Source organism: Oncorhynchus kisutch, linkage group LG4 (assembly GCF_002021735.2).
Source record: "Oncorhynchus kisutch isolate 150728-3 linkage group LG4, Okis_V2, whole genome shotgun sequence".
NCBI lineage: Eukaryota > Metazoa > Chordata > Actinopteri > Salmoniformes > Salmonidae > Oncorhynchus > Oncorhynchus kisutch.
Window position 1 is genome coordinate 80,259,419 of NC_034177.2, and position 142,888 is coordinate 80,402,306.

At 44.3% G+C, this 142,888-nt stretch overlaps 9 protein-coding genes, 1 long non-coding RNA gene and 1 pseudogene across 12 annotated transcripts in view; 3 read left to right on the forward strand and 8 right to left on the reverse strand.

Moving 5' to 3' along the window:
* The first annotated feature begins 15,811 nt into the window (after nt 1-15,811).
* LOC109890052 (cysteine-rich protein 2-like) lies at nt 15,812-38,440 on the forward strand. Its single transcript, XM_020482018.2, has 7 exons — nt 15,812-15,963; nt 22,034-22,128; nt 28,167-28,224; nt 33,176-33,301; nt 34,553-34,627; nt 35,111-35,205; nt 36,386-38,440. Exons 1-7 carry the CDS (start codon nt 15,921-15,923, stop codon nt 36,521-36,523), a joined length of 630 nt encoding a protein of 209 aa, XP_020337607.1. The 5' UTR covers nt 15,812-15,920; the 3' UTR covers nt 36,524-38,440.
* Nucleotides 36,651-46,185, reverse strand: LOC109890053 (solute carrier family 22 member 7). Its single transcript, XM_020482019.2, has 10 exons — nt 45,708-46,185; nt 45,322-45,425; nt 43,212-43,366; nt 42,890-43,058; nt 42,668-42,791; nt 42,249-42,358; nt 41,803-42,017; nt 40,035-40,143; nt 39,535-39,747; nt 36,651-38,788 (listed from the first exon to the last, which is right to left on the reverse strand). Exons 1-10 carry the CDS (start codon nt 46,083-46,085, stop codon nt 38,701-38,703), a joined length of 1,665 nt encoding a protein of 554 aa, XP_020337608.1. The 5' UTR covers nt 46,086-46,185; the 3' UTR covers nt 36,651-38,700.
* Nucleotides 46,186-46,954: 769 nt separating this feature from the next.
* LOC109890055 (solute carrier family 22 member 6-like) lies at nt 46,955-52,519 on the reverse strand (annotated as a pseudogene).
* Nucleotides 52,520-56,195: 3,676 nt separating this feature from the next.
* On the forward strand, nt 56,196-59,151 carry LOC116374036 (uncharacterized). 2 transcript variants are annotated; one of them, XR_004209861.1, is made up of 2 exons: nt 56,196-56,501; nt 56,619-59,151. It is a non-coding gene; the product is annotated as an uncharacterized LOC116374036 (long non-coding RNA). The 2 variants fall into 2 exon arrangements; XR_004209862.1 differs by having other exon boundaries at nt 56,198-56,465.
* A 4,246-nt stretch (nt 59,152-63,397) lies between these two features.
* Nucleotides 63,398-70,490, forward strand: LOC109890054 (voltage-dependent anion-selective channel protein 2-like). Of its 2 annotated transcripts, XM_031823756.1 has the most exons (10): nt 63,398-63,523; nt 63,638-63,759; nt 65,165-65,236; nt 65,532-65,581; nt 65,838-65,990; nt 66,197-66,249; nt 68,180-68,407; nt 68,739-68,889; nt 69,277-69,334; nt 70,140-70,490. In XM_031823756.1, the coding sequence occupies exons 3-10, from the start codon at nt 65,170-65,172 to the stop codon at nt 70,229-70,231; spliced, it is 852 nt and encodes a 283-aa protein (XP_031679616.1). In that variant the 5' UTR covers nt 63,398-63,523; nt 63,638-63,759; nt 65,165-65,169; the 3' UTR covers nt 70,232-70,490. The 2 variants fall into 2 exon arrangements, with proteins under 2 accessions (XP_031679616.1, XP_020337609.1); XM_020482020.2 differs by lacking the exon at nt 63,398-63,523 and having other exon boundaries at nt 63,630-63,759.
* Nucleotides 70,491-73,505: 3,015 nt separating this feature from the next.
* Nucleotides 73,506-77,819, reverse strand: LOC116374034 (proteoglycan 4-like). The gene has a single exon (XM_031823754.1). It carries the CDS (start codon nt 77,675-77,677, stop codon nt 74,378-74,380), a length of 3,300 nt encoding a protein of 1,099 aa, XP_031679614.1. The 5' UTR covers nt 77,678-77,819; the 3' UTR covers nt 73,506-74,377.
* Nucleotides 77,820-78,185: 366 nt separating this feature from the next.
* Nucleotides 78,186-80,458, reverse strand: LOC116374035 (neurofilament medium polypeptide-like). The gene has a single exon (XM_031823755.1). The coding sequence runs from the start codon at nt 79,577-79,579 to the stop codon at nt 78,530-78,532; it is 1,050 nt and encodes a 349-aa protein (XP_031679615.1). The 5' UTR covers nt 79,580-80,458; the 3' UTR covers nt 78,186-78,529.
* Nucleotides 80,459-86,158: 5,700 nt separating this feature from the next.
* LOC109890056 (catechol O-methyltransferase domain-containing protein 1) lies at nt 86,159-93,248 on the reverse strand. The gene is made up of 7 exons (XM_020482021.2): nt 93,118-93,248; nt 90,829-90,950; nt 89,082-89,187; nt 88,800-88,918; nt 88,238-88,292; nt 88,018-88,151; nt 86,159-86,474 (listed from the first exon to the last, which is right to left on the reverse strand). Exons 1-7 carry the CDS (start codon nt 93,170-93,172, stop codon nt 86,322-86,324), a joined length of 744 nt encoding a protein of 247 aa, XP_020337610.2. The 5' UTR covers nt 93,173-93,248; the 3' UTR covers nt 86,159-86,321.
* Nucleotides 93,249-105,115: 11,867 nt separating this feature from the next.
* On the reverse strand, nt 105,116-111,566 carry LOC109888998 (neurofilament heavy polypeptide-like). The gene is made up of 3 exons (XM_031821899.1): nt 110,538-111,566; nt 110,147-110,271; nt 105,116-109,790 (listed from the first exon to the last, which is right to left on the reverse strand). The coding sequence occupies exons 1-3, from the start codon at nt 111,564-111,566 to the stop codon at nt 105,116-105,118; spliced, it is 5,829 nt and encodes a 1,942-aa protein (XP_031677759.1).
* Nucleotides 111,567-126,115: 14,549 nt separating this feature from the next.
* Nucleotides 126,116-136,865, reverse strand: LOC116373221 (neurofilament light polypeptide-like). The gene is made up of 6 exons (XM_031821900.1): nt 135,858-136,865; nt 135,640-135,644; nt 134,044-135,260; nt 131,357-131,616; nt 129,503-129,586; nt 126,116-126,265 (listed from the first exon to the last, which is right to left on the reverse strand). The coding sequence occupies exons 1-6, from the start codon at nt 136,863-136,865 to the stop codon at nt 126,116-126,118; spliced, it is 2,724 nt and encodes a 907-aa protein (XP_031677760.1).
* A 3,984-nt stretch (nt 136,866-140,849) lies between these two features.
* Nucleotides 140,850-142,888, reverse strand: part of LOC109888826 (catechol O-methyltransferase domain-containing protein 1-like) — a 3,510-nt gene continuing 1,471 nt past the window's right edge. The window contains exon 2 of the mRNA XM_031821901.1: nt 140,850-141,096. Coding sequence (XP_031677761.1) covers nt 140,944-141,096 — 153 coding nt within the window. The 3' untranslated portion in view covers nt 140,850-140,943. The remainder of the gene's footprint in view (nt 141,097-142,888) is intronic.

Genomic DNA, 142,888 nt, shown 5'->3' on the forward strand with positions numbered 1-142,888 from the left:
AGCCACAGCCCCCCTTAGTGGCTAAACAACACAGTACCACAGCCCCACTTTTTGGCTAAACAACACAGAGCCACAGCCCCACTTTTTGGCTAAACAACACAGAGCCACAGCCCCACTTAGTGGCTAAACAACACAGAGCCACAGCCCCACTTAGTTTCAAAACCACACAGAGCCACAGCCCCACTTAGTGGCTAAACCACACAGAGCCACAGCCCCACTTAGTGGCTAACCAACGTAGAGCCACAGCCCCACTTAGTGGCTAAACAACGTAGAGCCACAGCCCCACTTAGTGGCTAAACAACACAGGGCCACAGCCCCACTTAGTGGCTAAACAACACAGAGCCACAGCCCGACTTAGTGGCTAAACAACAAAGAGCCACAGCCCCACTTAGTTTCAAAACCACACAGAGCCACAGCCCCACTTAGTGGCTAAACAACACAGAGCCACAGCCCCACTTATTGGCAAAACCACACAGAGCCACAGCCCCCCTTAGTGGCTAAACAACACAGAGCCACAGCCCCACTTTTTGGCTAAACAACACAGAGCCACAGCCCCACTTAGTTTCAAAACCACACAGAGCCATAGCCCCACTTAGTTTCAAAACCACACAGAGCCACAGCCCCACTTAGTGGCTAAACCACACAGAGCCACAGCCCCACTTAGTGGCTAACCAACACAGAGCCACAGCCCCACTTAGTGGCTAACCAACGTAGAGCCACAGCCCCACTTAGTGGCTGACCAACACAGAGCCACAGCCCCACTTAGTGGGTAAACAACACAGAGCCACAGCCCCACTTAGTGGCTAAACCACACAGAGCCACAGCACCACTTAGTGGCTAACCAACACAGAGCCACAGCCCCACTTAGTGGCTAACCAACACAGAGCCACAGCCCCACTTAGTGGCTAAACAACAAAGAGCCACAGCCCCACTTAGTTTCAAAACCACACAGAGCCACAGCCCCACTTAGTGGCTAAACCACACAGAGCCACAGCCCCACTTAGTGGCTAACCAACGTAGAGCCACAGCCCCACTTAGTGGCTAAACAACGTAGAGCCACAGCCCCACTTAGTGGCTAAACAACGTAGAGCCACAGCCCCACTTAGTGGCTAAACAACACAGGGCCACAGCCCCACTTTGTGGCTAAACAACACAGAGCCACAGCCCGACTTAGTGGCTAAACCACAAAGAGCCACAGCCCCACTTATTTTCAAAACCACACAGAGCCACAGCCCCACTTAGTTTCAAAACCACACAGAGCCACAGCCCCACTTAGTGGCTAAACCACACAGAGCCACAGCCCCACTTAGTGGCTAACCAACACAGAGCCACAGCCCCACTTAGTGGCTAACCAACGTAGAGCCACAGCCCCACTTAGTGGCTAAACAACACAGAGCCACAGCCCCACTTAGTGGGTAAACAACACAGAGCCACAGCCCCACTTAGTGGCTAAACCACACAGAGCCACAGCACCACTTAGTGGCTAACCAACACAGAGCCACAGCCCCACTTAGTGGCTAACCAACACAGAGCCACAGCCCCACTTACTGGCAAAACCACACAGAGCCACAGCCCCCCTTAGTGGCTAAACAACACAGTACCACAGCCCCACTTTTTGGCTAAACAACACAGAGCCACAGCCCCACTTTTTGGCTAAACAACACAGAGCCACAGCCCCACTTAGTGGCTAAACAACACAGAGCCACAGCCCCACTTAGTTTCAAAACCACACAGAGCCACAGCCCCACTTAGTTTCAAAACCACACAGAGCCACAGCCCCACTTAGTGGCTAAACCACACAGAGCCACAGCCCCACTTAGTGGCTAACCAACACAGAGCCACAGCCCCACTTAGTGGCTAACCAACGTAGAGCCACAGCCCCACTTAGTGGCTAAACAACACAGGGCCACAGCCCCACTTAGTGGCTAAACAACACAGGGCCACAGCCCCACTTAGTGGCTAAACAACACAGAGCCACAGCCCCACTTAGTGGCTAACCAACACAGAGCCACAGCCCCACTTAGTGGGTAAACAACACAGAGCCACAGCCCCACTTAGTGGCTAAACCACACAGAGCCACAGCACCACTTAGTGGCTAACCAACACAGAGCCACAGCCCCACTTAGTGGCTAACCAACACAGAGCCACAGCCCCACTTAGTGGCTAAACAACAAAGAGCCACAGCCCCACTTAGTTTCAAAACCACACAGAGCCACAGCCCCACTTAGTGGCTAAACCACACAGAGCCACAGCCCCACTTAGTGGCTAACCAACGTAGAGCCACAGCCCCACTTAGTGGCTAAACAACGTAGAGCCACAGCCCCACTTAGTGGCTAAACAACGTAGAGCCACAGCCCCACTTAGTGGCTAAACAACACAGGGCCACAGCCCCACTTTGTGGCTAAACAACACAGAGCCACAGCCCGACTTAGTGGCTAAACAACAAAGAGCCACAGCCCCACTTAGTTTCAAAACCACACAGAGCCACAGCCCCACTTAGTGGCTAAACAACACAGAGCCACAGCCCCACTTACTGGCAAAACCACACAGAGCCACAGCCCCCCTTAGTGGCTAAACAACACAGTACCACAGCCCCACTTTTTGGCTAAACAACACAGAGCCACAGCCCCACTTTTTGGCTAAACAACACAGAGCCACAGCCCCACTTAGTGGCTAAACAACACAGAGCCACAGCCCCACTTACTGGCAAAACCACACAGAGCCACAGCCCCCCTTAGTGGCTAAACAACACAGTACCACAGCCCCACTTTTTGGCTAAACAACACAGAGCCACAGCCCCACTTTTTGGCTAAACAACACAGAGCCACAGCCCCACTTAGTGGCTAAACAACACAGAGCCACAGCCCCACTTAGTTTCAAAACCACACAGAGCCACAGCCCCACTTAGTTTCAAAACCACACAGAGCCACAGCCCCACTTAGTGGCTAAACCACACAGAGCCACAGCCCCACTTAGTGGCTAACCAACACAGAGCCACAGCCCCACTTAGTGGCTAACCAACGTAGAGCCACAGCCCCACTTAGTGGCTAAACAACACAGGGCCACAGCCCCACTTAGTGGCTAAACAACACAGGGCCACAGCCCCACTTAGTGGCTAAACAACACAGAGCCACAGCCCCACTTAGTGGCTAAACAACACAGAGCCACAGCCCCACTTAGTGGCTAAACAACACAGAGCCACAGCCCCACTTAGTGGCTAAACCACACAGAGCCACAGCACCACTTAGTGGCTAACCAACACAGAGCCACAGCCCCACTTAGTGGCTAACCAACACAGAGCCACAGCCCCACTTAGTGGCTAAACAACAAAGAGCCACAGCCCCACTTAGTTTCAAAACCACACAGAGCCACAGCCCCACTTAGTGGCTAAACCACACAGAGCCACAGCCCCACTTAGTGGCTAACCAACGTAGAGCCACAGCCCCACTTAGTGGCTAAACAACGTAGAGCCACAGCCCCACTTAGTGGCTAAACAACACAGGGCCACAGCCCCACTTAGTGGCTAAACAACACAGAGCCACAGCCCGACTTAGTGGCTAAACAACAAAGAGCCACAGCCCCACTTAGTTTCAAAGCCACACAGAGCCACAGCCCCACTTAGTTTCAAAACCACACAGAGCCACAGCCCCACTTAGTGGCTAAACCACACAGAGCCACAGCCCCACTTAGTGGCTAACCAACACAGAGCCACAGCCCCACTTAGTGGCTAACCAACGTAGAGCCACAGCCCCACTTAGTGGCTAAACAACACAGGGCCACAGCCCCACTTAGTGGCTAAACAACACAGGGCCACAGCCCCACTTAGTGGCTAAACAACACAGAGCCACAGCCCCACTTAGTGGCTAAACAACACAGAGCCACAGCCCCACTTAGTGGGTAAACAACACAGAGCCACAGCCCCACTTAGTGGCTAAACCACACAGAGCCACAGCACCACTTAGTGGCTAACCAACACAGAGCCACAGCCCCACTTAGTGGCTAACCAACACAGAGCCACAGCCCCACTTAGTGGCTAAACAACAAAGAGCCACAGCCCCACTTAGTTTCAAAACCACACAGAGCCACAGCCCCACTTAGTGGCTAAACCACACAGAGCCACAGCCCCACTTAGTGGCTAACCAACGTAGAGCCACAGCCCCACTTAGTGGCTAACCAACGTAGAGCCACAGCCCCACTTAGTGGCTAAACAACGTAGAGCCACAGCCCCACTTAGTGGCTAAACAACACAGGGCCACAGCCCCACTTAGTGGCTAAACAACACAGAGCCACAGCCCGACTTAGTGGCTAAACAACACAGAGCCACAGCCCCACTTAGTGGCTAAACAACACAGAGCCACAGCCCCACTTAGTGGCTAAACAACACAGAGCCACAGCCCCACTTAGTGGGTAAACAACACAGAGCCACAGCCCCACTTAGTGGCTAACCAACACAGAGCCACAGCCCCACTTAGTGGCTAACCAACACAGAGCCACAGCCCCACTTAGTGGCTAACCAACACAGAGCCACAGCCCCACTTAGTGGCTAAACAACACAGTACCACAGCCCCACTTTTTGGCTAAACAACACAGAGCCACAGCCCCACTTTTTGGCTAAACAACACAGAGCCACAGCCCCACTTAGTGGCTAAACAACACAGAGCCACAGCCCCACTTAGTTTCAAAACCACACAGAGCCACAGCCCCACTTAGTTTCAAAACCACACAGAGCCACAGCCCCACTTAGTGGCTAAACAACACAGAGCCACAGCCCCACTTAGTGGCTAACCAACACAGAGCCACAGCCCCACTTAGTGGCTAACCAACGTAGAGCCACAGCCCCACTTAGTGGCTAAACAACACAGGGCCACAGCCCCACTTAGTGGCTAAACAACACAGGGCCACAGCCCCACTTAGTGGCTAAACAACACAGAGCCACAGCCCCACTTAGTGGCTAAACAACACAGAGCCACAGCCCCACTTAGTGGCTAAACAACACAGAGCCACAGCCCCACTTAGTGGCTAAACCACACAGAGCCACAGCACCACTTAGTGGCTAACCAACACAGAGCCACAGCCCCACTTAGTGGCTAACCAACACAGAGCCACAGCCCCACTTAGTGGCTAAACAACAAAGAGCCACAGCCCCACTTAGTTTCAAAACCACACAGAGCCACAGCCCCACTTAGTGGCTAAACCACACAGAGCCACAGCCCCACTTAGTGGCTAAACCACACAGAGCCACAGCCCCACTTAGTGGCTAACCAACGTAGAGCCACAGCCCCACTTAGTGGCTAAACAACGTAGAGCCACAGCCCCACTTAGTGGCTAAACAACACAGGGCCACAGCCCCACTTAGTGGCTAAACAACACAGAGCCACAGCCCGACTTAGTGGCTAAACAACAAAGAGCCACAGCCCCACTTAGTTTCAAAGCCACACAGAGCCACAGCCCCACTTAGTTTCAAAACCACACAGAGCCACAGCCCCACTTAGTGGCTAAACCACACAGAGCCACAGCCCCACTTAGTGGCTAACCAACACAGAGCCACAGCCCCACTTAGTGGCTAACCAACGTAGAGCCACAGCCCCACTTAGTGGCTAAACAACACAGGGCCACAGCCCCACTTAGTGGCTAAACAACACAGGGCCACAGCCCCACTTAGTGGCTAAACAACACAGAGCCACAGCCCCACTTAGTGGCTAAACAACACAGAGCCACAGCCCCACTTAGTGGGTAAACAACACAGAGCCACAGCCCCACTTAGTGGCTAAACCACACAGAGCCACAGCACCACTTAGTGGCTAACCAACACAGAGCCACAGCCCCACTTAGTGGCTAACCAACACAGAGCCACAGCCCCACTTAGTGGCTAAACAACAAAGAGCCACAGCCCCACTTAGTTTCAAAACCACACAGAGCCACAGCCCCACTTAGTGGCTAAACCACACAGAGCCACAGCCCCACTTAGTGGCTAACCAACGTAGAGCCACAGCCCCACTTAGTGGCTAACCAACGTAGAGCCACAGCCCCACTTAGTGGCTAAACAACGTAGAGCCACAGCCCCACTTAGTGGCTAAACAACACAGGGCCACAGCCCCACTTAGTGGCTAAACAACACAGAGCCACAGCCCGACTTAGTGGCTAAACAACACAGAGCCACAGCCCCACTTAGTTTCAAAACCACACAGAGCCACAGCCCCACTTAGTGGCTAAACAACACAGAGCCACAGCCCCACTTATTGGCAAAACCACACAGAGCCACAGCTCCACTTATTGGCAAAACCACACAGAGCCACAGCCCCCCTTAGTGGCTAAACAACACAGTACCACAGCCCCACTTTTTGGCTAAACAACACAGAGCCACAGCCCCACTTTTTGGCTAAACAACACAGAGCCACAGCCCCACTTAGTGGCTAAACAACACAGAGCCACAGCCCCACTTAGTGGCTAAACAACACAGGGCCACAGCCCCACTTAGTGGCTAAACAACACAGAGCCACAGCCCCACTTAGTGGCTAAACAACACAGAGCCACAGCCCCACTTAGTGGCTAAACAACACAGAGCCACAGCCCCACTTAGTGGCTAAACAACACAGAGCCACAGCCCCACTTAGTGGGTAAACAACACAGAGCCACAGCCCCACTTAGTGGCTAACCAACACAGAGCCACAGCCCCACTTAGTGGCTAACCAACACAGAGCCACAGCCCCACTTAGTGGCTAACCAACACAGAGCCACAGCCCCACTTAGTGGCTAAACAACAGAGTACCACAGCCCCACTTTTTGGCTAAACAACACAGAGCCACAGCCCCACTTTTTGGCTAAACAACACAGAGCCACAGCCCCACTTAGTGGCTAAACAACACAGAGCCACAGCCCCACTTAGTTTCAAAACCACACAGAGCCACAGCCCCACTTAGTTTCAAAACCACACAGAGCCACAGCCCCACTTAGTGGCTAAACCACACAGAGCCACAGCCCCACTTAGTGGCTAACCAACACAGAGCCACAGCCCCACTTAGTGGCTAACCAACGTAGAGCCACAGCCCCACTTAGTGGCTAAACAACACAGGGCCACAGCCCCACTTAGTGGCTAAACAACACAGGGCCACAGCCCCACTTAGTGGCTAAACAACACAGAGCCACAGCCCCACTTAGTGGCTAAACAACACAGAGCCACAGCCCCACTTAGTGGCTAAACAACACAGAGCCACAGCCCCACTTAGTGGCTAAACCACACAGAGCCACAGCACCACTTAGTGGCTAACCAACACAGAGCCACAGCCCCACTTAGTGGCTAACCAACACAGAGCCACAGCCCCACTTAGTGGCTAAACAACAAAGAGCCACAGCCCCACTTAGTTTCAAAACCACACAGAGCCACAGCCCCACTTAGTGGCTAAACCACACAGAGCCACAGCCCCACTTAGTGGCTAACCAACGTAGAGCCACAGCCCCACTTAGTGGCTAAACAACGTAGAGCCACAGCCCCACTTAGTGGCTAAACAACACAGGGCCACAGCCCCACTTAGTGGCTAAACAACACAGAGCCACAGCCCGACTTAGTGGCTAAACAACAAAGAGCCACAGCCCCACTTAGTTTCAAAGCCACACAGAGCCACAGCCCCACTTAGTTTCAAAACCACACAGAGCCACAGCCCCACTTAGTGGCTAAACAACACAGAGCCACAGCCCCACTTAGTGGCTAAACCACACAGAGCCACAGCACCACTTAGTGGCTAACCAACGTAGAGCCACAGCCCCACTTAGTGGCTAAACAACACAGAGCCACAGCCCCACTTAGTGGCTAAACAACACAGAGCCACAGCCCCACTTAGTGGCTAAACAACACAGAGCCACAGCCCCACTTAGTGGCTAAACCACACAGAGCCACAGCACCACTTAGTGGCTAACCAACACAGAGCCACAGCCCCACTTAGTGGCTAACCAACACAGAGCCACAGCCCCACTTAGTGGCTAAACAACAAAGAGCCACAGCCCCACTTAGTTTCAAAACCACACAGAGCCACAGCCCCACTTAGTGGCTAAACCACACAGAGCCACAGCCCCACTTAGTGGCTAACCAACGTAGAGCCACAGCCCCACTTAGTGGCTAAACAACGTAGAGCCACAGCCCCACTTAGTGGCTAAACAACACAGGGCCACAGCCCCACTTAGTGGCTAAACAACACAGAGCCACAGCCCGACTTAGTGGCTAAACAACAAAGAGCCACAGCCCCACTTAGTTTCAAAGCCACACAGAGCCACAGCCCCACTTAGTTTCAAAACCACACAGAGCCACAGCCCCACTTAGTGGCTAAACCACACAGAGCCACAGCCCCACTTAGTGGCTAACCAACACAGAGCCACAGCCCCACTTAGTGGCTAACCAACGTAGAGCCACAGCCCCACTTAGTGGCTAAACAACACAGGGCCACAGCCCCACTTAGTGGCTAAACAACACAGAGCCACAGCCCCACTTAGTGGCTAAACAACACAGAGCCACAGCCCCACTTAGTGGGTAAACAACACAGAGCCACAGCCCCACTTAGTGGCTAAACCACACAGAGCCACAGCACCACTTAGTGGCTAACCAACACAGAGCCACAGCCCCACTTAGTGGCTAACCAACACAGAGCCACAGCCCCACTTAGTGGCTAAACAACAAAGAGCCACAGCCCCACTTAGTTTCAAAACCACACAGAGCCACAGCCCCACTTAGTGGCTAAACCACACAGAGCCACAGCCCCACTTAGTGGCTAACCAACGTAGAGCCACAGCCCCACTTAGTGGCTAACCAACGTAGAGCCACAGCCCCACTTAGTGGCTAAACAACGTAGAGCCACAGCCCCACTTAGTGGCTAAACAACACAGGGCCACAGCCCCACTTAGTGGCTAAACAACACAGAGCCACAGCCCGACTTAGTGGCTAAACAACACAGAGCCACAGCCCCACTTAGTTTCAAAACCACACAGAGCCACAGCCCCACTTAGTGGCTAAACAACACAGAGCCACAGCCCCACTTATTGGCAAAACCACACAGAGCCACAGCTCCACTTATTGGCAAAACCACACAGAGCCACAGCCCCCCTTAGTGGCTAAACAACACAGTACCACAGCCCCACTTTTTGGCTAAACAACACAGAGCCACAGCCCCACTTTTTGGCTAAACAACACAGAGCCACAGCCCCACTTAGTGGCTAAACAACACAGAGCCACAGCCCCACTTAGTGGCTAAACAACACAGGGCCACAGCCCCACTTAGTGGCTAAACAACACAGAGCCACAGCCCCACTTAGTGGCTAAACAACACAGAGCCACAGCCCCACTTAGTGGCTAAACAACACAGAGCCACAGCCCCACTTAGTTGCTAAACAACACAGAGCCACAGCCCCACTTAGTGGCTAAACAACACAGAGCCACAGCCCCACTTAGTGGGTAAACAACACAGAGCCACAGCCCCACTTAGTGGCTAACCAACACAGAGCCACAGCCCCACTTAGTGGCTAACCAACACAGAGCCACAGCCCCACTTAGTGGCTAACCAACACAGAGCCACAGCCCCACTTAGTTTCAAAACAACACAGAGCCACAGCCCCACTTAGTTTTAAAACAACACAGAGCCACAGCCCCACTTAGTGGCTAAACAACACAGAGCCACAGCCCCACTTAGTGGCTAAACAACACAGAGCCACAGCCCCACTTAGTGGCTAAACAACACAGAGCCACAGCCCCACTGAGTGGCTAACCAACACAGAGCCACAGCCCCACTTAGTGGCTAACCAACACAGAGCCACAGCCCCACTTAGTTTCAAAACAACACAGAGCCACAGCCCCACTTAGTTTTAAAACAACACAGAGCCACAGCCCCACTTAGTGGCTAACCAACGTAGAGCCACAGCCCCACTTAGTGGCTAAACAACGTAGAGCCACAGCCCCACTTAGTGGCTAAACAACACAGGGCCACAGCCCCACTTAGTGGCTAAACAACACAGAGCCACAGCCCGACTTAGTGGCTAAACAACACAGAGCCACAGCCCCACTTAGTTTCAAAACCACACAGAGCCACAGCCCCACTTAGTGGCTAAACAACACAGAGCCACAGCCCCACTTATTGGCAAAACCACACAGAGCCACAGCTCCACTTATTGGCAAAACCACACAGAGCCACAGCCCCCCTTAGTGGCTAAACAACACAGTACCACAGCCCCACTTTTTGGCTAAACAACACAGAGCCACAGCCCCACTTTTTGGCTAAACAACACAGAGCCACAGCCCCACTTAGTGGCTAAACAACACAGAGCCACAGCCCCACTTAGTGGCTAAACAACACAGGGCCACAGCCCCACTTAGTGGCTAAACAACACAGAGCCACAGCCCCACTTAGTGGCTAAACAACACAGAGCCACAGCCCCACTTAGTGGCTAAACAACACAGAGCCACAGCCCCACTTAGTTGCTAAACAACACAGAGCCACAGCCCCACTTAGTGGCTAAACAACACAGAGCCACAGCCCCACTTAGTGGGTAAACAACACAGAGCCACAGCCCCACTTAGTGGCTAACCAACACAGAGCCACAGCCCCACTTAGTGGCTAACCAACACAGAGCCACAGCCCCACTTAGTGGCTAACCAACACAGAGCCACAGCCCCACTTAGTTTCAAAACAACACAGAGCCACAGCCCCACTTAGTTTTAAAACAACACAGAGCCACAGCCCCACTTAGTGGCTAAACAACACAGAGCCACAGCCCCACTTAGTGGCTAAACAACACAGAGCCACAGCCCCACTTAGTGGCTAAACCACACAGAGCCACAGCCCCACTTAGTGGCTAAACAACACAGAGCCACAGCCCCACTTAGTGGCTAAACAACACAGAGCCACAGCCCCACTTAGTGGCTAAACAACACAGAGCCACAGCCCCACTTAGTGGCTAAACAACACAGAGCCACAGCCCCACTTAGTGGCTAAACAACACAGAGCCACAGCCCCACTGAGTGGCTAAACAACACAGAGCCACAGCCCCACTTAGTGGCTAAACAACACAGAGCCACAGCCCCACTTAGTGGCTAAACAACACAGAGCCACAGCCCCACTTAGTGGCTAAACAACACAGAGCCACAGCCCCACTTAGTGGCTAAACAACACAGAGCCACAGCCCCACTTAGTGGCTAAACAACACAGAGCCACAGCCCCACTTAGTGGCTAAACAACACAGAGCCACAGCCCCACTGAGTGGCTAAACAACACAGAGCCACAGCCCCACTTAGTGGCTAAACAACACAGAGCCACAGCACTACTTAGTGGCTAAACAACACAGAGCCACAGCCCCACTTAGTGGCTAAACAACACAGTGCCACAGCCCCACTTAGGGGCAAAACTTCACCTCACAGCTGAGGCCTCCACTTAGTAATACAGGGCTAATTTGCCCTGTAAGTCTGCTGTAAGCAAGATACCTACCTGACTTACCAGACTTTGCAAATTAGTATGAAAATGTTTTAACAATGACTCAACTGATAGACTTTTTTTTACCAAAGAGACTGTCTTAAGACAGGTCGGTCAATGTACTATTAGAGAATATGTGCAGTTGATAGAAGGAGTAGATGTGAGAGCCAAGAGAGAGAACCCAGTCTGCACAGATCTCAGCAACACAGCAAAGGTTGAGCTCTGTTTGGCCATCAGTACCAAGACTGGAGCGACCCTGGTGAAGAGTGAGAAACATTAGATGTTTCAGCCATATTATAGGCCCACACATCTGTTCCTCACAAACTACAAATAGAGGACCATTCTGATTCCATGAGAGCAACATTACATTCCCTACTTTTCTCTCCAACATGTTTTGAAGTTACAGGATACGGGTAGCCTATTTCTTAAATTAAGTTGATGCATCATTTTTTACAGTCTCCTATGAGAACAACAACATAAACAATAGTGTAGACTATTTATATGACCTGGTTATAAGGTTATGGCTATTTAAGTCATTTGTATGTATGTCAGTTGTATTTAGGTTTTGTCATATTTTTCAGGTGGTAGGCCTATATACAGTTGAAGTTGGAAATTTACATACACTTAGGTTGGAGTCATTAAAACTAGTTTTTCAACCACTCCACAAATTTCTTGTTAACGAACTATAGTTTTGGCAAGTTGGTTAGGACATCTACTTTGTGAATGACACAAGTCATTTTTCCAACAATTGTTTACAGACAGATTATTTCACTTCAAATTCACTGTATCACAATTCCAGTGGGTCAGAAGTTTACATACACTAAGTTGACTGTGCCTTTAAACAGCTTGGAAAATTCCAGAAAATGGTGTCATGGCTTTAGAAGTGTCTGATAGGCTAATTTACATAATTTTAGTCAATTGGAGGTGTACCTGTGGATGTATTTCAAGGCCTACCTTCAAACTCAGTGCCTCTATGCTTGACATAATGGGAAAATCAAAAGAAATCAGCCAAGACCTCAGAAAATAATTGTAGACCTCCACAAGTCTGGTTCATCCTTTGGAGCGATTTCCAAATGCCTGAAGGTACCTCGTTCATCTATAGAAACAATAGTACGCAGGTATAAACCCCATGGGACCATGCAGCCGTCATACCGCTCAGGAAGGAGAAGCGTTCAGTCTCCATGAGATGAACGTACTTTGGTGCGAAAAGTGCAAATCAATCCCAGAACAACAGTAAAGGACCTTGTGAAGATGCTGGAGGAAACAGGTACAAAAGTATCTATATCCACAGTAAAACGAGTACTAAATCGACATAACCTGAATGGCCGCTCAGCAAGGAAGAAGCCACTGCTCCAAAACCGCCATAAAAAAAGCCAGACTACGGTTTGCAACTGCACATGGGGTCAAAGATCGTACTTTTTGGAGAAATGTCCTCTGGTCTGATGAAACAAAAATAGAACTGTTTGGCCATAATGACCATCATTATGTTTGGAGGAAAAAGGAGGATGCTTGTGTAACCGATGTGAAATGGCAAGCTAGTTAGCGGTGGTGCACGCTAATAGTGTTTCAATCGGTGAGGTCACTCACTCTGAGACCTGAAGTAGTTGTTCCCCTTGCTCTGCAAGGGCCGTGGCTTTTGTGGAGAGATGGGTAAGGATGCTTTATGGGTGTCAGTTGTCTGTGTGTGCAGAGGAGCCCGGGTCGGGGCGAGGGGATGGACTAAAGTTAACCTGTTGCACTTGCAAGCCGAAGAACACCATCCCAACCGTGAAGCACGGGGGTGGTAGCATCATGTTGTGGGTTGTTTTTCTGCAGGAGGGACTGGTGCACTTCACTAAATAGATGGATTCACGAGAGAGGAAAATTGTGGACACATTGAAGCAACATCTCAAGACATCAGTCAGGAAGTTAAAGCTTGGTTGCAAATGGGTCTTCCAAATGGACAATAACCCCAAGCATACTTCCAAAGTTGTGGCAAAATGGCTTAAGGAAAACATAGTCAAGGTATTGGAGTGGCCATCACAAAGCCCTGACCTCAATCCTATAGAACATTTGTAGGCAGAACTGAAAAGCGTGTGCGAGCAAGGAGGCCTACAAACCTGACTCAGTTACACTAGCTCTGTCAGGAGGATTGGGACAAAATTCACCCCACTTATTGTGGGAAGCTTGTGGAAGGCTACTCAAAACATTTGACCCAAGTTAAACAATTTAAAGGCAATGCTACCAAATACCAATTGAGTGTATGTAAACTTCTGACCCACTGGGAATGTGATGCAAGAAATAAAAGCTGAAATAAATCATTATCTCTACTATTATTCTGACATTTCACATTCTTAAAATAAAGTGGTGATCCTAACTGACCTAAGACAGGGAATTTTTACTGAGATTAAATGTCAGGAATTGTGAAAAACTGAGTTTAAATGTATTTGGCTAAAGTGTATGTTAACTTCCAACTTCAACAGTATATTTCATGAATTACTTGAAATTAGTAGACATCTAACAGACTGTGCCTTTAAATAGTCTAGTGAAACATCCAACTGATTTTGTGCCAGATGTGGGATGGGGAATAGTGAGTGAGGACCACGTTTGGAGGAAACAGACTACATATGGTGGCAAAGCCTAGACCCCGCTAGTGACTGATCGTATTTCAGACATTTGGAATAAGATGCGAAAAAGAGCTCTGAAGAAGGCCTTGAGGCAGACCCATAACGCGTATTAAAGAGTAGTGATAGTAGCAAGAGCAGTGTGCGGGTTTCTTATTTTTTTCTCATCTTGTTCAACTGTTGCCATGCACCTACAAAAAGGGATGGCTCAGATGTGGGAGTGCCCTATGAATTTTGAGAAACAGGGAATACAAAGCCCATATCTATGTGTTCACGTGTGCAGTGCATGAAGTTGTATTCCAAATTAACCGATTTCAGAAGTTTAGCCTACTCGTTTGACACTGTTTATACTGTATCAATGCCTCTATGTGCGAGTCCGACGAAGGCACGGATAGTCCTAAAGCTGGTTACTGAGGCCTATTGGTTAAAACTGAGAAACACAACCGTGCTACTCACATGCGTTATACAACAAACAAATACGTTGGGCTACATCTTCTGCCTTGTCTGTACAGCGAACACCGCTACCACAGATAGATGTGTGTTATGTGTTAGGCTAGTAGGTGGTTGTGTTGTACTTACCAGTACCCAGTGTTCGCTGGGTCCGACATGCCAATCAACCTGCTATCTGCCAATCACGGGAATGCCTGGAATGTTCTGATTCCGGGCATCCTGGCGGTTGGCGGAGGGGGGTTGGAGCATTGGAAGTTAAGACCAGGTTTAGCCTTTGTTCTCTCTCTTACATCTGGGCTTCACAAGAGAAGGTCACGATTGGCTTGTGGGTTATCTTTCATTTATTTGGCGTGGGCTACGGCCAAACAGTATCCTGTGTAAAGTTGGTTTAATAAACCGTCGATTCGTAAACTCAACCCTCTGTCTGGACAATTGTTCCTTTATGATCTAGTCAGGTCATTACAATATTATTTTTTTATATTTTTATATCAATATGCCTAGATATTTGTTAATGAGAGGATAACGTAAAACCACAGTCTGTAAGATTAATAGTAATTTCAACAAATAAATGATATACCCCATGAAATTCCATAGGCTTATTATTCTATACCAACGTTAAGCTACCCTTATAAATACGATTTGATGCTCCTATAACTAATTTACAAAGTCTATGATCGTATCAATCCCACACAGCCTGTGTGGTGTGGGGATAGCTTTGTCCACTGAGTGGGGACAGAGAGCCACATACACAGTTCGGAGTGTAGGCTACTTGAAGGAAGATTGGCCTGACAGTAGTATCATCTTGATTTGAGTTCATTTGCGAGAGCTGTTGATGAGGGTAGGACCTCTTTACACTGGGAAAAGTGGACACAGTAAAATATTTTGTTTCACCGATACATGTAGCTTATTCTGGGTTTCTGATTGTTGATGTTAGGGTATGCCTTTACATTTTCCCTGGTGGAAACATGTTTCTCATGTAGGCCTCCAAAATACATGGACACAACAGCTCTGGTGAGTGCTGCCGCGGGCCCAGGTTCATATCAGGGTACCACAGGTTTCCTATGTCCTGTTCTTAATAGAGTGGGTGTGTTCATTCAATAGGATGGTACGGTAGGCTACACCTCCCATTGCTCTGGGGTGACATTTCCCCTATGAAAGCCTACAGATCTTGGATCAGCTTCCTTCCCGGAATCCTAACATCAACAATCAGTGGGGAAAATGCAAAACTGGCCCAAGATCAGCCTCTAGGGTCAACTTCACCCTACTCCACACCTCCCATTCGGAGGCGGAGCCCCGAAGTCTCTTTACTTGAAATTGAACACAGTTGAAGGTACTGCATCATTCTGCCAGCCTCACAGATAGAATTTTAAGGTCTTTCGAGTGGGAGTAGATCGTCAGCTGGACAAAGCTTTTTTGAAGAATGACGTCGAGGTGCCCCAGATGCACAAAAGATGTGTTTTTTGGTAAGGAATCATTTTTGTACATTTATAGCCTGCGCCAATGAAAAATCATCGGAATATTGAAGATGATCAGAGAATTTGGATTGCATATATTTAAGAGTGATGGTAATGATTTACGATAATTAAATGAGAATTTACTGAAAGAAAACATTCAAATGGTTATTGTAGGGATAATTTGTGCAGATACGAACATAATAGAATATAACTGAATCCAAACCCTGTATGTCTTGCAAATGCCTTTGTGAAGAGGAGAAAAATATATGTTATGTGAACTGTTTGGCATTGAGGCGACCCGGAGCGTGTCGGGGGGCTGCTGAGGCATGAATGCCAAGTTGTCCCGGCTGATGACTTTGGGATGCAGAACTGTCAGAATAGGCTAAAAGTGTAGACTTTGTTATCATAAGATAATGTATTATCAAAAGACAATAGAAAAACATAATTAAAGTTACCTTTTCAAAACCAGGCTAAGGGAATGCATGCATACATTCTTAACCAGATATCTCTGAAATGTTGACTGATTATTGCAAGACATTCAACGAGGATGAGTTAATACTTGACATGTTTATTTACTTTAACGTATAGGCAAGGTTACAAGGGTTATATAAGTTAAACCACTGGAAGGAGGCTACAGGCTGCAGCTCTTGGTTGTTCCCACTCTTGTCTCTGAGCTGAAATACACTTTTGTCTATTGATTTATTGTCTGCAAGTTGAAACCTTATTTATGCTGAAGTGTGGTAACCCGTTATAGACAGAAAGGGAGAGGGGTCAAAATGTCCAATAACATTTCAGGGAGAGGGTAGAGTACAAAGTCTGTGTTGGTTATAGCCTACCCTGTGAAACAACATAAAGGAAACCCTATGTATAATGTACCAAATAGAGATATACACTACCATGTCAAACGTTTTAGAACACCAACTCATTCAAGGGTTTTTCTATATTTGTACTATTTTCTACATTGTAGAATAATAGTGAAGACATAAAAATGATGAAATAACACATATGGAATCATGTAGGAACCAAAAAAGTGTTATATTGGAGATTCTTCAAATAGCCACCCTTTGTCTTGATGATAGCTTTGCACACTCTTGGCATTCTCCCAACCAGCTTCATGAGGTAGTCACCTGGAATACATTTCAAGTAACAGGTGTGCCTTCTTAAAAGTTAATTTGGGGAATTTCTTTCCTTCTTAATGTGTTTGAGCCAATCAGTTGTGTTGATATACAGAAGATAGCCCAATTTGGTAAAAGACCAAGTCCATATTATGGTAAGAACAGCTCATATAAGCAAATAGAATTGACAGTCCATTATTACTTTTAGACATGAAGGTCAGTCAATACGGAAAATTTCAAGAACTTTGAAAGTTTCTTCAAGTGTGCAGTTGCAAAAACCATCAAGAGCTATGATGAAACTGTCTCTCATGTAGAAAATAGTACAAATAAAGAGTAACACTGAATAGGTTACTGAATAAGTAGGTGTTCGAAAACTTTTGACCGGTAGATTATACCATAATCGGAATAAATAAACAAATGAATTAATTAATAAATAAATGGATGAATGAATGAATGGAGGGGTTTGTATTTCATAGTATTTTTGTGTAATTATAGGGGATTAGTACAAGCAGGTTGGCTGCTAGGTAAAGGCCTTAACAAAGCCTTCCAAACTGGCAGTGACTACAGGGCAAAACAGACCTAATGGACATGGCAAAATGTTCAACCATTTTTTTATTTTACCTTTATTTAACCAGGTAGGCAAGTTGAGAACAAGTTCTCATTTACAATTGCGACCTGGCAACCATTGAAGGTTTAAAGGTGCTACACATAATATTTATAAAAAATATTTGCATTGTAATTTCTGAACATTTTCATAATATACACTACCGTTCAAAAGTTTGGAGTCACTTAGAAATGTCCTTGTTTTTGAAAGAAAAAATACGTTCTTGTCCATTAACATAACATTGATCTGAAATGCAATGTAGACATTGTTAATGTTGTAAATGACTATTGTAGCTGGAAACGGCAGATTTTTTATGTAATATCTACATAGCCGTACAGAGGCCCATTATCAGCAACCATCACTCCTGTGTTCCAATGGCACGTTGTGTTAGCTAATCCAAGTTTATCATTATAAAAGGCTAATTGATCATTAGAAAACCCTTTCGCAATTATGCTAGCACAGCTGAAAACTGTTGTGTTGATTAAAGAAACAATAAAACTGTCCTTCTTTAGACTAGTTGAGTATCTGGAGCATCAGCGTTTGTGGGTTCGATTATAGGCTCAAAATGGCCAGAAACAAATAACTTTCTTCTGAAACTCATCAGTATATTCTTGTTCTGAGAAATGAAGGCTATTCCATGCGAGAAATTGCCAAGTAACTGAAGATCTCGTACAATGCTGTGTACTGCTACCTTCACAGAACAGAGCAAACTGTCTCGAACCAGAATAGAAAGAGGAGTGGGAGGCCCCGGTGCACAACTGAGCAAGAGGACGGGGTCTAGTTTGAGAAACAGACGCCTGATAAGACCTCAACTGGCAGCTTAAATAAATAGTACCCGCATAACACCAGTCTCAACGTTAACAGAGAGTGGCGACTCCGGGATGCTGGCCTTCTAGGCAGAGTTGCAAAGAAAAAGCCATATCTCAGACTGGTCAATAAAAATAAAAGATTAAGATGGGCAAAAGAACACTGGACAGTGGAAGATTGGACAAAAATGTTGTGGACAGACGAATCTAAGTTTGAGGTGTTCGGATCACAAAGAACATTTGTGAGACGCAGAACAAATGAAAAGATGCCATCTGTCAAGCATGGTGAAGGCAATGTGGTGGTCTGGAGGTGCTTTGGTGGTAGTCAAGTGGGAGATTTGTACAGGTTAAAGGGATCTTGAAGAAGGAAGACTATCACTATATTTTGCAACGCCATGCCCTGTGGACAGCTCTTAATTGGAGCCAATTTCCTCCTACAACAGTACAGTGGTCCAAAGCACAGCTCCAAACTATGCAATAACTATTTAGGGAAGAAGCAGTCAGCTGGTATTCTGTCTATAATGGAGTGGTCAGCACAGTCACCGGATCTCATCCCTATTGAGCCGTTGTGGGAGCAGCTTGACCATATGGTACGTAAGTGTCACTAGCATGTGTCCTTGGTGCGCAGGGTACTTGGGTGACTGTTGGAGCATGACCTGTACGTCAAGGCTGAGAAATGCCTGCTCTTCCAGCAGGCCGTATCCTTCCTAGGGTATCGCATTTCCATATTAGGGGTGGAGATGGAGAGTGACCGCATTTCAGTTGTGTGTAGTTGGCCGACTCCCACCACGGTAAAGGAAGTGCAGCGGTTTCTAGGGTTTGCCAACTACTACCAGAGGTTTATCCGGGGCTTTGGTCAGGTAGAGGCTCCTATTACCTCACTGGTGAAGGGGGACTGGTGCGTTTGCAGTGATCGGCTGAGGTGGACAGGTCTTTTGGTCACCTGAGGGCTCTGTTTACCTCGGCTCCCGTGCTGGCGCATCCGGATCCCTCTATGGCTTTCATAGTGGAGGTGGACGCGTCCGAGGCTGGGATAGGAGCCGTGCTCTCTCAGCGCTCGGGTACGCCACCACAGCTCCGCCCCTATGCCTTCTTTTTGAAGAAAGCTCAGCCTAGCGGAGCGAAACTATGATGTGGGGGACTGGGAGTTGTTGGCTGTCGTCAAGGCGCTGAAGGCGTGGAGACATTGGCTTGAGGGGGATAAACACGCTTTTCTCATCTGGACTGACCACCGCAATCTAGAGTACATCCGGGCGGCGAGGAGACTGAACCCTCGTCAAGCAAGGTGGGCCATGTTCTTTACCCGTTTTGTTTTCACCCTGTCCTACAGACCAGGTTCCCAGAATGCTAAGGCAGACGCACTGTCCCGGATGTATGACACAGAGGAGCGGTCCATGGATCACACTCCCATACTCCCGGCCTCTTGCCTGGTGGCACCGGTAATGTGGGAGCTGGACACGGACTTCAAGCTGGCAATACGTGCAGAGCCCACTCCCCTCCAGTGTCCAGCTGGAAGTCTGTACGTTCCATCTGCTGTCCACAACCGTTGATCTATTGGGCCCACACGTCACCCTCCTCTGGTCATCCGGGCATCGGTCGGACAGTGCGCTGTCTTAGTGGGATGTACTGGTGGCCCATCTTGGCTAAGGACATGAGGGTTTATGTTTCCTCCTGCTCGGTGTGCGCTCAGTTCAAGGCCCCTAGGCACCTGCCCAGAGGGACGTTACAACCCTTACTCGTTCCACAACGGCCGTGGTCGCACCTGTCGGTGGACTTCCTGGCGGATCTTCCTCCCTCACAGGGTAACATCATGATCCTGGTCGTTGTGGATCGGTTTTCTAAGTTTCCTCCCTTTGCCCGGTCTCCCTACGGCCCTACATACTGCAGGGGCTCTGTTCACAGACGTCTTCTGGCACTACGGGGTGCCTGAGGACATAGTATCTGATCGAGGTCCCCAGTTCACGTCAAGGATCTGGAGGGCATTCATGGAACGTCTGGGGGTCTCGATAAGCCTTACCTCAGGTTTTCACCCCAAGAGTAACGGGCAGGTGGAGAGAGTGAACCAGGATGTGGATAGGTTTCTGCGGTCCTATTGCCAGGACCGGCTGGGCGAGTGGGCGGCGTTCATACCCTGGTCAGAGATGGCCCAAAACTCGCTCCGCCACTCCTCCACTAACCTCTCCCCCTTCCAGTGCGTACTGGGGTACCAGCCGGTTCTGGCGCCGTGGCATCAGAGCCAGATCGAGGCTCCTGCAGTGGACGACTGGTTTAGGCGCTCAGAGGAGACATGGGACGCCGCTCATGTGCACCTTCAGCGGGCCGTGAGGCGTCAGAAGGCTGGCTCAGACCACCACTGCAGTGGGTCTGGCTCTCGAAACCTGCCCCTCCGCAAGCTGGGTCCGCGGTTTGTGGGGCCATTCCCGACGAGGAGAAGTCCTGGGGGGGGGGGGGGGGGTACTGTTCCTCTCCTTATTCGGGCTCTCCTTGTTCGCCGGTCTACTAGCCATCGCCGATCCACTTTTCATTTTCCATTTGTTTTGTCTTTGTTTCTACACACCTGTTTTTCATTCCCCTAATTATTGTTCATGTATTTAACCCTCTGTTTCCCCCATGGTGTTGTGCGGGATTGTTTAATGTCATGTTCTATAATGTTGGTGACTGGTTATTTCGACGGGTGCTGTTTCTTGCCCGTGCGTAAACATTGGTGTTCGTGTGTTTGTGTTTGGGCAAGTGTATTGTTTTACCTTGCACCATTCATTATTCTGAGTAAAGTTACGTTGCTCCCAATTCTCTGCTCTCCTGCTCCTGACTGCATACACCAGCTACACCCACCATTCTGACTGTAAGAAGTGCCCATCAAGCCAATCCAACTTGTGGGAGGTGCTTCAGGAAGCATTGGGTGAAATCTCTTCAGATTACCTCAACAAATTGACTAGAATGTCAAAGGTCTGCAAGGCTGTAATTTATGTAATTGATTCTCCTGCCGGAGCGGCATCTGTTGTAAAAATGGGAAAGGTGTTTTTGACTTTGTAGCTATGTTATCTAGTGGACATTGGGTCAAATGGCCATTGTAGAAATTGCTCTGTCATTTCTTGGATTCAAAAATTCTACACCATTTGCTCAATTTCAGTTTGTGTGAGAATACAAGCACGTAGTAGTGTAGGGAATCATTGTACCATCTAAATTGCTGTGAAAGGCTCAACCTCGAGTCAATCACAGGTCTCCGCCATGTTACAGGGAAATGAGATCCGGGGTAGAGGGAGATTGATTTTGAATGCAGCTTAGTGCTGTTGCAATTCACCTTACATCCACATAGAGGAAATTCTAGGAGTAGCACCTTTACGACTTGCTGCCACTCCAATCTGTCCTCTATACATTTTCAATTGATGGGGCACTATAATCACATCAGAGTAATATTGGTACAGCATTCTCACTCACGAGTGCAACAAATATAGCATATTACAAGGTACGCCTCAAATTAATTACTGGAAACAACAAGGCCTACTCCATTGTTTTTACTGTGTTGTAATTTTCTCTCTCTTTCTGTCCTGCAGCTGAGAAAGTGAGCTCGCTGGGGAAGAACTGGCACCGGTTCTGCCTGAAATGCAAACGCTGTAACAAAACCCTGTCGGCTGGCAACCACGCTGAGGTAAAGGGAAGCCCTGTGACTGTAATCAAATCAAATATCCTATCTACAGAGAGGGAGATTTTATTTATTTTTTATACTTTATTTAACCAGACAAGTCAGTGAAGAGCAAAATTCTTATTTACAATGATGGCCTACCCCGGCCAAACCAGACGATACTTGGCCAATTGTGTGCCGCCCTATGGGACGGCCGGTTGTGATACAGCCTTTGACCACTGTGCCACTCGGGACGAGAGAGAGAGAGAGAGAGACAGAGAGAGAGAAAGAGAGGGGTGAGCTATCTTACCCAAGAATAAAGGGAGGGAGGTAGGTAGGGGTGAGACAGAGAGAGATACAGCGAAGGGATGTGCTCTCCTACTCAAGAGAATGGGAGAGAAGGAAGGGGTTGCATGGGGACGGAGGGAGTAGGGCAGGCCACTAACCCCCATACAATGTAAAGCTATTAGAGCATAAACTGTATCACAACTAAGGGGTGTTGTCAGTTAAGTGAGTTGCTTTTAGGCCCATATATAAACTCAAATGAAAAGTTGCTGTGGCGCATCTACATTAGAAGTCAGATAACAGTGGCTATGAAATTCAGTGGCCTAGAAATTCCAATCATCTCAAGAATGAAACTGTTGAGCGGCTATGTTTTTGTGGGTCCCTTTGATTGTAGCTGGTCTGTGAACCAAAGCGTGGGTTTAGAATAATCTGACACTCATCCTTTGTCCACTCCGATCCCTCACCAGGCATCGTGACCCAGATCCTTTCTACTGTGTCTGTGTCCCAAATGGTACCCTATTCCCTACACTGACCAAAAAAATCCTGTTGTTTTTACAATAACTTAGTGTATATAGGGCACTACATAGGGAATATGGTGCCATTTAGAACACAGGCAGTGTCCTGCCACCTTTCATTGTCCCGCTCAAAAGATTTTCTAGCTCACTGAGCTGAATCGCTCAAGTTCAGAATCTAGGGCTTGTATATCTGACTGCACCCCCATCTCACAGACATGGGACACACACACACTGTGTCCTCCCCTGAGCATGGCAGTTAGCCAGCCTAGTAGTGGAATGGAATGTTAGCTCAGGGGATGTCTCTAATTCGAGTTAATGTTTAATGGAACTCTGTCAAGAGGACTTGTCTCTCGTTTCACCAGGGTGCTTCTTCCTCAAGACAAATATGACACTGAGGATGATGGATGGAAATAACGAAGGGTTGGGGAATGCAAGTATTAAGACTTTATTAAGAGTCAGGGCCAGTATTCATAAAGCGTCTTAGAGTAGGAGTGCTGATCTAGGATCAGGATCCCACTGTCCATGTAATCTTCATTAATTAAGATCTAAAATCAAATCCGAGGCTACATCAGCACTCCTAATCTGAGAATCTTTGTGAATATGATCCCAGATATTTGAAACAAAGTAATTCCATTAGTATCTAGAAAGTGTAGGGTTATGTTATTGCTAGTGTAGTATTAACAGTGTAATCCTCTTGTATGATCTCTCAGGACCCCACATTTCTGCCTAGTCATGCACAGTATATCCTGTTAAATGTAAGAAAGGAGCTTTACTGTACAGTCATAGGAACAGCAACTATTCAAGGATGACTCATCCCACAATCAGAAAAATAATAAGCAAATCCCAGAAATATACATATCAAAAGAAGGATAACAGAGATTGAAAAGAAGCTCAAAATGAAGGCCGCACAGGTGGGCCTGGACAATGAAGACTCAGCTTGGTGCACGGATCCCCAGTGAGGGTTTATTGTACTAAAAATAGTCAAAGACAATAAATAAAACAATCAATAAACAATGAATAAAAACTACGCAGTGTCGAGCCAGTGGGGGGGGGGGGCACATATGCCCCCTGGCAGGGGGGGTTTGAGTCCCGACTAGGCCTCTATCTGTGGCTGTCAAAAATTACAGAAGGGGATCAGAATTATTCTAGCCAGTGTCTGGAAAGGCTATATAACACATTCATCTAAATGTGCACTCTAAATTATATTTTTCACTTATCACAGACTCCAAGTAACTGAATTATAGTTAGAGGTCCAATATTCTGGTCAGGTATGGTTGGTCTCCTGACTAGTGTTCTCCAAGTCTCACAGAGTAGGATAAATGTCAAAGGGCTATAGTTGTTTTGGAAGCCTGTTTGATACCCTAACCCAGGGGTAAGTCATCGTCCTGGCCCAAACAAGTCTTTGAGTTGATTGATACTAGGGCTACTGAGGCCACATGTGGCTGGAGGCTCCTTATTTGGGGAGGACAGACTCATAGTAATAGCTGGAATGGAATTAATGGAATGGTATCGAACACAAACATATGGCTTTCATGTGTTTGATACCATTCAATTCACTCCATTATTATTAGCCATCCTCCCCTCAGAAGCCTCCTGTGACTGAGGCTACTCATTCAGGTCATTTCAGACCAGTAAGTGACAAAATCAAGCCTTGATTCAGTGTTTCATTGTACATTAGTTTGGAGACTATGGGGTAGTTGGTTCAGTGGGCCAGGGAACATACAGTTGGTTCAGTTTACCAGGGAACAGACAGTTGGTTCAGTGGGCCAGGGAACATACAGTTGGTTCAGTGGGCCAGGGAACATACAGTTGGTTCAGTTTGCCAGGGAACAGACAGTTGGTTCAGTGGGCCAGGGAACAGACAGTTGGTTCAGTGGACCAGGGAACATACAGTTGGTTCAGTGGGCCAGGGAACATACAGTTGGTTCAGTGGACCAGGGAACAGACAGTTGGTTCAGTTTGCCAGGGAACAGACAGTTGGTTCAGTGGGCCAGGGAACAGACAGTTGGTTCAGTGGGCCAGGGAACAGACAGTTGGTTCAGTGGGCCAGGGAACAGACAGTTGGTTCAGTGGGCCAGGGAACAGACAGTTGGTTCAGTGGGCCAGGGAACAGGCAGTTGGTTCAGTGGGCCAGGGAACAGGCAGTTGGTTCAGTGGGCCAGGGAACAATTATTTATTTATTTTTATGTTCTGATGGTCTTGTATGTCTTTCTGAAACGCAGACTTTTGCTAGAATTTTTTTCTACAGCTTTTTCATATAAAAAAATACTTGCTGATAGAGTTCACAGGGAGCAGCATTCATGGCATGCTGTGGTTGTACTCTCTAGTCTAGTAGTCTTAACCTCCATAGTGTCATTGTCCTTTCATCTGAAGACTAGTTGAATTTTAAAATTGCAATATGTAACCTTTTGGGCGACCTGACCAAACTCACATAGAAATATGAGTTAAGAATATCTGTCATTCTTAAGAAGCAAGTCCAGGAAGCGGTATATCTGTCCTATGTGCGCTATTTCTATGCTTCCTCTTCTTAAGATAAATTTTTGCGTCTTTTACTTTCGGTTTTATACACCAGCTTCAAATAGCCAAAAATACAATATTTCTAGTTATGAAAAAAAAATCACAGCGGTTTAGATGGTACAATGATTATCTACACGATACTTGCTTGTTTTGTCACAAACTAACATTTGATTTCTGCATAGTGCACCTTTAAGGGTTACTTGTGGATGGAAGGGTTCACATGCTTGACTTTTGAGAGGTAATTGTTCTTACACAGGTCCTTCTGGACAGTACATGGAATAATGTACAAGAACTGCTAGTTCACTGTCACAAGCCCATATACTGTCTACTTCAGGGGTGTCGGTCTGCCAAAAGGTCCTCACCGTCAACTTTTTCTATGCTCCCTTACTGTCCAGCTTTCATTGTTTTGTGATTACTAGCGTGCTGGACACGGTCAAGAAACTGTATGAATGTAGGTCCATTGTCATTTATACACAGTTTCCATTTGATTTTAGTCATTTTAAAGTATAACAAATTCTCCCCTTCTCTCTCCCAGGGGTCAAATACAATTTTTCATCAGGGAGGGACAGAGAGGGGAGAATGGCATTTGCATTCCTGACAGGGTTTCTCATTCGGGGAACTCTCAGTACTTCTGGCTGTTGGGATCATTGAAAATACAGACATGCCAAAAGTCATGGGTACCTGATGTTGGCATCTTTAAAGTTAAGTAGATGTTAAAAGACTAAGTATACATTTATAATGACCTTGTCAGAGAGGCTGTAGCCAACAATGTTAACACATTCATCACATTGAAAGATGCCTGCTCCATGACATAACGCCCTCAGTGACAGTGTGACAATGAACGGGCCAAAGTGTGACATCACAACAGACTGTCAGGTCTGTAACGGATACTTGTGGTAACAGAGGTTGAATCCCATTTGGGAAGCACGTTCACTCTCCAGAAAAAAACATGATTTCAAATGATCAGACATGGGACAACCTGAGTCACAGGCTGTCCTAGACACCATGTTCCAGACCTCAGTGTCCGTATATAGAGAGCCTGAAATAGCTATGCAGGAAGTGATGATTTAACTTTGAAGTTATCAGTGTGTATATGTGACACATTCGGTGATTCACTATGAAAATCATGTGCGTATTTAGGAATAATACGCATTTTTTTTTGCGTTCTAAATTTCACGCTACGGTTAGTTTTCGTTGTATTAATGGTGCAAGCAGGACGCTAATCTACGGTATAGCAATGGTATAGCAAGGCCTTATCATTACAACAATTATTATGAGAAAATACATGTACAAATATATATATATATTTTTTTTTTGTCACACAGCAAAATATTTTGTTGCATATGCGACCAAATAGATCACAGTTTATAGCCCTGTATACACATCAATGCAATTGAACCGCAAACAATTGCACACTAAATGCCATTTCTTAATATGTACCTACACGGTGTTACCATTGTTTCTGACAATGTAATAACCTTATGTCATACTGGGATGATCTGAAGCTATTTACGCAGCAAAAGGGTGTTTCATTAGAGACGTCAGTGTTTTTGGAGAATCTTCTTTGGAGTTTTGGTTTGTCTTACTTTGTTGTTCTTGTGGCGTAAGGGAGTTTGTCAAGTAATGAAATATTATTCTGCTTGAGGAAACACATATATCTCACACACACATATCTCACACATACGCTCACAAACACACACACAGATCATTCCTGTGTGTTCAGAGTGAGCTGTGTCCGACAGTGTGTGTGCATTCATTCATATATGTACTGTTAGAGCTGTGTCACACACAATAACCCAGTGTTGGTCCAAAAAGAGGTGTGTCACATTCATTGCGTGTTTCTAAGGTTGAGTCATAAAAGGCATCCTATTCACTAAATAGTGCACTATACTAATCAGGTGCCTTTTGGGACTTACTCTCTATGGTTGGTTTCATATGCAGCCATTTAGATTGAAGAGCTTGAAGAGCCTGGTGAGGTCACAGCATCCTAAATCTCTGCTATCCTCCTCTCAGAAGGGTGTTAGTTGTCTAAATATTGCTTTATTCCCAGGTCATGCCCCGAAATGTGAGGGAGCTAGCTAGAGCATATGGAAGCAGTTTGTTCAAATTAAAGTCTGAATTGGGGAGGTGTTTGACAGGAATTTGAGTTGGAAGGATCTCTCTGCTCTGCTCGGCCCAGTCCATTTTAGGACTGACAGAGAGAGTTCCTCCATAATTAACTTGAAGGGGTCAGGAGGAGAAGGCATTTGTATATATTTGAAAGACAATTGCTGCCCAATGGGCCCAGGTCAAATGCAGTGCACAATAAACAGAATAGGATGCGATTTGTGACAATTCCAGTGACCGGTCAGCGGTCACATTCCTGAAATATAACCTCTGTCTGATTGGTTTAAACCCAATGCTTTACAATGATGCTGACTGGCTGTAAAGTTCAGTTTCAGTGAATTGTGAACCGTTTCAGTAGTTTCAACTTTAGTAAACAGTTTATTTCTGAAATAAGTAGAACTGTTTCAGTAAATAGTAACAGCTTCAGTAAAGAGTTTATTTATGTAATAAGTAGAACTGTTTCAGTAAATAGTAACAGCTTCAGTAAAGAGTTTATTTATGTAATAAGTAGAACTGTTTCAGTAAATAGTTACAGCTGAAGTTGAACTTAAATTGTATATTTGTTTTTATTAATGAACCATATTCAGCTATTTCTTATGATTTTAGATTATTTGTTAATATTAGACATTCTCTGTCTTTCAGCATGATGGACTGCCCTACTGTCACAAACCATGCTACGGAACTCTCTTTGGACCCAAAGGTAAGAGATTACTGTTAAAAAGCCTCATCACAAATATATGACGAGGAAGAATAGCTAATAGCATACATATAGGATAATCTTTGTTGTCTCTGAGGGGGAAATTGTCTTAGATACACAGTGCTGTTGAATAAAAAAAAAAAACTATACCCGTTACACACACACTGTCACACCCTGACCTGAGATATCTGTTTTCTTTATATGTTGGTTAGGTCAGGGTGTGACTAGGGTGGGTATGCTAGTTTTTGGATTGTCTAGGGTTTTTGTAGGTCTAGGTGATTTGTATGTTTATGGTGGCCTGATATGGTTCCCAATCAAAGGCAGCTGTTTATCGTGGTCTCTGATTGGGGATCATATTTAGGTAGCCATTTCCCTTTGGTGTTTGTGGGATCTTGTTTATGTGTAGTTGCCTGTCAGCACTTGTTTGTATAGCGTCACGTTTCATTTTGTTATTTTGGTCAGTGTGATTCTTTAAATAAGAATGAACGCATACCACGCTGCGCCTTGGTCCGATCCTTATAACGAACGTGACAGAATATCCCACCACAAATGGACCAAGCAGCGTGTTCAGGAGGAATGGACCTGGGAGGAGATTTTGGATGGAGCAGGACACTGGACGCAGGCGGGGGAGTATCGCCGTCCGAGGGTAGAAATTGAGGCAGCGAAAGCGGAACAGCGACGTTACGAGGAGTTATACCAACGAGGTAGGCCACAGAAACCCCAATAATTTTGGGGGGGAGGCACACGGAGTGGTCGGCGAAGTTGAGGGGTGAGTCAGAGACCGTCGACAAGTTATTGGACAAATTGGAGGCGAGTGAAGAGAGAGAGCTGTTGGTTTGGCGTAGTATGCATGGCATTCACCCTGAGGAGCGTATTAGCCGTCCGATGCCACCTGAGTCAGTTCCCTGCCCTCGCCCCGAGGTGCATGTCATCAGCCCGGTGCCACCTGTACCGGTCCCACGCACCAGGCCTCCAGTGCACCTCCACAGTCCAGTACGTCCTGTGCCTCCTCTCAGCACTCGCCCTGAGGTGCGTGTCATCAGCCAGGTACCACCAGTACCGGTCCCACGCATCAGGCCTCCAGTGCGCCTTCACAGTCCAGAACTTCCGGCGACAGTTCCCAGTCCGGAGCCTCCGGCGACGGGCCACAGTCCGGAACCTCCGGCGACGGGCCACAGTCCGGAACCTCCGGCGACGGGCCACAGTCCGGAACCTCCGGCGACGGGCCACAGTCCAGAGCCTCCAGCGATGATCCACGGTCCAGTTCTACAAAAGTGGAGAGATCAACGTAAAGGGGGGGGGGGGGGGGGGCGTCCAGAACCAGAGCCGCCCCTGAGGGTAGATGCCCACCCAGGCCCTCCCCTATAGGTTCAGGTTTGCGGCCGGGAGTCCGCACCTTGGGGGGGGGGGGGGGGGGGGGTACTGTCACGCCCTGACCTGGGATATCTCTGTTTTCTTTATATTTTGGTTAGGTCAGGGTGTGACTACGGTGGGTACGCTAGTTTTTTTATTGTCTAGGGGTTTTGTATTGTCTAGGGTTCTATAGGTCTAGGGGATTTGTACAGTGCCTTGCGAAAGTATTCGGCCCCCTTGAACTTTGCGACCTTTTGCCACATTTCAGGCTTCAAACATAAAGATATAAAACTGTATTTTTTTGTGAAGAATCAACAACAAGTGGGACACAATCATGAAGTGGAACGACATTTATTGGATATTTCAAACTTTTTTAACAAATCAAAAACTGAAAAATTGGGCGTGCAAAATTATTCAGCCCCCTTAAGTTAATACTTTGTAGCGCCACCTTTTGCTGCGATTACAGCTGTAAGTCGCTTGGGGTATGTCTCTATCAGTTTTGCACATCGAGAGACTGAACATTTTTCCCATTCCTCCTTGCAAAACAGCTCGAGCTCAGTGAGGTTGGATGGAGAGCATTTGTGAACAGCAGTTTTCAGTTCTTTCCACAGATTCTCGATTGGATTCAGGTCTGGACATTCTAACACCTGGATATGTTTATTTTTGAACCATTCCATTGTAGATTTTGCTTTATGTTTTGGATCATTGTCTTGTTGGAAGACAAATCTCCGTCCCAGTCTCAGGTCTTTTGCAGACTCCATCAGGTTTTCTTCCAGAATGGTCCTGTATTTGGCTCCATCCATCTTCCCATCAATTTTAACCATCTTCCCTGTCCCTGCTGAAGAAAAGCAGGCCCAAACCATGATGCTGCCACCACCATGTTTGACAGTGGGGATGGTATGTTCAGGGTGATGAGTGTTGCTTTTATGCCAAACATAACGTTTTGCATTGTTGCCAAAAAGTTCAATTTTGGTTTCATCTGACCAGAGCACCTTCTTCCACATGCTTGGTGTGTCTCCCAGGTGGCTTGTGGCAAACTTTAAATGACACTTTTTATGGATATCTTTAAGAAATGGCTTTCTTCTTGCCACTCTTCCATAAAGGCCAGATTTGTGCAATATACGACTGATTGTTGTCCTATGGACAGAGTCTCCCACCTCAGCTGTAGATCTCTGCAGTTCATCCAGAGTGATCATGGGCCTCTTGGCTGCATCTCTGATCAGTCTTCTCCTTGTATGAGCTGAAAATTTAGAGGGACGGCCAGGTCTTGGTAAATTTGCAGTGGTCTGATACTCCTTCCTTTTCAATATTATCGCTTGCACAGTGCTCCTTGGGATGTTTAAAGCTTGGGCTTTAAACTTTAAACTTCTTCGCTTTAAACTTCTTCACAACAGTATCTCGGACCTGCCTGGTGTGTTCCTTGTTCTTCATGATGCTCTCTTCGCTTTTAACGGACCTCTGAGACTATCACAGTGCAGGTGCATTTATACGGAGACTTGATTACACACAGGTGGATTGTATTTATCATCATTAGTCATTTATGTCAACATTGGATCATTCAGAGATCCTCACTGAACTTCTGGAGAGAGTTTGCTGCACTGAAAGTAAAGGGGCTGAATAATTTTGCACGCCCAATTTTTCAGTTTTTGATTTGTTAAAAAAGTTTGAAATATCCAATAAATGTCGTTCCACTTCATGATTGTGTCCCACTTGTTGTTGATTCTTCACAAAAAAATACAGTTTTATATCATTATGTTTGAAGCCTGAAATGTGGCAAAAGGTCGCAAAGTTCAAGGGGGCCGAATACTTTCGCAAGGCACTGTATGTTTATGGTGGCCTGATATGGCTCCCAATCAGAGGCAGCTGTTTATCATTGTCTCTGATTGGGGATCATATTTAGGTAGCCATTTCCCTTTGGTGTTTGTGAGATCTTGTCTATGTGTAGTTGCCTGTCAGCACTCGTTTGTATAGCTTCATGTTTTGTTTAGTTATTTTGTTAGTTTGTTCAGTGTTCCTTCTTTAAATAAATAAGAATGTATGTATACCACGCTGCGCCTTGGTCCAATCCTTATAACAAACGTGACACACACACATACACATACACACACACACTTAAACACCACCACACTTCATACAGTATCACAAATGCACTCCTTTCCCCACTCACACAAACAGCCATAAAAGTAGTTGAATGATTAAGAAAACAGTGTTTAAAACATTAGACCATTTTATCACACAGATACTATATGGTTTTTCAAGGCATTTCCAATGCATCAAAGTGCATGACCTCTTCAGTGTGCTGTGTGGAGCCCAGACAGATATTTATATATCTATAATGACCTCCTGCCCTGGTGTAATGCAGCCTGACCAGAGCCTATTCAATTATTACTCCTAACCAGGTGGGCCTAATTTCTTAAAGTTCCTTCAATTTCAATTTGCTTAAACCTTTGACAAAAATTTGAACCACACCAAAATCCTAGGATTTGTATGTGCCATTAAAAAAGTTGATTCATAATTATGGTGTACACATCACACCACACCACATTACATCATGTAGTTCTACGCAATACATACAACTTTGGGTTTATGAAGGTGTGAATGAACTCTGATGTAATCTGAGGTACTTTTTTTTTTTTTTTTAAGTCAAAAGAACCACAAAAGGAGATTTTTATAAGCTCATAACATTTTTGTCTGACTACAGCTGGGGTGTACTCAGAAATATAGGTATTATTCTGGGTAAATATGAGATCCCAATTGGCACCCTATTCCCTATATAGTGCACTACTTTTGCCCAAAGCCTTATGGGCCCTGGTTAAAGGTGGTGCACTATAAATGGAATAGGGTGCCATTTGGACAGAACACAGACATGATTTCACGACTAAGATTTTAATTGGATTATTCCCCAATGTGATGCTTTAATCGTGTAGTAGTGTATGAACACAAGGGCTTATTGAAGAACTGAAAGAAATATACATATCTACACACTGTTGAAAGCTACCACAGTTTGAGTGCAATGTTTCACTCTATTGAAAACCGACTACAGATGCAACCAGCAACCTAATATGACCATGCCTGTATATTACATGATTGTTGTTGTGGGGGTGCCATAACACCTGGAAGAGAAAGTGTAATCGAATTTCCTAGATGGGACCTGGGTTCCAGCAGTTAGGGGCCAATAGGGGAGGTTCATTAGACTGGGGAAGTTAAATGTAAAGAGGGTTACACATCTGACAAACTTGCGCTCATATCAAAGAAAATTATTTTGAGGAGCTTCATAGATTATCCATAAAGAATGAGATCATCCTACATTACAGTTGAGTTGACCCCAGTCCATACATACAGAAACAAGGAATTTGTCTGGAATGTGTGTGTCTCTGGTGGTTTGGGTTGGATGGGGGCGGGGTTTGGTTCTGGATGTTTGGATAAAGGAACCTCAAACCCAACTGAAAAACAACAGGCATTTCCCCTTGGCCTCTTCCTCCTCTGTTTTCAGTCTATCTTCCAAGATGGGAGTTATGCAGTAGGACCTCTACTGGGGCTTAAAACATTTCCTTTTTAAAATAAATCACACTGACAACCAAATTCCTCTCCTCTCCTCCAGGTGTGAACATCGGAGGGGCAGGCTCCTACATCTATGAGACTCCTCAACCCACCTTCGACTGCCCCTCCGAGGGATCCCCCACCACACCATGGACCACCATGCAGGTCACCTGGAACCAACCCAAAGGCAAGGGACAGTAGATCCCAGATCTATTTGTCATGCTAAACAATGTCCACAGGAGCTGAGCAAGACAGCACAAACCGATTTGGGACCAGGCTAAAGCGAGGGGAGTAGTAGTATTATTAATTAAGGGAGCTTAGAGTAGCATATTGTCTTGATGAAAAACAAATACCCTCCTTAGCTCTCGCAACCTCGCGCACACACACTGTTGGTTAAGGGCTTGTAAGTAAGCATTTCACGGTAAGGTCTACACATGTTGTATTCGGCGCATGTACCAATAAAGTTTGATTTGATTTGAACCCGTCCTTTTTATCAGGGCTGCTCAAATAAACTGGCCTTGCCAAGTGCTCCAAGTATGACCGTTAAGGGTTAAATATAGCAACATAAAGGGAATAGAGAGAGGGTTACTCACCACCAAATGGTTGTAACGACTGTCTTGTTTCACACACAAACATACACGCACTTGTAATGACCCTCTGTTTGTCACTGGGGAGGAATGAGGAATTTTCATTGGCCAGCTTTGATTGGCTCACTTCCTGAAATATTTTGCCCTAATGAGGCTTTTCCTACAGACGAGCCAATTGTGTTAGTGACACTTCATGTGACAAGAGACGTAATGTTCCAAGTAAAATTGACACGTTACTTTGAGTTATATAAAAGGATGGCTTGTATCTAAGATACATTTCTAAGATATAAACCCTCTAAATCAGGACCAATGGTTTTGAAGTTATTTGCAGCACAAGAGATATCTATCTCTGACTATGTATTCAAAGAACCATCTCTGATTACAAGATTCAAGATTGACCAACAAATCTTTTTAAAAGATCTTCTACACAATTTGTGCTTAGCATTTCCTTTGAAGATTAAAATGATTTTGACGGAAGGGGTGGGAGAGTTGCTGATTGATGATTTATAATCTGTTGAAGCTTTGCCTTTTGATTTAAAAAAACGTTTTGCTACAGTATGTATCACAATGCGTTACTATTCAATCTGCAAACTGCGTGGTTAACTTAGAATAGATAAGTTGTGTATATTGAATAATTCTGTAAAGTAGGAGATTACATTTATTTTACAGTAGCAGCTGGACTTGGTCACTGGTATGCTGAGTTTGTGTCTGTTCTTATATTTGCTGTCTGGTTGGAGGAATACAATCTGCATGTTTCTGTGGGGTTCATTTCTGAGTTTAAGTGAGGTTAATTTATTAATTGATGTGGGGTGAACTTATGAATAACCTCCAGTCACTGTTGTTTTTCCCAGTTCTTCCCCCTCCAACCAGGACATTTGCTGGAGAGACCTCACTCTGTCCTGGCTGTGAGAAAGTGGTCTATTTCGGTATGTTTTGGTCAGACTGTTATTTTCAACATTTGCTTTCTTATGTTTATTTTCTATGTTAGTTTAGCAGATGTTTATATTTTCAAAGCAACATACAGTACAGTGAGTGCATATATTTTTGGTGGGAATTGAACCCACGACCTTGTGTAACCGTTATTTAACTCGGCAAGTCAGTTAAGAACAAATTCTTATTTACAATGACAGCCTACACTGGCCAAACCCGGATGACGCTGGGCCAATTTTGCACCGCCCTATGATGGTCGGTTGTGATACAGCCTGGATTTGAACCAGGGTGTCTGTAATGACGCCTAAAGCACTGAGATGCAGTGCCTTCGACCGCTGCACCACTCGGGAGACCTTAGCATTGCAATCACCACATTTTTACCAACTGAGCCACACAGAACCATGTGCACTGTTTATTAATGATCCTGACATGCCAGCTGAATGAGGTGGTAGTAGTGACGTGTTTGTCTGTGTGTGCAGCAGAGAAGGTGATGTCCCTGGGTAGGAACTGGCACAGACCGTGCCTGCGCTGTGAGAGGTGTAAGAAGACACTGACCTCTGGTGGACATGCTGAGGTATTATATCCACATTATTACTATAGTGGTTCCCAAACGGTGGGGTTCACCTGAGGGGCAAGCAAAATGTGTACAATTGCAAGAAATTAGCTTTAAAAAGGTAGGTTGACGTTTATTGTCATGAATCTTGCCCTGGTGTCAGAACTGACTGATTTCTGCTAGATGGTGCAAAATTGGCTTTATCCAAAAAATTCATGAAAACAAAAACTTTCTTTTTGGTCTTAATTTAAGGTTGGGGTTAGGCATTAGGGTTAGCAGTGTGGTTAAGTTTAGGAATACTAGATTAAAGGAATACTAGATTTTGGCAAGGAGACCCTTTATCTACTTCCCCAGAGTCAGGGGAACTTGTGGATACCATTTTAATGTCTCTATGTCCAGTATGAAGGAAGTAAGAGGTCATTTTGTGTGACAATGCTAACTAGCATTAGCGCAATGACTGGAAGTCTATGGGTATCTACTAGCATGCTAGCTTGGAAATGACTGGAAGTCTATGGGTATCTACTAGTATGTTAGCAGATACCCATAGACTTCCAGTCATTGCGCTAATGCTAGTTAGCAATTGCCCTAGCTCTAGTTAGCAACTTCCTTTAAATTGCACACTGAGACATAAAAATGATATTCACAAGTTCACCTGACTCCCGGAAGGTAGATAAAGGGCCTCCATGCCAAAATCCCATAGTATCCCTTTAAGGTAAGGATTAGGATTAAGATCAGATTTTGTGACTTTGTGGCTGTCCCAGCTAGTGATCACTGCAGAGCTGTGAGAAGGGGGGCTTAGTGTAAAGGTTTGGAAACCACTGCTGTAGATGACAGAAGCCAGGGGTGCTTTTAAGACTTGCATCAGTATTTTTGTAATGAAATGTGCAAGTAAGGTGATTTTATTAATTTTATTATTAAAGTCTCTTGCATCTTCAGGATGCAAACATGGATTTATAACACAATCTGAAGAGGCATTGATGTTGGTAAATTAAATCAGACTGAATCAAACCAATAGAAGTGTATTCATCCCCTCAGGGAGGGGCAATTAAGAAGAGCTAAATGCCCCTTCATGTATGTCTTATTCTGACATCTGTAGTCTAGGGTCATGAGACAGGCTCATGATAAAGAATGGATGTTGAATAATAATATCTATCAGATTCAAAACTATAATATGACATTGCTGATGTTTCCCTTGCTGCAGCATGAAGGGATACCTTATTGCCACGTCCCTTGCTACGGAATCCTGTATGGACCAAAAGGAGTGAACATCGGCAACGTGGGCTGTTACATCTACGAGAAAGAAGGCATGGCGCAAACTGAAATACCCAGCCAGTCCTAGCCACACACTGAAAGTGAGATGAATGTAAATAGCCAATAGAAAACTCTGGTTAAATGTCCTCGGTTTGCGGTTTCAGTTTGATTTGGGTAATTTCAGTGATTGAAATGACTGAATTGAGTGACTGAAGTTGTTGTGATGGAACCGACCATGCGACCACAGGTCAACATGAGGTCATGTTTCTTTATTTGTTTTCATGATCACAGAAATTATATCACATGGAAGGGACATTTACAAAAAAAATTCTGCATTTTATTCAAATGTATTAACGTAATAATGTTTAGAAATATTTAAATCATGTTTGCAACCTAAAGTTATAAAGCATTATACCGGCACACTTTAAGTGTTTTTACATATATATTTAATATATGCATATACAGTACCAGTCAGAAGTTTGGATACACCTACTCATTCAACATTTTTTCTTAATTTAACATTTTCTACATTGTAGAATAATAGCGAAGACATCAAAACGATGAAATGACACATATGGAATATTAAATATTAAATAATGCATATGGAATCATGTATTAACTACAAAAGTGTTAAACAAATCAAAATATATTTTAGATTTTAGATTCTTCAAAGTAGCCACCCTTTGTCTTGATGACAGCTTTTCACATTCTTGGCATTCTCTCAACCAGCTTCACCTGGAATGCTTTTCCAACACTCTGCGGTGGCTGCTTTTCCTTCACTCTGCGGTCCAACCGATCCCAAACCATCTCAATTGGGTTGAGCTCGGGTGATTGTGGATGCCTGGTTACCTGATGCAGCATTTGATTTGGGCTCATCAAACCAAAGGACAGATTTCCACCGGTGTAATGTCCATTGCTCGTGTTTCTTGGCCCAACCAAGTCTCTTCTTATAATTGGTGTCCTTTAGTAGTGGTTTCTTTGCAGCAATATTACCATAATAATATTACAGATTCACGCAGTCTGTTGAGATGTGTCTGTTACTTGAACTCTGTGAAGCATTTATTTGGGCTGAAATTTCTGAGGCTGTTAACTCTAATGAACTTATCCTCTGCAGCAGAGGTAACTCTGGGTCTTCCTTTCCTGTGGAGGTCCTCATGAGAGCCAGTTTCATCATAGCGCTTGATGGTTTTTGTGACTGCACTTGAAGAAACTTTCAAAGTTCTTGAAATGTTCCGTATTAACTGACCTTCATGTCTTAAAGTAATGATGGACTGTTGTTTCTCTGAGCTGTTCTTGCCATAATATTTGTATTTATTTATTTTACTAGGCAAGTCAGTTAAGAACAAATTCTTATTTTCAATGACGAACAGTGGGTTAACTGCCTGTTCAGGGGCAGAACGACAGATTTTGTACCTTTGTACCTTGTCAGCTCGGGGATTTGAACTTGCAACCTTTCGGTTACTAGTCCAACACTCTAACCACCCTGCCGCCACCAATAATAAGAAGAGACTTGGTCTTTTGCCAAATTGGGCTATCTTCTGTATACCAACCCTACCTTGTCACAACATAACTGATTGGCTCAAACACATTAAGAAGGAAAGAAATTCCTCAATTAACTTTTAACAAGGTACACCTGTTTTGCAGGTACACCATTTGCATTATTTAATAGTTGTGATGTCTTAACTACTATTCTACAATGTAGAAAATAGTATAAATAAAGAAAAACCGTTGAATGAGTAGGTGTCCAAACTTTTGACTGGTACTGTATAAAATCTGTATACAACAATAGGCTCATATTCAATATTAAAGATTGATTGCATGCATTTGCCAATGGTTATGGTGAAGAATAATGCACAAAGAGTTATGATACATTATCAAATATAATCTTGTTCCTCATTGATATGAAACAGAAAAGGAGTCTTTTCTAAATAAGATAATGTAATATTGGAATTAAGTGTAAATTACAATTTGTATGTGACGAATAACACTTGAATTATGCTTCACACTTCAGGCTCTCTTTCTCTTTTGTTCTCTTGTATTTCATTTATCTTTTTTTTATAAGATCATTGAGAGGTTTGAAGGTTGTTTTTGATGTGTAACTAACACACTGAGTGTACAAAACATTAAAGAACCTTCCTAATATTGAGTTACACCCATTTTGCCCTCAGAACAGCCTGAATTCGTCGGGCATAGACTCTACAAGTTGTCAAAAGCATTCCACAGGGTGCACATTTGGGCATATCAAAAATATATACAGGAAGAATCTTAGTATCCATTTTCCACCTCATCATTGTCCTTTGATTTGAGAGGGATATCTGTTGTTTCCACAACTTGGGATCCAGCCAAACCTTTCCTAGAATGGTACATTAAAGAAATAGATATACAAATCATTGATAAAACATTTACTATGACATTCATAATGATCAATAATCATGTTTAGAAAGAAATGAATTCACCATTTTGACTGAAATCTATACTAAGCAACTTTATTGTTACCCTGAAATGATATGGAGATCAAGTCCCTTGTTCTCGGCCTAAGGCTGGGATTCAATCCAAGGTAGGCTATAACGCAACGCATAACAGCCTTTTAAAGGTAATTTACGCTTGAGCCGACATGCGAAGGGTTTCCCATTAATGTGATCTCCCCAAACGTTGGGGAAAATGCCTTTAAAGGTGCAATACACTGTGTGCAACCCAGCCAAATTCACTTAAAAATGTATGTTAAAAACCTGTCATTCTCATTGAAAGCAAGTCTGATAAGTGGTAGATCCATTCTATGTGCCCAATTGTTTATGCTTCCTTTCCTTAGTTTAGTTTTTGCGTCCTTTTACTTTAGATTTTGTACACCAGCTTTAAAAAGGGGAAAATACTATATTTTGGGTTAATACAGTATATTTCACAGCGGTTTAGATGGTACAATGAATCTCTACATTGCTTGTTATGTCACATAAACTGAAATTATAGGACAGTATTTTAGAATTTTAGCAACCACGCAATGGTGGAACGATGGGCACATTGTCAGCGGTCAAGTGCGCCGCTCTATAATGCGCTCTATTGCATCCAACCTTAAGTGTCTGTATCACAGAGGCCATATCGTACCCTGTCTGCCCGTCCTCGACATCCTGGATGGTCTCTGGTAGACAGCGGCCCCGTGTCTCCGGCAGCATCCTGGCCACCAGGCTAGCCAGCAGGGCTATGGAGCAGAGGAGTACCTGTGGAAGGTCCCTCCACACCTCATCCAGCAGCAGGATCAGAGGGGCCAGAGACACTCCCAGACGACCCATGGATGAGTTGTAGCCCATGCCGTTCTGCCTGAGAGACAGAGAGAAAGACACAGAACACATGTTTTGACATGGCTTTAGTTACACTTTAAATCAGAATCCCAATCTCCTGATGTTGATCTCTTTCTGTATTTTTTCCATTCTTAATGACATTTCCACAGGAAAGTTGAAAGTAAAGGGGCATAGATAGGAAAGTGACCAAGGTGGGAACCCCCATCGCCAGGGGCATGTGGTTTTGAGTCCGCAGTGCAACCACTACACTAAATCCCCATCAAATATTCCTTTGTTAAAGAGAGAGTAGAGAGGAGAATCATTTACCTGACCACAGTAGGGAACAGCTCAGAGCTGTACAACACAACGGTTGTGAAGGATGTTGCCGAGCAACCCTTCCCCAGCACCGCCACCACCGTCCTTAAAACAGACATGTCTGAAAGAGAGGATGGGAACAACATGACCTTTAACTCAAAGTTACACACCTCATTTAAATCTTGAGGATGAGTCCATGAATAACTGAAACAGACTGGAACAGATCCCAGCAGTACTAGATACTTTGTACTACTCAGTACTTTGTGGGCCATACTCAGGCTATACTCAGGATGGTAAGTTGGTGGTTGAAGATATCCCTCTAGTGGTGTGGGGGCTGTGCTTTGGCAAAGTGGGTGGGGTTATATCCTTCCTGTTTGGCCCTGTCTGGGGGTGTCCTCGGATGGGGCCACAGTGTCTCCTGACCCCTCCTGTCTCAGCCTCCAGTATTTATGCTGCAGTAGTTTGTGTTGGGGGGGCTAGGGTCAGTTTGTTATATCTGGAGTACTTCTCCTGTCCTATTCGGTGTCCTGTGTGAATTTAAGTGTGCTCTCTCTAATTCTCTCTTTCTCTCTTTCTTTCGGAGGACCTGAGCCCTAGGACCATGCCTCAGGACTACCTGACATGATGACTCCTTGCTGTCCCCAGTCCACCTGGCCGTGCTGCTGCTCCAGTTTCAACTGTTCTGCCTTATTATTATTGGACCATGCTGGTCATTTATGAACATTTGAACATCTTGGCCATGTTCTGTTATAATCTCCACCCAGCACAGCCAGAAGAGGACTGGCCACCCCACATAGCCTGGTTCCTCTCTAGGTTTCTTCCTAGGTTTTGGACTTTCTAGGGAGTTTTTCCTAGCCACCATGCTTCTACACCTGCATTGCTTGCTGTTTGGGGTTTTAGGCTGGGTTTCTGTACAGCACTTTGAGATATCAGCTGATGTACGAAGGGCTATATAAATACATTTGATTTGATTTGATTACTAGATGTGATGACTCCTGTAGAGTCGCGATTACTCCTGTAGAGTCGCAATAACTCCTGTAGAGTTGCGATTACTCCTGTAGAGTAGCGATAACTCCTGTAGAGTCGCGATAACTCCTGTAGAGTCGCGATTACTCCTGTAGAGTCGCGATTACTCCTGTAGAGTCGCGATTACTCCTGTAGAGTCGCGATTACTCCTGTAGAGGCGCGATTACTCCTGTAGAGGCGCGATTACTCCTGTAGAGGCGCGATTACTCCTGTAGAGGCGCGATTACTCCTGTAGAGTCGTAATCTAGTAAGTGCCAGGGTATGTTCCACCCCAGCTACACACCTGATTCAACTAAGCATGGTCTTCAATTGAGCTATTAGTTGAATCAGGTAGTATGTTAGTGCTGCACTGAAACAAAAGCCTGCACACACTGCAGCCCCTGCTGAAAACCCCAGTTTTTTATATGATAACTCCTATATTTAAGCAATAAGGCCCGAGGGGGTGGGGTATATGGCCAACATACCACGGCTAAGGTCTGTTCTGAAGCACGATGCAACGCAGAGATCCTGGATACAACCCTATTGTCCATATACCACAAACACTGAGGTGCTTTATTGCTATTATAAACTGGTTACCAACATAATTAGAGCAGTAAAAATAAATGGTTTTGTCACACCCACAGTATACAGTCTGATATACCACGGCTATCAGCCAATCAGCATTCAGAGCTCAAACCACCCAGTTTATAAAAGATAATACTGCCTTCTGGACCGGAGTTGCTCACCTTTCTAATCAACAAAAAAAAGCACTCACCTCGGGGTATAAAGATGTTGATAGCGAGACAGATTCCAGCTCCTAGTAAAGATCCCACTTCTGTGTTTCTCCTGCCCACCTTATCCAGAAGGTAGTACGCTGATAGTTTGGCTGGCAGCTCTATGGCACCGTACACAAACTGGGTCAGATAGATATTGAGTCCAAATCCAGTGATGTTGAAGCTAATGCCATAAAATGTTGATGCAACACCATACCTTCGGTAGGAGAAATCAGGTTGGCATTGTTGGTGTTGTTAAACTGTGTAGACTGATTTCATGTGTCGTGACAGTTTGAGTTGAGCTAAAAGTTGACATTTCATGATTATTTTCTTGAATTCATCAATAAATTCTTACATTACTCTTACGTTGTTATGTATAACCAGACTTGATGAACATGCATCTACTAAAGCGACTTGTAACAGACATCATGAGAGAGGGGATACTCACCACACTATGCCTGTTAGTAGAGCCAGCCTCCTCATCTTTGGTGTCCTAACCAAGTCCAGGTAGGAGTGACTTCTGTCTTTTCTCTCTGTCACAATGATGCTGGACAGAGTCTGTTGGGAAGAAAAATAGAGGCGGATCAGTTGCTGAATCCCAAATCAACCCCTAATCCTTAGACTCAACCACCTAGGCACTTGTGTACATCTGAAACTATTGGATAAGTTTAAGCAATATGGCAAAAATCACACCCAGACTTTCAGAGGGAAAGTAACCTGGTCCCAGATCTGTTTGTGCTGTCTTGCCAACTCTGACCATAGGAGTTAGCAAGACAGCACAAACAGATATGGGACTAGGCTAGAAGGAAAGGTGAAGGAATTACGATATTGCTTAAACTTCCTGATCCGATCCTGATATTCGCTTACCTCTGGTGTAATTTTGGATCCAAACTCCTCCTTCTGGTTCATCTGGGCACATTGTTGCAAATAAAAGTTAGCTTTCTCAAACTTCCCATTGGCTATGAGCCACCTGGCTGACTCAGGAATCCACCTATTGGAGGAGGTAAAGATGTCATTCACAATTACATAGCAACGGTTAACTGTCCATTCCTTTTTTTGTCAGTCCATCAGTCAGACCCTCCCTCTAACCTCCAGGTGAGTATAGCTAGAGCAAGAGGTGAGGTGACCGCTATGGTTAGCTGTCTCCAGTCGGTCACACAGTAGGCTATGGCTGGAATCATGCAGTAACCAAACGTCCAGGACAGGCTGTCAATCACTCCCACCAGCTTTCTGTGCTCAATGTCCACCCACTCCACACCTGAAGAAATGGGACAACACCACAACACAACCCCAGATGAGGAGAGGGTAGTGTCTGGGGTGCAACGTGGGTTCTGTATTTGTCTAGTGGGTGGGCTTCATATTTGAGTGTGGGTGTGTGTGTGTGTGAGCCTGTGTGCATGTGTATAATCACTGAGTACTGATGAGACGATAACGATGCCGGTGATACCGAACCCAGTGAAGAACCTGAGCACAGCGAACATGATGAAAGAAGTGGAGAAAGCACTGGCAAAACCAAACAGCATGCCAGAGATATAGGACACCAGGAGCATGGGCTTCCTACCAAACCTAGAGAAAAAAAAGACATGTAAAGAGAAGGTGCAATGCAGGAAATGTAAAACATGTAGTATATTTGAGGTATAAAAAGGCTTTTGATATTTGTAATTTCCACTTTCAGACTTGATTTTCCCATACAAAAAAAGGATCAACCCCTACAAAAATGTCCATTAATTCTAATCCACATACTAATTCACATTTCCTGTTGCTGCAGGATTATTTTCTATAGCAAACTGGCTCAAATTAAGATCCTACATCTGTACATTAAATCAAATCAAAATCAAATCAAATTAATTTATATAGCCCTTCTTACATCAGCTGATATCTCAAAGTGCCATACAGAAACCCAGCCTAAAACACCAAACAGCAAGCAATGCAGGTGTAGAAGCATCATTAAGTAGCCTTATCCAAGCCAGAACGGCCCATAGGGCAGGAGCCTATCTCCTGTTTCTGTAGCGTGAGGCAGTTCCCCTTTTTTGATTAGAAAGATAATCTTGTCTTATTATGTAGAGAGAATACAAAAACAAAATGTTGGAGGAAATTATAGTTGAAAAATGGAAAAATGTTATGATCACCTTGTTATGGGCTACATTCACCTGTGTAACTGTTTTAGTTTTAGGGGGCTGTTGTCTAATTCCCTGTGTATGAGGCCTTATTTCCAGGACTCTGGAGAAATCTATGACAATTGATGGTGCGGTATGGGCCGATTCCAGGTTCTGACCCGTGGAGGACTGAATGCATGTCTACAGAACAAGTGGACGAATCTGGATCTTTAATTTGTGGGGGATTTATATTTGATGAGACCATTTTTGATGTTTAGGGAGGCTAGGTTGTATCCCATCTCAATATTAGACTGTTTTTTAATGAAGATTGTAATGAAAATCCTGATAAGAAGAGTTATAATACTGATGTAGGTTTAAAGGTTAGATTAAGGTTAAGGTTAGATTTGATTAATGATGGGTGAAGAGTCGGATAAACATTTATAATAATGTTGGTTATGTGTCCATTCATATGATAATCTGATAAACCTTTATAATAAGGTTAGTTATAAGTTTGTTCATTTTTTTTTTTTTTATGTTTGATAAAACCAGATGTAGATTTGAATGTATAATATTTAATCAAAGGGAGGATTTGTTGGAGGAAATTATAGTTGAAATGATTAATTATGTATACATTTAAATTAGAACCATTTATTTTAATACTATTATGTTATGGTATGAAATGTATGGGTTCTTGGTTAAACTAGGACTGAAAATGTAAGTAAAACGAATTAATCGTCTGTACCTTGCGGGTTTAAGGGAGAGGGATGGCATATCTCTTTAGACAGATTGGAATATTTGTTTTATGAGGGGAGTAGAAGACAATCTCCAGACCTGATGACACTGCGCTATTGTGTGGATCGGAGAGAGTGTGAGAAACTGATGACGTCATTTTATGTTCTCTCCTTAAAATGTAATGTTCTTTGTATTTTGGTTTAGTACTCTTGAATTAAACGCTGTTACCTGACTTTTAAGACCGGGGCTCTGTCCATTCTTATAACAATATTGGGTCTTACAATCCCTTTAGAATGCAGTGACAGCGTATTTAATTCTGATTGGGAAACAATACAGAGGAAGTTAGAATTCCTTTATCACAAAATTCCTCTGAATTGGATTTATTTAAAAATATTAAAGTCCAAATGCAGCAGTTTTTATATGAATATCAAACCATTATTGGGTAACAATTAAGTACCTCAATGCAACAATATTCGATTCAAATGGTCAAAAAGAAACAAGGCTATGGGCCAAAACATACTAACACCTGCAAAATCGCGATTTGTCCAAATGATCAATGACAATCGTAGCATCCCATAGTCTGTTGACAGACACTACCATAGCAGTTCTGATACATGCATCTATTCATAAGAGATTAGGTTAAAGGTGACTCTAAAATCTACTGTCTGAATGAATAAATGACTGTTAACTTACCTGTCACTCAGGCTTCCAAAGGTCATAGCTCCGAACATCACTCCTATGAAGAAGATGGTTGTTGTCGCCTTATTTTGCCCTTTCTGGTCACACACCAAGTCCCACTGATGAGGTGGAATTAAGAATAAACTCCATCAATGTATAAATGAGAACGGCCTCTCTACTTTCCTTTTGTGAAAGACTTTCATTGAGTAGCTAGCAATGCAACAATATTCAAATATGCTTTGAAAGTACAAACAACACTTAAATTATATGCAACATCTGTAGTGGTCAAATAATGACATTCAATGAGTACAACATGACCTTTCATTCAATGAGACTTTCAATGACTACAACATGACCTTTCGACTTCTATAGTCTTGTGACAAAGAGACAGTAAGACTTACCTCTGTAGCCAGAGTGGATTTGAAGGTGCTGTTGTCATATGCCCATCCATTCTGACAGGGGACTGTAACTAGGTCACGGTCATTGGAGTTGGAAAGGAGCTGGAACTGGGGCTCTGGGAACATCTTACAGAAGCTTGGAGTCCCATCTTCCTGTACTGGAACGCTGACAGTCAGTCTCTGCTCCTGGGTCAGATTCTCAAAGAGGCTGCCATCATCCAGAGCACTGAGGTCACAGTGGTGAGAGGGCACGGCTGCTATGAAGTTGTTCAGCAGGAAGTGACACGGCAGGGTGAATCGACCAATAAAGCTGATGATAATGATCATAATCTGGAACCGTCCAAATCCATTGACAACCGAGAGTAGGTGTTCGAACTTCATCTTCCACTTGGTCCCCACAGACTTCTTGTCCACAGACTTCTTGTCCACAGACTCGTAATATCAACAGCAATCCCTCTCTCATTCACCAACGTTGAATCCCAAAAAATATGTCCTAATCTTTCACCAAGTCTAAAGGTTGTCTGTTGGTCCTATATTCTCATTGTTAGGTAAACCATGTGAAATTGATCAATCTTTGACATTGCAAAACCACTTAAACCTCTTTTGTTTGTGGAAGAATGCCTTCATCTACATTAATTGGTGACATATTGACAGAAAGGAGTTGCTTGGGCAACTGAAGAAAATTTCACAATTTCAAACTTTCTAGAAGTTCAAAATGAGAATAGGACGTGATGTTTGTGCTCTTGCCAACTCCATCACTCATTGTCAAGCCAAACATACATTGTACCATGACAATGGGTGGGTGACAAGGACTTGATAGCATGATGGTACCAACAGGCTGGCACTCAGGCTAGTTCCCACACAAGTTTGTAGAAAAAAAAGCGAAAATAGACGAAGGCTAGATATACTGAAACAAGACAAAGGCTAGATATACTGAAACAAGACGAAGGCTAGATATACTGAAACAAGACGAAGGCTAAACGAAACGAAGGCTAGATATACTGAAACAAGATGAAGGCTAGATATACTGAAACAAGACGAAGGCTAAACGAAACGAAGGCTAGATATACTGAAACAAGACGAAGACTAAACGAAACGAAGGCTAGATATACTGAAACGAGACGAAGGCTAAACGAAACGAAGGCTAGATATACTGAAACGAGACGAAGGCTAAACGAAACGAAGGCTAGATATACTGAAACAAGACGAAGGCTAGATATACTGAAACAAGACGAAGGCTAGATATACTGAAACAAGACGAAGGCTAGATATACTGAAACAAGACGAAGGCTAGATATACTGAATCGAGACGAAGGCTAGATATACTGAAACGAGACGAAGGCTAGATATACTGAAACAAGACGAAGGCTAAACGAAGGCTAGATATACTGAAACAAGACAAAGGCTAGATATACTGAAACGAGACGAAGGCTAGATATACTGAAACGAAACGAAGGCTAAACGAAATGAAGGCTAGATATACTGAAACAAGACGAAGGCTAGATATACTGAAACGAGACGAAGTCTAAACGAGACGAAGGCTAGATATACTGAAATGCTTCACAGTGTTTTACATAATATGTTCTATTGAACATGCCACCACAATAAAAGGTATTTATCTGATGGAAAACACAAGTTCCAACTCGTGACAGTGGTTTAAGAGGAAGGAACTAACCCTAACCCTTTGGGTAACTCAGTAGAGGAAACAGATCTATAGAACATGGGTTTATTGCCAAGCCCCACAGGAAGACATACCAACACCAGTATTTATGAAGAACAAAACAGGAGATGAATTGATGACCATGTGAGAAAAACAGACTACAATTAATTTTACAGTGCTCTTTCACTGTGTAATAACCAGATTAACAATAACTTTTGTTAAGTGTGTTACTTAAATGATTATATTGTTGTTTTTTGGTTGTTTTGGTTACGTTAGTAGGGCCCTCCATTATCTTCTGGCTAGATATTCTGCTCCATGTTCATATTTCATGATCTTGCTTTAAAACTACTGTTTCTCTGAGTGACATGGATTCACAGAATTATAGAATCCCTTTGTAATTTAATAGAACCTCTGTGTGGATTCATGCAACTTCAACTGTTCCATTTCTGTTTTCATCAGAAGTGATTCAGTGGAATGGCACTCTCTCCATTCAGTATCGCTCTGAAAATGAGAAAAGGTGCAATTAGATGTTAGATGGCCATTTGTCCAATTATGAATACTGATTTAATACCTTTATTTAAAGCATCTTGGTAAAAAAAAAAGTATATCTTGCTATAAGCATGTATGAGCCTTTATAATGTCTTATAACCAGGCTCATGACAAGTCTTACAATGCATCATATAACTGCATCATAAATGTACAATTTAGGTACTTGATGAATATTGTCCTATAAGCCATATGGGCTGTAAAATCATCAATCAATAAATCATAATAAAATCATAAATCAATCAATAATATAGCTGGAGGCTTTAAATACAGTGTTGGCAAATACAATTCCTCCTCTACCTTGGTGACCTTATGTCCTCTATGAACTCTGGCAGGCAAACATTGAGTGTTTCTGGAAGGAGCAAAGCCACTAGTCTGGTACCAACAATCACCAAGCTATATATTACAGCAGGAAGGACTTCCCAAATATTGTCTAATAGTGTGACGAGAGGGAGCGATGGACACGCCTGGTCGCCCCACAAACGAGATGTAGTCAACGCCGCTCTGCATGAGGGACCAAACTAACAAGTTATTTAAGGTGCAAGAGGAGAGATCTGTGAGGGGAAAAAAACACATTATTATGTAGCAGCATGACGTACTTTGAAACTTCTTGTCAACAATATGTGTTATAAAGAGGCCACTATAAAGAGCAACCCAATGAACAAGTCTCGATATTAGGTCTCTGTTTCTATGAACATCATAACCCAAAAGGGGTCCGTCTCAGGAGGGCAACAAACAACGTTACAAAACATTCAGATATAAATGTATTCTTTAGAAAAGAGTTGATTGTCTTGTTACATTTCTATTTTCAACATTGAGAATGACGTTTCACCTCACTGAATACACCGAAGGACTCATTACATTAAGTGAACAAATGTGATATAGTAGTTTATTGGTCACTCACTAAACTACTGTTGGGTAGAGCTCAGTGGTATAAAGGAACATTATTGTGAAGGATGCTTCTGTAATGAATACGATGGGAGACCGAGCTAGTTTTCAGCACAGGGTGCAGCAGATGTTTCTTTGTAAAGGACCACAGGAGGAGGCAGGTAGCTGGGTCCAGGGGCAGGCAGAATTACACAGTCAGGGGATCTACATGTTTGAGAGTGTGAGTTGGAAGCAGATGTTACAGTTTGACAGGCTTTTCCCAAAAAGACCCATGATGGTACGAAACACCCACATACAGTGCATTCGGAAGTATTCAGACACCTTCACTTTTTTCACATTTTGTTACGTTACAACCTTATTCTAAAATGGAATATGTTTTTTCCCCCCCTCATTAATCTACACACAATACCCCATAATGACAAAGCAAAAACAGTTTTTTAAAAATGGTTTGCAAATGTACTAACAATAAAAAACTGAAATATTCCATTTAAATAAGTATTCATACCCTTTACTCAGTACTTTGTTGAAGCACCTTTGCCAGTGATTACAGCCTCGAGTCTTCTTGGGTATGACGCTTCATGCTTGGTACAACTGTATTTTGAGAGTTTCTCCCATTCTTCTCTGCAAATCCTCTCAAGCTCTGTCAGGTTGTTTGGGGAGTGTCACTGCACAGCTATTTTCAGGTCTCTTCAGAGATGTTATATTGAGTTTAAGCCCGGGCTCTGGCTGGGCCACCCAAGGACATACAGAGACTTGTCCCAAAGCCACTCCTGCGTTGTCTTGGCTGTGTGCTTAAAGTCGTTGTCCTATTGGAAGGTGAACCTTCGCCCCAGTCTGAGGTCCTGAGCGCTCTGGAACAGGTTTTCATCAAGGATCTCTGCACTTTTCTCCATTCATCTTTCTCTCGATCCTGACTAGTCTTCCAGTCCCTGCCGCTGAAAAACATCCCCACAGCACGATGTTGCCACCACCATGTTTCACCGTGTGGACGGTTTTGACCAAGGTGATGAGTGGTGCCCGGTTTTCTCCAGACGCTTGGCATTCAGGCCAGAGAGTTCAATCTTGGTTTCATCAGACCAGATAATCTTGTTTCTCATGGTTTGAGAATCCTTTACGTGTCTTTTTCTCAAACTCCAAGAGGGCTGTCATGAGCCTTTTACTGAGGAGTGGCTTCCGTCTGGCCACTCTACCATAAAAGGCCAGATTGGTGGAGTGCTGGTTGTCTTTCTGGAAGGTTCTCCCATCTTCACAGAGGAACTCTGGAGCTCTGTCAGCGTGACCATTGGGTTCATGGTCACCTCCCTGACCAAGGACCTTCTCCCCCGATTGCTCAGTTTTGCCGGGCGGATGGCTCAAGGAAGAGTCTTGGTGGTTCCAAACTTCTTCCATTTAAGAATGATGGAAGCCACTGTGTTCTTGGTGTTCTTCAACACTGCAGAAATGTTTTGGTACCCTTCCCCAGAGCTATGCCTCAACACAATCCTGTCTCGGAGCTCCACGGAAAATTCCTTTGACCTCATGGCTTGGTTTTATATAAGGTGTGACCTTACATAGACAGGTGTGTGCCTTTCTAAATCATGTCCAATCAATTCAACGTGGAGTCTAATCAAGTTGTAGAAACATCTCAAGGATGATCAATGGAAACAGGATGCACCTGAGCTCGATTTCGATTCTCATAGCAAAGGGTCTGAATACTTATGTAAATAAGGTATTTCAGTTTTTTTTATACATTTGTCATTATGAGGTATTGTGTAGATTACTACATTATTTGCTAACAATATATTTTAGGAACCAACAAATACTTTGAGGAGCAAATATGTTGAAGACACAGGCTCCAGTCAAAAGCAGTGTCCCAACCTTTCCAGGTTTTCGGCCAATCTTGTTCAAGAAGTGATTGACTGCAATCTTTCCAGGCATCTCTATGGCAACATATGAACTGTGTGAAGTAGATGTTCATGCCAAACCCAGTGTTGTTCAGGCTGATTCAATAATATGTGAACACAACTCTATACCTACAGGTCACATAAAATAAGGAACTCAAGAAAAAAATATGCAACAGGTTATACATGTGACATTTTAACTAGCAACTAGTGTCAAATGACAATGGATGTCCCAATGAATGGCCCAATGGAATATGATCAAGTAAGAAGAGTTTAAGAGTTTCTAAGCATGCTGCTCCTTTAAATGTAGAACAAAAGTACACGCTGAATAGAACAAAGAACAAGATGAATATTGAAAGAAACTTCAGCATTAATTAACATAACAGATCCCTGAGTCATGCAATGTATCACTAAATCAGTCAACCTTTTCATATGAATAATGTATGAAATCCCAGTGTATTGGAACTGACTTTTAAAAATATTTCCTGTATATAGTAAGCTTACTTACTTTATTGTATTATTTCTTGTGTTTTTCTAGTAATATATTGTTATTGATTATTGCATTGTTGGGTTGAGTTAACAAGAAAGGCATTTCACTGTACTTGTGCATGTGACATTAAAACTTGAAACTATTTCATTTAACCCCTAATTTAACCAAGATCAATTCCCTTGCGGTTTAATGCCCGTTTTTCAGGGATACTATAATACATATTAAAGTATTATACGTTATATAACACTATAGAAAACAAAGTACAATCAGTCACTAACTCAGTGAGTACAATAGAGATTATGCTTATTCCAGAGCATGTCCCTCCAGTGAAGAATCTCATGATACAAAAGATGATATAGGAGGTAGAGAAGGCATTGTTTAAGGCAATCACCATATTGGACAGGTACGCTTGCCACCATCAGTGCTTCCCACTGGCCAAATCGGATCAGAGAACAATAAGGCATTTTAAAGGCTCATACTGTAACGATGTTTGTCTGAGGAAGAAGTAGACCAAAGCACAGCGTGGTACGTGTTCATATTTGCTTTAATTAACTGAACACTAAATACAAAAGAACAAGCGAATAAATTAAACCCGAAACAGTCCCGTATTGTGCAAACACTGAAACGGAAAACAACTAGAGGCTCCCTAAGTATGGTTCTCAATCAGAGACAACAATTGACAGCTGCCTCTGATTGGGAACCATACCAGGCCGAACACCTAGAAATATAACACAGAACCAAAACATAGAATGCCCACCCCAACTCATGCACTGACCAAACTAAAATAGAGACATAAAAAAGGAACTAAGGTCAGGACGTGAGAGTACCCCCCCCCTCCCCCAAAGGTGCGGACTCCTAAACCTAAACCCATAGGGGAGGGTCTGGGGGGGCATCTGTCCGCGGTGGCGGATCTGGCGCGGGACATGGACCCCACTCAACCTTAGTCTTGGCCCACTTAGGTGGCGCCTTTGGACCGCCGACCCTGGCAGCTCCGGAGAGGCCGGAGGCCCTGGCACTGCCAGAGGCCCTGGCAGCACCGGACAGACGGGCGGCCCTGGCAGCTCCGGACAGACGGGCGGCCCTGGCAGCTCCGGACAGACGGGCGGCCCTGGCAGCTCCGGACAGACGGGCGGCCCTGGCAGCTCCGGACAGAGGGGCGGCCCTGGCAGCTCCGGAAAGACGGGCGGCCCTGGCCGCTCCGGACAGACGGGCGGCCATGGCAGCTCCGGACAGACGGGCGGCTCTGGCAGCTCCAGAGGCTACGCAGGATACCCTGGGCCGAAACGGCGTACCGGAGACCAAACACACTGAGCTGGCACAACACGCCCTGGCTGGATGCCCACTTTCGCATGGCACTTGCGGGAGGGTGGCCTATTATAGCGCTCCAGGCTATGAGCCCGCACTGGCGACACTGTGCGCTTCTCCGCATAACACAGTGCCTGACCAGTACTACACTTCTTCCGGTAAGCACGGGGAGTTGGCTCAGGTCTATCGTCTGACTCCGCCAATCTCCCTGTGTGCCCCCCCAAAAACGTTTTTGGGGCTGCCTCTCGTGCCTGTTGCGCTGCCTTACCTCATATCGCCACCTCTCAGCTTTAGCTGCCTCCAGTTATTCTTTGGGGCGGAGATATTCCCCAGCCTGTGCCCAGGGTCCCTTGCCGTCCAATATCTCCTCCCATGTCCATTTCTACAGATATCGCTGCCTCTCGTTACCATGCTGCTTGGTCCGTTCTTGGTGGGTAGTTCTGTAACGATGTTCGTCTGAGGAAGAAGGAGTAGACCAAAGCACAGCGTGGTACGTGTTCATATTTCCTTTAATTAACTGAACACTAAATACAAAAGAATGAGACGGTAAGCATGAGGAGTTGGCTCCGGTCTCCAACCTCCAAAACATTTTTTCCTTGGGGCTGCCTCTCGGGCTTCCGTGCTAGCCGTGTCCCCTTGTATCGTCGCCGTTCCTCCTGCGCTGTTTCCACCTGCTTCCATGGCAGAGTCTTGTCCCCTGCCGTTACCTCCTCCCAGGTCCAAGAAGTCCTCCACTCATCTTTCTCCCGGGCCCAGGATGTCCACTCCTCTTGAGCACGCTGCTTGGTCCTTTTATGGTGGATTCTTCTGTCACGTTTGTTGTATGGTGGAGACCAAGGCGCAGCGTTGTAAGCGTACATACTTCTTTTATTAAAGAAAGAGCACTTAACAAAATAACAACACGACCGTGACGCTATATTAAACAAGTGCTGACAGGCAACTACACATAGACAAGAACCCACAAATACCCTAGACAAAATGGCTACCTAAATATGGTCCCCAATCAGAGACAACGATAAACAGCTGCCTCTGATTGGGAACCAATTCAGGCCACCATAGACATACAAATACCTAGACTTACAAAAAACCCTAGATATACAAAAAACCTAGACAATACAAAAACCCTAGTCACACCCTGACCTAACCAAAATAAACAAAACCAAAATAACTAAGGTCAGGGCGTGACAGTCTTATTTATTTGGGCTGCAATCTGAGGTGCAGTTAAGTCTAATGAACTCTGGGTCTTCCTTTCCTGTGGCAGTCCTCACGAGAGCCAGTTTCATCATAGCGCTTGATGGTGTGACTGCAATTGAAGAAACTTTCAAAGTTCATGAAATTTTCCAGATCGACTGATCTTCATGTCTTACACGGACTGTCGTTTCTGTTATTTGAGCTGTTCTTGCCATAATATGGACTTGGTCTTTGACCAAATAGGGCTATCTTCTGTATACCACACTTACCTTGTCACAACACAACTTATTGGCTCAAACGCAGTAAGAAGGAAAGAAATTCCACAAATTAACTTTTAACAAGGCATACCTGTTAATTGAAATGCATTCCAGGTGACTACCTCATGAAGCTGGTTGAGAGAATGCCAAGAGTGTGCAAAGCTGTCTTCAAGGCAAAGGGTGGCTACATGTAACACCTTTTTGTTTTGGTTACTATATGATTCCATATGTGTTATTTCATAGTTTTGATGTCTTCACTATTATTCTACAATGTAGAAAATAGTAAAAATAAAGAAAAACCCTGGAATGAGTAGTTGTCCAAACTTTTGACTGGTACAGTATATATAATATATATAAACAAATTATTTAACTAACCATTGTAAACCACTTATAAACCACGGAATCACTATCATCAGTATACCATAACGTAAAGTTGCAATATTTCTATACACAATGCAGCTAAGTGAAACACAACATTCTATTAAACATACTTTTAGAAATGATCAGAGTATTTAATTTCTGCATGAAAATTAAAATGTGTACATTTAACAGATACTCTTATCCAGAGCGGCTTACAGTAGAAAGTATACATTTTCATACTGGTCCCTCATGAGAATCGTACCCAGAACCCTGGCATTAAAAGCACCATGCTCTATCAACTGAGCCACACAGGACCTGAACACCAATGGTTTAAAGCTTGCAGCTATTTTCCACAGGAAACTTGTGTTGTATCAGTAGTGTTAGTATATGTGAGTTTGTGTGAAGTAGTAAGGGTTCTGTATAGTGCATACCGGTCACTGAAGAAACCAAATAAAGGAGCCCTACACATTACTCCAATGAAGAAACTGGTGGCAGTCGCTTTGTTCATCTCTTTTCTATCGCAAACAAGGTCCCACTTTAAAGAGAACATAACAATAACACTGGTGTCACTGGTCTCTTGGGAACAGAACAGCTACAACGTGATCAAAATGTTCCATCTTCAAAGCAAAAGAGCCGTAAGTGAGCCTTATCTCTGTAGCCAGAGTGGACATGAAGGTAAGGTTGTCATATGCCCATCCATTCTGACAGGGGACTGTACTGTAGCTAGGTCACTGTCATTGGAGTTGGACAGGTGGTGGAATAGTGCCTCTGGGAACTTTTTACAGGATCTTGGAGTCCCATCTTCCTGTACTGGAACTGACAGTCAGTCTCTGCTCCTGAGTCCGATTCCCAACTACACTGCTAGCATGGTGTGGCAGGGTAGCCTAGTGGTTAGAGCATTGGACTAGTGTCACGAACCGACTCAAAGCCCCTAACAAAAAGGGAGACAACGTGGAGATAAGGAGTAACAAAATATATATTTATTTAAATAAAGTATCTAAGTATAATATACAATGGTGTGTGTGTGTGTAATCAGTAGTGTAAGTGAGTGTTTTGCATGCATGAATGTGTTGAAAGATGCCAAAGCAAACAATCAAAAAACCACCAAGAAACACAACAAAAATCTATAAAGGTGTCTGCATGGAGAGAGTCTCCTCCATGAATGGGGAAGTGGTGTATTTATCCTGGGACACACCGGGCCCAGGTGTTTCCCATGTAGCTGAAGACCCTCCCAACTCCGCCCACCGGCATCCTAATAAGGAAACAAGAACAAAGAGAGAATACGGCAGACAGAATGGGAGGGTCTTCACACTAGTAACCGGAAGGTTGCAAGTTCAAACCCCAAAGCTGACAAGGTACAAATCTGTCGTTCTGCCCCTGAACAGGCAGTTAACCCACTGTTCCTAGGCTGTCATTGAAAATAAGAATTTGTTCTTAACTGATCTTGCCTTGTTAAATAAAGGTAAAAATAAAATACATTAAAAAAAAGATATAAAAAAATCCAGAGCGCTGAGGACAAAGTAGTGAGAGGGCAGTTGTTCAGTAAGAAGTGACACGGCAGGTTCAAAACTCTCTAAATAAGGTAACAACAACCACCGCTAATGCTGTCTGCAGAGACAATCCTCTAGCCCTCTGCCCTTCTTACAGTTAATCATTCATTATGTGTGTTGTACAAAAGTTGGAGAGTCAGATAGGACACATGCACCAGCATCGTGTTAACCATTAGTCATACGCAGAGATACAGTACAAGCTGATAAAGCAAAAGCTTGGTCCCAGTAAATGGGATGCTATATTAAATGTGATGTTATTCATATGTTCATTTTATTGTAGTTTGGGCAAGTGTCACAGGTGTGACAAATGCCTTTAATTACTCTGCATGCTTTTGCCCTAATTGAGTGTTCCTAATTGATTGATTCATGGAGCATTGTGATTGGCTCTGTTTATAACCCTTGTTACCGTTATTTGTTGTGTGGCTGCTCACAGGAACTTAATGCAGTCTGGAGGCATGGTGGATGTCCAGGTTTTGCTAGTGCATGTAGGGTGTCGTTTGTTGAGCGCATGGATAATGGAGGTTGTTTAAGATGAAATTGAAGTCTTTAGAAGATGGACGCCTCTCTCCTGTGGTCTAAACCGAGGTGTAGTAGGATCTATGCTACTGAACTGTCTAGTCACAGCCCCTTCAAGGTGTGACATTTTGGTGTTGTCTGCAGGATTTGGGCAGTGAGTGGATAACACGGAATGGCTTCAAGTAGTGTTAATGATTTGCATGTCCCTTCACTACCCTTTGCATTCTGTTGTGAGTTGACATATTCCTCCAGGTTTCTGATGTGGTTGCAGGTCTGGAGAACTGGCTGCTCCCTCCCCCCTTGTGCATACTTCCTGAGGTGGACTCTTAAAATACTCAGGTGCTATATGGGTGGATGCTGTGCTGGTGTGTGCAAACCATGCTATTTAGTAGCTGGAGATGGTGGCACCAGAGGAGACTGCCCGGTTGACAGCCTCCTCGTATCTGGCGGGACAACTGACGAGGTGTCCCACTCCTAGTGAGCGGTTGGGATTCAGGAAGCATGGCCAAGATAGGACACCTTGCAGCTAAACGGACCTGCTGGTGCCAGTCAAGCCTGGTTTGGAGAGGAGCCTATGGGTGGGGTCTACAGATGTGGGCGAGCAACACAGTATGGAGGCCTCCATGGGCCCTAACCTTGAGGAGTAGCTTCAGTACACAGGTGAGGGAGTGAAGCACAACCAGTCAAACTATTGAGCATTCAATATGGAACTTAGGGACAACTAAATGCTTGGAGGAAGTTGTTGTGCTAAGGGTGACAGAACTTGAGCCATTTTTGGGGTGTGAACATTTATTTGCATGTTTTTGAATTGCTAGCATTGCCTTTTCTATTTACTCAAAAGTGTGGACATCTTTTGTCTTAGTGGGTGAGAATGTCACAGGAGTGAAATGCCGTTAATTACTTTGCATGCTATTGCCCTAATTGAGTGTTCCTAACTGATAGATTCACGGAGCAATGTGATTGGCTCTGTTTATAACCCTTATTGCCTCTGAGATGTGGCTGCCCAGGGGATGGTGCATGTGTCTGAGGTGGTGTCTGAAGCCTTTGTTTTGTTTACTAAGAGAAGTATTGCCTTGATGAAATAATGATTTAAGTTAAAGATGTTAATGCTGTTCCTGCACTAATAATTTGTATGTTATCCTGCTAGTTGTGCTAAAGTAAATATAGAAACTGAACTTGGAAGATAACAACATGAACTGAATTGTGACATGCCTCTTCTCATTTCATGTTCTTCCACTCAACCACAAACTGAAAGAACCTGCAGCCAATAGTGTTATTCAGTGCTCCCTATGCTCTTGGTGTAAACCTAGGGTGGTGTAGTTGGATCGATGGTACTGAACTGTCTAGTCACAGCCGCTCTCGGTCGGGGTGTGAGGCAGGAACTATACAATTAGGGGTGCTGAACTGAAATTGGTAACCCTTAATTTCGATAGTCCCAAATAGGTTTGTAGATGCTCAGATCAATTAACTCAACATTTCTACGATCCACTAACTCTAAACTTAACCCTCTGCCATATAGGCCTACTCGGATGTGTTTATGGGCCTGTTTGAGGTGTTTTGCTCTAGTCCTCAAGTCATGGTTATATATTGCGATTGGGCTAGTAAGTTTATTTTGCAAGTTTATTCTATTCCCAACTATTTTCTGTCAACTGTAAATGCAACTTCTGGATCTTGTCTTTATCACCTGCCCTGTAAAATAAATCTCACCTGTTTTAGCACCTTAACCTCCGACTCTAATAGGCTGCTGAATTCCTATTTCATTAGATTTTTATTTGCAACATACAAATGAGCTAATGTACTGTAGTGCCTGTTACTAGTCAATAGAATGTAATGGCTGTTTCTGCTAGTGAGAGGTAGTCAGGCTAATACAAACTCTTCAGTCTTCCTGATGTCAGTCTTGGCTCCTTGATGTAGGCATATGGCGATAATGATGGGGGGGCTGTGCTTTTTTTACTGATTGGTTCTGATCCAGGAAACAAACATTTGAGAACCAATCCAAGCCTAGCCCATTTATGTAAGACTACTGCATTTACAACAGGCACCTGTCCAGACCAGTGTCACAGCTCTCTCTCGCTGTGTACCATGCGAGTCGTGTCAGCCAGGCTAACTGAGGGACATAATACACTCCTATGGAAGCAGGAATAGAGTTGGACATAAGTCTAACTCTATTAAGTAGATAATAGGAAGTAGTCAAATTATCTTTCGTGCTTTGGTCCTTGACACACATTGTGCATAGGTAAGACATCTAACGGCATCAGTCGCTTAACACTGAGTTATTTCTAATGCATGCCCATGGGGAACAACCACGTCTGTAGGCCTAAGCACTAATAGATATTTAAACACATGCCACTTCAATTATATGAAGATCTAGTCAGAGGATAAACATGTATACTTTTAAGATGCCATCAGTGGCCTGTTTTACCTAACCACCTCATTAACAAATGGATCGCTCCTAGACAATGTCTTGCTATATAAAGCAGGCATCGAGGCATTCAGTTACTGTTCGATTGAACGGTAGAATGGCCAAAACGACTGACCTAAGAGACTTTGAGCGTGTTATGATTGTTGGTTCCAGGTGTGCCGGATCCAGTATCTCAAACAGCTGCCCTCCTGGGCTTTTCACACGACTGTCTAAGGTTTATCGCAAATGGTGCGACAAACAAAAAATCATCCAGTCAGCGGCAGTCCTATAGGCAAAAACAGCTTGTTGATGAGCGGTCGAAGGAGAATAGCAAGAATCGTGCAAGCGAACAGGCGGGTCGCAGACAAATAACCGCGCGGAACGGGTCTCATTCTGGTGACATGATGCTTGGCTGCCGTTTGACAAATTAAAATAATTATGCTCTTTTGTCCATAATCTCATGTAGGCCAGTGGTTCAATTTTTTTGGGGGGGTTGCTGTGCCACCAAGTACATTTGGTTTTACCCAAAGCAGGCCTATGCTTGAAGTGGATTTGACCAGTAAACCTATGGTCTCATGGGTCCTAGCCTTGGTTGGGAAACACTGTAGGTAGTGATGGGTCGTTTGCGAAGAGCCGGCTCTTGTAGGTGAACGGGAGAAGGCTCGCATATCAGAGGAGACGAATCTATTTATTTAAAAAATTAAGATATGAATAATCAAAAGATTTAAATTAACTAATTCAAAGAACGAAAAAATAAAATTTAGGCCTAAATGCTCAAGCACACATTTGTTCTGCCTGTCTGCTCAGACTGAAAACAGCTGGAAAATTAGTCGGAGGCACAGTAGCATTTGGATGCATTTTAATAACCTAGACTATGTTAGAGCACAGTGTAGAATTTGCCAAATCAAAACCTCATAAAGCCGGTTCTACGCACACCGTACACCGGCATATGCGAACTGTGCACACAACTGTGAAGCTAGCTGTAGTGGAGCTTCGAGAAACTAGCGGGCCTGCTAGTGATAGTGGTGTAGCCAGTACCTCCACATGGAAATGTATCCATTCAGTCAAGTAGGCCTACTCCGTGCCCTTGCTGTCTCTGCCTGGCCGGTTCCCCTCTCTCCACTGGGATTCTCTGCCTCTAACCCTATTACAGGGGCTGAGTCGCTGGCTTACTGGTGCTCTTCCATGCCGTCCCTAGGAGGGGTGCATCACTTAAGTGGGTTGAGTCACTGACGTGGTCTTCCTGTCTGGGTTGGCGCCTCCCCCCTTGAGTTGTGTCGTGGCAGAGATCTTTGTGGGCTTGTCTCAGGATGGTAAGTTGGTGGTTGAAGATATCCCTCTAGTGGTGTGGGGGCTGTGCTTTGGCGAAGTGGGTGGGGTTATATCCGGCCCTGTCCAGGGTTATCATCGGATGGGGCCACAGTCACTCCTGACCCCTCCTGTCTCAGCCTCCAGTATTTCTGCTGCAGTAGTTTGTGTCGGGGGGTTAGGGTCAGTCTGTTATATCTGGGGTATTTCTCCTGTCTTTTCCGGTGTCCAGTGTGAATGTAAGTATGCACCCTCGACAACTACTGTGATTATTATTATTTGACCATGCTAGTCATTTATGAACATTTGAACATCTTGGCCATGTTCCGTTATAATCTCCACCCAGCACAGCCAGAAGAGGACTGACCACCCCTCATAGCCTGGTTCCTCTCTAGGTTTCTTCCTAGGTTTTGGGCTTTCTAGGGAGTTTTTGCTAGGGAGTTTTGCTTCTACCCCTACATTGCTTGCTATTTGGGGTTTTAGGCTGGGTTTCTGTACAGCACTTTGAGATTTCAGCTGATCTAAGAAGGGCTATATAAATTGATTTGATGTGGTTCTCCGCGACCCACAGCAACGCAGTCTTCTATGGAACAATTTATGCCAAAGTCTGTCTGTAGAAAAACAAGGTCAAATTGATATTGCATTGGCTAAAATGATTGCCACCGATTTTCAGCCATTTTCGATCGTGGAGGACAGAGGTTTTTACAAATTATAGCAATAGTGTAAATCCAATGTACACATTTCCAAGCAGGAAAACCCTTTTAAAATAACTTACTGCATAGCTACTGCAGTTTGCATTACCACTGACTGCTGGACATCAAGGGTAACCACTTCTTACATGTCGGTTACATGTCACTTCATTGAAGATATTTTGATGTCTAGCTGTCTTCTGGACTACTTTGAGTTCAGCGACAGACACACCTCAGAGAACTTGGCAGAGGAACTGTTGAAAGTGGCCAGAGAATGGCAAGTATATGGAAAAGTGGTCTGTTGTGTTAGCGACAATGCAGCAAACATAATCAAAGCCATGAACATTTAAAAATGGATCCATGTCTTGCCCACACAATCAACCTGATTGTAAGAGATGCTCTGAAGGTGATTAAGCCCACTGTGGGCAAAGTGAAAGCAGCTGTGGAAAACTTCCACAGGAGCACAGTAGGTGCTGAAAAATGAAAATGTACACAATGCCAGATGGGGATGCCTGAGCTGAGGCCTAAACAAGACTGCACTACAAGGTGGAATTCAACATTTTATATGTTGAAGCGGTTACTTGAGTCAAATGATGCCATAATCTCTACTCTGGCCATTGTCAATGCCCCTGTTGATGCTCTGACCCAAGAGGAATGGGAGGTGGTGGAGGTGTACAGAGTCCTGGAACCCTTTGAGCAGGTCACTGTGGAGATCAGTGGAGAGGTACAGTAAGCAGTTATTACTACATTATTTAATCCAGTATTGTATATGAGCAGTAGATGAGAATGTAGTATCAGTAGAAAAGAACATTAACCTGAACTAATAAGTTACTGTTCTCTCTCTTCAGCTATGTGACAGCCTCAAATGATACTCCTGTGTAAGGGTCTGCAGCGAATCACAGCCAGCCACCAGAGAGAAGCAAATGTAACCACAGGACATGTGACAGAGTTGATGGACACCCTATGTTCATCAATGGAATATAATCCTGTGATATCAGAAACCGCTGCACTTGACCCCAGGTTTAATAAGTTAGCCTTTAGTGATGCCAGAGCGATTGAGGCTCTTCAAAGAATAACCTCAGCTGCAGGGAGGAACAGCCCCAGCAGTCAGCTGGCTCAGGCACCAGGGCAACAGGAAGGAGAGGGATCAGATGGAGCAGAAGCACCAGCAGTAGTGCCACAAACGTCTGCTGTTTGGCTGCTGAACAACTGAGCACGAAGGAATCCCTCAGCAGATGCCATAATGGAGGTCGAATCCTATTTGGAGGAGCCCCTCGGCTTACTAAAGTCATGACAGGGAGACACTGCATAGTGGCGACATCCGTTCCCTCGGAGAGGGTCTTCGGGAAAACGGGACAAATAATTACCGAGAGAAGAAACCGCATCAGTGAGGCAGCTTGCATTTCTAAATGCAAATCTCTCATAAAAGCAAAATATGGTCAGTTTTGCTGTGTGCTGCTGGTTATAACATGGCGATAAACTGGTCCCACTTTTCTCTCTCTCTTTAAATGGGATGCTGCAGTTATGTACATTGTTATTTATTTTTCTTTGATATGGTGCAATATTCTATGATGTTCAGATTGTATTAGTTTTGAATGGTTAGATTTATATGCATTTTGTTTATATACATTAAAGTTATACTTTAAATGCGAACATTAAATAGCATTATTTTTCATAACAAACCAATGCATTTATAAATACATTGTGGTTTTATTTATTTATTTTTATTTTACCTTTATTTAACCAGGTAGGCAAGTTGAGAACAAGTTCTCATTTACAATTGCGACCTGGCCAAGGTTAAGGTAGAGTTTAATTTAATTAGCATTGTTTTTTCACTAATCATAGTCAAACTATCGCAAACTGTTTGACTTGAACAAGTACCGTTTGGGAGCTAATCGAACCGGCTCTTTTTGGTGAGCTGAGCCGAACGAGCCGCCTCACTGAAAAGAGCCGGAATACCCATCACGAACTGTAGGTTATAACCGCACTGTATCAGCTAGCTATTTGCAAGAGCGCACGTGCCAATACCACAGTGGGTACATTCGCTACATAAAACACTTTTTTTGTGACAAAACCATCAGAGTTGAAAATGCAATGGAACACATTTAACTTGTATTTTTTTATTCAGTACATAGGAATTTAACCCCAAGCTATGTTTATGTGCACTTTTTTTTTTTTTTACCTTTTATTTAACCAGGCAAGTCAGTTAAGAACAAATTCTTATTTTCAATGACGGCCTAGGAACAGTGGGTTAACTGCCTGTTCAAGGGCAGAACGACAGATTTTGTACCTTGTCAGCTCGGGGATTTGAACTTGCAACCTTTCGGTTACTAGTCCAATGCTCTAACCACTAGGCTACACTACCGCCCCAAGAAACTTGATGAAAACACATCTCTGGTGAGAAAATGCGCATATTTTATTTATGTGGATTTGAGAATATTCGCATGAAACTCCGTCACAAATTGGATGGAAACTCAGCTAGTTCTTCTGATATATTCACTATACTTTTGCCATTTTCCTTTATCAATCTCAATGTGAACGTGTTTAATGTGAATCTCAGTAATAAATTGATCTGTCAATTAGATCATTCATTAAATGTCTTACCAATGTTGGTGTGATAGGATAACAAGTCTGATCTTTTCAGCAGTTAGGAACTACTTCTATTCTTCAAATTTGAGTCGTATTCCACGGGATCAAACATAGTTGTCCATGAGAAGTTACACACGGAAATGGCTGAGTCTATGATAAATACATATTTCTATGCATAAGGGAAAAAAGGTGCGTAGAATGTTTTTTGTATTGTCAGAAAAAAATCTAGTCACAGCCAAAAGCCTTTTAAACTTTTGATTTTGTAATTATTTTGTAATGAATCTGCAAGTATTTTTTTTTTAGACAGGCAAACATGTGACAGGTAGAGGGGTCTTTCGGTTGATAGGCTGGATTTCATTACATTGCAGTCTCCTTCAAGTCGCCCTCCAACCGGTGAAGTTTACTGCTAGCCTCATCTTTTACTGGTAAGTAAGCAACTAAACTGGATTTTATTTTAAAGGAACTAAACGACATTTGCCGCGGTTTATGACCACGCTTGCCCGAGGACTGACTGACACACTATCGCTAAATGTGCCTAGCATTAGCTATCTAACTAATGAGCTTTGCTGCTGGACCTGTATGTAACCTTATACGAGAAAGGACAACTCATGTCCGCTGCACATGTGTGTTAAATGGCGTTCACCGGATTACTTTGAGCTGCTCTAGGATAATGATCTAGCTAGTAACATTAATGGAGTCTCTGAATTGCACAATACCCAGTAGTTGATTTAATGGGACGGACAGGGTAGGAGCCAGTAATTGGCTGGAGAGTGGACATATGTATCAAAACGTCATGCCAATAAAGCGAATTGGAATTAAACTGAGTGAAGCGCTTCCCAGACCTAGCCCTACATTCCTCTGCCTGGCTTTAACTGAGTGAGTCACTGAGGTGTGGCCCAGCGTCAGTTCAGATAAATTAGCTATCCAGAACCAGACAGGCCACTTATCATACCCACTCAGATTATCAACGTCTGCAATGGAATCCTTGCTCTGGGTTGATAGAGCTGGCTGTTATAGACAGGCAACCACACTCTTTATTGTATATTGCAGGGCTATCCAACCCTGTTCCTGGAGAGCTACCAATCAGTAGGTTTTCGTTCCAACCATAATCTAGAGCACCTAACTATAGTAATTAGCTGGTTGATAAACTGCATCACGTTAGTTACAACTGGGGTTGGAGAGCCCTGGTAAAGTAGTTGGAAAACCGTTTTTTGTTGTTGCCTAGTGGATGATTAGCTGTGTTGGATGAGTACTTATGTTCATAGACGGGGACTACTAGCCTTTTGGGGCCTCTAAGCGGGCAAAACATTTTAGTGACTCTTGACAGTGGAGAGAAGTGTAAAAAATAAATATAAGTGAGTTTCCTGCAATACACATTTTGCCTTGACTTATGCCATTTTAATGATATCAGAGTGAGCATGACTAACAAATCAATGGTGGTCCGTCCCCTGGGCGCCTTCCCCTGCTTTGGGTAACCGGTCAGTATTAGGCCATGGTGGCTGGCTAGACTACTTTACCAATCTAAAAATGATGACATGGCTAGTTGAGTGACTGACATGATGAGACAAGCAAATGTTGAACTTTAACCCATGTGTATTTTACTATTCAAGCTTTAAACCGTAAGTTGAGACCCTGACAGAGTACCTAAAATACAAATGAAATGTTTTTTTGTCGTTTGGGACCTGCTAGCGGCCTGGGACCCTTACGTCGCTTATTATTCCTATCCCTGTTCATAGATTCAAAAGAAATTGGTTTCCAAAGCAGGCAATTTGTAAATCAAAATGAACTCTGACTGTGTAATGTATTTTTTTTAAATTCTCCCTGCTACAGGTGTAATGGCTGTGCCTCCATCATATGGTGACCTTGGCAAGTCTGCCAAGGACATCTTCAGCAAAGGCTATGGTACTGTACATTTCACTCAAACAAATATACTGTAGTGGTCATTGTGTTTGTAATGAAACACATTTGTTTCAGAACAGGAAGAACCAATAGGGTGAGTTTATTTGAGGGATTCTAAACCAATAGGCAGGATGGTGTTCTATCTATAGATAAAATATATCTCTCAGCTCTGCATGTCATCCTGTAAGATGTTAGTGTATGAAGTATTACATTGTGCTAACACTGATTTTATTTAATGACTATTTCCCATTTGTGAAATATGCATCAGTGGTTGACTGACTTTGCTTTCTCCCTGAAGGGTTCGGCCTGGTGAAGCTTGATGTGAAGACCAAGTCTGGCAGCGGAGTGGTAAGTTGACTTATTTTCTTTCTAATTATGTGTACTTTCAGAATGAATGTAGAACTATCTCTATTCTACTACTGTGTATGTGGTCTTTATGATTGCAGTAATTGTGTAGTACTTTGAATTTACAACCCTGAGAGCACTACAGGAGCAGTATAGTTTACTCTCCTTCACAATAAATACCCAAGTGAATTAAGATATTTTTACAACATTTGTATTTATTCATATCCTGATGTGAACCTTTTTTACAAATGTTCTGCAGGAGTTCAAAACAGCTGGCTCCACCAACACAGACACCAGCAAGGTGGCGGGCAGCCTGGAAACCAAATACAAGAGGTCAGAGTACGGCCTGACCTTCACAGAGAAGTGGAACACTGACAACACCCTGGGAACAGAGATCACCGTCGAAGACCAGGTTCGGATTCAACAAAGCTTTATTGAAAATGCTTTTTGTAAAACAATCGTTGTTGTGTTTGGAGTTTCTCACAATAGCCTTGACACATAATTGAAAAGAAAGCGGATTCAAACAAGTAATGAATGTTCAATATGTAGTGATCACATGAAATGCTGGAAGATCAAACTTGTGTTACCAGTCTGGTTCTCTGTTCTTGTTTTCTTTAGATTGTCAAGGGTCTGAAGCTGACATTTGATACAACCTTCTCACCAAACACTGGGTAAGATTACAAATGTACAATTTCAATGCAGAGGACCAGTTCTAAAAATGTATGCATTCACTACTGTAAGTCGCTCTGGATAAAAGCATCTACTAAACGACTAAAATGTGGTTCTAGTACTTAAAATGGTGTTTCATGTGTTTGGACATATGGGTACTGATGGTATTAATATATAGCTAGCCAAGAAGAGTCAGTCCAGCACATAGTGTCCTTACATGAAGGTAACATGATCTGGGGTGTGCAGTCCTCACAGGCTTGTGGGTAGATCTGAGGTGACGGGGTCAGTCAAATTATCTTCAGCCTGAAATGGCACTCATCTGTATAGAATTTATTATCACATCCATGGCATGTTTTCTTGCTTGTATATTTGAATGGAGATGTTTATTCTCCTAGTTGGGCTCCAGATTTTGACAATTTAATCAAACTATTTTTGGGGTGGCTAAAACCATGATTCGGTCAAGCAGTAGCCTAAAGTGCATTACTAGATTTTAATGTGTTATATAAATTGTAAAGTCTTGTCTTTTTCGTCAGTAGGACGAGCTGTCGCTAATGGGGATCCTAATAAAATCCAAATATCCGGATTCCTCCATGAAAGTCTGTGCCCAGCCCCTGTTGCTGTTTCACTCGGCATGCTCTGAGTAGGTTAGAGGGAGGGGAAAAATAGCAACTGCTGTGACTGTTGGAGAGAAGGGCCTCTGCTTTCTATAGGTATTACATTGTATTTCTCAACTCTCAATACTGATTATTTAAGCATAGTTTTCAACCAAAATAACTGGTGTATTGCTGATGTATACAGAGCACTGGTAGTGCACATCGGCCATTTGCGGTCATTGCATAGGCCTATATAGACGCCATTGGGTAGTATGCAACAGTGTTTTTTTTATTACATTTAATTTACTGTTCGATTAATTAATTACAAGGCTAACTAGCAGCCTATTATATTAAGCGATCTAGCTAATGAGTTTTGAGTTTCCACTTCCCAAATGAACCAGCCTATGAGCTATTTGTACATAAAAAGATACTACCAAATGTAATGTCTATTGAATTAGATAAATCTGCAATTCTGGGCCCTAATTTTGCGAGTAACATTATAGCAATAATGACCCATTTGTCAACCCATAATGCACATAAAAATATATTGATTGTGTTTTCCTGCTTGGACATGTTAGATGAAACAATGTATTTCTTGAATTATACTATCTCAGTAACACTGTGAAATACTTTATAAGATTCCTCCCCAGCCAGTCCACATAGTATCGGCTTTCCTGGAAGTGTAAATCCCGTGGTGACACATGGTGGGCCACTTGTTGGGGTTGTGGGGAGGAGGGGGTGTTGCTGCATGTCCACTGAGCTCTGGGGGAGGTGTTTCCGCTAGGTACATATATAGAATTTGGGAGGGGAAACTGATCCTAACTTTAACCATTAATGGGGGGGGGGGTGCGCAGAACTGACCCACGGTCAGCATCTAAGGGCAACTTCACTCTGCTGAATTGTACAGCTTGTCACACTGCCTAGGCTATCAGTTTAGAACTGGCCTTAGTGTCATTTAGCACGAGCATTTTATGGGGCTCATAATAAAGTGTTATTGTAATCTCTAGTTGCTAATGCTGTGTGTGAATGGAGGCTGTGTGTTTGTGCACTTACTGTAAACCTCATTGGCTAGTGTGTAATGACGATCCAGAAAGACATTGCTCAGGATTTGAATTGCTTGTGGACTATTTGATTAGGAACATAAGACTGTGTATGGGTGAATTACTACTGGAGTGAGAGGTTTTCAAGCTCTTGGTTTCTCCCAATTGCCTTCATATTCTGTTACTGTTGCTACATTTCCATTAGACTGGTTATTGTAGGCCTGAGCTGTTTGGCTGTTCGATAAAAATCTTTAACTTCAGAATGTAGGCTAACAAAATGTTTTTTGCTACAACGACAGCAAGAAGAGCGGCAAAGTCAAGACCGCCTACAAGCGTGAGTTTGTCAACCTGGGCTGTGACGTTGACTTTGACTTCGCTGGCCCCGCTATCCATGGAGCGGCCGTCGTTGGTTACGAGGGCTGGCTCGCCGGCTACCAGATGACTTTTGACACGGCCAAGTCTAAGATGACCCAGAACAACTTCGCTGTGGGATACAAGACCGGAGACTTCCAGCTACACACCAACGTGTAAGTGAGAGCATACAATGTATACAAGTGTATGAATTTCCAGTCCTCTGCTATGTGCATACAATACCAATTACCTTCAAGGGCAAACATTGTCTATTCAATTGTGTGTATAAAAAATTTAAAAAAGCGCACACAAAAACAATGAACATAGATGACTGGACAGCTGTAGTCAACCTGGAAATTATAGTAATCATTGAATATCTGATTAATAATGATTTAAACAGGGATCAAAACGTCAGGCCCTACAAACTGCATAGCATGGTAAAGGCTAGGACTTGACAAATATTATCACTCCTTCTCTCCCTAATCGTGTCCCTGGTGGTTGTTACAGTAATGACGGTGTACAGTTTGGTGGCTCAATCTACCAGAAAGTGAGTCCAGCGCTGGAGACAGCGGTCAACCTTGCCTGGACTGCCGGCAGCAACAGCACAAGCTTCGGCATCGCAGCCAAATACCAGCTGGACAAGAGTGCCTCCATCAGTGTAAGTACTGTGCAGGAGTGACTCTCTTTGGGCCAGTTTTCCCAGACAGAGCTTTAGTCTTGTCCAGGACTAAAAAGCTATGTCAATTGAGATTTTCCATTGAATTCACATTTTAATTTTGTCCAGGACTTGGCTTAATCTGTGTCCAGGAAACCATCCCTTTGTCTTACTGTATCCTACGAACACATGCAAGAAACGCTCAAGTACTTACTAGTGCTGTATACAACACTCACCACATACTTACTAGTGCTGTCTACTACAGCACTCGTCATATTGTCTGGCTCTCCAGGATCAGAGTTGCCCACTCTAGTTTAGAAGGCTGCCGTCGTTAGGAACCTTCCTCTGCCTTTTCGCTTGTAAGTTAAACAATTGATTCTGTCTTTTCAGGCTAAAGTGAACAACATCAGCCTGGTCGGTCTTGGATACACCCAGACGCTGAGACCAGGTAAGACCTCGTTTTACAGGAGATTTAATGATTCTCTTACTGCTGATACTACAGGTTCTCTAAGTTCCCTCAAGTTGAAATGTTAGATTACCACTCTTGTCTGTAGCCCACTACTTCTCTATGAGCAACCCACACTGTAATGCAACATCCTCTTCCTGAACCAAAGTGCTCAACGTGACCTGCATACAGTACTGCATCTGTAAAAGAAACACATTGGACAGTACAGTAAATGGGGTGGGGGGGCGTAGGACTCTTTCAGTTAAAGTGCACGTATACACTCCATTCGGCACAAGTTGATTTTAAGATGATGCTTTACTGGAGACTCAAAGCAACGGTCGGCCAATAGAGAGATTCTATGTCAATTTCAGCAACTGCCATCATGCATGCTGTTTTGAAAGGGCGATCTCGACTTGATCGCTAATCATCTGAGCAAGTGAGTCCCCAGTAATGCAACGTCCTATTCACGTTGCTGTCAATGTGTCTCGTGTTATTGTTATAGGTGCACTCCTGCAGTGTTTCAGAAGGCTCAGGTAGAATGATGTAGGACAGACTAGTTTCGCTTTCATTTGAAAAAGGAAATCATTGAGCTCTATGAGATTCTCTATCCTCAATGATGAGAATATTGACACCAGGGATGGAATGTAAGGAATTTCACTGCTTTGATAGCAGGCTAGTATGGCACATGTCTCAACAGTACTAACGTCCGGCCAGCGGGCTTGCTTAATTTCCATCTCTGGTTGACACCTATTTTATTTATTTTACCCTCATCCTGAATGCGAGCCTTGTTGTCTCTCCTCTGTTGCAGGTGTGAAACTCACGCTCTCTGCCCTGGTGGACGGCAAGAGCATCAACACTGGAGGCCACAAGCTGGGCCTGGGGTTGGAACTGGAGGCCTAAACTATCCTCACGGCGAAGGGGATAAGGGAATATCAGCAGAATCTGGCCTTATAATGTATTTCCAACTCAAACCAGCAAGAGGATGTACCATGGAAAGGGGCGTGTTCAGAGGCTACAACAACACGAGAAAGAAACACTACGGTCTTTTACTTTTATTTTTTACTGTTTTATGACGGTAGCTATTTCCGTCATTCTTTGGTGTACATGTTTGCTTTGTAGTTTCCATTAAAAGACACTTGCAGTGGGTCAGTAATTTATACACCTTCTCATTGTATCTATCCAACACTGCCATGACAATGAAATGCGCCACACCATTCTCATCCGAATGTGACCAGAAACTTCACTTACAGTGCATTCGGAAAGTATTCATACCCCTTGACTTTTTCCACATTTTGTTACTTTACAGCCTTATTCTAAAACATATATTTTTTTTTAATATATAAAATCCCCCCCCCCCATATCAATCTACACACAATACCCCATAATGACAAAGCAAAGATTGAAATATCACAGTGACATAAGTATTCAGACCCTTTACTCATTAGTTGGTCACCTGTAGCTCCTATATTTAACCCTTAAGTATTGTTCTTTATATGGTGAGATGTCAATTGATTGGTTAAATGCGGTGGGTGCTTTTGGTCATACCTTACTGATTTGACCACTTCTAACCAATCATTTGGTATTCTGTCTGAAGACATTTCTCATTTGCAACCACGTTCTTCAGCACGCTATTTCTCTCCCATTTATTTAATTACTGTCATATGACATCTCAAACCCTGATGGGTATATCAAAGCTCTACATGAAGAACTCGCTTAATCGGAACAGTTTTTGGGTGGCTTGAAAAAGTAAGAATTTAAGTTCGGGGAAAACCTGTAATTCTTGGTCGACCTGGCAGGCTTGCTTTTGTTTTCTGCATTGCTACAGATGACTACAGGAGTGGTTTAATGTTCACAGCAATGCCAAACTGCCTGGATACGGTCCGGCTGTGTGTAGGCTCTCCCAGGGGCTTCATCTGGGCTGGCTGAGACGGCGATCATGGGAAACTTGGGAGATCCCTTTTGTATGTTAACTTTTCAATCAAGTGTTTGAGCTCTACAAACCAACTCCTGATTTATTTTTATTTTTTTGTGAGTTATGATCAACTGTGACCTTGGGAGGTCTTGATTATCAGGGTTTCTTTAAAGATGGGACAATCCCAACCTTTCCTTAACATTTTAAAATATGTTTATTGACAATCTCACCATGTAAAGGAACAACTTAATTTAAACCATTTATGAAATGCACCTAACTGGATTTGTCAATTCCATCAGACTCCATAAAAGGCATTTAATTTGTTGTCCCAAGTGTTTAAAGGCCTTGCTTGTTTAATTCTAACATTTAGAGTATTTAAGTACTTAATACAAATCTATACTTTTTCTACCATTATATAATGCTTCAGGGATAATTTCATTGGCATGTTTTTCTAGATTCAAAACATCAGAACACAGGATTCATATACTTAAAAAACAATGTTATACAACAATTTCAAAGACTTTACTGCGTTACAATTCATATAAGGAAATAAGTCAATTGATATTAATTAGGCCCTAATCTATGGATTTCACATGAGTGGGAATGAAGATATGCATTTGTTAGTTACAGATACTGTACCTTAAAAAAGAAATGGGCCTCAGGATCTTACGGTATTTTTGTGCATTCAAATTGCCAATCGATAAAATGCAATTAGTTGTGTTGTCCATAGGTTATGCCTGCCCATACCATAAGCCCACCACCGCAACCATGGACCACAATGTTGACATCAGCAAACTGCTTGCTCACACAACACCAACATGTGAGCTGGCATGGTTACACGTGGTCTGCAGTTGTGAGGCTGGTTGGACGTACTGCCAAGTTCTCTCAAACAACTTCTGGCAACAGCTCTGGTGGTCATTCCTGTAGTCAGCATGCCAATTGCAAGCTCCCTCAACTTGAGTTATCTGTGGTATTGTGTTGTCTGACAAAACTATAAATGCAACATGTAAAATGTTGGTCTCACGTTTAATGGGCTGAGGCACAAGAAGCTTATTTCTGTCAAATTTTGTGCACAAATTTGTTTACATCCCTGTTAGTGAGCATTTATCCTCTGCCAAGATAATGCAGTTGTGGCATCTCAAGAAGCTGATTAAACAGCATGATCATTACACAGGTGCACCTTGTGCTGGGGGCACTAAAAGGCTAAATGTGCAGTTTTGTCAAACAAAATGTAATAGATGTCTCAAGTTTGAGGGAGAGTGGAATTGGCATGCTGACTGCAGGAATGTCCACCAGAGCTGTTGCCAGAGAATTTAATATTAATTTCTCTACCATAAGCTGAAACCTACAGAGTTTTAGAGAATTTGGCAGTACGTCCAACTGGCCTCACAACCACAGACCAAGTGTATTGCGTCCTGTGGGCGAGCAGTTTGCTGACTTCAACGTTGTAAACAGTGCCCCATGGGGTTATGGTATGGGCAGGCAAAAGCTATGGACAATGAACACAAATGCATTTTATCGATGGCAATTTGAATAACGTGACGAGATAACGTGACGAGATCCTGAGGCCCATTGTCATGCCATTCATCTGTTCATCATTCATACGCCGCCATCACCTCATGTTTCAGCCTGATAATGCACTGCCCAATGTCGCAAGGATCTGTACACAATTCCTGGAAGCTGAAAATGTCCCAGTTCTTCCATGGCCTGCATTGTCACCAGGCATGTCACCCATTGAGCATGTTTGGGATGCTCTGGATTGACGTGTACGACAGCGTGTTCCAGTTCCCGCTAGTATCCAGCAACTTCACACAGCCATTGAAGAGGAGTGGGACAACATTCCACAGGCCACAATCAACAGCCGGATCAACTCTATGCAAAGGAGATGTGTCACACTGCATGAGGCTGATCCACGCCCGTAACTTTTTTGTTAAGGTATCTGGGACCAACAGATGCATATTTTTATTCCCAGTCATGTAAAATCCATAGCTTAAGACTTAATACATGTATTTAAATAGATTTCCTTATATGAACTGTAACTCAGTATGTTACGTTTATATTTTTGTTTATTATAAAAGGCTCAACCGCAGGTCTCTGCCATGTTATGGGGAAATAGGATGCGGGTGAAGGGTAGATTTATTTTGAATTCAGCATAGTGCTGTTGGAATTCACCTGCTTCTACATAGGGGAGAAATTCTATATGTGATGCCATCTTATCAGGTGAAATACAGCACAGTATGTAAGAATAGCTGGAAACAGAAGTGCTCTTCAAATAGCATTTATTGCTCAGCACATTCAGGCATGATCAAATCACATTATCAACCATTCTCATTATCATCCCTATGCACATTATCATCCATTGGTCAGAAGTAAATAGATACAGGAAAATACAGCTTTTGATTTGTTACATTCAATATTACAGTACATCTCTCTTGCAGGAGTTCATTAACTGTGCCTCATAATCAGGGGCGCAACTTTGATTTTAGAAGTGGTGGGCACATTATTATTATTGTAAAAAAAAAATATATAAAGTTGGATAAACACTCCAAACAGCCTACCCAACCACTCGGAGGCATCCACATGGTCCTAGAGCACATCGTTGCCTGTTTTGTAACATATTCCAATGATAAAACTGGGGGGGGGGGACAAAAATACAATTTCAGAATGTGGGAGGGGGACATGTCCTGTCCCCGTCCCCAGTGAAAGTTGTGGCCCTGGTGATAATTGACCGTCACGAATCATGATACTTTACATATTAAGTGTCAGTTAATATTTTAAGGCGGAGCAGTTCTCATATTGCTTTAAAGGCTTGCACTAACCATGCAGTTTTAAAGAAAACCTCTACTGACCTCTAAATCTAGTCATTATATAAAGAGGTTAAGTCCCAAGTTTTAGGTTTAGCCTGCTTCTCTGCAATTGGCTCAGCAGCTTGTCCTGTTGATGTCTTCTTTGCAGTTTTGTCATCTTTGCTCTCTCCATCACCTCCTGTAAAGCCGTTCTCGTCTATTTTAAATTGCGCCTGTCCTTTTATCTTCTCATCATCTGTCTGATCTTTCAAACCCACGGCTGATACATCCTGTTCTTTCACCGGTGATGTCTTTGTAATAGATATCTCCACATGTTCAGGTTTTAACTCAGAGGCCTTGGTCTTCACGCTCTCTGTCTTTGGGTTCTGTAACCTTCTCAGGCTCTTTATCCATACGTTCCTCTGGTTTCTCCTGAGTTGTGTTGCTTTCTGGCGCCCCCCTGTGTGAGTCCTTGCTCTCTGCAACTGCAGGCATCTGTTCTTCTGGTGGTGTGATTGTCTTAGCTTTGTCACCACTGTCTATCATTTCACTCTCTTCTGTAGGGGTGGTCGTTGTTCCTGGGGTGAGGGTTGAGTCTGATTTAGGGGTGGTTGTTGATTCTGGGGTGAGGGTTGAGTCTGGTTTAGGGGTGGTCGTTGTTTCTGGGGTGAGGGTTGAGTCTGGTTTAGGGGTGGTCGTTGTTTCTGGGGTGAGGGTTGAGTCTGGTTTAGGGGTGGTAGTTGATTCTGGGGTGAGGGTTGAGTCTGGTTTAGGGGTGGTCGTTGATTCTGGGGTGAGGGTTGAGTCTGGTTTAGGGGTGGTCGTTGATTCTGGGGTGAGGGTTGAGTCTGGTTTAGGGGTGGTAGTTGATTCTGGGGTGAGGGTTGAGTCTGGTTTAGGGGTGGTCGTTGATTCTGGGGTGCGGGTTGAGTCTGGTTTGGGGGTGGTCGTTGATTCTGGGGTGAGGGTTGAGTCTGGTTTAGGGGTGGTAGTTGATTCTGGGGTGAGGGTTGAGTCTGGTTTAGGGGTGGTCGTTGATTCTGGGGTGAGGGTTGAGTCTGGTTTAGGGGTGGTCGTTGATTCTGGGGCGAGCGTTGAGTCTGGTTTAGGGGTGGTCGTTGATTCTGGGGTGAGGGTTGAGTCTGGTTTAGGGGTGGTCGTTGATTCTGGGGTGAGGGTTGAGTCTGGTTTAGGGGTGGTAGTTGATTCTGGGGTGAGGGTTGAGTCTGGTTTAGGGGTGGTCCTTGATTCTGGGGTGAGGGTTGAGTCTGGTTTAGGGGTGGTCGTTGATTCTGGGGCGAGCGTTGAGTCTGGTTTAGGGGTGGTCGTTGATTCTGGGGTGAGGGTTGAGTCTGGTTTAGGGGTGGTCATTGATTCTGGGGTGAGGGTTGAGTCTGACTTAGGGGATATTTCCTGTTTGGGGGTGATGGTTGGCTCTGGTTTTGGGGAAGTTTGTACTTTAGGGGTGACTGCTGGATCTGGTTTTGGGGAAGTTTCTTCTTTAGGGGTGACTGCTGGTTCTGGTTTTGGAGAAGTTTCTAATTTAAGGGTGAGTGCTAGTTCTGGTGGTGGGGAAGTTTCTAATTTAAGGGTGAATGCTGGTTCTGGTTTTGGGGAAGTTTCCTCTTTAGTGGTGACTGCTGGTTCTGGGGAAGAATCTTCTTTGGTGGTGACTGCTGGTTCTGGGGAAGATTCTTCTATGGTGGTGACTGCTGGTTCTGGTTTCGGGGAAGTTTCTACTTTAGGGGTGACTGCTAGTTCTGGTCGTGGGGAAGTTTCTACTTTAGGGGTGACTGCTAGTTTGGGTTTTTGGGAATTCTCTACTTTAGGGGTGACTGCTGGTTCTGGTTTTGGGGAATTTTCTACTTTAGGTGTGACAACTGGCTCCTTTTGTGGGGATGTCTCCTCTTTAGGGGTGACAGTGGGGTACGGTTTAGGGGATATCTCCTCTTTAAGGGTGACAGTTGGCTCTGGTTGCGGGGCTGTTTCTTCTTTAGGGGCGACAGTGGCGTCCGGTTTAGGGGATGTTTCTTCTTTAGGGGTGACAGTGGGGTCCGATTTAGGGGATGTCTCCTCTTTAGGGGTTACGGTTGGCTCCTGTTGTGGGGATGACTCCTCTTTAGGGGTGACAGTTTGGTCCGGTTTTAGGGATGTTTCGTCTTTAGGGGTGACAGTGGGTTCCGGTTTAGGGGATGTCTCCTCTTTAGGGGTGACAGTTGGCTCTGGTTGCAGGGTTGTTTCTTCTTTAGGAGTGACAGTGGCGTCGGGTTTAGGGGATGTCTCAGATTCTTTCCCCTTTTCCTCACCCATTGAGACATCTTTTGTGACCTTTTCACTGCCATTATGTTCATTCTGCACAATACTTTTTACACTATCATCCTTGCTGCTCACTTTTTGCTCGGTCGGACCCACCTCCTGTTTAGGAGTCTTTTGCACAGGCTCTTCCTTACACTCACTTGTTGTGCTGAGAATTCTGTCTGGCATTTTACCTGCTACTGTTCTCTCATCTTGTGTCGTTTTTACACCAGAATCATCAGGTGACTTTACCTGCTCCACTGTCTCCTTGGTTGAACTGCTGTTGAGCTCTGCAGTGTTATCAGGGGATTCCATGTCCTTCTCTGTGGGCTCAGGAAGATCCTCTTCTTGTGTTGTCACAGCACTCTCTGCCTCTTGAGGTTGGTCTGACTCTCTGTGCTCCTTCTGATCAGGTTTCTGCTCCAGTGTTGGGGCATTCTGCTCTGTCAGATCTACCTTTTTTCTCTCTTTGATGGGACTTTCTTTAGGGCTATCTTGTTGTTGCTCTGTTGGGGCACTCTCCTCTTTCAGATCTACCTCTTTTTTCTCTTTTAAATGGATTTCTTTTTTTCTCTCCTCTGACACCTTTTTGGGTTCTTTGGAGATGTCCTCTGTGGGGCCCTGTGGTTCACCCTTTATTGAACTTCCTGTTTTGCTATCCTCTAACTCTGACGTTTTGGGTTCTGTTGAGATGTCACCATTCATGGGAATCCCTGGTTGGGATTCACCATGATTTGGGGTGTCATCTTTTTCTAATGTCTCATTTATCTCACTGTCTAGCTTCTCTGTTGTGTCCAGTTTTTCCTTCTCTCCCTCACTAGTGGCCTCAGCTGATTTGACTTCACTTTGTGTATTTTCACCTCTGTCAATGTCCTCTGTCTTTTTGATTGCATCTGGCTCACCCCCCTTTTCCTCCTCTCTTTCATCATCTCCCTCCTCTCCATTTTCTCCCTCACTAGGGCTAACTCCATCTCCATTTACCTCGACCTCTGCTGATGTTACCATCTGCTGTCTCTTAGACTCTTCCTCCTGTTCACCCTCTTCCTCCAGGGCGTCCACTTCAACATCCACTTTACCTCTAGCTTTCTCTTTGTCCTCATCCTCCTCTTCCCCACTCCTCCTCTCAGCTTTGTCACTCTCTTCTCCCTGCTTCTGTCTAAACTCGTCTCCCTCTCCCCCGACCGTCTCCTCGGAGCCTGTCTCCTCGATCTCGGACATCTCCATGTCTCTGGTGGTCTCAGAGATGATCTCCTCAACAAACTTGTACTGGGGCTCAGACCTGCGTGTGGGCCCTCCCTGCCGGGCCAGGCAAGGCAGGGTGTAGATGGGGGACTGGCGGTAGATGCAGGGCATGGAGATGTGGGTGTCAGAGATGGTGTACAGATGGGACTCCTCACACTCCAGGAGTTTCCTATAGGGAGGCAGAGAGACGTGTTATTACCGTCATGTCTATAATATGGATATGTCCCGATGTTTTAGCCTCGAAAATGCCAGACACACATCCATGTCAGCTCGTGAGAACAGTGTGTGTGGATATGTCTGAATATCCATATCATGATTAAAGTGTCATTTTGTGTTGTGAAATTGTCTATGTTCATTTGATGTTAAATATGAAATCAAACTATTTCAATAAAATGTCTACTGTTTGATTTGTTTACTATTGACTGTATTTTATAGTAATCTCTGCTCTAACACAGCACTAAATTGAATCACATGTGTTAGTGCTGGGCTAGAATAAAAATGTCCACACCCCGGTTATCCTCAGAAAAAGATCCAGGAACAGACTAAAAATATACTGTATTTTCCTCAGTCAATCATTTTATATATGGGAGAGACAGAGCTGATGTCTCTTACCTGTAAGAGAGAATCTCCACATCCAAAGCCATTTTGACATTCAGCAGGTCCTGGTTCTCTCTCAGGTAGCCAGACATGTCTAGTTTAGCATTGGTCAGCTCATTCTCCAGCTGCCTGATAGTGTCCTGGACAGAAAAGCACACACGAAGAGTCAATAATAGGGTCAACCAGCCACTTTGTCTGGTATGACAACAAGGAGAAATTTAGGGGGGGAAATATTGTTCTACCCCTATAGACCAATATGAGGAAATGATATTCCAATAATGATACAGTTCACATGGGGCCTATATTTGTGGCCTACACATAGTACATAGCCCTGAATACAAATATGAGTCATAAACATGTGGATGTTTACTTACAATTGTTAGAGGTACAAAATAAACCACAGTCTACCTGGTAATGAATCATTTCTGCATAGTGACGCTCCTCCAGCTCTTGTAGTTGTTTTTCCAGGGCCTCTCTCATTCCTTTCCCACAGTCCAGTTCAAATGTTTTCCCCTGCAGGTGCCTTCTATTCTCCTGGATCTCCTGTTGGGTTGCCTTCAACGACTCTCTGTTACTTTCTGCCGCTTTGGTTAACTTTGTGAACTGGACACGGAAGCCCTCCTCGGCCTGCTGAATGTCAGAAGTGGCGTGACCTTCTAACTGCACACGGATGTCCCGGAGAGCCTCTGTGATGTCAGGTTTGCCAAAGTCGTGCGCCTTGACCGTTACTTGAGCCTCTTGGATCTGGGCCACCATTTCTGATATCTCGTCCTCATGGTTGTTCTTCAGGAAGTGGATCTCGTCCACCAAAGACTGTGCTTTCTTGTCCAACTGAAGTTTGGCGAGGTATGTATCGTTGGCGTCCTTTTTCAGCATAAGGATGCCGTTCTCTGCGTTCGAGCGGTCACGTGCCTCCTGCTCATACTTGTCTCTCAAGGTGAGGAAATCTTCCTCCAGGTTCTGATGCTCTATCTCGATCTGACGCTTCTGAAGGGTGATGTCATGAACTAGGTTCCTCAGGTCCATAAGCTCTGGCTCATGCTCCTGGGCCAGAGACGCAGGGGACTGTGCCTTTAGTTTGATTTCCTCGATTTCCCTCTCAAACAATTCATTTTGATGCTCCAAATGACGCACCTTCTCTATGAATCCGGCGAAACGGTCGTTCAGCCCATGGAGCTGTTCTTTCTCATTCATTTTTGTCAAAACCTCGGTAAATGGGTTTGATAAATCGAAAAGGCTCTCCGATGATCTCGGAAGGGATCCGAATTCGCTCTTCAGCGTCATTGCGGTAGTCGACTCAAAGCCAACGGTCCTGGATGCAGAGGGGGATCCGGTCAGTTTGGGTTGATAGCAGCAATACTCAGCTTGAGCTCCCCTATGCGGAGAACACAAATGATAGTCCATTCTGTGGCTCATATTGCCCCAGTAAACTATGCAGTGTTGGTGTGCAGGCTAAGTAACTCGGCTCCTACCTTTTTATACCCCCTCTGTCTGCTCGCGCTGCAGAATGGAACTGTCTATAGTGCTGAAAATGTATAGCATCAGCTGTAGGCTTGACTCTCTGCCAACGCTTGCGTCCTCACCTGTGTTCTCTCTCTCTCCGTCTCTCTTTCTCCCCCATCGTTTTGTCTCAGACAGCATTGACGCATAGGAGTTTCACTTTGAAACGTCGGCAGTCTACAATGACACCTCAAAATTAAAAGTCATATGTCTTCAATACATTGTCAGGTGTTCAGTATCTTCAATACATTGTCAGGTGTTCAGACTATTGTTTTATCTAAGGGGCTAAAATTATAGAAAAGGGTTGCAGAATCTGGTTTGGCTGAATGTGTTTGCCTTGTAATATAACTGTATATTATTGTATATAAGCGACAGTAATGCAAGTGTAAAATAGTAATGTAAAAATGACCCTAAGCTGATACATAACTGCTTCCATTTCTCAGTCAAGCAGCACTTTTAAAGGGCATTTCAAACACTTTTCAACCTCATATTCATCATCTCCAGCACCAAACCAGTGAAAATTAGGTTGAAAATGGGTGGAGTTGCCCTTTAATCTTGCACCTTTTTACAAATGTCTACATGAGGAAAATGCATGGGTCTGCTTGTCATGGTGGAGACAGACTGGCTGAAAGGGGTTGGCCTGGATGTGTTCCAGTGATACAGCTTTCATTTACACCTCACAGTATACGGTAGGTTGCTCATAGAAATCAATGATGGATTTCAGTGAATAATGTGAATATGATATCAGAATATGATATTTACTCTCTTAATCAGACATGAACATCTCTATAGAGAGAGATTAGTAAATAGAAAATGTGACTAAACAATGTCTCAGCAAACATCTTTTTTATTGTAAAATAGTGTATCATCACTAAAATAAGCACTACATTAACTCATGTCACTTGATAGATGTATGTTAGAAAAGGATACACAGTGATTCACATATTTTAACACATTTCATATTCAACATTTTTATAATTTCGAGGTATTGTAATATGTAACCCCTAACTGTCCTCACCCCACCCCCTATAAAAACAAAAGTGTTGAGAAAGTGCTTTTAGATCAGGTGAAAATCACTCAGTAGATACACTGACTGTACAAAACACGAGGAACACCTTCCTAATATTGTGTTGCACTCAATTCATCAGGGCATGGACTCTAGAAGGTATTAAAAGCATTCCACAGGGATGCTGGCCCATGTTGTTTCCAATGCTTCCCACAGTTGTGTCACTGTCAACTTTCTGAATCTCCTTTGGGTGGTGGACCATTCTTGATACGTCCGGGAAACTGTTGAGCGTGAAAAACCCAACAGCGTTGCAGTTCTTGATACACACAGGAAACTGTTGAGCATGAAAAACCCAGTCGCGATGCAGTTCTTGACAAACTTAAACCGGTGCTCCTGGTACCGACTACCATACCCCATTGAAAGGCACTTAAATATTAAGTTGTGCCCATTCACCCTCTGAATGGCACACACACAATCCATGTCTCATTTGTCTCAATGCTTAAAAATCCTTCTTTAACCTGTCTGCTCCTCTTCATCTACACTGTTTGAAGTGAACTTAACAAGTGACATCAATAAGGGATCATAGCTTTCACCTGGATTCACCTGGTCAATCTATGTCATGGAAAGAAGAGATGTTCCTAATGTTTTGTAAACTCAGTGTATATAGACTGAATGAAAATATAAAATCAACATGCAACAATTTCAAACATGTTACTGAGTTACAGTTCATAGAAGGAAATCAGTAAATTTAAATAAATCACTTAGGTCCTCATCTATGGATTTCATATGATTGGGAATGCAGATATGCATCTGTTTGCCACAGATACCTTCAAAGAAAAGCAGGGCTGTGGATCAGAAAACCAGTGTCTGGTATTATTTTTTATTTTTTATATATTTTTTTCACCTTTATTTAACCAGGTAGGCTAGTTGAGAACAAGTTCTCATTTGCAACTGCGACCTGGCCAAGATAAAGCATAGCAGTGTGAACAGACAACACAGAGTTACACATGGAGTAAACAATTAACAAGTCAATAACACAGTAGAAAAAAAAGGGGAGTCTATATACATTGTGTGCAAAGGGCATGAGGAGGTAGGCGAATAATTACAATTTTGCAGATTAACACTGGAGTGATAAATGATCAGATGGTCATGTACAGGTAGAGATATTGGTGTGCAAAAGAGCAGAAAAGTAAATAAATAAAAACAGTATGGGGATGAGGTAGGTAAAAATGGGTGGGCTGCTCAGATAGCAGATGTTTGAAGTTGGTGAGGGAGATAAAAGTCTCCAACTTCAGCGATTTTTGCAATTCGTTCCAGTCACAGGCATCAGAGAACTGGAACGAAAGGCGGCCAAATGAGGTATTGGCTTTAGGGATGATCAGTGAGATGCACATGCTGGAGCGCGTGCTACGGATGGGTGTTGCCATCGTGACCAGTGAACTGAGATAAGGCGGAGCTTTACCTTTGTAGATGACATCGCCGAAGTCGAGGATCGGTAGGATAGTCAGTTTTACTAGGGTAAGTTTGGCGGCGTGAGTGAAGGAGGCTTTGTTGCGGAATAGAAAGCCGACTCTTGATTTGATTTTCGATTGGAGATGTTTGATATGAGTCTGGAAGGAGAGTTTACAGTCTAGCCAGACACCTAGGTACTTATAGATGTCCACATATTCAAGGGCGGAACTATCCAGGGTGGTGATGCTGGTCAGGCGTGCGGGTGCATGCAGCGAACGGTTGAAAAGCATGCATTTGGTTTTACTAGCTTTTAAGAGCAGTTGGAGGCCACGGAAGGAGTGCTGTATGGCATTGAAGCTCATTTGGAGGTTAGATAGCACAGTGTCCAAGGACGGGCCAGAAGTATATAGAATGGTTTCGTCTGCGTAGAGGTGGATCAGGGAATCGCCCGCAGCAAGAGCAACATCATTGATATACACAGAGAAAAGAGTCGGCCCGAGGATTGAACCCTGTGGCACCCCCATAGAGACTGCCAGAGGACCGGACAGCATGCCCTCCGATTTGACACACTGAACTCTGTCTGCAAAGTAATTGGTGAACCAGGCAAGGCAGTCATCCGAAAAACCAAGGCTACTTCTGCCGATAAGAATATGGTGATTGACAGAGTCGAAGACGGCTGCACAGTACTGTCTTTTATCGATGGCGGTTATGATATCGTTTAGTACCTTGAGCATGGCTGAGGTGCACCCGTGACCGGCTCGGAAACCAGATTGCACAGCGGAGAAGGTACGGTGGGATTCGAGATGGTCAGTGACCTGTTTGTTGACTTGGCTTTCGAAGACCTTAGATAGGCAGGGCAGGATGGATATAGGTCTGTAACAGTTTGGGTCCAGGGTGTCTCCCCCTTTGAAGAGGGGGATGACTGCGGCAGCTTTCCAATCCTTGGGGATCTCAGACGATATGAAAGAGAGGTTGAACAGGCTGGTAATAGGGGTTGCGACAATGGCGGCGGATATTTTCAGAAATAGAGGGTCCAGATTGTCAAGCCCAGCTGATTTGTACGGGTCCAGGTTTTGCAGCTCTTTCAGAACATCTGCTATCTGGATTTGGGTAAAGGAGAACCTGGAGAGGCTTGGGCGAGTAGCTGCGGGGGGGGGCGGAGCTGTTGGCCGAGGTTGGAGTAGCCAGGCGGAAGGCATGGCCAGCTGTTGAGAAATGCTTGTTGAAGTTTTCGATAATCATGGATTTATCGGTGGTGACCGTGTTACCTAGCCTCAGTGCAGTGGGCAGCTGGGAGGAGGTGCTCTTGTTCTCCATGGACTTCACAGTGTCCCAGAACTTTTTGGAGTTGGAGCTACAGGATGCAAACTTCTGCCTGAAGAAGCTGGCCTTAGCTTTCCTGACTGACTGCGTGTATTGGATCCTGACTTCCCTGAACAGTTGCATATCGCGGGGACTATTCGATGCTATTGCAGTCCGCCATTTGCCTCATTCATCATGACATCTCCTTCGCATAGAGTTGATCAGGCTGTTGATTGTGGCCTGTGGAATGTTGTCTCACTCCTTTTCAATGGCTGTGCGGAGTTGCTGGATATTGGTGCAAACTGGAACACGCTGTCGTACAAGTCGATCCAGAGCATCCCAAACATGCTCAATGGTTGGCATGTCTGGTGGGTATGCAGGCCATAGAAGAACTGGGACATTTTTAGCTTCCAGAAATTGTGTACAGAGCCTTGCGACATGGGGCCGTGCATTATCATGCTGAAACATGAGGAGATGAATGGCACAATAATGGGCCTCAGGATGTGGTCAATGTATCTCATTCAAATTTCCGTAAATAAAATGCAATTGTGTTTGTTGTCGTCCGTAGCTTATGCCTGCCCATACCATAACCACACCACCACCATGGGGCTCTCTGTTCACACCGTTGACATGAGCAAACCACTTGCCCTCACGACACCATACACGCTGTTTGCCATCTGCCCGGTACGGTTGAAACCTGGATTTATCCGTGAAGAGCACACTTCTCCAGCGTGCCAGCGGCCTTCTAAGGTGAGCGTTTAACCACTGAATTTGATTACGACTCCAAACTGCAGTCAGGTCAAGACCCTGGTGAGGACGACGAGCATGCAGATGAGTTTCCCTGAGACTGTTTCTGACAGTTTGTGCAGAAAGTCTTCGGTTGTGCAAACTCATAGTTTCATCAGCTGTCCGGGTGGCTGGTCTCAGACGATCCCGCAGGTGAAAAAAACGGATGTGGAGGTCCTGGGCTGGCGTGGTTACACGTGATCTGCGGTTGTTAGGCCTGTTGGAGGTACTGCCAAATTCTCTAAAACAATGTTGGAGGCGGCTTATGGTAAATAAATTAACATTCAATTATCTGGCAACAGCTCTGGTGGACGTTCCTATAGTCAGCATGCCAATTGCACGCTCCCAAAAAACTTTAGACATCTGTGGCATTGTGGTGTGTGAACTCAACTGTGAATGGTCCTGGCGTACCAAGAAAAAGTGTCAAGGGAAGCCAGTTTGGATTTGGCTTCCCTCCTATCACATCACATCGAGAGCAAAACATAATTGACAAAACAACTTGTGTCTAGCTAGCTAAAATGGACCCTTTCCTAAATTAGCCATGGATGGAGATAGGGGTTTGGACTTGTGTTTTTACCTAATTCTAATACTGGTCAATGATTATAACGGTGATTCTGATCTACCCATAAATTCATACATTGTTGTGCTATGCTGTAGCTAGATTTTTAGGCAGGTAGCCTAGGACTACAAAAAATACAAGTGTATACTGTATGACAGAGTCACAGACCGTTTTGTCAACATGAATGAGAGAATGTCATTGACGTTTCTCTAGAAGTAGATTGAGTCAACATGTTTTTTGCACAAATGTTTCTGGCACAAACGCATGTACACACACACACACACACACACACACACACACACACACACACACACACACAAGCTCTCTCGATTGAAATGTAGTTAGAAAAGTTCAGTCAGTAAGGCTGGTCTGAATGGATCGTCATTTCATTCACCTTGTAAACTATAACTCACATTGCTTACTTCCAATCTCACTAGTCAGCATAGCAGGTATTTTTGTATGTTAGTGTTTTTACTGAGACCTCATCAGGAAAGCTGTAACGGCTCTCGTCGGTGGAAGGAAGAGTGGACCAAAGCGCAGCGTGGAAAGTGTTCATGGTATTTATTTTCAAGAAACACTCAAACAAAAATAACAAATCCCCAGAAACCGAAAGCGAACAGTTCTGTCAGGCATAGACACTAAACAGAAAATAACACCCCACAAAACCCAAATGGAAAATCACAACTTATATATGATCCCCAATCAGAGACAACGATAGACAGCTGCCTTTGATTGGGAACCACACTCTGCAGAACAACAAAGAAATAGAAAACATACATTTTCCCACCCGAGTCACCCTGACCTAACCAAACATAGAGAATAAATAAGGATCTCTAAGGTCAGGGCGTGTCAATAGCCTCACGTCTCTCTTCTTCTTTACCATTAGCAAGCGGGTGGAATGTCCTTCACCTATTAACTTCTGCCAATGAGCATGGCACACTAATTCCACCATGCCTGCTGATTAACCTATGGGCTCACTCGTGCAATAATCACTTCCCTTTCTGTCAACCAATGGGCATAAATCCAGGGGAGTATGTCAACTCACCCCTTGTGTCTCACTTGATATTTTGGAGCAAAAGTCTTCCAAAGACCTCCCACCTCTCCACCAGCATGTAACCTGGAGAGCCATCATCGGATCCCTCTTCTCCCAGCTGGAGGGTTTTGATGCCAGCTGTCCAGCATAGGGCAATCTGTTATCAGCATCTGGTTCTGGGGAGCATTCCTCTGAGACGAGGCCTACCCCAAAACTACCATATGGTATTCTGTTGTCATTCAGTTGAGCCTGTACTCAATTTAAATCTAATAAAAAATTATTTTAGTCACACCCTGATAAAAAAAATCTCTGTGAGTAAAAGGTAGTTATTTAGCTCTTACTGAGACAGAGGTTGATATGCTTTTGAATTTAAAATAAAAGTGAATCTCACTCGTACACGTACAGTACCTTCATGTTTACCACTTCCCCAACAAATCCCCAATAAATCACAGCGGGTTTGGAGTAAGTATGGGTTAAGCATTTGTCATCACGGGTTAGTATGAGTTAGCATGGGTTATCGTTAGCGTTTGATAGCCAGGGTGAGTCCGTCACCCACAGTGAGCATGCTCAGATCGATCCTCTGGTCTGTGTGGAGTTTCTTGTTGAGCTTGTCCAGAGCCTGGGAGGTCAGGTCATCAGGAGCAGGGTCCACCACTTTACCACTCCAGAGTACCTGGGGGGAGAAGGTGGGGGGGATCAGAGATACAGGTGAGGTGTCCTGTGGTCAGAAGGTCAGAAAGACAGGTCAAGGAAGTGTAATTAGATAGACAGGTGATAGACAGGTCAAGGAAGGGTAATTAGATAGACAGGTGATAGACAGGTCAAGGAAGGGTAATTAGATAGACAGGTGATAGACAGGTCAAGGAAGGGTAATTAGATAGACAGGTGATAGACAGGTCAATGAAGGGTAATTAGATAGACAGGTGATAGACATGTCAAGGAAAGGTAATTAGATAGACAGGTGATAGACAGGTGAAGGAAGAGGATTTCAGATAGACAGATTAGATTCTCAGGCCGACTCTTTTCTCTGTATACATCAATGATGTCGCTCTCACTGCTGGTGATTCTCTGATCCATCTCTACGCAGACGACATCATTCTATATACTTCTGGCCCTTCTTTGGACACCTTGTTAACTAACCTCCAGACAAGCTTCAATGCCATACAACACTTCTTCTGCTGGCCTCCAACTGCTCTTAAATGCAAGTAAAACTAAGTGCATGCTCTTCAACCGATCACTGCCCGCACCTGCCCACCCGTCCAGCATCACTACTCTGGACAGTTCTGACTTAGAATATGTGGACAACTACAAATACCTAGATGTCTGGTTAGACTGTAAACTCTCCTTCCAGACTCACATTAAGCATCTCCAATACAAACTTAAATCTAGAATTGACTTCCTATTTCACAACAAAGCATCTTTCACTCATGCAGCCAAACATACCCTCGTAAAACTGACCATCCTACCGATCCTCGACTTCGGCGATGTCATCTATAAAATAGCCTCCATCACTCTACTCAACAAATTGGATGCAGTTTATCACAGTGCCATCAGTTTTGTCACCAAAGCCCCATATATTACCCACCACTGCGACCTGTATGTTCTCGTTGGCTGGCCATCGCTTCATACTCGTCGCCAAACCCACTGGCTCCAGGTCATCTACAAGTCTCTGCTAGGTAAAGCCCCACCTTATCTCAGCTCACTGGTCACCATAGCAGCACCCACCCGTAGCACGCGCTCCAGCAGGTCACCCCCAAAGCCAATTCTGCCTTTGGCCGCCTCTCCTTCCAGTTCTCTACTGCCAATGACTCGAACGAACTGCAAAAATCTCTGAAGCTGGAGACTTTTACCTCCCTCACTAGCTTTAAACACCAGCTGTCAGAGCAGCTCACAGATCACTGCACCTGTACATAGCTCACCTGTAATTAGCCCATCCAATCTACCTCATCCACATACTGTATTTATTTATTTATCTTGCTCCTTTGCACCCCAGTATCTCTACTTGCACATTAATCTTCTGTACATCCTACCATTCCAGTGTTTAATTGCTATATTGTAATTACTTCGCCACCATGTTCTATGTAGGCCTATCTTTTCATGCATCTTTACCTTAGTTAGCTTGTTAGATCAAATCGATTGCATGCTGGCATTATTCAAATCATATTCAAAATCACGACTCGCTTGTAGAAATAAATGTTTGGGCATAGGCTACTCACATTATCGATGGCAATGATGCCCCCTTGTCTCACAAGCTCAAGAGACTTCTCGTAATATCTGTCATAGTTCCTTTTATCTGCATCGATGAACACAAAGTCATAGGTGCCAGCTTCCCCAGCAGCTATCAACTCATCTAGGACAAACAAAAGATCACGTTGAAAAGGATTGAACCGTTTCACAACGGAATTGTGTTTGGGTTCTTTAAAGTCAGTCACCTACCCAGTGTTTTTATACACATTTGAAGATGGACAGTAATTTTATCCTCGACTCCGGCCTAGAAAAGAAAAAGGTAGTTAGTTACATGTCTTTTATTGTCAAGGCATCTTTACTGTAACGTCCATTTAGATGTTTCAATGTGCTTAAAATTACATTTTGACTTGATTTCGAGTTTAGATTGTTTGAAACAGACAATACCAACCATTTTCGTCACAATGGTTAACCTGTGTTGTGTACATTAGTATTTCTACTGTTGGGGTTTGGAGGGGGGCATTAAGTTCATTATAGTGCTAGGCTTTGCACCTTTCGTTGACACATTCTTCTGAGCAGACGACCTCACTACTCCACCCACAGCACTTTGTGAAGTCTGACTGACAGATGTTAGATACTGAATATGCTGTATTGAAGCGTTTGGGGAGACAATCAATGTTTCTGAATTCCAACGGGCTGAATGGGTTTAGATGTTGTATTGGGGTTGAATACTGGACAAACAGATCTAATTCTTGTCTAGAGGAATATTGGAGCGAGTAAACTAGCTGAATAACTAGCGGAATGTTGATCTGACCTCTTTAAAGAAAGGTTTAGCAATGTTCACGTATTCGTCGTCTATTTCACATGCTACCACTTGACCACTCTCTGGTACAACCAACGCCATGTTCAGGGTGTTGTACCCTGTGTACATCCCTGGAGAGAGGAAAATATTAATATTACTCTCTTCTGATATTAGAATGAGGACAGTTCATTCAGAATTAGTGAATGTTGAAAAGATTGGCACAATGAAATATGTTATAAATAATATAGTAACATTAAATGTTTTCAGGATTAAGCTTGTTTTATCATTACATACCAATTTCAATGGTTTTGCTGGCATTGATCAGTTTGGCCAGATTTGCCATCAGTTGTGCTTGTTCACTAGCAACCAGCATGATGCTCCATGGGTCCTCAAGGGTTTTCTGCAACATGAAAGAAGGATTTTAATTGTATTTATTTTATTTAACCTTTATTTAACTAGGTAAATCAGTTAAGAACAAATTCAATGATGGCCTATCAAAAGGCAAAAGGCCTCCTGCGGGGACGGGGGCTGGGATTCATGTTTTATTGTTTTGTTTTGTTTTTAAATACAGGACAAAACACACATCACGACAAGAGAGACAACACAACACTGCATAAAGAGAGAGCTAAGACAACAACATAGGAAGGCAGCAACACATGACAACACAGCATAGTAGCAAAACAACATGACAACAACATAGTAGCAACACACAACATGGTACACACATTATTGGGTACAGACAACAGCACAAAGGGCAAGAAGGTAAAGACAACAATACATCACACAAAGCAGCCACAACTGTCAGTAAGAGTGTCCATGATTGAGTCTTTGAATGAAGAGATTGAGATAGAACTGTCTAGTTGAGTGTTTGTTGCAGCTCTTTACAGTCGCTAGCTGCAGCGAACTGAAAGATGAGTGACCCAGGCATTGTGTGCTTTGGGGACCTTTAACGGAATGTGACTCGCAGAATGGGTGTTGTATGTGGTGGATGAGGGCTGCAGTAGATATCTCAGATAGGGGGGAGTGAGGCCTAAGAAGGTTTTATAAATAAGCATTAACCAGTGGGTCTTGCGACGGGTACAGAGATGACCAGTTTACAGAGGAATATAGAGTGCAGTGATGTGTCCTATAAGGAGCATTGGTGGCACATCTGATGGCCGAATGGTGAAGAACATCTAGCGAGAGCACCCTTACCTGCCGATCTATAAATTACATCTCCATAATCTAGCCTGGGTAGGATATTCATCTGAATCAGGGTTAGTTTGGCAGCTTGGGTGAAAGAGGAGTGATCACGATAGAGGAAACAAAGTCTATATTTAACTTTAGCCTGCAGGCAGCTTTGATTTGTGCTGAGAGAAGGACAGTGTACAGTCTTGCCAAACATGAACTTTGTTTTGGAGGTGTTCAGAACAAGGTTAAGGGTTGAGAAAGCTTGTTGGACACTAAGAAAGCTTTGTTAAAGAGCGTTTAACACAAAATTTGATTTCAAACATGTACAAAAAAATATGACTTTTTTATGACATAATCAAACAATGTAATTATCTAATCAAACAATGTAATTACACCGTATTGCAGCTTCTCAGCACAGTGTTTGTATAGTACTGTGCTGACCTCTAGTGGTTATAGTAGCCTATTTAACTGTCATGATACTGTAGAAAATTAGAATCTCTCTGTATCGATCTGGTTTGTATGTACAGTACATTCCTGCTTTTCATCTCATTAACACCCTGGTTCTCCCCAGTCTTACCAGTCCAACCCTAGCCCTAGTTTCATGTCCTCATCCCGGTTCAACCCTAACACTAGTCTTAACCTCAACCCTGGCTCTAACCCAGTCCAGTCCTACCAGTCCAACCCTAGCCCTAGTTTCATGTCCTCATCCCGGTTCAACCATAACACTAGTCTTAACCTCAACCCTGGCTCTAACCCAGTCCAGTCCTACCAGTCCAACCCTAGCCCTAGTTTCATGTCCTCATCCCGGTTCAACCCTAACATTAGTCTCAACCTCAACCCTAACCCTGGCTCTAACCCAGCCCAGCCTTACCAGTCTGAGTTTGGTCATGACAGGATGTTCTCTCAGTGAGTTGTTCACGACATACTGCAGCACTGGGTTGTTCTTCCCTCCACTGTGGCTCTTACCAGGCAGGGCAGATCCTATTCCTGTGCCTGACCAAAAAATCATCAGTTACAAATTTAGTTTGGCATGGTAACCCATCTAAACATCATTTTGATTGTCAGCCCCAAAGCCATGTTCGCAACCATGGCAAACATTGATTACAGCAGGTTCAGGATTTAGCAAGTTAACCTTTGTAAAGAATTCTTTACTGTCAACATCAGGAAAAGAAATTGAAGTGCTTAAAGATGTTAAACAGATGGATATTCTCTGAGTCTGTGCCCTTGTTTGGCATGTAAGGAAAAAACAGAATGGTGTGGGCATACTGGTTAAAAACAGCTGAATTTGCCAGCTCAGCCAATGAGATGTGCATGAACTTGGATATTCAAATGATCTACCAACTCAGAGTTCCATGTGGGGACAAGCTGCTCTGGCTGCACCTGATGTCCAGCATGCAGACTTGCCTTTGCAGCTTGTAAACCACGTTGTGTGGAGGCTCTGTTTTGCCACTCTTTCTGGTTGGCTAGCCATCTATCTACGTTTGCAGCGATTGCTAGCTAAGTGTTTCTTAACAGCCAACTCTTATTAAACACATCATTTGAATAAGTGACTGGCGAGATAGTTGTTGCAATCCTGTGGCCTCATTTATAGCCATTGTGTAAATTGCACACTAAACTTGGTGCATGGAATACATATGTATGTTTACGTATGTTTCCCGTTTACCAATCAGACCCGTCCTTGAACTGTGTACGTATCAATTAAACCCCCGCCTGAAAATGCCCATCGTTCACCTTTTATTGTGACAATAACGCCCTTATTTCCTGTATACTTTGGAGCTAGGCCAAGGCAGAATGTTAAACCTTTGCAGTGACATTTGCTGTAGGCCGTAACTATCTGACAGAGAAAACGTTTAGGTAGGACAACAACAAAGACAAATAGCTGTGGACCTTTAAACAGACCGTTTGAATTCAATAGTTTTGCATTTACTTTTTCTCCAACCTACGCTGCTGCACTGCGCGAATTCTAGAACATTGTCTACTCACAGTGATGGCCATAACTTACACACTTCAATGCAAAATGTCATATGTCTGTTCACCTGTTAAATACATTCTACTGTATGTTATAAACCAGCTTCCTTTCTGTGCATAGAGAAAAATACTTGAATTAATAGCGTATCTAATTGGCCCAGTTAAATGAGAGATGCGCATGGTAATTGTTTGTAGTCTGTGGCTACTTCGGGAATATGAACCCATAATGGCCAAAAAGGTTTAAGAATTTATTCTGCAATGGTTCTGAAAATATGTATTACGTGTATAAACGCAATATTGTCTACTAGAGAAATGTGAAATTACAGTAGTCAGATGAAAACTACAGAAGTAACCTACAACCATCTGTGCCACCGTTAATAAACTGTGCTCTGGATCTGAGCTCTGGATCAGATGATTTAGAGTAAAATAGCTTTGTCTATTTACTACTATGAAGTGGGTGCAATTAAATGACATATGGGACAAATAGTATACAGTACTTGTTCTAGGTCCATGTGCTAGCAACCTGGTGAGTATGAAACCATCAGAGAAAAGGTCAGGAATTTATTATGCAATGATCATGGAAATTAAATAAATAATAGCCTTGGAAATAGATGCCTATTTCTAATTATTTTAAAATGCAAAGATAAATTAAATAGATTTTCTCTCTACTCACTAACAGCAAATTATTAACCTGTTTATTGTTATGAACAAGCATGTCCAGTATATTTCCCACATGCACAACAGACTAATCTACTTGCCTGCTTGCAATGCAAAACTTCAACCACTAGAAAGTGCATACACAGTCTAAAGTTTGCTGGAAGGTGAGCACATTTTCAAGTCAAGTTCAGTTTTGATAAATTCTAACTTTTGTGTGAAAACTGGTACATGCACATTTTGGGGTAAATTTTGTATGTAAATGTTTATAAATGAGGCCCCTGAGCCTAAGTCTCCCCCTAGTCAGCAGGTACTGTAGCCTAGTAGTTAGAGCCGAAAGGTTGCTGGATCGAATCCCCGAGCTGACAAGGTAAAAATCTGTCATTCTGCCCCTGAACAAGGCAGTTAACCCACTGTTCCCCGGTAGGCTGTCATTGAAATAAGAATTTGTTCTTAACTGACTTGCCTAGTTAAATAAAGCTTAAATAAAAACATTTGTCTCCTCTCTAATGGAAAAATTGCACAGCGAGATATTTACCTGTTAGTGCAAGAACAAGCTGAATGCAGAAATACATCTTGATATCTGGAGCCATTTTGGAAGTGTGTCTATTCAGCTATATAGAGTGAACACCAAAGAGACATTATTGAAGGAATGTGGGTCTACTATTTAACCAGAGTGGATGGGAAAGTCCACTGGCCTCCATGTGTGTTTGTTTTGAACTATCTTTTTGGGTGAGGGACAATATATCGACCACTCTGTATGTAGATGTTTCACAAGAACGCTTTCCTCACAATGTGTTTTCCAAACACCACCCCATGATGTAACAGTGGAGTTTCCAAGGTGTCAGCCATAGGGAACCACTGTTTGAAGCTCACTGTATGCAGTAAAGAGGGTCAAATAATACATACATACTAGATGTGTAACACAGACACTGGGAGTTAGGAAGCAAGTACAGGGGGTCAAATAATACATACATACTAGATGTGTAACACAGACACTGGGAGTTAGGAAGCAAGTACAGGGGGTCAAATAATACATACATACTAGATGTGTAACACAGACACTGGGAGTTAGGAAGCAAGTACAGGGGGTCAAATAATACATACATACTAGATGTGTAACACAGACACTGGGAGTTAGGAAGTAAGTACAGGGGGTGAATTTAATAATAAATAGAACAATACAAAACAAGAGTTTAGCATCTGGACATGAGAAAGATAACTAATACTGCCTGGGGACACAACCAAAGGGAATGACAGATAAAGGGTCCAGGTGAGTCTCATGAGGCGCAGGTGTGCGTAACGATGGTGGCAGGTGTGCGTAATAATAAGTAATGAGTGCCAGAGAGGGGGAGCAGGAGTAGACGTGACAAGATATGACATGCATTGCCCCCCGGTGGCATAACATTGGGGTTGAGTATGAGCAACACTGTTCAATCAAACTGGGCAGAAAGCCCAATTAAGAATCAGGATCCTTTTTTTCCATTTCCGGCTAAAATACCCAAATCGAACTGCCTGTATCTCAGGACCTGAAGCAAGGATATGCATATTGTTGATACTATTTTTATTTAATTTAATTTAATTTTTATTTCACTTTTATTTAATCAGGTAGGCAAGTTGAGAACAAGTTATCATTTACAACTGCGACCTGGCCAAGATAAAGCAAAGCAGTTCGACACATATAACAACACAGTGTTACACATGGAGTAAAACAAACATACAGTCAATAATACAGTAGAAAAATAAGTCTATGTACAATGTGAGCAAATGAGGTGAGATAAGGGAGATAAGGGAGGTAAAGGCAATATATAGGCCATGGTGGCGAAGTAAATATAATATAACAATTAAAACACTGGAATGGTAGATTTGACAGTAGATGAGTGTGCAAATACTGGGGTGCAAAGGAGCAACATAAATAATTACAGTAGGGGAAGAGGTAGTTGTTTGGGCAATTTATGGATGGGCTATGTACAGGTGCAGTGATCTGTGAGCTGCTCTGACAGTTGGTGCTTAAAGCTGGTGAGGGAGATAACTGTTTCCAGTTTCAGAGATTTTCGTAGTTCGTTCCAGTCATTGGCAGCAGAGAACTGGAAGGAGAGGCGGTCAAAGGAAGAATTGGCTTTGGCGGTGACAAGTGAGATATACGTGCTGGAATGCGTGCTACGGGTGGGTGCAGCTATGGTGACCAGCATGCAGAGATAAGGCGGGACTTTACCTAGCAGGGTCTTGTAGATGACCTGGAGCCAGTGGGTTTGGCGACGAGTATGAAGCGAGTGCCAGCCAACGAGAGCGTACAGGTCGCAGTGGTGGGTAGTATATGGGGCTTTGGTGACAAAACGGGTGGCACTGTGATAGACTGCATCCAATTTGTTGAGTAGGGTGTTGGAGGCTATTTTGTAAATGACATCGCCAAAGTCGAGGATCGGTAGGATGGTCAGTTTTACGAGGGTATGTTTGGCAGCATGAGTGAAAGATGCTTTGTTGCGAAATAGGAAGCCGATTCTAGATTTAACTTTGGATTGGAGATGTTTTATGTGAGTCTGGAAGGAGAGTTTACTGTCTAACCAGACACCTAGGTATTTGTAGTTGTCCACATATTCTAATTCAGAACCGTCCAGAGTAGTGATGCTGGACGGGCTGCCAGCTGCAGGCAGCGATCGGTTGAAGAGCATGCATTTAGTTTGACTTGTTTTTAAGAGCAGTTGGAGGCCACGGAAGGAGAGTTGTATGGCATTGAAGCTCATCTGGAGGGTTGTTAAACACAGTGTCCAAAGAAGGTCCAGAAGTATACAGAATGGTGTCGTCTGCGTAGAGGTGGATCAGAGACTCACCAACAGCAAGAGCGACATCATTGATATATACAGAGAAGAGAGTCGGCCCAAGAATTGAACCCTGTGGCACCCCCATAGAGACTGCCAGAGGCCCGGACAACAGGCCCTCAGATTTGACACAGTGAACTCTGTCGGAGAAGTAGTTGGTGAACCAGGCGAGGCAATCATTTGAGAAACCAAGGCTGTTGAGTCTGCCGATGAGGATGTGGTGATTGACAGAGTTGAAAGCCTTGGCCAGGTGGCTGAGGTGCACCCATGACCAGCTCTGAAACCAGATTGCACAGCGGAGAAGGTACAGTGGGATTTGAAATGGTCGGTGATCTGTTTGTTAACTTGGCTTTCGAAGACCTTAGAAAGGCAGGGTAGGATAAATATAGGTCTGTAGCAGTTTTGGTCAAGAGTGTCCCACCCTTTGAAGAGGGGGGTGACCGCAGCTGCTTTCCAATATTTGGGAATCTCAGATGACACAAAAGAGAGATTGAACAGGCTAGTAATAGGGGTTGCAACAATTTCTGCAGATAATTTTTTAGAAAGAAAGGGTCCAGATTGTCAGGCCCGGCTGATTTGTGGGGGTCCAGATTTTGCAGCTCTTTCAGAAGATCAGCTGACTGGACTATTTCAAAGGAAACACCTCGGAGTTTGTGGAAATGTGAAATTAATGTAGGAGAATATAACACATTAGATCTGGTAAAAGATAATACAAACAAAAAAACATATTTTCAATTTGTTTTGTTAAATCATCTTTTCAATGCAATAGAAAGGCCAGACAGTGATGTAGTATTCTAGGTGTAATTTAGATGTTGTCCACAAGATGGGAGCAGTGTGTGCAAAGTTTCAGACTGATCCAGTGAAGAATTTCATCACTATGCAATATGTTGTATCAAGTCTGCCAGGAGTTTGCACCAATGTCCCGAATTGGTCAATGTATACATTTTCAAGTATATAACTATAGAGAACATACCACAATGCTATGGTAATAAAATTGTTTAAGTTTACACACTCCCAGGAATGTCATACAGAGAACACACTAACCTTCACACAGGGCTGGGCGGGGTGTGTGTGGAGCCAGAGAGAGCATTTGGGTCAAACTGTAGAACCCAGTTCCTACATTTGAACATAAAAATAGATTTTTTCAAGCAAAACAACATTCCATTTTATCTCTGGGACCCTCAGGATGACAACTCAGAGCAAGATTACTGAATGTAAGTACATTATTTACCTTCAGAGGTGAATGTATCAAACCAGTTGCCGTGATAAAAGTGTTTTGTTGTTGTGCACTATCCTCAAACAATGGCATGGTCTTTTTCTGCTGTAATAGCTACTGTAAATTGGACACTGCCGTTAGATTAACAATAATTTAAGGTTTCTGCTCATATAAGACATGTCTATGTCCTGGAAAGTTGGCTGTTGTTTACAACATGATTCTAGTAACATTATCGCATATTGAGCAACAACTGTCCCAGTATTAGGGACACCAATCCCGTTAAGGTTAAAGGGTAAGTTCACCCTAAGATCAAAGTTTCTCAGATGATTAACTATCTAAAATCGGCCTTAGTTGAGCTGAATCTATATTACATAATACATATTTCCTGTAGATGTCATTACTGTTTAGGCCTCAGTCCCAACTGAATGAGAGAGATTGCCACCATTACATTACAGCTAACGTTACAGCATACTGTACTTTACATAATCCTATTTTCTGTTTGGCCCGGGTTAAGAAACCAGACCAATACAGTATGGTTTTAGTTAACAACGCTCGTTTAACTTCTAGGGGAAGGGGGGGGGACTTTTCAAAACAGTTTTGGGTGGATGTGAGTGGGATGGGATGTCTCTCCAAGGACAGCAAGCTTCCTCTGTCTTCCTCTGTCTTCCAATTCCCTAATTATGGATGCAGGGATGCAAACAAAAGCTCCTTGCCAACAAATTCACATAAATTAAATGAGCCACTTTTTGGGGGAAGGAAACTTGTCCGAGATCTCTGAGTGTTGACTGGTATAGGAAATGGAAGGGATGCCTTGGAGTGAGCGTGCAGCACTGCTCAGCTCAGCTTGTCTCAGTTCTTCCCAGTGATGCCTTGGAGTGAGTTGGCAGCACATACCGTGGAGAAATTACAAGATTATGTACTGTTAGTGCATCAAATGGTTGTTTTATGCAACAAAATAAGGTTCTTAGAACTCTGTGTAAACTGAGAGGAGATTCAGAGATTTAACTCTAGCAACTGATTTATGATGGTCTTGTCTTCTCTTAGAGCTCGCATTCCATAGAATGAGTAGGTGGTTGTGTGCCAGGAGGTACCAGGGTGGAGATGGCTCCGGTATGGATAATGATGAGAGGAACTTTGTTTTGGGGGCCAGACCCTGGTTTCTACACAATACGAACCGTTTTTTACAGCAGATACTGTCTGCTGTGAATTATTAGTATCTTTCATACAAATCCTAACCTTTTGACCCATTTCATACATCTGTTGTTTGTCATGAACAGTCAGGAGGATGTACTTTGCTATGAAATGCTGTGGCTCAAATCTGGTCGTTGGGCTCTCAACAAATCACCTACGGGTGGGTCTTCGACAATCTCCATTACTGCTTCAAAGCAATCTCCATTATTGCTTTGAAGAAATCTTATAGTCTCTCCTTTTGATTATAAGAATTCTATGACACACTACTTAGCTCGTCTCAGTCCTTCCCAGTGATGCCTTGGAGTGAGCGTGCAGTGAGCGTGAAGCACTGCTCAGTTCAGCTCGTCTCAGTCCTTCCCAGTGATGCCTTGGAGTGAGCTTTCAGCACTGCTCAGCTCAGCTCGTCTCAGGTCTTCCCAGTGATGCCTTGGAGTGAGCTTTCAGCACTGCTCAGCTCAGCTCGTCTCAGTCCTTCCCAGTGATGCCTTGAAGTGAACTTTCAGCACTGCTCAGCTCAGCTCGTCTCAGTCCTTCCCAGTGATGCCTTGGAGTGAGCTTTCAACACTGCTCAGCTCAGCTCGTCTCAGTCCTTCCCAGTGATGCCTTGGAGTGAGCGTGCAACACTGCTCAGCTCAGCTCGTCTCAGTCGTCTCAGTGTGTATGGAACATTTCTGGGATCTTATCCAGATACTGTAGTCTATAAAAAGACATGACGATAAGGAACTATAAAGTACCCCTAAAGTACCCCAGTTTCATCATAGGGACACAGTACTTGAAAGAAAAATGACCTAATCTATGGATTTCACAGGACTGGGAAGGGGTACAGCCATGAGTGGGCCTGGGAGGGTATAGGAACACCCACTTGGAAGCCAGACCCAGCCAATCAGAATGAGTTTTTTCCAAACAAAAGGACTTTATTACAGAAATAAATACTCTTCAGTTTCCTCCACTGTCTAAAAGTCTCTCCTTTTGTGGCTGGTCTCAGACGATCCCGCAGGTAAAGAAGCTGGAGGTGGAAGTCCTGGGCTGGCGTGGTTACACTTGGTCTGCAGTTGTGAGGCTGGTTGGACGTACTGCCAAGTTCTCTAAAACGACTTCTGGCAACATCTCTGGTGGTCCTTCCTGTAGTCAGCATGCAATTGCAAGCTCCCTCAATACTTGAGTCATCTGTGGTATTGTGTTGTCTGACAAAACTACAAAAATATAAATGCAATATGTAAAGTGTTGGTCTCATGTTTCATGAGCTGAAATAAATGGTCCCAGAAATGTTCCATAGGCACAAAAAGCTTATTTCCCTCAAATGTTGTGCACAAATGTGTTTACATCCCTGTTAGTGAGCATTTCTCATTTGCAAAGATAATCCATCCACCTGAAAGGCGTGGCATATCATGAAGCTGATTAAACAGCATGATCATGACACAGGTGCACCAATAAAAGGGCATAAAATGTGCAGTATTGTGACACAACACAATGCCCCAGATGTCTAAAGTTTTGAAAGAGCATGCATTTGGCACGCTGACTGCAGGAGTGTCCACCAGAGTTGTTGCCAGAGAATTGAATATTAATTTCTCTCCCATAAGCCGCCTCCAATGTCATTGGAATTTGGCAGTACGTCCAACTGGCCTCACAACCGCAGACCACGTCTATGGCGTCCTGTGGGCGAGCGGTTTGCTGATGTCAACATTGTAAACAGAGTGCCCCATGGTGGTGGTGGGGTTATGGTATGGGCAGGCATAAGCTATGGAGAAGGAACACAAACGCATTTTATCAATGGCAATTTGAATGCACAGAGATATTGTTACGAGATCAAGGAGATGTGTAGCAATGCATGAGGCAAATAGTGGTCACACCAGATACTGACTGGTTTTCTGATCCACACCTGTAACTTTTTCGTTAAGGTATCAAATCAAATCACATTTCATTTGTCACATGCGCCGAATACAACAAGTGTAGACCTTACAGTGAAATACTACTTACAAGCCCTTAGCCAACAATGCCGTTTTAAGAAAATACCCCCCAAAAAGTAAGAGATAAAAAATGTAAGAATAATAAATAATTTTTATTTGAACTAGGCAAGTCAGTTAAGAACACATTCTTATTTTCAATGACAGCCTAGGAACAGTGGGTTAACTGCCTGTTCAGGGGCAGAACGACAGATTTGTACCTTGTCAGCTCAGGGGTTTGAACTTGCAACCTTCCGGTTACTAGTCCAACGTGCTAACCACTAGGCTACCCTGCAGCAGTAAACGCACCAGCAGCCACAAATATCTCAGAGCTGAGGTCATTTTTGGGGCTCCTGAACTATTACGGAAAGTGTGTGGCAAACTTGTCCACATTGTTGCATCCGCTTCACCAACTGCTGCAGGCCGATACAAAGTGGAATTGGTCCCCACAATGCGAAGAAGCATTCAAGAATTGCAAACAGCGTCTGCTAAAGAGCAAGTGGCTTGCCCACTACGACATAGAGATGAAGTTGAGACTCGCGTGTGATGCATCTCCATACGGAGTAGGAGCCGTCATCTCACATGTTCTACCGTCAGGCGAAGAACACCCTATTGCATTTGCATCACGGACTCTGTCACCAAGTAATATTCGGAGTGAAGAAGTTTCACAAATACCTCTACGGAAGGAATTTCCATCTGCTGACAGATCACAAGCCTTTGTTGGCCATCCTTGGACCAAAATCAGCTATACCAACCCTTGCTGCATTTCGAATGCAACGTTGGGCTCTGATATTGTTAGCCTACGACTACGAGATTGAGTACAGACGATCCAGTGATCACGCAAATGCCGATGCACTATCGAGACTACCGTGCAATAGTGACTCCGACAGTGAAGATGATAGAGCAGTCTTCCAGATCTCTCTCATTGATGAACTGCCCATATCTGCTTCAGACATAGCAGAGGAAACAAGGAAAGACCCAGTGCTTTCCAAAGTCTTGGACTTAACATTAGGCGGTTGGCCAACCTTCGTGAATGACGATAACCTTCGTCCATTTATCGACAAGAATGACCAGTTGTCCACTGATCAAGGGTGTGTTCTGTGGGGATCTAGGGTGGTGGTACCTCACAAATTCCAGAGGAGACTGCTATCTGACCTGCATGAGGGACATCCAGGGATCACTCGAATGAAAGCACTCGCTCGCAGTTATCTGTGGTGGCCTGGAATGGATCAGGACATTCAACAGCATGTAGGCCACTGCTCACCTTGTGAAGCTGTTCGCAACAAGCCTGCTGCTGCACCTCTTCATCCATGGTCCTGGGCTGCTACACCTTGGGAACGCATCCATATGGATTACGCTGAAATTGACAAGCAACATTTCCTTGTTGTCGTCGATGTCCATTCCAAGTGGATGGAAGTGTTCCCTACTCAACTGACCACAGCTGAGAAGACCATCAATCTTCTCAGACACCTGTTTGCATCCTTTGGACTAGTCAAGGAGCTCGTATCGGACAATGGCCCTCCTTTCACGTCAAACGATTTTGAAATGTTTCTCAAGAACAACGGAGTAAGGCACATCCTGTCACCACCTTACCATCCGGCATCAAACGGAGAGCGGAGAGAGCCGAGCAAACCTTTAAGAAGGCCTGGACTAGACTCAAGGTTCAGTCTGTGCCCACAAACCAAAGGCTTCCCCGCCAACCACGTACCCGCCTGACATTGTTGAAACCAGACTTGTCAAGCACTGTGGCAAAGCACCAGCTACAGCAGAAGAAAGCTCATGACAGACACTCAAAGACTGTCAGAGAATTCAAAGAGGAAGAGAGGGTGATGGTACGTGATTTCAGACATCCCAAGCGCCTGTGGAACTCAGGTGTGATCTTGCAACGCAGAGGACATTTGACTTACCATGTCCAAATTGGTCATCGCCAGGTCAACGTTTATGTGGATCATCTGCTACGGTCCAATGCCCCAGCAGAGACATGCCGAGAGAACAAGAACAATAACGACCCCCAGGACTATTCTCCTGACAGTGGACGTACGAGAGAGACAGAGCCTGACCTTCCACCCGAACCTGGCCCACCACAGGAAGCCCAGGAGGAGCGGAGATATCCTATTCGACAGCGAAGGGCACCTCAAAAGCTTGACCTGTGAGTTGAGCTGGTTAAGGAGGTAACAGACAGTAAAACAAACAAACACTTTAACATGTCCTAGATAAAAGGAAAGGAAAAGGACATTACCTGGGTTAGTTATTAGGACACAAACTCCATCTTCAGGGCAGAATAATCCCCTGGATTTGTGCTGGGCTCTGAAAAGTCTGCTTCAACCCAGTAGTTGAAAAATGTTTAAGAATGCATTGTTCAGATATTGCATTAGTAGTTACCTAACATATTTACCTTGTTCTCTGGGAGTTAAACACTATGGGGAGAAGTGTAGTATCTGGGATCTACATCTGTTTATATTAGTTACTGTGCTGTTACTAAGCAGTAATGCATTACGGCAGTGTTACGTTACTACACCTAATAGGAAATACACATGCCGGGAACTGTAGAGTACGGGGGGTTCTGACTAAAGTAAAACTAACTGTACTCCCGTCTCCTGCCTGGTCATTTCTCCACAACACAAATATTACACACCCTACGTCACAGGAAGGCCAAAAAGATCATCAAGGACAACAACCACCCGAGCCACTGCCTGTTCACCCCACTATCATCCAGAAGGCGAGGTCAGTACAGTTGCATCAAAGCGGGGACCGAGAGACTGAAAAACAGCTTCTATCTCAAGGCCATCAGACTGTTAAACAGCCATCACTAAAATTGAGTGGCTGCTGCCAACATACTGACTCAACTCTAGCCACATTAATAATGGACAAATTGATGTAATAAATGTATCACTAGCCACTTTAAACAATGCCACTTTATATCATGTTTACATACCCTACATTACTCATCTCATATGTATATACTGTACTCTATATCTTTCTACTGCATCTTGCCGATGATGTTCGGCCATCACTAATTCATATATTTTTTGTACATATTCTTATTCATTACTTTATACTTGTGTGTATAAGGTAGTTGTTGTGAAATTGTTAGGTTAGATTACTTGTTAGATATTACTGCATGGTCGGAACTAGAAGAACAAGCATTTCGCTACACTCGCATTAACATCTGCTAACCATGTGTACGTGACAAACAAAATTTGATTTGATTTGACTAGGGTGGCTGGAGTCTTTGACAATTTTTCGGGCCTTCCTCTGACACCGCCTGGTATAGAGGTCCTGGTTGGCAGGAAGCTTGGCCCCAGTGATGTACTGGGCCATATGCACTACCCTCTGTAGTGCCTTGCGTTCGGAGGCCAAACAGTTGCCATACCAGGTGCAACACGTCAGGATGGTCTCGATGGTGCAGCTCTAAAACCTTTTGAGGATCTGAGGACCCACGCCAAATCTTTTCAGTCTCCTGAGGGGGAATAGGTTTTGTCGTGCCCTCTTCACGACTTTCTTGGTGTGCTTGGACCATGTTAGTTTGTTAGTGATGTGGAAGCCAAGGAACTTGAAGTTACCCTTACCCTTCAGGAAGTCCAGGATCCAGTTGAGGAGGGAGGTGTTCAGTCACAGGGTCCTTAGCTTAGTGATCAGCTTTGAGGGCAATATGGTGTTGAATGCTGAGTTGTAGTCAATGAATAGCATTCTCACTGTAGTTGTTCCTTTTGTCCAGGTGTGAAAGGGCAGTGTGGAGTGCAATAGAGATTCCATCATCTGTGGATCTATAGGTGTGGTACACAAATTGGAATGGGTCGAGGGTTTCTGGGATAATGGTGTTGATGTGAGCCATGACCAGACTTTCAAAGCATTTCATGGCTACAGACGTGAGTGCTACGGTTCGGTAATCATTTAGGCAGGTTACCTTAGTGTTCTTGGGGACAGGTGCTATGGTGGTCTGCTTGAAACATGTTGGTATTACAGACTTAGACAGGGAGAGGTTGAAAATGTTAGTGAAGACACTTGCCAGTTGGTCAGTGCATGCGTGGAGTACACGTCCTGGTATTCCGTCTGGCCCTGCAGCCTTGTGAATATTGACATATTAATCACATCGGCTGCGGAGAGCGTGATCATACAGTCATCCAGAACAACTGATTCTCTCATGCATGTTTCAGTGTTACCTCTAAGCGAGCATAGAGGTTATTTAGCTCGTCTGGTAGGCTCGTGTCACTGGGCAGCTCTCGGCTGTGCTTCCCTTCGTAGTCTGTAATAGTTTGCAACCCCTGCCACATCCGACGAGCGTTGGAGCCGCTGTAGTGACCAACAGATGCATATCTGTATTCCCAGTCATGTGAAATCCATAGATTAGGGCCTAATACATTTATTTCAATTGATTGATTTCCTTATATGAACTGTAACTCAATATGTTGCGTTTACATTTTTGTTAAATTTACGGTAAGTTTTTGCCATGCTTTGGGGAAATTGGATGTGGGCGAAGGGGAGATTTATTTTGAATTCAGACTAGTGCTGTTGGATTTCACCTAGCTTCTGCACAGGGAAGAAATTCTGAGAAATTCTATATGTGATGCCATCTTATCAGGTGAAATACAGCACAGTGTATGTAAGAATAGCTGGAAACAGAAGTGCTCTTCAATATAATTTATTGCTCAGCATATTCAGGCATGATCATATCACATTATCAACCATTCTCATTATCATCCCTATGCACATTATCATCCATTAGTGAGAAGTAAATAGATACAGAAAAATACTGCTTTTGATTTGTTACATTCAATATTACAGTACATCTCTCTTGCAGGAGTTCATTAACTGTGCCTCATAATCAGGGGCGCATCTTTGGTTTTAGAAGTGGGGGAGCGTTATTATTATTGTAAAAAAAAAAAAATATCCAGTTGGATAAACACTCCAAACAGCCTACCCGACCACTCGGAGGCATCCACATGGTCCAAAAGCACACCACTGCCTCGTTTTGTAACATATTCCAATGATGAAACGGAGGGGACAAAAATACCATTTCAGAATGTGGGAGGGGGACATGTCCTGTCCCCGTCTCCAGTGAAAGTTGTGGCCCTGGTCATAATTGACAGTCACGAACCATGATACTTTACATATTAAGTGTCAGTTAATATTTTAAGGCGGAACAGTTCTCATATTGCTTTAAAGGCTTGCATTAACCATGCAGTTTTAAAGAAAACCTCTACTGACCTCTAAATCTAGCCATTATATAAAGAGGTTAAGTCACAAGTTTTAGGTTTAGCTTGCTTCTCTGCGATTGACTCAGCAGCTTGTCCTGTTCGCAGTTTTGTCATCTTTGCTCTCTCTATCACCTCCTGTAAATCAGTTCTCGTCTATTTCAAATTGCACCTATTCTGTTATCTTCTCATCAACTGTCTGATCTTTCAAACCCACGGCTGATACATCCTGTTCTTTTACTGGTGATGTCTTTGTAATAGATATCTCAACATGTTCAGGTTTTAACTCAGAGGCCTTGGTCTTCACGCTCTCTGTCTTTGGGGTTCCATCTTTGGGTTCTGTAACCCTCTCAGGCTCTTTATCCATACTTTCCTCTGGTTTCTCCAGGGTTGTGTTGCTTTCTTGCGCCTCCCTGTGTGAGTCCTTGCTCTCTGCAACTGCAGGCATCTGTTTCTCTGGTGGTGTGATTGTCTTAGCTTTGTCACCACTGCCTATCATTTCACTCTCTTCTGTAGGGGTGGTCGTTGTTTCTGGGGTGAGGGTTGAGTCTGGTTTAGGGGTGGTTGTTGATTCTGGGGTGAGGGTTGAGTCTGGTTTAGGGGTGGTCGTTGATTCTGGGGTGAGGGTTGAGTATGGTTTAGGGGTGGTCGTTGTTTCTGGGGTGAGGGTTGAGTCTGGTTTAGGGGTGGTCGTTGTTTCTGGGGTGAGGGTTGAGTCTGGTTTAGGGTTGGTCGTTGATTCTACGGTGAGGGGTGAGTCTGGTTTAGGGGATATTTCCTCTTTAGGGGTGATGGTTGGGTCTCGTTTTGGGGAAGCTTCTACTTTAGGGGTGACTGCTAGATATGGTTTTGGGGAAGTTTCTAATTTAGCGGTGACTGCTGGTTCTGGCTTTGGGGAAGTTTCTTCTCTGTTCGTGACTGCTAGTTCTGGTTTTGGGGAAGTTTCTACTTTAGTGGTGACTGCTAATTCTGGTTTAGGGGATTTCTCCTCTTTAGGGGCAACCGTGGTGAACAGTTTAGGAGATGTTTCTTCTTTAGGGGTGACTGTTGCCTCCTGTTGCTGGGATGTCTCCTCTTTAGGGTTGACAGTAGGGTACGGTTTAGGGGATGTCTCCTCTTTAGGAGTGACAGTTGGCTCTGGTTGCGGGGTTGTTTCTTCTTTCGGAGTAACAGTGATGTCTGGTTTTTGGGAGATTTCTACATTAGCAGTGACTGCTGGTTCTGGTTTTGGGGAAGTTTCTACTTTAGGGGTGACTGCTAGATCTGGTTTTGGGGATGTTTTTTCTTTAGGGGTGATGGTTGAATCTGGTTTTGGGGAAGTTTCTTCTTTATGGGTGACTGCTGGTTCTGGTTTAATGGAAGTTTCTTCTTTAGGGTTGACAGTGGGGTACGGTTTAGGGGATGTCTCCTCTTTAGGGGTGACAGTTGGCTCTGGTTGGGGGGTTGTTTCTTCTTTAGGAGTGACAGTGGGGTCCGGGTATGGGAATGTTTCATTTTTAGGGAGGACTGCTGGTTCTGGTTTTGGCGTAGATTCTTCTTTAGGGGTGATTGCTAGTTCTGGTTTTGGGGAAGTTTCTTCTTTAGGGGTGATTCTTGGTTCTGGTTTTGGGGAAGTTTCTTCTTTCTTGGTGATGGTTGAGTCTGGTTTTGGGGAAGTTTGTTCTTTAGGGGTGACTGCTAGATCTGGTTTTGGGGAAGTTTCTAATTTAGTGGTGACTTCTAGTTCTTGTTTAGGGGATGTCTCCTCTTTAGGGGCGACAGTTGGGAATGGTTTTGGGGATGTTTCCTCTTTAGGTGTGACAGTGGGGTACAGTTTAGAGGATGTCTCCTCTTTAGAGGTGACGATTGGCTCCTGTTGTCGTGATGTCTCCTCTTTAGCGGTGACAGTTGGCTCTGGATGCGGGGTTGTTTCTTCTTTAGGAGTGACAGTGGGGTACGGTTTAGGGGAGGTCTCCTCTTTAGTGGTGACAATGGGGTCCGGTTTAGGGGAAGATTCTACTTTAGGGGTGACTGCTAGTTCTGGTTTTGGGGAAGTTTCTACTTTTGGGATGACTACTGGTTCTGGTTTAGGGGACGTTTCTTCTTTAGGGGTGACTGCTGGTTCGTGTTTTGGGGAAGTTTCATTTTTAGTGGTGACTGCTAGTTCTGGTTTTGGGGACGTTTCTTCTTTAGGGGTGACTGCTGGTTTGGGTTTTGGGGACGTTTCTTCTTTAGGGGTGACTGCTGGTTCTGGTTTTGGGGAAGTTTCTTTTTTAGTGGTGACTTCTAGTTCTGGTTTTGGAGAAGTTTCTTCTTTTGCGGTGACAGTTTGCTCTGGTTGCAGGGTTGTTTCTTCTTTAGGGGTGACAGTTGGCTCTGGATGCGGGGTTGTTTCTTCTTTAGGAGTGACAGTGGGGTACGGTTTAGGGGAGGTCTCCTCTTTAGCGGTGACGATTGGCTCCCGTTTTGGGGATGTCTCCTCTTTAGTGGTGACAATGGGGTCCGGTTTAGGGGAAGATTCTACTTTAGGGGTGACTGCTAGTTCTGGTTTTGGGGAAGTTTCTTCTTTAGGGGTGATGGTTGAGTCTGGTTTGGGGGAAGTTTCTACTTTAGGGGTGACTGCTAGTTCTGGTTTTGGGGAAGTTTCTACTTTTGGGATGACTACTGGTTCTGGTTTAGGGGATGTTTCTTCTTTAGGGGTGACTGCTGGTTCGTGTTTTGGGGAAGTTTCTTTTTTAGTGGTGACTGCTAGTTCTGGTTTTGGGGACGTTTCTTCTTTAGGGGTGACTGCTGGTTTGGGTTTTGGGGACGTTTCTTCTTTAGGGGTGACTGCTGGTTCTGGTTTTGGAGAAGTTTCTTCTTTTGCGGTGACAGTTTGCTCTGGTTGCAGGGTTGTTTCTTCTTTAGGGGTGACAGTTGGCTCTGGTTGCAGGGTTGTTTCGTCTTCAGTGGTGACCGCTGGTTCTGGTTTAATGGAAGTTTCTTCTTTAGGGGTGACAGTTTGCTCTGGTTGCAGGGTTGTTTCTTCTTTAGGGTTGACAGTTGGCTCTGGTTGCAGGGTTGTTTCTTCTTTAGGAGTGACAGTGGGGTACGGTTTAGGGGATATCTCCTCTTTAAGGGTGACAGTTGGCTCTGGTTGCGGGGCTGTTTCTTCTTTAGGGGCGACAGTGGCGTCCGGTTTAGGGGATGTTTCTCCTTTAGGGGTGACAGTGGGGTCCGATTTAGGGGATGTCTCCTCTTTAGGGGTTACGGTTGGCTCCTGTTGTGGGGATGACTCCTCTTTAGGGGTGACAGTTTGGTCCGGTTTTAGGGATGTTTCGTCTTTAGGGGTGACAGTGGGTTCCGGTTTAGGGGATGTCTCCTCTTTAGGGGTGACAGTTGGCTCTGGTTGCAGGGTTGTTTCTTCTTTAGGAGTGACAGTGGCGTCGGGTTTAGGGGATGTCTCAGATTCTTTCCCCTTTTCCTCACCCATTGAGACATATTTTGTGACCTTTTCACTGCCATTATGTTCATTCTGCACAATACTTTTTACACTATCATCCTTGCTGCTCACTTTTTGCTCTGTCGGACCCACCTCCTGTTTAGGAGTCTTTTGCACAGGCTCTTCCTTACACTCACTTGTTGTGCTGAGAATTCTGTCTGGCATTTTACCTCCTACTGTTCTCTCATCTTGCGTAATTTTTACACCAGAATCATCAGGTGACTTCACCTGCTCCACTGTCTCCTTGGTTGAACTGCTGTTGAGCTCTGCAGTGTTATCAGGGGATTCCATGTCCTTCTCTGTGGGCTCAGGGAGATCCTCTTCTTGTGTTGTCACAGCACTCTCTACCTCTTGAGGTTTGTCTGACTCTCTGTGCTCCTTCTGATCAGGTTTCTGCTCCAGTGTTGGGGCACTCTGCTCTGTCATATTTACCCCTTTTCTCTCTTTGATGGGACTTTCTTTTGGGCTGTCTTGTTGTTGCTCTGTTGGGGCACTCTCCTCTTTCAGATCTACCTCTTTTTTCTCTTTTAAAGGGCTTTCTTTTATTCTCTCCTCTGACACCTTTTTGGGTTCTTTGGAGATGTCCTCTGTGGGGACCTGTGGTTCACCCTTTATTGAACTTCCTGTTTTGCTATCCTCTGACTCTGACGTTTTGGGTTCTGTTGAGATGTCACCATTCTTGGGAATCCCTGGTTGGGATTTGCCATGATTTGGGGTGTCATCTTTTTCTAATGTCTCATTTATCTCGCTGTCTAGCTTCTCTGTTGTGTCCAGTTTTTCCTTCTCTCCCTCACTGGTTGCCTCAGCTGATTTGACTTCACTTTGTGTATGTTCACCTCTGTCAATGTCCTCTGTCTTTTTGATTGCATCTGGCTCACCCCCCTTTTTCTCCTCTCTTTCATCATCTCCCTCCTCTCCATTTTCTCCCTCACTAGGGCTAACTCCATCTCCATTTACCTCGACCTCTGCTGATGTTACCATCTGCTGTCTCTTAGACTCTTCCTCCTGTTCACCCTCTTCCTCCGGGGCGTCCACTTCAACATCCACTTTACCTTTAGCTTTCTCTTTCTGCTCATCCACCTGTTCCCCACTCCTCCTCTCAGCTTTGTCACTCTCTTCTCCCTGCTTCTGTCTCAACTCGTCTCCCTCTCCCCCGACCGTCTCCTCGGAGCCTGTCTCCTCGATCTCGGACATCTCCATGTCTCTGGTGGTCTCAGAGATGATCTCCTCAACAAACTTGTACTGGGGTTCAGACCTGCGTGTGGGCCCTCCCTGCCGGGCCAAGCAAGGCAGGGTGTAGACGGGGGACTGGCGGTAGATGCAGGGCATGGAGATGTGGGTGTCAGAGATGGTGTACAGATGGGACTCCTCACCCTCCAGGAGTTTCCTATAGGGAGGCAGAGAGACGTGTTATTACAGTCATGACTATAATACGGATATGTCCCAATGTGTTAGCCTCGTAAATGCCAGACTGATCAATTCTGCACACATCCATGTCAGCTCGTGAGAACAGTGTGTGTGGATATGTCTGAATATCCATATCTTGATTAAAGTGTCATTCTGTGTTGTGAAATGGTCTATGTTCATTTGATGTTAAATATGTAATCAAACTATTTCAATAAAATGTCTACTGTTTCATTTGATTAAGTCTTTATTTATTATTCACTATTGACTGTGTTTTGTAGTAATCTCTCACAATCGCTATGACATCGCTATGGGAGAGACAGAGTTGATGTCTCTTACCTGTAAGAGAGAATCTCCACATCCAAAGCCATTTTGACATTCAGCAGGTCCTGGTTCTCTCTCAGGTAGCCAGACATGTCTAGTTTAGCATTGGTCAGCTCATTCTCCAGCTGCCTGATAGTGTCCTGCACCGAAAAACACAAGTAGAGTCAATAATAGGGTCAACCAGCCACTTTGTCTGGTATGACAACAAGGAGAAATTTAAGTGGGGAAATAGTGTTCTACCCCTATAGACCAATATGAGGAAATTATATTCCAATAATGATACAGTTCACATGGGGCCTATATTTGTGGCCTACACCTAGTACATAGCCCTGAATACAAATATGAGTCATCAAAATGTGTATGTTTACTTACATTTGTTAGAGGTACAAAATAAACCCCAGTCTACCTGGTAATGAATCAATTCTGCATAGTGACGCTCCTCCAGCTCTTGTAGTTGTTTTTCCAGGGCCTCTCTCATTCCTTTCCCACAGTCCAGTTCAAATGTTTTCCCCTGCAGGTGCCTTCTATTCTCCTGGATCTCCTGTTGGGTTGCCTTCAACGCCTCTCTGTTACTTTCTGCCGCTTTGGTTAACTTTGTGAACTGGACATGGAAGCCCTCCTCGGCCTGCTGAATGTCGGAGGTGGCGTGATCTTCTAACTGCACACGGATGTCCCGGAGAGCCTCTGTGATGTCAGGTTTGCCAAAGTCGTGTGCCTTGACCGTTACTTGAGCCTCTTGGATCTGGGCCACCATTTCTGATACCTCATCCTCATGATTCTTCTTCAGGAAGTGGATCTCGTCCACCAGAGACTGCGCTTTCTTGTCCAACTGAAGTTTGGCGAGGTATGTATCGTTGGCGTCCTTTTTCAGCACAAGGATGCCGTTCTCTGCGTTCGAGCGGTCACGTGCCTCCTGCTCATACTTGTCTCTCAAGGTGAGGAAATCTTCCTCCAGGTTCTGATGCTCTATCTCGATCTGACGCTTCTGAAGGGTGATGTCATGAACTAGGTTCCTCAGGTCCATAAGCTCTGGCTCGTGCTCCTGGGCCAGAGACGCAGGGGACTGTGCCTTTAGTTTGATTTCCTCGATTTCCCTCTCAAACAATTCATTTTGATGCTCCAAATGACGCACCTTCTCTATGAATCCGGCGAAACGGTCGTTCAGCCCATGGAGCTGTTCTTTCTCATTAATTTTTGTCAAAACCTCGGTAAATGGGTTTGATAAATCGAAAAGGCTCTCCGATGATCTCGGAACGGATCCCAATTCGCTCTTCAGCGTCGTCACATATCCTCTGTTCGTGTATGCGGTAGTCGACTCAAAGCCAACGGCCCTGGATGCAGAGGGGGATCCGGTCAGTTCGAGTTGATAGCAGCAATACTCAGCTTGAGCTCCCCTATGCGGAGAACCCAAATGATAGTCCATTCTGTGGCTCATATTGCCCCAGTAAACTATGCAGTGTTGGTGTGCAGGCTAAGCAACGTGGCTCCTACCTTTTTATACCCCCTCTGTCTGCTCGCATTGCAGAATGGAACTGTCTATAGTGCTGAAAATGTATAGCATCAGCTGTAGGCTTGACTGTCTGCCAATGCTTGCGTCCTCACCTGTGTTCTCTCTCTCTCCGTCTCTCTTTCTCCCCCATCGTTTTGTCTCAGACAGCATTGACGCATAGGAGTTTCACTTTGAAACGTCGGCAGTCTACAATGACACCTCAAAATTAAAAGTCATATGTCTTCAATACATTGTCAGGTGTTCAGTATCTTCAATACATTGTCAGGTGTTCAGACTATTGTTTTATCTAAGGGGCTAAAATTATAGAAAGGGGTTGCAGAATCTGGTTTGGCTGAATGTGTTTGCCTTGTAATATAACTGTATATTATTGTATATAAGCGACAGTAATGCAAGTGTAAAATAGTAATGTAAAAATGACCCTAAGCTGATACATAACTGCTTCCATTTCTCAGTCAAGCAGCACTTTTAAAGGGCATTTCAAACACTTTTCAACCTCATATTCATCATCTCCAGCACCAAACCAGTAAAAATTAGGTTGAAAATGGGTGGAGTTGCCCTTTAATCTTGCACCTTTTTACAAATGTCTACATGAGGAAAATGCATGGGTCTGCTTGTCATGGTGGAGACAGACTGGCTGAAAGGGGTTGGCCTGGATGTGTTCCAGTGATACAGCTTTCATTTACACCTCACAGTATACGGTAGGTTGCTCATAGAAATCAATGATGGATTTCAGTGAATAATGTGAATATGATATCAGAATATGATATTTACTCTCTTAATCAGACATGAACATCTCTATAGAGCGAGATTAGTAAATAGAAAATGTGACTAAACAATGTCTCAGCAAACATCTTTTTTATTGTAAAATAGTGTATCATCACTAAAATAAGCACTACATTAACTCATGTCACTTGATAGATGTATGTTAGAAAAGGATACACAGTGATTCACATATTTTAACACATTTCATATTCAACATTTTTATAATTTCGAGGTATTGTAATATGTAACCCCTAACTGTCCTCACCCCACCCCCTATAAAAACAAAAGTGTTGAGAAAGTGCTTTTAGATCAGGTGAAAATCACTCAGTAGATACACTGACTGTACAAAACACGAGGAACACCTTCCTAATATTGTGTTGCACTCAATTCATCAGGGCATGGACTCTAGAAGGTATTGAAAGCATTCCACAGGGATGCTGGCCCATGTTGATTCCAATGCTTTTGTCACTGTCAAGATTCTGTCAAGTTGTCTGAATCTCCTTTGAGTGGTGGACCATTCTTGATATGCACGGGAAACTGTTGAGTGTGAAAAACCCAACAGCATTGCAGTTCTTGACATACTCAAACCGGTGCTCCTGGTACCTACTACCATACCCCATTGAAAGACACTTAAATATTTTGTCTTGCCCATTCACTCTCTGAATGGCACACACACAATCCATGTCTCAACTGTCTCAAGGCTTAAACGTCCTGAAAATTTGTGATACATCTCCTTTGCATAGAGTTGATCAGGCTGTTGATTGTGACCTGTGGAATGTTGTCCCACTCCTCTTCAATGGCTGTGTGGAGTTGATGGATATTGGCACAAACTGGAACACGCTGTCGTACAAGTCAGGATGTCGCCAAGGTATCCCGTAAAAAAATCCCATAAAAATCCCATAAATAAAATGCAATTGTGTTTGTTGTCATCCGTAGCTAATGCCTGCCCATACCATAACCACACCACAACCATGGGGCTCTCTGTTCACACCGTTGACATGAGCAAACCAGTTGCCCTCGCTACACAGTACACGCTGTTTGCCATCTGCCCGGTACGAATGTAACCTGGATTTATCCATGATTTATCCACTTCTGCAGCATGCCAGCAGCCTTCTAAGGTGAGCATTTAACCACTGAAGTGATTACGACGCCAAACTGCAGTCAGGTCAAGACCCTGGTGAGGACGACGATCACACAGATGAGTTTCCCTGAGACGGTTTCTGACAGTTTGTGCAGAAAGTCTTTGGTTGTGCAAACCCATAGTTTCATCAGCTGTCCGGGTGGCTGGTCTGAGACAATCCCGCAGGTGAAAAAAACAAATGTGGAGGTCCTGGGCTGGCGTGGTTACACGTGGTCTGCGGTTGTTAGGCCTGTTGGAGGTACTGCCAAATTCTCTAAAACGATGTTGGAGGCGGCTTATGGTAAATCAATTAACTTTCAATTATCTGGCAACAGCTCTGGTGGACGTTCCTATAGTCAGCATGCCAATTGCACGCTCCCAAAAAACTTTAGACATCTGTGGCATTGTGGTGTGTGAACTCAACTGTGAAGGGTCCTGGCGTACCAAGAAAAAGTGTCAAGGGAAGCCAGTTTGGATTTGGCTTCCCTCCTATCACATCACATCGAGAGCAATACATCATTGACAAAACAACTTGTTGCTGTGGCTGACTAGCTAAAATTGACCCTTTCCTAAATTAGCCATGGATGGACATAGGGGTTTGGACTTGTGTTTTTACTTAATTCTAATACTGGTCAATGATTATAACGGTGATTCTGATCTAACCATAAATTCATACATTGTTGTAGCTAGATGTAGAAGGCTAATGTTAACTAGTGTAACGTCCCTGTGTTTTTCAGTGTGGATATTGACAATGCCGCTGGAGCATGCTTTTGCTGCACAGTCTATAGCGCGTTGGACTTCGGGCTAGAAGGTTGAGGGTTCAAAACCTGCTCCCTGCCTGTTTCATTACACTAGCAAATTTTGCCCATGAAAAGAGGTTAGGCTGGTGAGCAAGCATTTTTTTAAATACAAGTGTGCACAGTACGACAGAGTCATAGTCCGTTTGTCAACATGAAAGAGAGGATGTCATTGACGTTTCTCTACAGGTAGATTGAGTCAACATGTTTTTTCAACTTGCATGCACACACACACACACACACACACACACACACACACACACACACACACACACACACACACACACACACACACACACACACACACACACACACACACACACACACACACACACACACACATATATTTAGCTTTTATTGATTGGACTAAATCATTTTTGGTATCTTTTAGTTGTCACTATTAGACTAAGCAATGTGATTTGATGATGTTGAATTGTTTCAGTTGAAGTGGTGCTGGATCCAACTGACCAAGTGTTGTCCGGGTTAGGGAGGGTTTGCCCCGGCAGGGATATCCTTGTCTCATCGCGCACTAGCGACTCCTGTGGCGGGCCGGGCGCAGTGCACGCTGACCAGGTTGCCAGGTGTACGGTGTTTCCTCCGACACATTGGTGCGGCTTGCTTCCGGGTTGGATGCGCATTGTGTCAAGAAGCAGTGCGGCTTGGTTGGGTTGTGTTTCGTAGGACGCATTGGCTCTCGACCTTCGCCTCTCCAGAGTCTGTACGGGAGTTGCAGCAATGAGACAAGACTGTAACTACTACCAATTGGATACCACGAAATTGGGGAGAAAAAAGCTGTAAAAAAAGACAATGAAATGGAAATGGTGCTGGAACAGTGGAGGCAGCAACTGTTTTCTTGTGATCACTCTTGTTCTATCTATTTTTTTTATTTAACTAGGCAAGAACAAATTCTTATTTTCAATGACAGCCTAGGAACAGTGGGTTAACTGCCTGTTCAGGGGCAGAACGACAGATTTGTACCTTGTCAGCTCGGGGGTTTGAACTTGCAACCTTCCGGTTGGGCAGGGTAGCCTAACCACTAGGCTACCCTGCCGCCCCTATGGTTGTTTAGTAGTCTGAAAATGTCAGAAGCATTGACTTGCTTGACCATGCTGTAGTCATATAACTAACTGCTTGTTACATGCAATATGATTTGTGGACTTCGCCAGACAGAGCTTGCTGTCCGGCTTTGTGATGAAAAATCAGTGTGGTTGAATTTATTCTGCCACTGTGTGTTCCTATTGTCTTGGCCTTAGCCCTAAATATCACAGTCTCAAGGCTTATGAACTAACAGGTTATAGTGCAAACAACGCAATTATCACAACACATCGGTTGTAATATGGCTTTATTTTCTGTTGTGATAATTGTGTTGTTTGCTCTATAACCAGTGATTTTACCAACACAACTCTACTGATTACAGTCTGTGGCTCGAGGAAACTGTGCAGACACAGTTATCTGAGCTATATGATTGGCCACCGGTTGCTCTCTGGGCCTGCCGGGTAGGTGGAGTTCTACATTCAGACACATGAAATGGTAAAAAAATGTGAACACTTTGCCTTCCCGGTGCTAGGGCTGCTGAATCAAGTGCACCTACCCCCAACTGCAAAAAAAGATATTTAAAAAAAGAACCGAAGTCTTTATCGTTTGTTTTTTTACAGAATTGTTTGTCTTAGAGATCGACCGGTTGGTGACAACTGCTGTACTTGAAATGTATTTAGGAAAGTTCAGTTGGTAAGGCTGGTTTGAATGGATCGGCATTTCATTCACCTTGTAAACTCTATAATTCACATTGCTTGCTTCCTATCTCACTAGTCAGCATAGCAGGTATTTGTATATTAGTGTATTTATTGGCACCTCATCAGGATAGCCTCACGTCTCTCTTCTTCTTCACCATTAGCAAGCGGGTGGAATGTCCTTCACCTATTAACTTCTGCCAATGAGCATGGCACACTGATGCATTTCCACCATGCCTGCTGATTAACCTATGGGCTCACTCGTGCAATAATCAGACTGGGACTGGGAACCCTCGTTGCGGGCCCCGGACTGACGAGGCTGGGGAGACCTACTGGAGGCCTGGTCCGTGGAGGATGCACGGGATGAACCAGGCTGGGGAGACCTACTGGAGGCCTGGTCCGTGGAGGAGGCACGGGATAACCAGGCTGTGGAGACCTACTGGAGGCCTGGTCCGTGGTCCGAGGCACAGGATGAACCGAGCTGTGGGGGAGCACTGAAGATCTGGTGCATAGCCTTGACGCCACTCTTCCAGGCTGAATGCCCACTCTCGCCCGGCACCTCCAGAACTCAGGCACAGGTCGAACCGGGCTGTCCATTGAGGATTTTCAATGTGCTTTAAATTACATTTTGATTTGATTCCGAGTTTAGATGGTTTGAAGCAGACAATAACCACCATTTTCTGTCACAACTGTTGACCTGTGTTGTGTACAGTAATATTTCTACTGTTGGGGTTTGGAGGGGGGCATTAAGTTCATTGTAGTGCTAGGCTTTGCACCTTTCGTTGACACATTCTTCTGAGCAGACGACCTCACTACTCCACCCACAGCACTTTGTGAAGTCTGACTGACAGATGTTAGATACTGAATATGCTGTATTGAAGCGTTTGGGGAGACAATCAATGTTTCTGAATTCCAACAGGTTTAATGGGTTTAGATGTTGTATTGGGGTTGAATACTGGACAAACAGATCTAATTCCTGTCTAGAGGAATATTGGAGGAAGTAAACTAGCTGAATGACTAGCGGCATGTTGATCTGACCTCTTTAAAGAAAGGTTCAGCAATGTTCACGTATTCGTCGTCTATTTCACATGCTATCACTTGACCACTCTCTGTTACAACCTGTGAAGCTCCAGTTCAATTGCTTGTATTCCGAGTCTTTCTTATTACATAAATAAGTACTAAGTGTTAAGACACTACAATGACGACGAGGATGATTACCTGCAGTGTGCATCACGAATACAGATGGAGTTCGTAGGAAGAGAGGAAGATTTTGACCCTGTAGCACAACAGCTAGCAAGCAGTAAAGACGAGGGGAGAGCTGACGAGAACGAGGCGGCAGATCAAAGACCCGTGGAGCCGGAGGTAAAGAGAATGGCTAGCATCGGGAAAATAGATGTGTTTGATGACACGCAAGAAAACGGGGCAACTTACATTGAACGACTGGAACAGTACTTCATTGCAAACGACATTGCTGATAACAAAAGAGTACCAGCGTTGTTGAGTTTAATTGGCCCAAAAACATACAGTTTGCTAAGAGATCTGACTGCCCCTCTGAAGCCCTCAAATAAAACATTCACAGAGATTGTGGAGATATTGCAAAATCACCTATCACCTAAACCACTCCTCATCGCGGAACGTTTTCGTTTCCACAAGAGAGATCAGAATGAGGGGGAGGGTGTTAGCACTTATGTAGCAGTGTTGAAGAAACTGTCTGAACATTGCCAGTTTGGAGAGAACCTAAATTACACATTAAGGGATAGATTTGTTTGTGGACTGAAACATGAACACATTCAAAAACGTTTGCTCACAGAATCAGAGCTCACGTTTGCAAAGGCTGCTGAAATTGCTGTGGCTATGGAAATCATAGCTCAAAGATGCATTTGAGTTGCAAAGTAAAATAAGTACTGACCTGTCACAAAGTTTTCACGCAGTCGACAGCCCCCCATGTGGCCGACAAAATGCAACAGGTGTGACAGAGATGGTCACAGAGCAGAGGACTGCCGTTTCAAAGACTAAATTTGTCACAAATGCAGTAGAAGGAGGCACATTCAAAGAGCATGCAAAGCTAAATTCAGTCACAACAGGAAAACTGAGAAAATGAAAAAAATAAATAAAATAAAAATAAAGCTGAACTGGTGTGACTTGAAAATGCTCCACACGTTCCAGTCCAAAGAGAATGGTACAGACCAAACACTGGAACACTTGCGGAAGAAATACAACAGTTTTCAGTGATCAGATGGGAACAGTAAAAGGCTTCACAGCAAAACTTGTACTAAGAGATGATGCAACCCCCAAATTCTGCAAAGCCAGATCTGTTCCATACTCCCTGAGACCAAAGGTGGAAGCGGAAATCGATCGCTTGCAGGATACAGGGATCCTGACGAAAGTGGACAGAAGCGAATGGGCCACACCCATAGTTCCTATTGTGAAGAAAGACGGGTCTGTTAGAATGTGTGGGGACTTCAAGGTAACTGTGAGTTCAATGTTGCATGTGGACCAATACCCCCTACCACACCTGGATGACATCTTTGCTGCAATAGCTGGTGGGAAACACTTCAGTAAAATCGATCTGAAACAGGCTTACCTGCAGCTACCGGTTGAAGAGAGTTCCAAACAGTACCTGACAATAAACACACACAAAGGTCTATACAGGTATAACCGCCTGGTTTTTGGCATTGCATCAGCCCCAGCCATTTGGCAACGAACTATTGACCAGATTTTGCAAGGAATCCCAGGAACCCAGTGTATCCTGGATGACATGATCATAACAGGACGCACCGACAAAGAGCACCTGGCTAACCTGGAAGAGGTCCTGAAAAGACTGAAAGAGTATGGTCTACAGGCAAACTTAAAGAAGTGTGAGTTCTTCAAAGACAAGATTGTCTTCTGTGGACATGAGATTGACTGTAATGGATTGCACAAAACACAGGACAAAATCGAGGCAGTGGTACAGGCACCACGACCACAAAATATCACAGAAGTGAGATCTTTCACGGGACTGATCAATTACTACAGAAGATTCCTCCCAAACCTTTCAGCAGTACTCCAGCCTCTAAATCAGCTCCTGGAAAAGAATAGGACATGGCGGTGGACAGAGCAGTGTGAAAATGCATTTTTGGAGGCAAAACGTCTCATAACATCTGAACAGGTCCTGATGCATTACGACCCTGAAATGCCAGTGAAGTTGGCTTGTGATGCGTCCCCTTATGGCTTAGGTGCCGTCCTTTCACACACACTGAAAGATGGGTCAGAGAGGCCAGTTGCATTCGCGTCACGAACATTGAATGATGCAGAGAAAAACTACTAACAAATCGACAAAGAAGCACTGGCACTAGTGTGGGGCGTCAAGAAATTCCACCCATACCTATATGGCAAGCGTTTCACACTGGTTACAGATCACCAGCCGTTGCTTTCCATTTTCAGTCCAAAGAAAGGCATTCCGGCAATGACAGCAGCCAGGTTACAGCGATATGCCCTGTTCCTTGCCAGTCATATGTATGACATTGAGATTAAGCGTCATCCCTCCACACAAATGCAGATGGATTATCCAGACTGCCGTGTACAAGAGAAAGACAAAGGAGGGTGGATGCAGTGGACATACCGCTCAGCTCGAGGCACTACCAGTCACAAGCACAGTTATCAACAGGAGACAAGGAAAGATGTGACCTTGTCACAAGTGTACACCTACACCATGTCAGGATGGCCAGCTACTGGCAGAAAGGAGCTGACTCCGTATTTCCAGCGGAGAAACGAAATTACAACGTACCAAGGATGTTTGATGTGGGGAATGAGAGTCATGATACCCCAGAAATGCCAACATCTAGTTTTGCAGCAATTACATGAAGGTCATGTTGGAATTGTCAAAATGAAGCTGCTCGCAAGGAGCCACTTCTGGTGGCCAGGTCTGGATCAACAGATAGAAAACATGGCGAAGAACTGTAGCGGATGTTTGGAAACCCTTCACATGCCTGCTCCTGTCCCAGTCCACCCATGGGAATGGCCCGCAGAGCCATGGCAGAAAATTCATGTGGACTACGCTGGTCCCTTTGAAAAGCACATGTTTCTGGTTATAGTGGATGCCCATTCCAAATGGCCAGAGGTGTTTTGCACTGACTCCTCCACCTCAGCTCAGACGATAGAGTGTCTCAGAACAACGCTTCGGTTTGCCACTGCAGCTGGTAAGTGACAATGCGCAAGCTTTTGTAAGTGACGAGTTTACAAGATTCATGTCAGTAAATGGAATCAAACACTCAACCTCAGCTCCATACCACCCTGCCACCAATGGGCTGGCAGAATGCTTTGTGCAAACCCTAAAGCAAGGACTCCGTGCAGCAAAACGAGACGAAGGGACTTTGCAAACAAAACTGGCCAAGTTCCTGGCCTCCTACCCGAAACACCCCACATACCACGACAAATGAAAGCCCAGCCGCACTGATGTTCGGGAGGCCTCTCCGCACACAGCTGGACATCATGAAGCCAAACAGGCGTAATGAAGTGCTGAACAAACAAGCCAAGATGCTCTCCGGTGGCCGGGAGCGCCATCTCCAAACAGGACAGGAAGTGATGGTGCGAGACTACAGAAGAGGAGGGAAATGGACAAGAGGGGCCGTACACACACAAACGGGACCCAGAACTTACCAGGTTCAAGTGAGCCCAGACATACTCTGGCGGCGTCACATTAACCAAATGCATTCCACGGAAAACAGCACAACAATCGAGAGAGAACAGGCACAGAGAGATCCTGAGAGTGACACACAGGGAACTGTAGAGGACGGTGGGGCAGTAAAGAGACCCCAGGCTGAAAGAAGGGAGCGTGTTGATGAAGGTGCTGCTATAGCAGAAGCTATAATGGAACAAGCACACACTGAGGATGTTCAGGAGCCTCCAAACAATCCGAGGCGCTACCCAGAACGAAGGCACCGTCCACCAGACAGACACTGAGGATGTTCAGGAGCCTCCAAACAATCCGAAGCGCTACCCAGAACGAAGGCACCGTCCACCAGACAGACACTGAGGATGTTCAGGAGCCTCCAGACAATCCTATGCGCTACCCAGTACGAAGGCACCGTCCACCAGACAGACTAGACTTATAAACAAACAAACAAAAACTAACTGTTCAAGTTCAAATGAAAAGATGCAAAATAACTACAAGTTCTGGGAAATGTTTCAGTTGTGGTTTGGTAAAAGTAACTCTGATTGTATAAGAGAAGGAATGTTATGTTCTGTTAATTACTGATGTCCCCTTTAAGGATGGAGCACCCTTGGTCATGCGCAGTGTTGTTCTATGTTATTCTGGTACTAACTCGTTTGAGTAAATGTGAAGCTCCAGTTCAATTGCTTGTATTCCGAGTCTTTCTTATTACATAAATAAGTATTAAGTGTTAAGACACTACACAACCAACGTTGTACCCTGTGTACATCCCTGGAGAGAGGAAAATATTAATATTAGTTTCTTCTGATATTAGAATGAGGACAGTTAATTCGGAATTAGTGAATGTTGAAAAGATTGGCACAATGAAATATGTTACAAATAATATAGTAACATTAAAGGTGTTTATCATTACATACCAATTTCAATGGTTTTGCTGGCATTGATCAGTTTGGCCAGATTTGCCATCAGTTGTGCTTGTTCACTAGCAACCAGTGTATGTGAAATGGCTAGCTAGTTAGCGGTGGTGCGCGCTAATAGCGTTTCAATCGGTGACTTCACTGGCTCTGAGACCTGAAGTAGTTGTTCCCCTTGCTCTGTAAGGGATGTGGTTTTGTGAAGCGAAGGATAATGATGCTTCGTGGGTGTCATTTGTCTGTGTGTGCAGAGGGTCCCTGGTTCGAGCCCGGGTAGGGGCGAGGGGACGGACTAAAGTTAAACTGTTACGTTGATGCTGTTGACCCGGATCACTGGTTGCTGTGGAAAAGGAGGTCAAAAGGGTGGTGAGTGTAACCGATGTGAAATGGCTAGTTAGTTAGCAGTGGTGCGTGCTAATAGAGTTTCAATCGGTGATGTCACTCGCTCTGAGACCTGAATTAGTTGTTCCCCTGATGTAGTTGTTCCTTGCTCTGCAAGGGCCGCGGCTTTTGTGGAGCGATGGGTAACGATGCTTCGTGGGTGAATTTATTTAATTTAACCTTTATTTAACCTTTAGGCAAGTCAGTTAAGAACAAATTCAATGACGGCCTATCAAAATGCAAAAGGCCTCCTGCGGGGACTGGGGCTGGGATTCAGTTTTAAATATATATATTTTTAATATAAGACAAAACACACATCACGACAAGAGAGACAACACAACACTGCATAAAGAGAGACCTAAGACAACAACATTGGAAGGCAGCAACACATGACAACACAGCATGGTAGCAACACAACATGGTAGCAACACAACATGGTAGCAGCACAAAACATGGTACAAACATTATTGGGCACAGACAACAGCACAAAGGGCAAGAAGTTAGAGACAACAATACATCACGCAAAGTGGCCACAACTGTCAGTAAGAGTGTAAGTCTTTATTGAAGACTCATCTCTTCAGTAGGTCCTATGATTGAGTGTAGTCTGGCCCAAGAGTGTAAATGTGAACGGAAAGGCACTGGAGCAACGAGCCGCCCTTGCTTTGTCTGCCTGACCGGTTCCCCTCTCTCCACTGGGATTCTCTGCCTCTAACCCTATTACAGGGGCTGAGTCACTGGCTTACTTGTGCTCTTCCATGCCGTCCCTAGGAGGGGTGCGTCACTTGAGTGGGTTGAGTCACTGACGTGATCTTCCTGTCCGGGTTGGCGCACCCCTTGGGTTGTGCCGTGGTGGAGATCTTTGTGGGCTATTCTCGGCCTTGTCTCAGGATGGTGAGTTGGTGGTTGAAGATATCCCTCTAGTGGTGTGGGGGCTGTGTTTTGGCAAAGTGGGTGGGGTTATATCCTACCTGTTTGGCCCTGTCCGGGTTATCGTCGGACGGGTCCACAGTGTCTCCCGACCCCTCCTGTCTCAGCCTCCAGTATTTATGCTGTAGTAGTTTATGTGTAGGGGGGCTAGTCTCAGTCTGTTTTATCTGGAGTATTTATCCTCCCTTATATTTTATTGTATTAAATATTTTAATTTCACCTTTATTTAACCAGGTAGGCTAGTTGAGAACATGTTCTCATTTGCAACTGCGACCTGGCCAAGATAAAGCAAAGCAGTGTGACAACAACACAGAGTTACACATGGAGCAGAGAACTGGAAGGAAAGGCGTCCAAATGAGCCGTTGGCTTTGGGGATGATCAGTGAGATATACCTGCTGGAACGTGTGCTACGGGCGGGTGTTGTTATCATGACCAGTGAACTGAGATAAGGCGGAGCTTTACCTAGCATAGACTTATAGATGACCTGGAGCCAGTGGGTCTGGCGACGAATATGTAGCGAGGGCCAGACGACTAGAGCAACAGGTCGCAGTGGTGGGTGGTATAAGGTGATGTGGTAACAAAATGGATTGCACTGTGATAGACTGCATCCAGTTTGCTGAGTAGAGTGTTGGAAGCTATTTTGTAGATAACATCACCGAAGTCGAGGATCGGTAGGATAGTCAGTTTTACTAAGGTAAGTTTGGCGGCGTGAGTGAAGGAGGCTTTGTTGCGAAATAGAAAGCCGATTCTAGATTTGATTTTGGATTGGAGATGTTTATTATGAGTCTGTAAATACCTAGGTATTTATAGTTGTCCACATATTCTAGGTCAGAACCGTCCAAGGTGGTGATGCTAGTCGGGCGGGCGGGTGAGGGCAGCGAACGTTTGAAAAGCATGCATTTGGTTTTAGTAGCGTTGAAGAGCAGTTGGAGGACACGGAAGGAGTGTTGTATGGCATGGAAGCTCATTTGGAGGTTAGTTAGCACAATGTCCAAGGAAGGGCCAGAAGTATACAGAATGGTGTCGTCTGCGTAGAGGTGGATCAGGGAATTGCCCGCAGCAAGAGCGACATCATTGATATATACAGAGAAAAGAGTCGGCCCGAGAATTGAACCCTGTGGTACCCTCATGGAGACTGCCAGAGGTCCGGACAACATGCCCCCCGATTTGACACACTGAACTCTGTCTGCAAAGTAGTTGGTGAACTAGGCGAGGCAGTCGTCCGAAAAACTAAGGCTATTGAGTCTGCCGAAAGGAATACGGTGATTGACAGAGTCGAAAGCCTTGGCCAGGTCGATGAAGACGGCTGCACAGTACTGTCTTTTATCGATGGCGGTTATGATATCGTTTAATACCTTGAGCGGGGCTGAGGTGCACCCGTGACCGGCTCCGAAGCCTGATTGCACAGCGGAGAAGGTACTGTGGGATTCTAAATGGTCAGTGATGTTTATTAACTTGGCTTTCGATGACTTTAGATAGGCAGGGCAGGATGGATATCCGGTGTCCTGTGTGAATTTAAGTGTGCTCTCCTTAAGACCATGCCTCAGGACTACCTGGCCTGATGACTCCTTGCTCTCCACTGCTGCTCCAGGTTCAACTGTTCTGCCTGCGGCGATGGAATACTGACTTATTCACCGGACGTGCTACCTGTCCCAGACCTGCTGATTCCAACTCTCTAGAGACAGCAGGAGCGGTAGAGATACTCTGAATGATCGGCTATGAAAAGCCAACTGACATTTACTCCTGAGGTGCTGACCTGTTGCACCCTCGACAACCACTGTGATTATTATTATTTGACCCTGCTGGTCATCTATGAACATCTTGGCCATGTTCTCTTATCATTTCCATCCAGCACAGCCAGAAGAGGACTGGACACCCCTCTGGTTCCTCTCTAGGTTTCTTCCTAGGTTCTGGCCTTTCTAGGGAGTTTGTCCTAGCCACCGTGCTTCTACACCTGCATTGCTTGCTGTTTGGGGTTTTAGGCTGGGTTTCTGTGCAGCACTTTGTGACATCAGCTGATGTAAGAATGGCTTTACAAATACATTTGATTGATGGTCTCCATTTGTGTTTGTTTTGAACTATCCTTTTAGGGTGAGGGACAAGATATCGACCACTTCTTATGTAGATGTTTCATAAGAACACTTTCCTCACAATGTGTTTTCCAAACACCACCCCATGATGTAACAGTGGAGTTTCCAAGGTGTCAGCCATAGGGAACCACTGTTTGAAGCTCACTGTATGCAGTAAAGAGGGTCAAATAATACATACATACTAGATGTGTAACACAGACACTGGGAGTTAGGAAGCAAGTACAGGGGTCATATAATACATACAAATACTAGATGTGTAACACAGACACTGGGAGTTAGGAAGCAAGTACAGGGGTCATATAATACATACAAATACTAGATGTGTAACACAGACACTGGGAGTTAGGAAGCAAGTACAGGGGGTCAAATAATACATACAAATACTAGATGTGTAACACAGACACTGGGAGTTAGGAAGCAAGTACAGGGGGTCAAATAATACATACAAATACTAGATGTGTAACACAGACACTGGGAGTTAGGAAGCAAGTACAGGGGGTCATATAATACATACAAATACTAGATGTGTAACACAGACACTGGGAGTTAGGAAGCAAGTACAGGGGGTCAAATAATACATACAAATACTAGATGTGTAACACAGACACTGGGAGTTAGGAAGCAAGTACAGGGGTCAAATAATACATACAAATACTAGATGTGTAACACAGACACTGGGAGTTAGGAAGCAAGTACAGGGGGTCATATAATACATACAAATACTAGATGTGTAACACAGACACTGGGAGTTAGGAAGCAAGTACAGGGGGTCATATAATACATACAAATACTAGATGTGTAACGCAGACACTGGGAGTTAGGAAGCAAGTACAGGGGGTGAATTTAATAATAAATAGAACAATACAAAACAAGAGGTTATCATCTGGACATGAGAAAGATAACTAATACTGCCTGGGGACACAACCAAAGGGAATGACAGATAAAGGGGAGGTAATCAGAAGTGATGAAGTCCAGGTGAGTCTCATGAGACGGGGTGCGCGTTACGATGGTGGCAGGTGTCCATAATAATAAGTAAACTGCCGACAATGAGGAGAGAGGTAGGGGGAGTAGACGTGACAGTACCCCCTCCCTGAAGCGCGGCTCAAGAAGCAGGACGCCGACCAGAGGAACGGTCCCGAGTACCAGGAGCAGGCCGGTCACCCCTGATGAGGCACGGGAACCTGAAGAGCCAGCTGAAGCGTGGGAGCATGACGGACTGTCTAAGGCATCCCCGGTAGCTTCGGCAGTGGCCCTTGGACCCGACATCACCAGCAAAAATGTAATTAAAAAAAATAAAAATAAAACTTTTGCTTCCATTTGTTGAGGCAGTATTCTGTAACGCAGACACTGGGAGACTGCAAGCAAGTACAGGGAGTAAAATGTATAATAAATGGAACAATACAAAACAAGAGTAGCATCTAGAAATGGAAACATAACTAATACTGCCTGGGGAACGAACCAAAGGGAATGACAGACATAAGGTAGGTAATCAAAGAAGTGATGGAGTCCAGGTGAGTCTCATGAGGTGCAGGTGTGCGTAACGATGGTGGCAGGTGTGCGTAATAATAAGTAAACTGGCAACAATGAGTGCCAGAGAGGGGGAGCAGGAGTAGAAGTGACAAGAAGTGCCATGCATTGCCCCCTGGTCGCATAACATTGGGGTTGAGTATGAGCAACACTGTTCAATCAAACTAGGCAGAAAGCCCAGTTCAGGATCTGACCCTTTTTTTTCAATTTCCACCAAAAATATCCAAATCTAAATGCTTGTAGCTCAGGACTTGAAGCAAGGATATGCATATTCTTGATACTATTTCAAAGGAAACACTTTGAAGTTTGTGTAAATGTGAAATTAATGTAGGAGAATATAACACATTAGATCTGATAAAAGATAATACAAACAAAAAACATGTGTTTTCTATTTTTCTTGTTACATCATGTTTGCAATGCAATAGAAAGGCCAGACAGTGATGTAGGATTCTAGGTGTGATTTAGATGTTGTCCACAAGATGGGAGCAGTGTAAAATCAGCCTTAGTTGAGCTGAATCTATATTACATAATAAACATTTCCTGTAGATGTCTTTTAGTGTTTAGGCCTCAATCACAACTGAATGAGAAAGATTGGCACCATTACAATACACCTAACATTACAGCATACTGTACATCTTCCTATTTGGCTGGGTTAAGACAATACAGTATGGTTTTAGTTTGCAAGTCAGTCACACTGTTTTGCCCCTGCCTACCTGTGTGTTTCCCTTTAACTATCTCACAACTTGTTGTGTTTTATTTTAATAGGCAAGTCAGTTAAGAACAAATTCTTATTTTCCATGACAGCCTAGGAACAGTGGGTTAACTGCCTGTTCAGGGGCAGAACGACAGATTTGGACCTTGTCAGCTCGGGGGGGTTGAACTTGCAACCTTCCGGTTACTAGTCCAACGCTCTAACCACTAGGCTCCCTGGCCTTGCTGTCCTTGCTGCTCATTTAATTTATGTGAACTTGTTGGCAAGGAACTTTTGTTTGTATCCCTTCATCCATAATTAGGGAATTGACAGAGGAAGACAGAGGAAGCTTGCTGTCCTTGCTGTGTTGTGAAACAACAACTCTAGTTTAACTTCTAGGGGTAGGGGGGACTTTTCAAGACAGTTCTGAAAAGTCCTCTCCCTTCCCCTAGAAGTTAAACCAGAGTTTCCTCTGTCTTCCTCTGTCAATTCCCCAATTATGGATGCAGGGATGCAAACAAAAGTTCCTTGCCAACAAGTTCACATAAATTAAATGAGCCATGACTTGAGCTGTTTTTTGGGGGAAGGAAACTCGTCCGAGATCTCTGACTGTGACTGAAAGGGAAGGGATGCCTTGGAGTGAGAGTGCAGCACTGCTCAGCTCAGCTTGTCTCAGTACTTCCCAGTGATGCCTTGGAGTTAGCGTGCAGCACTGTTCAGCTCAGCTCATCTAAGGTCTTCCCAGTGATGCCTTGGAGTTAGCGTGCAGCACTGTTCAGCTCAGCTCATCTAAGGTCTTCCCAGTGATGCCTTGGAGTGAGCGTGCAGCACTGCTCAGCTCAGCTTGTCTCAGTACTTCCCAGTGATGCCTTGGAGTGAGCGTGCAGCATTGCTCAGCTCAGCTCGTCTCAGTCCTTCCCAGTGATGCCTTGGAGTGAGCGTGCAGGATTGCTCAGCTCAGCTCAGCTCGTCTCAGTCCTTCCCAGTGATGCCTTGGAGTGAGCGTGCAGCATTGCTCAGCTCAGCTCAGCTCGTCTCAGTCCTTCCCAGTGCGTGTGGAACATTTCAGCATGCCAATTGCAAGATCCCTCAAAACTTGAGTCATCTGTGGTATTGTGTTGTCTTCTAAAACTACAAAAATATAAATGCAACATGTAAAGTGTTGGATCCATGTTTCATGAGCTGAAATAAAAGATCCCAGAAATGTTCCATTGGCACAAAAAGCTTTTTTCTCTCAAATTTTGTGTACAAATGTGTTTACATCCCTGTTAGTGAGCATTTCTCATTTGCCAAGATAATCCACCCACCTGAAAGGTGTGTCATATAATGAAGCTGATTAAAAAGCATGATCATTACACAGGTGCACCTTGTGCCGGGGCCAATAAAAGGGCATTATAAAATGTGCAGTTTTGTGACACAGCACAATGCCACAGATGTCTCAAGTTTTGAAGGAGCGTGCAATTGGCATGTTGACTGCAGGAATGTCCACCAGAGCTGTTGCCAGAGAATTTTATACCATAAGCCGCCTCCAAAGGCATTGGAATTTGACAGTATGTCCAACTGGCCTCACAACCGCAGACTATGTGTAGACCTTACAGTGAAATACTTACTTACAAGCCCTTAACCAACAATGCAGTTTTAAGAAAATACCTAAAAAAAAGTAAGAGTAACAAATAATTAAAGAGCAGCAGTAAATAACAATAGCGGGGCTATATACAGCGGGTTCCGGTACAGAGTCAATGTGCGGGGGCACCGGTGTCGAGGTAATTGAGGTAATATGTACATGTAGGTAGAGTTATTAAAGTGACTAAACATAGATAATAGCAGAAAGTAGCAGCAGCATAGGGGGGGGGTGTCAATGCAAATAGTCTGGCTGGCCATTTGATTAGATGTTCAGGAGTCTTATGGCTTGGGGGTAGAAGCTGTTGAGAAGCCTCTTGGACCTAGACTTGTTGCTCCGGTACCACTTGCCGTGCGCTAGCAGAGAGAACAGTCTATGACTAGGGTGGCTGGAGTCTGACAATATTTTGGCCGTTCCTCTGACACCGCCTGGTATAGAGGTCCTGGTTGGCAGAAAGCTTGGCCCCAGTGATGTACCGTATGCACTACCCTCTGTAGTGCCATGCGGTCGGAGGCCGAGCAGTTGCCATACCAGGCAGTGATGCAACCCGTCAGGATGGTCTCGATGGTGCAGCTGTAAAACCTTTTGAGGATCTGAGGACACATGCCAAATCTTTTCAGTCTCCTGAGGGGGAATATGTTTTGTCGTACCCTCTTCATGACTTTCTTGGTGTCCTTGGGCCATGTTAGTTTGTTGGTGATGTGGAAGCCAAGGAACTTGAAGTTACCCTTACCCTTCAGGAAGTCCAGGATCCAGTTGAGGAGGGAGGTGTTCAGTCCCAGGGTCCTTAGCTTAGTGATCAGCTTTGAGGGCACTATGGTATTGAATGCTGAGCTGTAGTCAATGAATAGCGTTCTCACTGTAGTTGTTCCTTTTGTCCAGGTGTGAAAGGGCAGTGTGGAGTGCAATAGAGATTGCATCATCTGTGTATCTGTTGGTGTGGTACGCAAATTGGAATGGGTCGAGGGTTTCTGGGATGATGATGTTAATGTGAGCCATGACCAGACTTTCAAAGCATTTCATGGCTACAGACGTGAGTGCTACGGGTCGGTAGTCATTTAGGCAGGTTACCTTAGTGTTCTTGGAAACAGGAGCAATGGTGGTCTGCTTCAAACATGTTGGTATTACAGACTCGGACAGGGAGAGGTTGAAAATGTCAGTGAAGACACTTGCCAGTTGGTCAGCGCATGCTCGCAGTACACGTCCTGGTAATCCATCTGGCCCTGCGGCCTTGTGAATATTGACCTGTTTTAAGGTCTTACTCACTGCAGAGAGCGTGATCATACAGTCGTCCAGAACAACTGATGCTCTCATGCATGTTTCAGTGTTATTTGCCTCTAAGCGAGCATAGAAGTTATTTGATTGATTTCTTTATATGAACTGTAACTCAATATGTTGTATTTATATTTTTGTTCGATATAAAGTGTTCAACCGTGAGTTTCTACCATGCTTTGGGGAAATAGGATGCGGGCGAAGGGTAGATTTATTTTGAATTCAGGATAGTGCTGTTGGAATTCACCTGCTTCTACATAGGGGAGAAATTCTGAGAAATTCTATATGTGATGCCATCTTATCAGGTGAAATACAGCACAGTATGTAAGAATAGCTGGAAACAGAAGTGCTCTTCAAATAGCATTTATTGCTCAGCACATTCAGGCATGATCAAATCACATTATCAACCATTCTCATTATCATCCCTATGCACATTATCATCCATTGGTCAGAAGTAAATAGATACAGGAAAATACAGCTTTTGATTTGTTACATTCAATATTACAGTACATCTCTCTTGCAGGAGTTCATTAACTGTGCCTCATAATCAGGGGCGCAACTTTGATTTTAGAAGTGGGGGAGCGTTATTATTATTGTAAAAAAGAAAATCATATCCAGTTGGATAAACACTCCAAACAGCCTACCCGACCACTCGGAGGCATCCACATGGTCCTAGAGCACACCACTGCCTCGTTTTGTAATATATTCCAATGATAAAACTGGGGGGGACAAAAATACAATTTCAGAATGTGGGAGGGGGACATGTCCTGTCCCCGTCCCCAGTGAAAGTTGTGGCCCTGGTGATAATTGACAGTCACGAACCATGATACTTTACATATTAAGTGTCAGTTAATATTTTAAGGCGGAGCAGTTCTCATATTGCTTTAAAGGCTTGCACTAACCATGCAGTTTTAAAGAAAACCTCTACTGACCTCTAAATCTAGCCATTATATAAAGAGGTTAAGTCCCAAGTTTTAGGTTTAGCTTGCTTCTCTGCGATTGACTCAGCAGCTTGTCCTGTTCGCAGTTTTGTCATCTTTGCTCTCTCCATCACCTCCTGTAAATCAGTTCTTGTCTATTTAAAATTGCACCTGTTCTGTTATCTTCTCATCAACTGTCTGATCTTTCAAACCCATGGCTGATACATCCTGTTCTTTCACTGGTGATATATTTGTAATAGATATCTCCACATGTTCAGGTTTTAATTCAGAGGCCTTGGTCTTCACGCTAACTGTCTTTGGTGGTCCATCGTTGGGATCTGTAACCTTCTCAGGCTCTTTGTCCATACTTTCCTCTGGTTTCTCCTGAATTGTGTTGCTTTCTGGCACCCCCCTGTGTGAGTCCTTGCCCTCTGCAACTGCAGGCATCTGTTCCTCTGGTGGTGTGATTGTCTTAGCTTTGTCACCACTGCCTATCATTTCACTCTCTTCTGTAGGGGTGGTCGTTGTTTCTGGGGTGAGGGTTGAGTCTGGTTTAGGGGCGGTTGTTGATTCTGGGGTGAGGGTTGAGTATGGTTTAGGGGATATTTCCTCTTTAGGGGTGATGGTTGAGTCTGGTTTTGGGAATGTTTCTACATTAGGGGTCACTGCTGGTTCTGGTTTTGTGGAAGTTTGTACTTTAGGGGTGACTGCTGGTTCTGGTTTTGGGGAAGTTTCTTCTTTAGGGGTGACTGCTGGTTCTAGTTTTGGGGATGTTTCTTCTATATGTGTGACTGCTAGTACTGTTTTTGTGGAAGTTTCTTCTTTAGCGGTGACTGCTGGTTCTGGCTTTGGGGAAGTTTCTTCTCTGGATGTGACTGCTAGTTCTGGTTTTGGGGAGGATTCTACTTTAGTGGTGACTGCTCGTTCTGGTTTAGGGGATGTCTCCTCTTTAGGGGCAACAGTGGGGAACGGTTTAGGTGATGCTTCTTCTTTAGTGGTGACAGTGGGATACGGTTTAGGGGATTTCTCCTCTTTAGGGGTGACTGTTGGCTCCTGTTGCGGGGATGTTTCTTCTTTAGGAGTGACAGTGGGGTCAGGGTTAGGGAATGTTTCATTTTTAGGGGTGACTGCTGGTTCTGGTTTTGGGGTAGATTCTTCTTTAGGGGTGACTGCTAGTTCTGGTTTTGGGGACGTTTCTTCTTTAGGGGTGATGGTTGAGTTTGGTTTTGGGGAAGTTTCTACTTTAGGGGTGACTGCTAGTTCTGGTTTTGTGGAAGTTTCTACTTTTGGGATGACTACTGGTTCTGGTTTTGGGGAAGTTTCTTCTTTAGAGGTGACTGCTAGTTCTGGTTTTGGGGAAGTTTGTTCTTTAGGGGTGACTGCTAGATCTGGTTTTGGGGAAGTTTCTAATTTAGCGGTGACTGCTAGTTCTGGTTTAGGGGAAGTTTCTTCTTTAGTGGTGACTGCAAGTTCTGGTTTTGGGGAAGATTCTAATTTAGCCGTGACTGCTACTTCTGGTTTTGGGGAAGTTTCTTCTTTAGTCGTGACTGCTAGTTCTGGTTTAGGGGAAGTTTCCTCTTTAGGGGTGACTGCTAGATCTGGTTTTGGGGATGTCTCCTCTTTAGGGGCGACAGTCGGGAATGGATTTGGGGATGTTTCCTCTTTAGAGGTGACAGTGGGGTACGGTTTAGGAGATGTCTCATCTTTAGGGTTGACAGTTGGCTCTGGATGCGGGATTGTTTCTTCTTTAGGAGTGACAGTGGGGTCCGGTTTAGGGGATGTGTCATCTTTAGGGGCGACTGCTGGTTCTGGTTTTGAGGACGTTTCTTCTTTAGGGGTGATGGTTGAGTTTGGTTTTGGGGAAGTTTCTACTTTAGGGGTGACTGCTAGTTCTGGTTTTGGGGATGTTTCTTCTTTAGGAGTGACAGTGGGGTCAGGGTTAGGGAATGTTTCATTTTTAGGGGTGACTGCTGGTTCTGCTTTTGGGGTAGATTCTTCTTTAGGGGTGACTGCTAGTTCTGGTTTTGGGGACGTTTCTTCTTTAGGGGTGATGGTTGAGTTTGGTTTTGGGGAAGTTTCTACTTTAGGGGTGACTGCTAGTTCTGGTTTTGTGGAAGTTTCTACTTTTGGGATGACTCCTGGTTCTGGTTTTGGGGAAGTTTCTTCTTTAGTGGTGACTGCTAGTTCTGGTTTTGGGGAAGTTTGTTCTTTAGGGGTGACTGCTAGATCTGGTTTTGGGGAAGTTTCTAATTTAGCGGTGACTGCTAGTTCTGGTTTAGGGGAAGTTTCTTCTTTAGTGGTGACTGCAAGTTCTGGTTTTGGGGAAGATTCTAATTTAGCCGTGACTGCTAATTCTGGTTTTGGGGAAGTTTCTTCTTTAGTCGTGACTGCTAGTTTTGGTTTAGGGGAAGTTTCCTCTTTAGTGGTGACTGCTAGTTCTGGTTTTGGGGAAGATTCTAATTTAGCCGTGACTGCTAGTTCTGGTTTTGGGGAAGTTTCTTCTTTAGTGGTGACTGCTAGTTCTGGTTTTGGGGAAGTTTGTTCTTTAGGGGTGACTGCTAGATCTGGTTTTGGGGAAGTTTCTAATTTAGCGGTGACTGCTAGTTCTGGTTTAGGGGAAGTTTCTACTTTTGGGATGACTGCTAGTTCTGGTTTTGGGGAAGTTTCTTCTTCAGTGGTGACCGCTGGTTCTGGTTTAATGGAAGTTTCTTCTTTAGGGGTGACAGTTGGCTCTGGTTGCAGGGTTGTTTCTTCTTTAGGAGTGACAGTGGCGTCGGGTTTAGGGGATGTCTCAGATTCTTTCCCCTTTTCCTCACCCATTGAGACATCTTTTGTGACCTTTTCACTGCCATTATGTTCATTCTGCACAATACTTTTTACACTATCATCCTTGCTGCTCACTTTTTGCTCTGTCGGACCCACCTCCTGTTTTGGAGTCTTTTGCACAGGCTCTTCCTTACACTCACTTGTTGTGCTGAGAATTCTGTCTGGCATTTTACCTCCTACTGTTCTCTCATCTTGTGTCGTTTTTACACCAGAATCATCAGGTGACTTCACCTGCTCCACTGTCTCCTTGGTTGAACTGCTGTTGAGCTCTGCAGTGTCATCAGGGTATTCCATGTCCTTCTCTGTGGGCTCAGGGAGATCCTCTTCTTGTGTTGTCACAGCACTCTCTGCCTCTTGAGGTTGGTCTGACTCTCTGTGCTCCTTCTGATCAGGTTTCTGCTCCAGTGTTGGGGCACTCTGCTCTGTCAGATTTACCTTTTTTCTCTCTTTGATGGGACTTTCTTTAGGGCTATCTTGTTGTTGCTCTGTTGGGGCACTCTCCTCTTTCAGATCTACCTCTTTTTTCTCTTTTAAATTGATTTCTTTTTTTCTCTCCTCTGACACCTTTTTGGGTTCTTTGGAGATGTCCTCTGTGGGGACCTGTGGTTCACCCTTTATTGAACTTCCTGTTTTGCTATCCTCTGACTCTGACGTTTTGGGTTCTGTTGAGATGTCACCATTCTTGGGAATCCCTGGTTGGGATTTGCCATGATTTGGGGTGTCATCTTTTTCTAATGTCTCATTTATCTCGCTGTCTAGCTTCTCTGTTGTGTCCAGTTTTTCCTTCTCTCCCTCACTGGTTGCCTCAGCTGATTTGACTTCACTTTGTGTATGTTCACCTCTGTCAATGTCCTCTCTCTTTTTGATTGCATCTGGCTCACCCCCCTTTTTCTCCTCTCTTTCATCATCTCCCTCCTCTCCATTTTCTCCCTCACTAGGGCTAACTCCGTCTCCATTTACCTCGACCTCTGCTGATGTTACCATCTGCTGTCTCTTAGACTCTTCCTCCTGTTCACCCTCTTCCTCCGGGGCGTCCACTTCAACATCCACTTTACCTTTAGCTTTCTCTTTGTCCTCATCCTCCTCTTCCCCACTCCTCCTCTCAGCTTTGTCACTCTCTTCTCCCTGCTTCTGTCTCAACTCGTCTCCCTCTCCCCCGACTGTCTCCTCGGAGCCTGTCTCCTCGATCTCGGACATCTCCATGTCTCTGGTGGTCTCAGAGATGATCTCCTCAATAAACTTGTACTGGGGTTCAGACCTGCGTGTGGGCCCTCCCTGCCGGGCCAGGCAAGGCAGGGTGTAGACGGGGGACTGGCGGTAGATGCAGGGCATGGAGATGTGGGTGTCAGAGATGGTGTACAGATGGGACTCCTCACCCTCCAGGAGTTTCCTATAGGGAGGCAGAGAGACATGTTATTACCGTCATGACTATAATATGGATATGTCCCAATGTTTTAGCCTCGTAAATGCCAGACTGATCAATTCTGCACACATCCATGTCAGCTCTTGAGAACAGTGTGTGTGGATATGTCTGAATATCCATATCATGATTAAAGTGTCATTCTGTGTTGTGAAATGGTCTATGTTCATTTGATTAGTCTTTATTTATTATTCAGTATTGACTGTGTTTTGTAGTAATCTCTCACCATCGCTATGACACTTTTGCACAGTTTTGCTCTAACACAGCACTAAGTTGAATCCGATGTGTTAGCGCTGGGCTAGAATAAAATTTCCACACCCCGGTTATCCTCAGAAAAAGATCTAGCCACTTTGTCTGGTATGACAACAAGGAGAAATTTAAGTGGGGAAATAGTGTTCTACCCCTATAGACCAATATGAGGAAATTATATTCCAATAATGATACAGTTCACATGGGGCCTATATTTGTGGCCTACACATAGTACACAGCCCTGAATACAAATATGAGTCATCAAAATGTGTATGTTTACTTACATTTGTTAGAGGTACAAAATAAACCACAGTCTACCTGGTAATGAATCAATTCTGCATAGTGACGCTCCTCCAGCTCTTGTAGTTGTTTTTCCAGGGCCTCTCTCATTCCTTTACCACAGTCCAGTTCAAATGTTTTCCCCTGCAGGTGCCTTCTATTCTCCTGGATCTCCTGTTGGGTTGCCTTCAACGCCTCTCTGTTACTTTCTGCCGCTTTGGTTAACTTTGTGAACTGGACACGGAAGCCCTCCTCGGCCTGCTGAATGTCGGAGGTGGCGTGACCTTCTAACTGCACACGGATGTCCCGGAGAGCCTCTGTGATGTCAGGTTTGCCAAAGTCGTGCGCCTTGACCGTTACTTGAGCCTCTTGGATCTGGGCCACCATTTCTGATATCTCGTCCTCATGGTTGTTCTTCAGGAAGTGGATCTCGTCCACCAAAGACTGCGCTTTCTTGTCCAACTGAAGTTTGGCGAGGTATGCATCGTTGGCGTCCTTTTCCAGCACAAGGATGCCGTTCTCTGCGTTCGAGCGGTCACGTGCCTCCTGCTCATACTTGTCTCTCAAGGTGAGGAAATCTTCCTCCAGGTTCTGATGCTCTATCTCGATCTGACGCTTCTGAAGGGTGATGTCATGAACTAGGTTCCTCAGGTCCATAAGCTCTGGCTCGTGCTCCTGGGCCAGAGACGCAGGGGACTGTGCCTTTAGTTTGATTTCCTCGATTTCCCTCTCGAACAATTCATTTTGATGCTCCAAATGACGCACCTTCTCTATGAATCCGGCGAAACGGTCGTTCAGCCCATGGAGCTGTTCTTTCTCATTCATTTTTGTCAAAACCTCGGTAAATGGGTTTGATAAATCGAAAAGGCTCTCCGATGATCTCTGAACGGATCCGAATTCGCTCTTCAGCGTCATTGCGGTAGTCGACTCAAAGCCAACGGTCCTGGATGCAGAGGGGGATCCGGTCAGTTTGGGTTGATAGCCGCAATACTCAGCTTGAGCTCCCCTATGCGGAGAACCTGAATGATAGTCCATTCTGTGGCTCATATTGCCTCAGTAAACTAAGCAGTGTTGGTGTGCAGGCTAAGCAGCCTTTTTATACCCTCTCTGTCTTCTCGCGCTGCAGAATGGAACTGTCTATAGTGCTGAAAATGTATAGCATCAGCTGTAAGCTTGACTGTCTGCCAACGCGTGCGTCCTCACCTGTGTTCTCTCTCTCTCCGTCTCTCTTTCTCCCTCATCGTTTTGTCTCAGACAGCATTGACGCATAGGAGTTTCACTTTGAAACGTCGGCAGTCTACAATGACACCTCAAAATTAAAAGTCATATGTCTTCAATACATTGTCAGGTGTTCAGACTATTGTTTTATCTAAGGGGCTAAAATTATAGAAAAGGGTTGCAGAATCTGGTTTGGCTGAATGTGTTTGCCTTGTAATATAACTGTATATTATTGTAAATAAGCGACAGTAATGCAAGTGTAAAATAGTAATGTAAAAATGACCCTAAGCTGATACATAACTGCTTCCATTTCTCAGTCAAGCAGCACTTTTAAAGGGCATTTCAAACACTTTTCAACCTCATATTCATCATCTCCAGCACCAAACCAGTGAAAATTAGGTTGAAAATGGGTGGAGTTGCCCTTTAATCTTGCACCTTTTTACAAATGTCTACATGAGGAAAATGCATGGGTCTGCTTGTCATGGTGGAGACAGACTGGCTGAAAGGGGTTGGCCTGGATGTGTTCCAGTGATACAGCTTTCATTTACACCTCACAGTATACGGTAGGTTGCTCATAGAAATCAATGATAGATTTCAGTGAATAATGTGAATATGATATCAGAATATGATATTTACTCTCTTAATCAGACATGAACATCTCTATAGAGAGAGATTAGTAAATAGAAAATGTGACTAAACAATGTCTCAGCAAACATATTTTTTATTGTAAAATAGTGTATCATCACTAAAATAAGCACTACATTAACTCATGTCACTTGATAGATGTATGTTAGAAAAGGATACACAGTGATTCACATATTTTAACACATTTCATATTCAACATTTTTATAATTTCGAGGTAATGTAATATGTAACCCCTAACTGTCCTCACCCCACCCCCTATAAAAACAAAAGTGTTGAGAAAGTGCTTTTAGATCAGATGAAAGTCACTCAGTAGATACACTGACTGTACAAAACATTAGGAACACCTTCCTAATATTGCATTGCACTCAATTCATCAGGGCATGGACTCTACAAGGTATTGAAAGCATTCCACAGGGATGCTGGCCCATGTTGATTCCAATGCTTCCCACAGTTGTGTCACTGTCAACTTGTCTGAATCTCCTTTGGGTGGTGGACCATTCTTGATACGTCCGGGAAACTGTTGAGCGTGAAAAACCCAACAGCATTGCAGTTCTTGATGCACACAGGAAACTGTTGAGCGTGAAAAACCCAACAGCATTGCAGTTCTTGATACACACAGGAAACTGTTGAGCGTGAAAAACCCAACAGCGTTGCAGTTCTTGATACACACAGGAAACTGTTGAGCATGAAAAACCCAGTCGCGATGCAGTTCTTGACAAACTTAAACCGGTGCTCCTGGTACCTACTACCATACCCCGTTGAAAGGCACTTAAATATTTTGTCTTGCCCATTCACTCTCTGAATGGCACACACACAATCCATAACTCAACTGTCTCAAGGTTTAAAAATCCTTCTTTAACCTGTCTGCTCCTCTTCATCTACACTGATTGAAGTGTACTTAACAAGTGACATCAATAAGGGATCATAGCTTTCACCTGGATTCACCTGGTCAGTCTACAGTATGTCATGGAAAGAACGGGTTTTCTCATGTTCTGTACACTCACTGCAAATCCACTGAATTGCAACATGCAATAATTTCAAACATTTCACTGAGTTTCAGTTCATAGACGGATATCAGTCCATTTAAATGACTTAGAACCTAATCAATGGATTTCACATTACTGGGAATACAGACATGCATCTGTTGGTAACAGATAGCTTAAAAGAAAAGTAGGGGCGTGCATCAGAAAACCATTCAGTATCTGGTGTGACCACCATTTGCCTCATTCATCATGACACATAACCTTCGCACAGAGTGGATCAGCCTGTTGATTGTGGCCTGTGGAATGTTGTCCCACTACTCTTCAATGGGTGTGCGAAGTTGCTGGATATTGGCGGGAACTGGAACACATTGTCGTACACGTCGATCTAGAGCATCCCAAACATGTTCAATGGGTTGCATGTCTGGTGAGTATGCAGGCCATGGAAGAACTGGGACATTTTTAGCTTCCAGGAATTGTGTACAGATCCTTGCGACATGGGGCTGTTCATTATAATGCTGATACACTCCGTTCACACCGTTGACATGAGCAAACCACTTGCCCACACAATGCCACACATGCTGTCTTCTGTCTGCGTGGTAAGGTTGAAACCGGGATTTATCCGTGAAGAGCACACTTCTCCAGCGTGCCAGTGGCCATCAAAGGTGAGCATTTGCCCACTGAAGTCGGTCACGTTGCCAAACTGCAGTCAGGTCAAGACCCTGGTGAGGACGACGAGCACGCAGATGTGCTTCCCTGAGACTGTTTCTGACAGTTTGTGCAGAAAGTCTTTGGTTCTGCAAACTCATAGTTTCATCAGCTGTCCGGGTGGCTGGTCTCAGACGATCCCGCAGGTGAAAAAAAAATGAATGTGGAGGTCCTGGGCTGGCGTGGTTACACGTGGTCTGCGGTTGTTAGGCCTGTTGGAGGTACTGCCAAATTCTGTAAACGATGTTGGAGGCGGCTTATGTTAAATAAATGAACATTCAATTATCTGGCAACAGCTCTGGCAACAGCTCTGGTTCCTGCAGTCAGCATGCCAATTGCACTCTCCCAAAAAACTTGAGACATCTATGTCATTGTGATGTGTGAGCTCAACTGTGAATGGTCCTGGAGCACCAAAATAAAGTGTTAAGCGAAGCCAGTTTGCATTTGGTTTCACCCCAATCATATCACATCGAGAGCAATACATCATTGGCCGAAACACCTTAAATAGTTGCTTCTCTGTTGTGTTGTTGTAGCTAGCTAAAATGGACCCTTTCCTAAATTAGGCATGGATGGAGATAGGGAGTTGGACTTGTGGTTTTGCTCAATTCCAGTACTAGCCAATGATTATAATAGCGATTCTGATCTAACCATAAATTCATACATTGTTGTGCCACAGGCCAGAGGACGGAAGATAATATGTAGCTAGATGTAGAAGGCAAATGTTAACTATCACAGTTAGGCTAGTGAGCAAGCATTATAGCCATGTGGTCATTTTAGCCAGGTTGGCTAGGACAACAACAAAATAAAAGTGAATACTGTATGACAGAGTCACAGACCGTTTTGTCAACATGAATGAGAGGTTGTCATTGACGTTTCTCTAGAAGTATATTGAGTCAACATGTTTTTTCTACTTGCACGAACGCATGTACACACACACACACACACACACACACACACACACACACACACACACACACACACACACACACACACACACACACACACACACACACGCACGCACGCGCAAACACACACACACACACACACACACACATACACACACACACACACACACGCGCGCGCGCACACACACACACACACACGCACACACACACACACAAATCAGAACCCACACTCACTTCCCATTCTGTCAACCAATGGGCATAAATGTCAACTCACCCCCTCTCACTTGATATATTGGAGCAAAAGTCTTCCAAAGACCTCCCACCTCTCCACCAGCATGTAACCTGGAGACCCGTCATCAGATCCCTCTTCTCCCAGCTGGAGGGTTTAATGATTTTAGTCACACCCTGGAGAAGAAAAAAATCTCTGGTGGTAAAATGTAGTGATTTAGCTCTTACTGAGACAGAGGCTGACAGGCTTTCGAATATCAAGTAAAAAAGTGAATCTCACTCATACACATACACGTACTTGTTGAAAATAGCATCTATTTATTCCAGACCTTCATGTTTTCCACATCTCAAATAAATCCCCAATAAATCACAGCGGGTTTGGAGTAAGTATGGGTTAAGCATTTGTCATCATGGGTTAGTATGAGTTAGCATGGGTTATCGTTAGCGTTTGATGACCAGGGTGAGTCCGTTGCCCACAGTGAGCATGCTCAGATCAATCCTCTGGTCTGTGTGGAGTTTCTTGTTGAGCTTGTCCAGAGCCTGGGAGGTCAGGTCATCAGGAGCAGGGTCCACCACTTTACCACTCCAGAGTACCTGGGGGGAGAAGGTGGGGGGATCAGAGATACAGGTGAGGTGTCCTGTGGTCAGAAGGTCAGAAAGACAGGTCAAGGAAGTGTAATTAGATAGACAGGTGATAGACAGGTCAAGGAAGGGTAATTAGATAGACAGGTGATAGACAGGTCAAGGAAGGGTAATTAGATAGACAGGTGATAGACAGGTCAAGGAAGGGTAATTAGATAGACAGGTAATAGACAGGTCAAGGGAGGGTAATTAGATAGACAGGTGATAGACAGGTCAAGGGAGGGAAATTAGATAGACAGGTGATAGACAGGTCAATGGAGGGTAATTAGATAGACAGGTGATAGACAGGTCAAGGAAGGGTAATTTGATTGACAGGTGATAGACAGGTCAAGGAAGGGTAATTAGATAGACAGGTGATAGACAGGTCAAGGAAGGGTAATTAGATAGACAGGTAATAGACAGGTCAATGGAGGGTAATTAGATAGACAGGTGATAGACAGGTCAAGGAAGGGTAATTAGATAGACAGGTAATAGACAGGTCAAGGGAGGGTAATTAGATAGACAGGTGATAGACAGGTCAAGGGAGGGTTATTAGATAGACAGATGATAGACAGGTAATAGACAGGTCAAGGGAGGGTAATTAGATAGACAGGTGATAGACAGGTAATAGACATGTCAAGGGAGGGTAATTAGATAGACAGGTAATAGACATGTCAAGGGAGGGTAATTAGATAGACAGGTGATAGACAGGTCAAGGGAGGGTAATTAGATAGACAGGTGATAGACAGGTCAAGGGAGGGTGTTTAGATAGACAGGTGATAGACAGGTCAAGGGAGGGTTATTAGATAGACAGGTAATAGACAGGTCAAGGGACGGTAATTAGATAGACAGGTGATAGACAGGTAATAGACAGGTCATGGTAGGGTAATTAGAAAGACAGGTAGTAGATGGGTAATAGACAGGTCAAGGGAGGGTAATTAGATAGACAGGTGATAGACAGGTCAAGGAAGGGTAACTAGATAGACAGGTGATAGACAGGTCAATGGAGGGTAATTAGATAGACAGGTGATAGACAGGTCAAGGAAGGGTATTAGATAGACAGGTAATAGACAGGTCAAGGGAGGGTAATTAGATAGACAGGTGATAGACAGGTCAAGGGAGGGTAATTAGATAGACAGGTGATAGACAGGTAATAGACAGGTCAAGGGAGGGTTATTAGATAGACAGGTGATAGACAGTTAATAGACATGTCAAGGGAGGGTAATTAGATAGACAGGTAATAGACATGTCAAGGGAGGGTAATTAGATAGACAGGTGATAGACAGGTCAAGGGATGGTAATTAGATAGACAGGTGATAGACAGGTCAAGGGAGGGTAATTAGATAGACAGGTGATAGACAGGTCAAGGGAGGGTAATTAGATAGACAGGTAATAGACAGGTCAAGGGAGGGTAATTAGATAGACAGGTGATAGACAGGTAATAGACAGGTCATGGTAGGGTAATTAGAAAGACAGGTAGTAGATGGGTAATAGACAGGTCAAGGGAGGGTAATTAGATAGACAGGTGATAGACAGGTCAAGGAAGGGTAACTAGATAGACAGGTGATAGACAGGTCAATGGAGGGTAATTAGATAGACAGGTGATAGACAGGTCAAGGAAGGGTATTAGATAGACAGGTAATAGACAGGTCAAGGGAGGGTAATTAGATAGACAGGTGATAGACAGGTCAAGGGAGGGTAATTAGATAGACAGGTGATAGACAGGTAATAGACAGGTCAAGGGAGGGTATTTAGATAGACAGGT

What these genes read in the sequence shown, in the direction of transcription:
- LOC109890053 (XM_020482019.2), bottom strand. Translation starts at nt 46,085, where the DNA reads ATGAAGTTCGAACACCTACTCTCGGTTGTCAATGGATTTGGACGGTTC. An exon ending in CTAGCTATACTCACCTGGAG is followed by an intron (nt 42,792 to 42,889) that starts GTTAGAGGGAGG and finishes CTCCTCCAATAG; the next exon opens with GTGGATTCCTGAGTCAGCCA. An exon ending in CAACATCTTTATACCCCGAG is followed by an intron (nt 40,144 to 41,802) that starts GTGAGTGCTTTT and finishes CCTCTCTTTCAG; the next exon opens with ACATGTCTGTTTTAAGGACG.
- LOC109888998 (XM_031821899.1), bottom strand. Translation starts at nt 111,566, where the DNA reads ATGAGCCACAGAATGGACTATCATTTGGGTTCTCCGCATAGGGGAGCT. An exon ending in CAGAATTGATTCATTACCAG is followed by an intron (nt 110,272 to 110,537) that starts GTAGACTGGGGT and finishes TTTTCGGTGCAG; the next exon opens with GACACTATCAGGCAGCTGGA. An exon ending in GTGGAGATTCTCTCTTACAG is followed by an intron (nt 109,791 to 110,146) that starts GTAAGAGACATC and finishes GCCTCCCTATAG; the next exon opens with GAAACTCCTGGAGGGTGAGG.
- LOC109890056 (XM_020482021.2), bottom strand. Translation starts at nt 93,172, where the DNA reads ATGGCTCCAGATATCAAGATGTATTTCTGCATTCAGCTTGTTCTTGCA. An exon ending in AATGTGTATAAAAACACTGG is followed by an intron (nt 88,152 to 88,237) that starts GTAGGTGACTGA and finishes TGTTTGTCCTAG; the next exon opens with ATGAGTTGATAGCTGCTGGG. An exon ending in GCATCATTGCCATCGATAAT is followed by an intron (nt 86,475 to 88,017) that starts GTGAGTAGCCTA and finishes TTCTCCCCCCAG; the next exon opens with GTACTCTGGAGTGGTAAAGT.
- LOC116373221 (XM_031821900.1), bottom strand. Translation starts at nt 136,865, where the DNA reads ATGAGCCACAGAATGGACTATCATTCAGGTTCTCCGCATAGGGGAGCT. An exon ending in AGATGAGAGAACAGTAGGAG is followed by an intron (nt 131,617 to 134,043) that starts GTAAAATGCCAG and finishes CCCTCACCCCAG; the next exon opens with AATCAACAACCGCCCCTAAA. An exon ending in CCAAGAAAGTCATGAAGAGG is followed by an intron (nt 126,266 to 129,502) that starts GTACGACAAAAC and finishes GTCGGGTCCAAG; the next exon opens with GGCCACTGCCGAAGCTACCG.
- LOC109890054 (XM_031823756.1), top strand. Translation starts at nt 65,170, where the DNA reads ATGGCTGTGCCTCCATCATATGGTGACCTTGGCAAGTCTGCCAAGGAC. An exon ending in CCAAGTCTGGCAGCGGAGTG is followed by an intron (nt 65,582 to 65,837) that starts GTAAGTTGACTT and finishes AATGTTCTGCAG; the next exon opens with GAGTTCAAAACAGCTGGCTC. An exon ending in TTCCAGCTACACACCAACGT is followed by an intron (nt 68,408 to 68,738) that starts GTAAGTGAGAGC and finishes TGGTTGTTACAG; the next exon opens with TAATGACGGTGTACAGTTTG.
- LOC109890052 (XM_020482018.2), top strand. Translation starts at nt 15,921, where the DNA reads ATGACGTCGAGGTGCCCCAGATGCACAAAAGATGTGTTTTTTG. An exon ending in CGGCTGGCAACCACGCTGAG is followed by an intron (nt 22,129 to 28,166) that starts GTAAAGGGAAGC and finishes TCTGTCTTTCAG; the next exon opens with CATGATGGACTGCCCTACTG. An exon ending in AACTCTCTTTGGACCCAAAG is followed by an intron (nt 28,225 to 33,175) that starts GTAAGAGATTAC and finishes CCTCTCCTCCAG; the next exon opens with GTGTGAACATCGGAGGGGCA.
- LOC116374034 (XM_031823754.1), bottom strand. Translation starts at nt 77,677, where the DNA reads ATGCCCTGCATCTACCGCCAGTCCCCCATCTACACCCTGCCTTGCCTG.
- LOC116374035 (XM_031823755.1), bottom strand. Translation starts at nt 79,579, where the DNA reads ATGAGCCACAGAATGGACTATCATTTGTGTTCTCCGCATAGGGGAGCT.